This window comes from Muntiacus reevesi, chromosome 14 (genome assembly GCF_963930625.1).
Source record: "Muntiacus reevesi chromosome 14, mMunRee1.1, whole genome shotgun sequence".
Taxonomy (NCBI): domain Eukaryota; kingdom Metazoa; phylum Chordata; class Mammalia; order Artiodactyla; family Cervidae; genus Muntiacus; species Muntiacus reevesi.
Genome location: NC_089262.1, coordinates 36,791,433 through 36,935,611, shown reverse-complemented (window position 1 = coordinate 36,935,611; position 144,179 = coordinate 36,791,433).

Below are 144,179 nucleotides of genomic sequence, written 5' to 3'. Positions count from 1 at the left end.
CCAGCAGGCCTGGAGTTGGAGACAATTACCATGCCACTCTCTTCCATTGTCCACCTCTTCCCACCTATATTTGCTCCAATTGTTCTGATTTTTCTATCAACCAAAATCAAAGTTCTCATCATATCAACTTGCAGATAGATACTGAGGGAGTCCCAACAGCCAAGAAGGGAATTCCCATTCTACTGAGCTGGAACAATCATTAAACCATTTTGAGTATTAAAAGTTATTTCAAAATATACCTTCTTATCCCTTCTCATTAGCTGCTTTAGTCAACTATGAGACGAGAAGGCAGGTAACTAAGCAACTGTATTCATTTCCTAGGCCTGATAAAACAAATCACCACAAACTAGCAGGCTTGAAACAACAGAAATTTATTCTCTCACAGTGCAGGAAGCCAGAAGTTCTAAATCAGATTGTCAAGAGCATTGGCTTCTTGTTAGAAACTCCAAGAAAGAACCTCTTGCCTCTCTTCTAGATTCTGATGATTACTGGCAAATCTTATTATTCCTTGGCTCACAGAAACATCACTCAAGTTTTGGCCTTCATCAACACACACTTTCTGTGTGTTTATATCCCTGTGTCGAAATTTCTCTCTTCTTATAAGTGTACCTACCAGTCATATTGGATTTAGAGCTCATACTAATCCAGTATGACCTCATCTTACATCTGCAAAGATCTTATTTCCCAATAAAATCATATTCACAGGTTTGGGGTGAACATGAATTTTATGGAGACACTATTAACTTAGTACAGCAACTGCATTTGTTAAGTGAAAATAAAATGATATCAACTTGATAATTGTTGTAAGCAACTTAGACTTTCCTAGTCTAACAGGATATTTTCCTTCACTTCTGGGTGGAGGCTCTGTTGAGGTTAAGATAAGACTAAACTTAGAAAAGGGGCCTCCCAGGTTGTGCTAATGGTAAAGAACCCACCTGCCAACACAGGAGATGTAAGAGATGCAGGTTCCATCACTGGGTCGGGAAGATCCCCTGGAGGAGGGCATAGCAACCCACTCCAATATTCTTGCCTGAAGAATCACATGGACAGACAGAGTAGCCTGGTAGGCAACAGTCCATAGGGATGCAAAGAGTCAGACATGACTGAAGCAAATTAGCAAACTTAGAAAATCCAAGTGTTATTGGAGATTGGATGTCTATCTACCTATGTATCTATCTATCATCAGTCTATCAATCTACGTATCTATTGAGCAAGTACTGTCTAGTTATGGTACATGCAGCTCACTGATTTTTGTTCCTGATGGTTGAGAAAAAAATGACTTGCTTGGTCCAGAGATTATAAAGACATTAACTCCCACTGCCTTCTTTCTGCTGTTTTCAATATTGTGTCATGTAATCTTTCTTCTGAAGGTTGGGATTTTCCTTTCCTTTTTACTTATAGCCTTTGAAAAAAATCTTCTTTTTTAAAAATTAAAGTTAAGGAAACTGCTAAGCAAAATATGCATTTAGAGTTCTTAATTTTGTTATATAATATAGATACTTTTGCAAAATACACTATTTGTAAGAGTGAATACTTCCATTAGATATTTTAAGCATACAAATGAAATTTGATTTTATTCTTGAATTAAATACAATGAGCATAGTAGAAACAGCACTGATATGAAAGCTAGGTTGACAATATTGTATTTCTGCTTCACAGCAAAATTATGTATTATCCTCATGGAGCACATAAGTTGCTTAATGTATATTCTTTATATATGTCTTTTGATTCTATTACTCCATATCTGAGGGGTATCCAAAATTTACAGTTTAGGTCAAGTTAGCCATAAACTACTAAAATTAGTTAAATTTGTCATGAACTATCTATGAAACAAGGAGTTATCCTAATGGTTGAATAATGAGGTATTTGGCTTAATCAAAATTAATAAATACAAATGCCACATGAATGCTTGGTTTTTAAGGAAATATGATACAATAAAATACAGAATACTGTATAGTTCAAATGTGGGAAAGTAAGAGATTCTTCCAGTTTAACCATCACTTTATGTTCCTTTAATCTTTCAGAGAACTAACTGGTTATTTTAGTGCCTTAAAGTTAGCATTATGAACTTATAATTATTCTACAGAAATGTCAATAATAAACACTATTTATAGCACTTACTATGCAATAGTGAATAATCTAAGCATTTTATGTATATTAGCTAATTTAATCCTTCCAATGACTTTAGTAATATAGGTACAGTAATTCTCTCCATTTTTGAAATGAGAAAACTAAAGCACAGATGTGTCAAGTAACTTGCCTGAAGTCACAGGCTGACAATGGTAACATCAGGGATTTGAACCCAGGTAAATGCAATAGGATGGGAAACACTAGAGATGCCTTCAAAAAAATTGGAGGTACCAAGGGAACATTTCATGCAAAGATAGCACAATAAAGGACAGAAACAGCAAGGACATAACAGTAACAGAAGATATTAAGAGGTGGCAAGTACACACAGAAGAACTATATAGAAAAGGTCTTAATGACCTGAATAATCACGATGGTGTGCTTACACACCTAGAGCCAGCCAGCAAATTTGGGAAAACTCAGCAGTGGCCACAAGACTGGAAAAGGTGGCTTTTCAGTCCAATTCAAAAGAAAGGCAATGCCAAAGAATGTTCAAACTACAGTAAAAATGTGCTCATTTCACATGTTAGCAAGGTAATCCTCAAAAGCCTTCAAGTTAGGCTTCAGCAGTCTGTGAACCAAGAACTTTTAGATTTACACGCTGGATTTAGAAAAGGCAGAGGAATCAGAGATCAAATTGGCAACATTCATTGGATCATAGACCCCAATATTCATTGGATCATAGACCCCAATATTCATTGCAACACCATTTACTATAGCCAAGATATGGAATCAACCTAAATGTCCGTAACAGAGGAGTGATTATACAAGATGTGGCTCACGTATACAATGGAATATTACTCAGCCATAAAATAATACCTTTGCAGCAACATGAATGGACCTAGAGACTGCCATACTAAGCAAAGTAAGTTAAACAGAGAAAGACAAATATAGCATGATATCACTTATACGTGGAATGTTAAAAAATGGTATAAATGAGCTTATTTTTATAACAGAAATAGAATCACAGATGTAGAAAACAGACATGATTATCAGTGGGGAATGGTGAGGGAGGGATAAATTGGGAGAAGAGAGAAATATACATGTTACTATATATAAAATAGATAATTAATAAGAACTTACTGTATAGCACAGAGAACTCTACTCAATATTCTGTAATGACCTATATGGAACAAGAATCTAAAAAAGAGTGGATATATTATAATTGATTCATTTTGCTGTCCACCTGAAATTAATAGAACATTGTAAAACAACTGAACTCCAATAAGAATTCTAAAAAATAGAAAAGGAGATAAGAGCCAAGCAAATAAATTAGGAATAAAGGATATACCATTTTGGGACTGAAAAAAATATGATCAGCAAGTAAAGAACAAAAAGAACTGAAAACCAACTTAATGCTATTGAGGGAAATTGTAAGAGAAAAATAGTAAGTAAAGAATAAAAAGACAAAAGCTGAAGAATTTAGTCAAGATTGAGGTTAGACAAATGAATAAATAAAAGAATAATTGCTGACAATGAAGTAGGAAACCCCAGGATAAAAAAATGTGTAAAGCTATAATGAGAACATGTTCTGAAATTAAAGTAGAAAAAAATTTGTAGATTCAAAGGGAACACTGTGGTCCATGGAAAGTATGATTCAACATAAATCACACTAAGACATATCCTTGTAATTTAACAAAATCTTGAAGATAAAGTAAAAGATCTTTAGGCACCTAGAAGGAAAAATACATCATCCTGTAATGGAAAAAGTGATTTCATGTTTCTCCCTAGCAACCATAAAAGCAAAGACAGTGGAGTAATATCTCTAAAATTCTGAGGGAAAGATAACATAATTCAAAGACTTTCTTGTGCAGTGACATAGTGATTCATATGTAAAGAAACAGATAGATATTATAAACATAAAGAATCTGAGAATATAGTAGTCATGAACTGTTCATAAAAAATCTGCTTGATGAACTTTTTGCCAACCAATGTCTCCTGCTAGTAAAGACATAAAAAATAAAAAAACTAGAAAGGGAACACAGACTTCAATGAAATATAACACTGATCTAAAAAGTGGTAGGGAAAATTTCACAGATTATAAATTCTATAAGCCCAGGCAATACAAAAATAATACTGTAATAAATACATTAGAATGTTTGCTTCTTCTTTCTTACTGGGAGTTAAAAGACACAATCCAGAGTTGATAAATCAAGAAATAGAAGTTTATACTTTTCAAAACTATCACCGTAAGTCTAATTATCATCTGTTAAGATATTGCATAATTATTGATGATATTTCCCATACTGTACATTTCATACCTGTGACTCATTTATTTTGTAACTGTAAGTTTGTATGTCTTAATCCCTCTCATCTGTTTCTCTCTTCTTTCCACCATCTCTCTCCTCTGGCAATTACCTGTTTGTTCTCTATATCTATGACTCTGCTTCTGTTTAGGTATATTTCTTCATTTTTTTATTTTTTAGGTTCCACATATAAGTGAAATCATACAGTACTTGTCTTTTTCTATCTGGCTTATTTCACTTAGCATAATACCCTTTAGGTCCATATATGTTGTCACAAATGGCAAGATTTTATTCTTTTTATAGCTGAGTAATATTCAGTGTGTGTGTCTATAGAAAAGGTCTCTCAGCTTGGATCCTGAGGCAGCCATTGCCCACACTGGGTTAGGATGCACATTATCCTGGTTAGCTTCTTTGGCTTCTCCAGAATGATAAGTCAGATGACAGGGAGAAAGCATAATTCCAAATCACTGCTGAGGAAAATGCCAAATTTCTCTCTCCTTGCCTCTCTAGTTCTCATTTTAAGAAATAAAAATGTGAACAAAAACAACCAATGCAAGTCTCCAAATCTCTCGATGATTTGTGTATATCTGTCAACAAAATTTTGTTTTGGAAGAAAGAGAGAGAAAAGTTTAGAACCCCACCATTTTGAAGGGGTAAAGGAAGAAAATACCATTTTCTTGGTAAGTTCTTTTCCAAATATCTTCTTGAGAGTGAGTCCAAATAAAATGCATGCTGTTTGCTTTTCAGCAGAAAATCTCTATCAAAATACTGCATGTAATGGTAGAATTGCTTCTCCTCCATGTTTAATTAAACAGATAATTATAAATAACTTTCTGAGTTAGTTATGCCAGGGTCTTACTCTTTCTCAAGTTTGGGAGAAAGTTTCAATGAAAGTGTAGTTTCAGTGACATAGCTCAGTTACTGGTCTTATCTCCTTAAAGATTCAATTTAGTTTTTCTCTAAAAATATCACCCTGCCCTATGTCCCTTGGCTCTGAAACTCAATCCAGTTGGATTTTGGTTTTGCATTCTTACTTTATGTCCTAAAGTTCATGGAAATATTTGACAGAGAGTCTTTAAGTCAGAGTTCTACTTCAGGAAAGCAAAGTGAAATTTATTCAACTTAACAAACAGTTTTACATAAGGAAAAATGTGTTGAAAAGCTTGAGATGTTCTTTGGCATATTATCTTTTATACTGGAGAGTAGAACTACAGCCATTTCCACTTCTAAATAATGTGGGTTCTGCCCACTTCTTTATTTTCATCTTATTGACATTAATCATTATCACAGTGAGCTGTTGAACTATCATATGTCCACCATCAAGGCTGCCACACTCAGTGTACAGTAGGCTTCTTTAAGAAAAATAAATTAAAATAGGCCATTAGAGGCTTAGAAATGTTTGCACCTCTAACACAGGAATGCCACTTCTATTGATTTTTCCTCAACAAATTATCTTATGTGGAGAAAAAAAGAAATTACAAAATTGACATATACAATATTAATATTAGCACTATTCATAATGTGAAAACTGAAAATAAACAAGGTTTAAGAATTAGGTAAAAGTTAAGGAAAATCTTCACATGAAAATTTTGTCACCACTAAAATGTTGGTTTATCAAACATTTGAATTATTGTGGAGCAATAATTAATAGTTAATTATTAGAACTATATTAAATATATATGCATGAAAATACTCTGAAAATAAATGTACCAAAGTGTTATTGGTGATTGTAGTGGGACTGCGGATAATTTTAAGTCTGACTTTTTCTATCTACCTATACTTTTCAAGTGATCTCTCATTGACATATTACTTTTATATTTTTTAAAAAAGCATTTTTTTTGAAAGTTGGAACAAAGACTATATTTTTGTCATAAACCTCATATGTTATGAAGGCTTGTTTCTCTTGAAATGTTTACTAGTTCACATATTAATATAGACTCAGAAGAAAAGCAGGAAACCAGCACATCTGACACTCTTGGAAGAGAAAGTAGAGTTGGCAGAGGTAAATGGCTCTCTTCCTAAGCAAGAAACTAAATGACAACCAGGAAACAAGAATTTATTTATAGCTACAAGAAATAGACAGAGGAGCTAAAAGGAAAAAAGTGATCCTAAAAATAAGATGTTCCTCCTAAAACAATAATACTCCTCAATATTTGCAGGATATTTCCTAGTTGATGAAGCACTTTGTAGACATAATCTCATGCTATCCTTCCAATCACTCTGTTAGAAGAATACAATTACTTTGATTCTATATATTTTGAAGCAGAAGCTTAGAGTTACATAATTTGCCCAAAGTCACAAAGCAGAGATATCACTTTGCTGACAAAGGTCTGTATAGTCAAAGCTATGGTTTTTCCAGTAGTCACGTACAGACACGAGAGTTGGACCATAAAGAAGGCTGAATGCTGAAGAATTGATACTTTCAAATTGTGGTGTTGGAGACTTTTGAGAGTTCCTTGGACTGCAAAGAGATCAAGCCAGTCAATCCGAAAGAAAATCAACCCTGAATACTCATTGAAGGACTGATGCTGTAGCTGAAGCTCCAATACTTTGACCACCTGATGTGAAGAGCTGACTGTGGAAAAGACCCTGACGCTGGGAAAGATTAAGGGCAGGAGGAGAAGGGGGCAATAGAGGATGAGATGCTTGGATGGCATCATCAACTCAATGGACATGAGTTTGAGCAAACTCTGAGAGATAGTGAAGGACAAGGAAGCCTGGCATGTTGCAGTCCATGGGGTCACAAAGAAACAGACACGACTGAGAGACTGAACAACAGCAACAAAGATTTAAGTGAAGGCTTAGGTTCTCAACTCAGGCTTCCTGATTTTCAACTAAAGCTCTATGTGCTCCCACATTGTTACATAATGGACTATATGTTCTACATGTTGTGCAAAACACTGCCCATGTGCAAGGCACACTGATGGATTTAATAAAGGGAACAAATATGTCAGAAGCATGGTTCCTGCCTCCATAAGCTGATGACCTAATAGAAGAAACAGGACACAGAAAAACTATTAAGAGTACAGGTCATATTTAAATGCCAAGTCAGTCATGTAGACAGAAAATGCTGTAAAATTAAAAAGAAGGAATACTAACTGTAAGCAAAGGTTATTGTGAAATGTTGACCTCATTATAAGGAAAGGGACTGGGGAAGGGAGGATGGAGGCGTGCCTGCTTGCCAGAGGAAGGCCCAAGAAGGGTGAGCAAAGGAGGTATTCTGAAGGCCGTGGACCTTGAATGAAGTCAATTCTTTATGGGGTGGGAAAAATGGCATCTCTGGGTTTGATGCTGTTACCACTAGACTCTGCCTATTGTTTGATATTTTCCTGAACTTCAGCCACTTGTCACCCTCATCTACAGTTTGACTCAAAATCTTCTTTATTATTAGATTCTCCTTTCTGTCACTTTTTTTCCCCCAGTTTAACTGGTAACAACAACAATATGGCATGAATATTTTAATTTCCTACTCTCTGCCCATCAGACGTTACTACTTGGTCATAGCTCATTTCCTCACTGAGCCCAGACTTAGCCTTAGAACTTATCACAGCCTGGCACTCTGGGCAACCATTGTCAATGGATCAGACTTAGCCCATTGGATACAATTTCTTTGCCATCTCTGGATTAGAGTTAAAGGTGGACATAATGCTTCCCAAAGTTCTCTGTTGCACTGGGAAGATGGTGTGATGTTTTTGTTTAGTACATTCTTTTTAGTTGAATACTCAGTATTCACTTGAGCCTACTCAGACAAGTATTTCCCCATTTGACTAAGAGATGGTGTCAAATGCTTTACTCTGTGCCCTATCTCTGGAAGTTTTTATCCCAATAAGCTCATTTTCTTTGGTTTTACTTTTCCTGTGCTAGTTGCTTTCATTACTCTGCCCACAGGGAGGAAGATATTAACACCAGTGTATAAATTTTTAAAAACCTCAGTTTATAAAATGAGCAATAAAGGCCCTGCCCTTTACTCTGGGTTTGTACAAGGTGCCTAGTTAAATGTAGCCTGTGTGATTTCTGGTTTCCTTCATTGGCTGCAGAGAGCAGAGACCTTGCTTTGCACAATTCACCCTGCCTATCTGTGACCCCTGCCATAGGGTGCATTTGTGAATCTTCTGCATAGTTTTGAATAAGGTGAATTTGCTCTTGCTTCTGCTTGGTTGCTGTAGATCTCTCCAGGTGGCTGCCATAGCCCCCTGTGCAGGATGTGAGTGGAAGAAAGGTGATTAGTTCATTCAGTGAACAAACATGTGCTGAATGTCTGCTATGAGCCAGGCTCTATGCTAGCGACCATATTTGTTGTGGTTAGTCAAACAGAAATGATTCCTGGCCTCATCAAACAGAGCTCACTGGAAGAGATAAGCAATAAACAGATTTAAATGATATATTTGCAGAGTATAATAAATGTTTTAAATGACAAGAACATGGAGTCATAAGAAAATGTGTCTAGAGACTCCATAAAGACACTTCTGAAGACATAACCTTTAAATGGAGACCTGAGAATGAGGTGTTAGTCATGAGAAACCAGGAGAAGTGTTCCACCCAGAGAGGAAAGCGTGAGTGTAGGCCTGATCCTGAGGTAGCATCTGATGTGAACAGTGACCCTGCATCCCCCATGAGGGCCTAATCTGGCTCTCAGAGAGGCACAGTAGCTTTGGCAGACAAATACAAATTCCAATCCAGGAAAAAAGGAGGCCACCTCCTGAACAGGGTCTCATCGTGTAAGAAAGATTTTTCATTTCTCTTGGGGTGAGACATGTTCATTAATTCATTTACAAAGGTCTCAGCAATATGCATGGGCCAGGAATGAGGCTTTATACTCACAGTATAAACTTGACATTTGAGACTGCATTTTGGGAAGGTCTGTGCTACAAAGGCCAAAGTTAAGCCTGAGATTCTGGCTCTTCTGTGTCCCTCCAGTTTGGTGCCCTACTGCTGTAGGTAAAATGATTTTCCAGCCTTTGGGAACCAAGGTGCCAGATTCTCTGAAGAGAGCATTGTCCCGATAAAAGAAAAACATGAACATGCTGGATGTTTAAACTATGGGACATAAGAGAGGGTGAAGGTAATGTTTTGTTTTGTTTATTTTTCCCTCAATTTATTTTACTTTTTAGACTAGATTGTTTGGACACTGAGAGTCATGTTTTTGCACTTCTTTTGTGGCATTTTGACTGCTTTTCCAGAGCCAAAAAAAAAAGAGAACCACACTGAAATATAAATAAAGCAGGAAGCTTCTTATAAGCAATCGTATTAGCCCTATATTTAAATTTTTTTAAGTACTTATTTCTTGAGCTGAAACTTTGCTTCCCAGATTTGTCTAGTTTGGAAGATTTTTGAAAAAAAAATTTTGATAGAGTTACTTCCTATATCAAAATCACTCATACAATATGACTAATGGCAAGAATTTTCCGAAGTCTCAACAGAGTAAGGTAAAGCAAAAAAGGTAACTAATTGCCTAACAATTCATCAAAAAAGCTAATCATAATTGTTTTACATTTCCCCAAAACAAAACTAAAGAAGCTACCAGAAAACTATTAGAGCTCATCAATGAACCTGGTAAAGTTGCACGATACAAAATTAATACACAAACTTTTTGCATTTCTATACACTAACAACAAAAGATTGGAAAGAAAAATTAAGGAAGCAATCATTGCATCAAAAAGAATAAAAATACTTAGAAATGAACATATTTAAGGAGACAAAAGACTTATACTCCAAAAACTATAAGATGCTGATAAAGAAATTGAAGATGACACAAACGGAAAGATACACCATGTTTTTGAATTGTAAGAACCCATATTGTCAAAATGACTATACAACCCAAGGCAATCTACAGATCCAGTGCAAACCTTATCAAATTACCAATGGCATTTTTCACAGAACTAGAATTAAAAAATTGTAAAGTGTTGTATAGAGACACAAAAGACTTGAAATAGTCAAAGCAATATCATGAAAAGTAAAACCAAAATGCAAGAGGACTATTCTAAATTAAAAGTTTGAAAGGCAAAAACACCTAAATGTAATTTTTATAACTGGGTTGAGTCTTTGAGAAAAAAACTAGATGCAAAAGTAGAATTATGGTTCTTTTGAAATGTCCTTATTCTTAATCCTTCATTAAAATTTTAGGGATGAAGTGTCATGCTGTGCACAATTTACTTTCAAGTAGTTTGCAGAGTGAATGAGAAAAAGAGGAGATGTGAGAGAGAGACAGAGTGCAAATATGGCAAATTGGTGTATCTAAACAAAGTATATTTGAATGTTCATTGCACTATTCTTCCAACATTTTGGTGAGTTTGAACATTTTCCAAATAAAGCGTTGGAAAAATGTTAAACAATACTTGTTTTGAAATTTTAACTGTACTGTTTGATTGAATTGTTATTATCTATGAAACAATAAATATGCAATGAAATTTAAAGGTGGTGACTTAAATAACTTTAACTTTGTTTTATGCAGTTTGTAACATGAACAGCATCCTCTTTGACTTACTGACACCATCTTAAGAACCAATTGATCCACATTTTTGAGTCAGTTTGGGCTATGTATGGCATTCTTGTGGCCATGCTGTCTCACCTTGGTAGAGTATGTGAATTCTTCCCCCTCCCCGCCCCCCCCCCCCCCCCCCCGGTAGGCTTTCCCTTTTATCATCAGTAGAAAGGAGGTAGAGCCCAGTAATGTTTTCTGTTGCAGTGCTGATTTTGGTTTCTTTTTCAAAAGAATTGAAGAATTTTGGTTTTTCATCATAGAGGGCAGTGGGGAGAGCAGATGGGATGGTAAGATTCCTGTCAGCACCAGAATCCCAGAACCAAACACTTTAGGCTGTTGAGAAGTCTGAGGCACTTTAGGAAATGGCCCCAATACTAGCATCATTAATGTACTAAGAAGAATAATCCAGTCTATGCTTCTCCAGAACTGTTTTCAAATGCTGGTGAATTCTAAACTACACTCTTTTCAAGTGCTTTAGTGAAAGTCACTCAGTCATGTCTGACTCTTTGTGACTCCATGGACTGTAGCCTGCCAGGCTTCTTTGTCCATGAAATTCTCCAGGCAAGAATACTGGAGTGGATAGCCATTTCCTTCTCCAGGGGATCTTCCCAACCCAGGGGTCAAATATGGGTCTCCTGCACTGTAGGCAGGTTCTTTACTGTCTGAGCCACCAGGAAAGAGGCCATTTGCTTCAAATAGACTAAATCAAGAATATAGGTTTGCATGTTATGTCAGAGAGGGGTTGAGAGATCTCTATTAATGGCAAGTATCTCTAAATGGTGAGGAGAAGGTTAGTTTTGTGAAACAGAATGATCTGGAACTGATGTCAGGAAGGCAGTGAAAATTTCCTCCTTGTTGGTGGTGCCTACAGTCTTTCTTGGGGGCTTCCCAGGTCACTCAGTGGTAAAGAATCAGCCTGTCAATGCAGGAGATGAATGTTCGATCCCTGGGTGGTGAAGATCTCCTGGAGAAGGAACTGGCAACCTACTCTCTTGCCTGGGAAACTCCATGGATAATGGAACTTGGCAGACTACTGTTCGTGGGGTCACAAAAGAGTTGGACATGACTGAGCGACTAAACAACAACAACCGTTCTTTTTCATGAAGACCCCTCACTAGGTTCTCTCTATACAAAGAGTCTTCATTATCCAAGAATTGTTTTTGTTTAAACAAAACAAAACACTTTTAAGTGAATTCACTTTCAAAAGGAAACCAAAATTATTTGTTAAATTATGTTTAAATGGTTTTATAAAATTTTATCCTGAAATATGATGCAAAATTATGAACATAAGTACAACAAAATTTACGAATATGTTGTTGATTTGAAGGCTTTTTGCTAAACTAAGCACAACAGAATACCCTTCCACTGTATGTTTGGTTTCCTAGATACAACATTCAAAGCATAATCAAAAAAATTCATAATTGTATTTTACTGAAATTAAAAACTTTTACTCTTTATAAGGCAATGTTAAGAAAATGAAAATGAATCAACTGGGAGGAAATATTTGCAGAACACACATTTGATAGAGGACTTGAAGAAGGAATTCATAGGACCTGGACTCCATCTTAGGACTGTTCATGCTGATCATGCTCGGCCACCTCTCTAATGGACTCTGAACTCTGTGTTTAGTGTCTATGGAAACAACAACAGAAGGATAAGACCCCCTCCGGACAGGGGAATCTTGAAGATCGTATCCAGGTTACTCATTGCCTAAGAGAACACACACACTAATCAACCCTTCCTTCAGACAGGCCATAAATTTTTCTGTACCTGTTGGAGTGTAACCTTGTGCTTATTGATTATTGGCTAATTGTTTAAATGTCTGAGCACATGGCACATGAGTGATGGAGTTATTGGGATTGTATTTACCCTTCCTTAGTTTATGTAAGTCTCAAGGAATTTGGGGTGGTGGGTTCAGACACATACACATGGGGTATAAAAGATTTTCACAAATGCTAGTCGGGGTCCTTGGCTAAGAGGAGATTCTGCCTTGGGCCTGCCGGTGTAATAGACTGCACTCCACTATCTGCATTGTCCTTCTGAGTGAGTTTGTTTCTCAGAATGCGTGGCTACAACAGACTTGTGTCAGGATATATAAAGAACTCATTGATAAAACAACTCAATTTTTAAAATAGGCAACTATAGTGTATGGCCATTGTCAAATATTTTGAAATCTCAGACACATGAAATGGAAAGCAGAATTTACCTATAATCTTACTGTTGCAGGAAGGGGGACCCCTTCCAAGGCCTGAAACTGGGCTCTTGTCTAACACTCAGAAATGAATTGTAAGAGGAGACACATGTGCTGACAAAGCAAGAGATTTTACTGGGAAAGAGCACCCAGGTGGAGAGCAGTAGGGTAAGGGAACCCAGAACAGCTCTGCCATGTGGCTCACAGTCTTGGGTTTTATGGTGATGTGATTGGTTTCCGGGTTGTCTTTAGCCAATCATCTGACTCAGAGTCCTTCTTGGTGGTGCATGCCTTGTTCAGCCAAGATAGAGGATTCTGGGAGGTGGTCGATCATGTGATGCCTCCTTTTGATCTTTCCTGAACATTTCTGGTTGGTGGTAGCTTATTAGTTCTGTCTCCATTACCAGAACCTCCTGTTGTAAACAATTCATGCAAATGGTCACTATAGTGCCTGACCAGGGTAGGCGGTTTCAGTCAGTGTGCTTCCCCTAACATTACTACTTAGAAGTATTTACTATTAAATGAAATTTTAAAAGGCATGACCTTCCAGTATTTTATGAGTAAACATATCACTTATATTCTATTTTTACATGATTTTACCACCTGTTTTTTTCACTCTATAGTATATATATTTAATGTTGGGTATGTTTCTGTATTCTTTGATGTTTACAAGTGTGATTTTCAATAGCTATAATGGAGGGGGTCATAATTTATTTATCCAGTTTTGTATAGCTGAACACATATATCATATTCAATTTTATAGTATAATAAATCACACTCTTGTGATGAACACTGTTGCATGTAAGTTTTTAACCATGAGAGGGTAACAGGGCAGGAAGGCCAGGGGTCTCCAAATGGAGGAAATAGGCTGCAAGTGTCAGACATTTTTTATCTCTCTCTAAAGCAGAAGGAAGAAACAAAACTAGTGTGACGTTTTTTTCCCCCTTTCCATACAAATTTAAAAAGAGGCTTCTCTTAAACTTTTGTGTTGCCATAATGACCCCTGGCTCCACCTGAACTTTTCTCAAACCTTGGGCTAACCAATACATTTTTCTTATGGAAATGTTTGTCTTAAACTATGTTAATGTACTATGCATTTACCCCTAAAGGCTCAGAACTGACTTGACAAACCAGTATGTTACACTCATACATTGTTCTCCTAATCTATGTTAATGAAACTATATATTTCTATGGGAATCTGCCTTTCTTCAAGATACATGTCGATCATTTTATGACACAGGATGACTCACCTGGTGCCAAAATTATCTCAAATGCATCTTGTGGGTGAGGGGCCTGGTGCCATTCTTTGAGTTTTGAGAGATTTCTTTTCTTTAATTAGCAGCTATATAACTAGTAGCTATATAACATCCAGCTAAAGACTAGCAGGGGGGTATTCTTTCTGCCCCCTTCTGATGTCTGTGTCACAAGCTTTCTCTATCTCTTTTATACTTTAATAAAACTTTATTACACAAAAGCTCTGAGCAATCAAGCCTCATCTCTGACCCCGGGTTGAATTCTTCTCCTCCAGAGGCCAAGAATCCTAGTGTCTTTCATGGTTCAGCAACAACCTTTCAACCATATTTCAGTTTATTTCTCTAAATTGTTACAACTTCACAGAAATGGCATTAAGTTCTATCAAAAATTATATGTACTTCAATGGATCCTGTCTTATATATATAGGAAATTGACATCTTAACTCACTAAATTCATATTTGTAAGCAGAAACCCAGCAAATGGAGTTTTGGTGCATATTTCCAAGGTAAAGTTATCTGAGTGCAGCCAATGCCTCCAATCAAGGGACGAGGTGAGATATGAATTTGAGTTGACAGCTTTACCAAGATTTGGTACTAAGTTTATGGAAAGGGTTCTGGAAAAGCAAGAAAAAAGTTCATGTTCAAATGTTCATGTCTACCATTGACAGAGGGAATGGAGGCATTTCCATCACCACTCTGTTAGTACCTCTTAGAACATCTACAATTAATTGTTGTTGTTGTTTTTTTTCTTCTCCAAAGCATATTAGTGAGAGGCCAGCCCTGAGTTTAAGTTCTCTGCTGTCAAGTTGAGAGTGTCACAGCCTCTCACATACTACTTCCATTGGAAGCTCAGTTTACCCAAGTTTTTCAAACTTCCAGTTGTCTCTTTGCGCTTTGAAACACCATGGCCTACCACAGTGCAAATCTCATTAGGTCTTTAATAAAACATGTGTTGATTGTTTTCTCATCTAGAATGTTCTGTTCTTTGAAACTCAAGGAATCATTTAAGAGACAAATAGCAACATACAATAATTAGATTTGATTGAATCTAATTGATTTGACTGTAAATGAAGCAGTGCCTCTGGTATGCTTTATATCACTCAGACTCTGATGATAGTTAAGAAGGTGCCTGCTTCCCCAAGCTGCTACCCCTACTTCTCCCCACCATTGCATTCAGTACTGTTCCTATGCCATCAACAGTGTTGTCTGAAAATCTTTTAGTCAGCTGTGGGTGAAGTTGGATAGGAGCTCTCAGCTCTTCCATCCCTATCACTTCCCATGTTAGTTGCCAAGGGAACCATCTCACTGGGTCAACAATAAAAGACTCATCAGATTTTTTATTCTTTTACTTTGGTAAGAGCCACTGTGAGGCTGCCAGGGCTAATAGGCGGCCTGGACCTAAGTTTCGGTTTCCCCTGAAATGGTAAGATTCCCCACCCCCATCAGGCCGCCTGGAGCCAGCCAATCAACAGGCGCCCAAAAGGGAACAAAGGGAACATGAGGGAAAGTGGAAAAGCCCGAGAACGCCTAAGTTTGAACAAAAGTCCCTGGAAGTTTGTACCAATAAAATTGTTTTGCAAACATGTAACCAATCCACTTAAGCCAGCTACCAACTGCTTATGTTCACCCTATAAATTTATGTAACAGCTGGGGCTCGGGGCTCTCTGACCCTGCACCACTGCGTTGGTTGCAGCAGGAGCCCTGGCTCGAGTCAGTAATAAACTTCCCTTTTTTTCTAGTTGCATTGTCTTGGAAGCCTTCTCTCTTCCCGCTCGGGGATTCGGACATCGGGCAAAACATTTGGGGGCTCGTCCGGGATCCCTTGACCAGGAGAAGAGAATGCTTACAGGACAGAGGGTAAGGATAAATAATAACACTGGTGCTCAGGCAGGACAGGAAAGTCCTGTGTAAATCCGAGGCCCTGCTGGGAAGCAGGAAGGTATCTGGCGCAGAAGAAAGCTTTCTATAAAGGGGGGAACGGATTAAACGTTCCAGCCGGCGTAAGGCCGAGGTCAGCGGACGTGCTGGAAGGCAGCCGATTCTGCGGGAAGGAAAGTTCCTCTCCTGATCCCAAGTCTGGTGAACAGTGGATGCCATTCGGTAAGGTGAACCTGCTACCGGGAGGCAAGAGAACTCAGGGGACCCGAAAACCCAGCGCTATGGTATCGGCCGACGTTTGTCTGTCCATGTGTTTGTCTTTGGCTCTCTGTGTTTGTGTGTGTGCCGGCATTGTCTCTCGTCCTCCTCCTCCTTTTTCTTTCAACCTGGCTTCCTTTCCTCCTTTTGAAATCTTTGAAGACATCTGAAGTTTTGTGTCTCTATAGAAGGTTTTCTGAGAGACTGTATTCTTGTATTTAAGGGAGTGTCTGATGAGGACTGCCAGGTTTATATGTGTGTTTTAACTCTGTTCTGTGTTATGATTTGTGACAGCTATTTTGCTTTGTCTGGACACCATTTAGACCTGCCACTGTTTTGTTAAAACTTGATTTTCTTTCCCTGTGCCTTGAGACCAGGGCTCTCAAGAACACTCATCTAGACCATCTTTAACTCCTGAGACTGAGAAGAAAAGAAAAAAAAGAAGCCTTTAAAAATGTTATTTATTTAAATTTTATATTGTAATATCTAATTCATGACCAAACTTAGAAAAATGAAGATAGATCTTGCACTGTGTCTGTCTAAATATGTTTTGGTATGTCTTTATCTCTGGAAAATATTTTTAGGTTAATTTGTAAGTGAGCTCTATTTAATTGGCTTAAGAAGGGGTAAGCACTTACAAATCAAATAATTCTAAATTAAACAATGAATTCCAGGTTTAGGTGAACTGGGAAATATTCAGTATTAAATACCTGATATTAATGTTTGTTTGTTGACCTATCTAATATAGACATGTCTTAGAGTAATTAACATCAAGTGAAATGTTTTCATTGTTCCTAGGTTTAATATAAGTTAAATATTATGCCTGTTACAGGTTTGTAGACAAGGAAATCACCTCGAGTAAAAAAAAAAAAAACTTCTAAAAAATGTAAATGAGGTATGAGTTTGTATATAAACTCTATTAAGAATAATTATTCTTTAAGAATATCTGTTTAAAATAGTCTCTCCAGATTGGTGTAACTTGAATTTCTAAGGGTTGTGCTAAACTAAGTATTGGAAGTCTATTAAATAATTAGGTCATTTCCAAATGAAATAAGATTTTAAAACATTTACTACTAAACACTGATTTCCTTTTACAGAAAAACTAAAGAGATTTGGGGCTATAAATGAATAATGTTTGATGCTATCGTAAAATGTTTTAAGAAAACAAGGGTTTTTAAAATTATCACTGGTATTTATGCTCACCAATCTATAAAATGCTAATATAAAAGCTAGCTCTTGGTTGCTAAAAAAAAAAAGCAAGAAGTGTGCTTTCAGTAAAAAAAAGTATGAAAAAAATACTAAAAAGAGTTATGCATGATCAAGATTTTCTAAAATTAGATTACAATTAGTTAAATAAATAGATTTTGTTAAAAATGACATGGTCATAAGAAAACTGGTTAGAGCCAATTAGGTCCAAGATGGCGGAGCTGATTTTCACTAGACCTTGAGCCTTGGTATTTGCACCCATTGTGACATATCAACAAGCTAAATGATACACCCATCAACATTGACTAAATCTGACCAAATGTTCTAAAGCTTTTAATTGACCTTTTTGATAAAACCTCCTGAATCGATATCTTTTGAAGTTCCTTTGACATCTAGCTAACTTTGGGGTGTTTCAGAGGGCCCCTGAAATATCCCAAAGAGAGATATTAAACTGTTTATTTGGTTGGTTAAATTACATGAAAAAGATTATCAAATGAGTAATAAATCTGCTCATGTTATAATGTATGAAAAATTACTAATACAGATATCCTAGAAATTATATAGAGTTCTTAACATTTTGATATATCTTGGTATTCTGATAAAAAACCTGATGACTTCACAAAAGTTAACAAAGGACTGAATGAACCAGTGAATATGCTTATAACTTTTATGGTTTCTATCTGAGAAATTACAGGTTTAAATCATGTGTTTTCTGGGAGTAGAGAAAAACCTTCCTCTTAAACTAATTATAAAAATAATTTGGTAAAATTACACGTTATAAACAAAACAATTATATTTTCTCTCTATCTGACTCCTCCAGAAATTTGAAACTCAAAGTTTCCAGTAAGTTTATCAAATGAGCTAAAAAGGTTATCTCACTAACAGGTACAAAAATCTCAAGGAATTTTTGAGACCTTAAAAGAAAAGAATTCACCTAGATTTGTTAGGCAAAATCTGTGATAAACCTTTGGTGTGAGTTTTTCAGCCCTGTTTTATATTAAAAGTTCAGTCTGAGATCCTATAAGTGTTTCAGCAAAATAAAAAGTCTATGATCAATTCTGTTATGTGATATTAATGTGAAAGTTTGTTTCTGAAGCTTATCTCAGTAATCTATCTTTGGATGAAGATCAGATGCCTCATGACCTGCAACCAGGACTGGAAAAAGATATAATTTAAGAGACTGTCTCCAACCTGGATGGAAGGACTTTTTATCAGGTACTCTTAACTAGCTCATGCACAATGAAACTGAAGGGAAATTAACTCTTAGATTAATTCCCACTTCCAAAGACCCCTACACTGGATTGGTCTATAGAGAAGACAGCTGACCTGATCTCACCTTAAAATGATGCTCAAACAAGAAAAACTACAGTACACCAGGATGAAAAGACAACAACATCAGAGGTAGACAGCTTGTTCAAGATGCTGGACCTGATTCGTATGATCGTTTATAGTGTTCCCTTGACTTCTTAGACCTTTGTATATAAATCAAATGCTTTTCTATCATAGGCCTGATTCTATGCCAGTTTTAGAAATCAATCCAATTGTTGGGTTTGTGGCCAATTACCTGTATCTAGTTCTGGGTTACCTTGGTAAATTTCTCTACTACAAGACTCTAACTGGTTGGCCCTGAGGAAATTTACTTAAAAAAATTATAGTCATATTCAGGTCACTGTGATACTACCTGACAGGATCCCCTCACTGGGCCAATTGATGATGCCTACTCTGACTCTGGCTATAAATTTGAGCCTTGTTCTATTCCTCAAGCTCAATCAGAGCAACAAGAAAAGTTTTAGCAAAAGAAAAAGAAAGCTCCCACAACTATGAAATAGATTTATATAGATAACACCATGGTAATTTAGGTTTAAAGTCTCCTCTTTGTTAAAAACAATTAAATCATACTAAATATAATCAGTCTAGTAACACTAGAAAACTGGGCTGTGTGCCTTATAGATGGTGGTGCCAATGTATAATTTCCCTGAAAGATAAAGATTCGTACAGAGTAGACTAAGTCAGATGACCTGGGATATACTGGGTTACATCTAATGGAAGCTCTTAGGTCTTACTTGTGACTTTACTAATACTGCTGGCTATGTTATTTGTATTTCACCTGTTTTACAAAATTCCTATTTCTTACAGTGCCAAATGTGTGACTGAGGCCTATGATAAAATAATATACAGTTCCCTATGAGATCGATGATGATGACAGTGTAACTCTAGATATGAGAAAAAGCAACAAGAGGAAATGTTTTCCTGGACCAAGAGGCTAGTAAGACAGGTGGTCCAGAGAATTTTAGATACTGTTTTATGGCCTAGTCCAGTAACAGTACACTGAGAGGCCAGTCGACAAAATCTTTGCCAAACCTGAGAATGGACATTCTCAGCACCATGGAATAAAATGGTCATGAAATGCCCCCCTCAAAGTCGTGGTCAAGTTTGTGAGCAAAAAGGGACTCTGCCAAATGAAGATTGACACTTGCCATCTATATCTACGGCGATTATATCATGGCCACTGCAACTGCTGACTTTCAACAGCCCTGAAAGGAGTTCAGAGTGAAGATCAAGAATGAGGCATTCCGTGCCCTGGGAAAAACTGGCAGAACAGGCCTTCAGATAGTTAGATTTTTTTCAGGAGATTTTATGAGTCCCAATTCTTGCATCTTCTCATACCTAGAGAAACACTGACATCATTAATGGTGCCAAGTGCTTTGGCTATTAAAGAAAAATTTTACAATTAAAAGTCAAAATAGAGTACTCAGCTATGGTTCAGACATCCTGGGAAATAACCAGGTGTTACTATGGGTGTAATTTCAGATTAGACATTGTATTGCTAAACACTTGAGTTTTCTGAGTCATGTCAGACTTAGATGCCACCATTCTCAAAACAATGTCTGCTGGAAGCTAGTAACTTCTACCTTACTTTTTATAAAACTAGGCAACTGGCCACCTGGCTACAAGTCTCCCTGAAGTGCCAGGTCCAGACTGGGTTTCAGGCCTATTCTTCTAAAAGAAAGAGATTTACTTTGTCTATTAAAACTCCAGTTATCCCTTCTCCAGCTACTACTAACTGGGTATGTTACAACAAAATGGCAGACCAAGGGATTGAGATTTTAATCATACAACACTCAGATCTAAGACTTGGAACTCAGGAATACTTCCAATTTAGTGTCTCTTCTCCAAGCTGAGGCGGTCCTATGCCCCATTTTGACAAAAAGTTATCACAGTCATAGTTGCCCTGTTCCCTAAATTAAAATTGAACAGGACTCTGCGGGGTGGCGACTCTGGAGTACAGATCTGCTGTACTGTAAAATATAGGCTTTATTCAGCCTCCTTGACCTTCCCTGAGTTCCAAAGGGTAGATTCAAACAATTGCCAATCAGAAAAGGGAAAAAATACAGAAACAGAGGGGAAACAATCAAATGGTGGTACAGCCTTGAGACGGGTCCTGGTTCCTACTGAAAAAAATATGCATAACAATGTCTTTTGAGTTCTTGTACAGAACTAGAGCCCCTGCCCAGGTGGAAGATGGTAACTTCAGACTAAACATAATATTCCTAGAACACAGCTCTGTTGCTTGACCACCAGCCAATCATCCCAGCAGTGCCTCCTGTTTCTGCGGACCAGTGATGACCATCCTGTTAGGTCTCCTGTTTGGCCCCTGTCTATTTTACCTCTGAGAGGCGCCAACAGTTTCAAACTAAGTTGCTGTTATTACAAGAGTAAAAGCTGGTTTCAGATATAAAACACCCCAACTTAGGTCAGGTATAGAGAGACTTCTGCTCTGCTAGGCAGGCCTACGCCCAGGCACAGCAGGAAGAAATTACAGAAGAAAGAAACCTCTGCCCCAGTTCCCAAAAAGCATCTTGAGTATGAAGTCTCTCAAGGGGGAGTTGTTAGGGAAAACACACTGCCTGTCCATCCACCTAATGTTACTCAGATCTCAATATTCAACTGTCCCCACAGATGATATAGAAGACCCATGATTGGGCCTTCCATAGAAACAAAGACAGGGGGGAATGTGAGGCTGCCAGGGCTAACAGGCGGCCCAGACCTAAGTTTTGGTTTCCCCTGAAATGGTAAGATTCCCCACCCCCATCAGGCCGCCTGGAGCCAGCCAATCAACAGGCGCCCAAAAGGAAACAAAGGGAACATGAGGGAAAGTGGAAAAGCCCGAGAATGCCTAAGTTTGAACAAAAGTCCGCAAAAATTTGTACCAATAAAATTGCTTTGCAAGCATGTAACCAATCCATTTAAGCCAGCTACCAACTGCTTATGTTCACCCTATAAATTTATGTAACAGCTGGGGCTCGGGGCTCTCTGACCCTGCATCACTGCGTTGGTTGCGACAGGAGCCCTGGCTCGAGTCAGTAATAAACTTCCCTTTTTTTCGAGTTGCATTGTCTTGGAAGCCTTCTCTCTTCCTGCTCGGGGATTTGGACATCGGGCAAAACACCACTAAAATGCCCTCTTGCATCAGAACACAAATGCCAATATTTTTTTCCCATTACTTCTCATATGATCTGAAAGCAATCTTTATTTTCAGTGAGGGATGAAAGAGGAATGTTTGACAAGCCAGGGTTTGTAAAAGTTAGCTGAGGTCAATGCCATAGAAACAGCATGCATTTATTTTCTGAAAGGGAAAATGAAAATTTGGTATTTAGATATTTTGATAGAATTTTCAGCTCTGTGTTCTGTTTGATCAGTCAGGTGGATGGATTTGTATTATATTCTGACTGCTGTTCTGATACATCGGTGAGGCAAATGATGAACATACCCTCTAAGGCAGGAGAGTGTCTAAACTTCATTTGTTTCCTTCTATAGTAGTCTTACCCACTGGCAAAAGTATAACTCTCAACAAATGTTGAAAATTGGTCACCAGAAGCTGCTGCCAACCTACAGAAGGGTCTTCTGCACAGTTTCAAAATATCCAGCCAAGTTACTGTCTGGAAACATTTAACAGCTGGTGAAGAAGAATCTCTGCAGCCTTTCTACTCAACACACCCTGTCCTTGTCTCTTATGAGTTGTAAGTAGTACAGCTCCACAAACATAAACACAAGGAAGTCACTTTGAAGAGAATGAATGGGCCCAAGTACCCCTCTTAAAAGAGTTTGGGGTGAGAGAAAAATCTTTCTGCCTATCCATCTCCATTCCCAATATTTCATACAGAAAATATGAGGTTAAAATGGGCATTATGTGCAATTTTCATTGGGGTAAATGAATACAGTGTTCTAGGATAGCCAAACTGAACAGAAAGGTAGATAGAGAATAGGGTTTAGAATGGGAAAAGACAACTCCACTGTTTTTACCTAGGTTTCTATCTGGTAGAAGGAAGTAGTCTGATTGGTTTTTTTGGTTTTCATTTTCTATATTTTTGTACTAGTTGAGTCATTTCTTTCTGAGTCATTGCCCATTTCCTCAATTCTGACTATTTCTCAAATTGTGATCATTTATTACCTGCATCAGTATCACTGAAGGCTTGTAAAATAACTTCAGTGTCTTGAGCTGGACCCTATAACTCCTGAATCACTCTCTGAGGGTGGAGGTCAGACATTCACACATTTAATGGTTACCCTCAGGTGATCTAAAACCTGGGGTAACTGTTATAGAACTAATAAGGACTAATGCAAGAATGTCTGTGGTTGGAACAAAAGGATTTCTGTAAAGGAGGGGTCACAATCTCAGAACACAAGTTTTAAATCTAGATGAGCTTTGGGAGAGGCGTACCCATGACATACTTAGAATTGCTTGAAAATTTTTGTTTGTCCACATACATGTTCCTGGTGAGGAATTTTAGATCTTTAGTTAGATTCCTAAGGTAGTTCATGACTCTCCCCAAATATCAAGAACCACTTGTTTGTGGAATGTTTGAGTTGAAATACAGGAATACTGGCAAGGGTGCCCAAAATAAATTGTCTTGAATAACCTCACCCACTCTCACTCCTTCCCTTTCTTCCCCTACAGCACTGCTTCCCAACTTGGATATTGGGACATTGAACGTTGACACTCATCAAAATCTCAATTTCTAAGAATATGAACACAAAGAGGGTTTGCACAAAAGATAATACAATGAATATTTTAATGACTTTCCTTTTGAACTAAATTATTGCCTTAAACCAGAAAACAAAAGGTCAATTTTGTCCTCTGCCCACATTACAAAAATAAAATCAGTGTTGATGCAGTCATTCCACTTCTCCAAAAACCAAAGTGGTTTCTGAGAAATCTCTCGCCACTTGGAAGAGTGAGTGATTAGAACACTCATGATGAGAGAAATCAGATTAATTGGTCCAGAGTGTGGTGTGAGAGTGTGTTCTTTAATGAAGGTGGCTGTGCAAAGTAGATGCACATAGCACTCACCCAGAATGTTTCAGGTGACTAGGGGCTGTGTTCCTCAAACTGTGCTGAGAAACCTGCATGACCAGAGTTATCTCAAGAAGCCTATTAAAAATACCAATTCCCTGTACCCATCTAGGCCTTAGGAATCAGACTCACTGGTGATGGGGCAGAGAATCAGCAGTTGGAACAAGTTCTGAGAAGACTCATGACTGAATCATTCTAAAGTTTGAGTTCTCCAGGTAACATTTCTCCCAAGTCATCTTTACATAAAGATGAAGGTTACAGACAGAGAAGGAAGTGCTATTGAGCCTGGAACCTAAAGCACATCACTGGTAAACAGCAGTTAAGGATCCAATCTCTACACACAGGGTTTTATAATCCTGTCCAGATGTTTATTTCAGAGGCTGAGAATTGGAAAACAATTGCATAATCATAAAAATTCTGTTCTGGACACAGTTAGGAGACATATTACATCCTTGGACTTGGTGGAAATCTCCAAAATTTATTATTCTATATTTGAAATATCCCAGTGAATGTTTCCTCCTTTCAACCAAAAGGACTCAAGTATGAAAGGATAAATTTCAAAATTATAGGGCAATTCAAATCCCACCTCTCAAGTTCTCTGATTGATAAAGAATGTTCAGAATGTTCAGAAGTGGGTCTGTCAAAGTTGTCTAGGCAACTTTAGGGAGGCTGGGGACTTGACATATCGTGGATTACTCCTCTTAGAAGGGTGTGTCTGTGAGACCAGGGAATCCATTCCCAATTTGGTCAGTACCAAGAGAAACTAAACAATTCTGTTTTTTTATCCTTATCCCTTTACTAGTCTCTGAAATTGTCACTGTCTAGAGTTCAGGCTCAGATATTTCTCTGCTGGTCATTGTTTTCATGCCAAAGCATTTCTAAGGAAGTTGGGAATAGGTCTGTAGTCATCAATAAAGTAATTCATTTGTTGTCAGATAGTTAGTAAGAATGTCTGCTATGTCTACTTGTCTATTTTTGTTCCCTCCCAATGTCCCATGCAAAGGAGAGACCTGTGTCCTGAAAATAAATTGCTTTATTTTTTTACATTTCCTTCATTAAAAAAAAACAGTGCTAAAGCAAGACATTAAATTCACCAGGATCTATAAGTAAATGAGTAGATATAAGTTGTGGAGAAGGCAATGGCACCCCACTCCAGTACTCTTGCCTGGAAAATCACATGGACAGAGGAGCCTGGTAGGCTGCAGTCCATGAGGTTGCAAAGAGTGACTGAGAGACTTCATTTTCACTTTTCACTTTCGTGCATTGGAGAAGGGAATGGTAACCCACTCCAGTGTTCTTGCCTGGAGAATCCCAGGGATAGTGGACCCTGGTGGGCTGCCGTCTATGAGGTCGCACAGAGTCGGACATGACTGCAACGACTTAGCATAACTGCAGCAGCAGATATAAGTTGATGTCTAAAAGCTATGTCCACCCCAGCCTTCTGCCACAAACTTGTGTGGAAAGAATTTCAAAGTAGAGTTTGCCAAATGACCTTTTTACTAGTTGGCTCAATCAAGTTAGTGAGATCATTTATACTGCTTCCATGAAGTTCTGAGGATTTAGAGAATAATGTGAAGAGCTGGAGTATTAGAGAACAACTCACCTCCTGATATGGGCAGCAGCTCTAGACTTGCTACATATTATAGTAAGCAGAAAAGTACTTAGTCAACCTCCAAAAGATGCCCACATCCTAACCCATGAAACTCATGAATATATTATTTACATGGCAGGAAAATTAAGGTTGCAGATAGAATTTAGGTAGCTATCATCTGATGTTAAGAAAGGAGAGTAGACTAAACTGCTCAGGTGGGCCCAATGTAATCAGAAGTTTCCTTAAAAGTGGAAGAGGGAGGCAAGAATAAGTGTCAGAGTACTTCAGTGTGAGTATTTTATTTCTGGGTTTGAAGATAGAAAGGGGCTGTAAGCCATGGGATGTCAGCAATCTTTTTCATGGCATGAAAGGTAAGGAGACTTCTTCCCCAGATCCTCCAGAATGTAACATAGCCCTATAAGCATCTCAGTTTTAGCCAATGAGACCTATTTCAGATTTCTAACCTGTAGAACTGGAAGATAAGAAATCTGTGTTGTGGTAAGGCACTAAGTTTGTGGTCATGTATTACAGCAGCAGTAGGAAACTAATCATCTAAATATTTTTCTGTCTCTTTCCCCTGTTCCCTTTCAGAATAAAGTAGCTTCAATATTTTAAAAAATTAAATAGGATATTTCCTCAAATGAGGGGAAATTTCAGACTTTCCTGTTTCTCTTTAATCTCTGAGCAGTACTTGACCCATTCCAGTTATACTAGACTATAATGTTGATGATGATATAATTGTGGAGACTCTTGAGCACTGAGAGGGCTTTAATTCCTAGAGAGACAGCCATGTTCAAGTCTGGACTTGTGATTCTAGGCCCTCTAGATATTTTGGAGGAAAGCAGGGTGTGGGGTGGAAAAGATGCTCAATCAGGAGAAAGTTCATCTTCCAGCTCCGCTCTGAAGAGAATCTCTTTTGACTGATCACAGCATATGAAACTACTTAGTAATATTTGAATTTTGATGACATGCAGGTCTTCGCACATATCACACAAAGGATAAAAGCATTATAGATTTAACTTCTTTTTCCGCTGCTTACTTCTAAGTGAAGAACCCTGCTCGGATTCTATTCTCTCCTCCACCAATCAGCTTTCCTGCTCAATTAATTTCTGCTTATGTCCAGAAGAGCTGGTTTAAGAACCATCTCTTTCTCACACTTTCTCTTACTGGCTGTAATAATTGCCATATTCTATATACTAAAAGAGTCAAATCCTACTTATTTGACAATGAAGATTCTTTTCATTTCCTTCATTTAATAAAAATGTAACATGTTAAATACACTGGGCACTCTTAATAACCAACTCTGAAAAATCAGGACATCAACCTTTTGTAGGACTTAAGATTTTAGGATGGATCTAAGATTTTAGGATGGATCCTAAAACAATGTTACGTCCATGAATCAAGGTAAATTGGAAGTGGTCAAACAGGAGATGGCAAGAATGAACATCGACATTTTAGGAATCAGTGAACTAAAATGGACCAGAATGGGTGAATTTAATTCAGATGACCATTATATCTATGACTGTGGGCAAGAATCCCTTAGAAGAAATAGAGTAGCCCTCACAGTCAATAAAAGAGTCTAGGAGGTGGGTCATAGAAGATCTTGCTGTAATTTATGTCGGAGAGTGTTTTGCCTATGTTCTCCTCTAGGAGTTTTATAGTTTCTGGTCTTACATTTAGATCTTTAATCCATTTTGAGTTTATTTTTGTGTATGGTGTTAGAAAGTGTTCTAGTTTCATTCTTTTACAAGTGGTTGACCAGTTTTCCCAGCACCACTTGTTAAAGAGATTGTCTTTTTTCCATTGTATATCCTTGCCTCCTTTGTCAAAGATAAGGTGTCCATAGGTTCGTGGATTTATCTCTGGACTTTCTATTCTGTTCCATTGCTCTATATTTCTGTCTTTGTGCCAGTACCATACTGTCTTGATGACTGTGGCTTTGTAGTAGAGTCTGAAGTCAGGCAGGTTGATTCCTCCAGTTCCATTCTTCTTTCTCAAGATTACTTTGGCTATTCGAGGTTTTTTGTATTTCCATACAAATTGTGAAATTATTTGATCTAGTTCTGCAGATGAATGGATAAGGAAGCTGTGGTATATATACACCATGGAATATTACTCAGCCGTTAAAAAGAATTCATTTGAATCAGTTCTAATGAGATGGATGAAACTGGAGCCCATTATACAGAGTGAAGTAAGCCAGAAAGAGAAAGAACATTACAGTATACTAACACATATATATGGAATTTAGAAAGATGGTAATGATAACCCTATATGCAAAACAGAAAAAGAGACACAGAAGTACAGAACAGACTTTTGAACTCTGTGGGAGAAGGTGAGGGTGGGATGTTTTGAAAGAACAGCATGTATATTATCTATGGTGAAACAGATCACCAGCCCAGGTGGGATGCATGAGTCAAGTGCTCGGGCCTGGTGGACTGGGAAGACCCAGAGGAATCGGGTGGAGAGGGAGGTGGGAGGGGGGATCGGGATGGGGAATACGTGTAACTCTATGGCTGATTCATGTCAATGTATGACAAAACCCACTGAAAAATAAAAAAAATTAAAAAAAAAAATAAAAGAGTCTAAAATGCAGTACTTGGGAGCAATCTCAAAAACAATAGGATGATCTCTGCTTGTTTCCAAGGCAAACCATTCAATATCACAATAATCCAAGTCTATGCCTCAACCACTAATGCCGAAGAAGCTTAAGTTGAACTGTTCTATGAAGACGTACAAGACCTTCTAGAACTAACACCCAAAAAAGATGTCCTTTTCATCACAGGGGATTGGAATGCAAAAGTAGGAAGTCAAGAAACACCTGGAGTAACAGGTAAGTTTGGCTTTGAGTACAAAATGAAGCAGGGCACAGGCTAACAGTTTTGTCAAGAGAACGCACTGGTCATAGCAAACACTCTCTTCCAACAACACAAGAGACAAATCTACACATGGACATCATCAGATGATCAACACTGAAATCAGATTGACGATATTCTTTGCAGCCAAAGATGGAGAAGCTCTATACAGTCAGCAAAAACAAGACCAGGATCTGACTGTGGCTCAGATCATGAACTCCTTATTGCAAAATTCAGACTTAAATTGAAGAAAGTAGGGAAATCCACTAGACCATTCAGGTATGACTTAAATCAAATCCTTTACGATTATACAGTAGAAGTGACAAATAGATTCAAGGGATTAGATATGACAAAATGCCTGAAGAACTACGGACAGAGGTTTGTAACATTGTACAGGAAAGTGAAAGTGAAGTAGCTCAGTAGTGTCTGACTTTTGTGACTCCATGGATTGTAGCTTACCAGGCTTCTCCATCCATGGGATTTTTCAGGCAAGAGTACTAGAGTGGGTTGCCATTTCTTTCTCCAATTGTACAGGAGACAGTGATCAAAACCATACCCTAGAAAAAGAAAAGCAAAAGGGAAAAATGGTTGTCTGAGGAGGCCTTATAAATAGCTGGGAAAAGAAGACTATCAAAAGGCAAAGGAGAAAAGGAAAGATATATCCATCTGAATAGAGAGTTCCAAAGTATAGCAAGGAGAAGTAAGAAAGTCTTCCTAAGTGATCAGTGCAAATAAATAGAGGAAAACAATAGAATGGGAAAGACGAGAGATCTCTTCAAGAAAATTAGAGATACCAAGGGAACACTTCATGTAAAGATGGACTCCATAAAGGACAGAAATGTTATGAACCTAACAGAAGCAGAAGATGTTAAGAAGAGGTGGCAAGAATACACAGAACTATACAAAAAAGATCTTAATGATCCAGATAACTACGATGGTGTGATCACTTACCTACAGCCAGACATCCAGGAATGTGAAGTCAAGTGGGCCTTAGGAAGCATCACTACAAACAAAGCTAGTGGAGGTGATGGAATTCCAGCTGAGCTATTTCAAATCCTAACAGGTGATGCTGTGAAAGTGCTGCACTCAGTATGCCAGCAAATTTGGAAAACTCAGCAGTGGCCACAGAACTGGAAAAGATCAGTTTTCATTAAAATCCCAAAGAAGGACAATGCCAAAGAATGTTCAAACTACCACAGAATATAACTCATCTCTCATGTTAGCAAAGTAATGCTCAAAATTCTCCAAGCTAGGCAGTACATGAATCGAGAACTCCCAGATGTTCAAGCTGGATTTAGAAAAGGAAGAGGAACTAGAGATCAAATTGCCTACATCCTTGGATCATAGAAAAAGCAAGAAATTCCAGAAAAACATCTATTTCTGCCTTATTGACTACATCAAAGCCTTTGACTGTGTAGATCACAACAAACTGTGGAAAATTCTTCAAGAGGTGGGAATACTATACCACCTTATCTGCCTTACCTGCCTCCCGAGAAACCTGTATACATGTTAAGAAGCAAGTTAGAACTAGACATGGAACAATGGACTGGTTCCAAATTGGGAAAGGAACACGTCAAGGCTGTATATTGTCACTCTGCTTATTTAACTTCTATGCAGAGTACATCATGAGAAACGCTGGGCTGGATGAAGCACAAGCTAGAATCAAGACTGCAGGGAGAAATATCAATAACCTCAGATATGCAGACGACACCACCCTTATGGCAGAAAGTGAAGAGGAACTAAAAAGCCTCTTGATGAAAGTGAAAGAGGAGAGTGAAAAAGTTGACTTAAAACTCAACATTCAAAAAACTAAGATCATGGCTTCCAGTCCCATCATTTCTTGGAAAATATATGGTGAAATAACGGAAATAGTGACAGACTTTATTTTGGGGGGGCTCCAAAATCACTACAGATGGTGACTGCAGCCATGAAATTAAAAGATGCTTGCTCCTTAGAAGAAAAGCTATGATCAACCTAGACAGCATATTAAAAAGCCAAGACATTACTTTGCCAACAAAGGTCTGTCTAGTCAAAGATGTGGTTTTTCCACTAGTCATGCATGGATGTAAGAGTTGGACCATAAAGAAAGCTGAGCATTGAAGAGCGGATGCTTTTGAACGGTGGTGTTAGAGAAGACTCTTCAGAGTCCCCTGGTCTGCATAGAAATCAAACCAGTTAATCCTAAAGGAAATCAATCCTGAATATTCACTGGAAGGACTGATGCTGAAGCTGAAGCTCCATTACTTTGGCCACCTGATGTGAAAAACTGACTCACTGAAAGAAACCCTGATTCTGGGAAAGATTGAAGACAGGAGGAGAAGGAGACAACAGAGAATGAGATGGTTGGATGGCATTACTTACTTGATGGACATGCGTTTGAGCACGCTCCGGGAATTGGTGATGGACAGGGAAACCTGTCATGCTGAAGTCCATGGGGTCACAAAGAGTCAGACATGACTGAGCGACTGAACTGACTGACTGACTTTACCACTGGTAACAATAAAACTGTTTTCTACTTCTGTGACTCTATTTGTTTTGTAAATAAGTTCATTTGTACCATTTTTAAACATATGATTTTGATCATCTCTTCAAATTCCAACTTGCCCTCTATATATCTTTTTGAAAAGGGATCTATCCATTTTGCCCATTTTGTAGTCAGATTGTTTGTTATCTTAATGCTGTTAGGAGTTCTCTGCATACTTTGAATGTGAGTTCTTTAATAAATGTGATTTGCACGTGTTTTGCCCCACTCTTTGGATTGTCTTTATATTCTCTTGACAGTGTGCTTCACAGAGCAAAAGAGTCTAATTTTAATGTTGTCCAAATCATTTATCTTTCATTTCATGAATTGTGCCCTTGGTCTTGTATCTAAAAAGCCATTGCCAAGCCCAAGCTCACCTAGACTTTTCCCCCATTTTATCTGCTAAGAGTTTTTGTTTTGCATTTTAAATTTAGGTCCATGATACATTTTGAGTTAATTTTGTGAATGGTCTCAAGTCTGTGTCTGGATTCACTTTTTTCATGAGGATATCCAGTTTTTTTGGCACTACTTTTTGAAAAAACTATCTTTGCTTCATTGTATTACCTATGCTCCTTTATCAAAGATCCATTGACTACTATATTTTTGTGAATCTATGTCTTTGTTCTCTGCTTTGTTCCTTTGATCTATTTTTCTCTATTTTTCACCAACAATACACTCTTTTAACTAGAGTTTTAGAGTAATATGAAAAGGATGAAGTTATAAAGTCCTTTGCAGCAGGGCATAGGAATACTTTTGTTGTATTGAACAGATACTCTACTTCTTTGCAAACTGCTTATTCTTCCCATATAGCATTTGAAGGGGTGCAGAAGTCAAATGGTTCTGTCTAGTGTTGGTCTCTTGGAGGAATTCTGTGTGACTTTTTCATCATTCTCCTTCTACACCCAAAGGGAATGGGTTATGATTGATTAAAGATAGTTAACTGGTCATTGAGTAGGTAGAGCTACAAGCCAAATTACAAACAGAGAATGCAGAGGTATGGGTTCTCTGTTGAGCTCCTTTCTCCACTAGTATGAGATTCTTTCTCTTCTCACACTCAGTGGAGGTCAGAGAGAAAGGATGTCATTCTCACTTTGGATGTGCACCTCCAAACTACCCATGCATTTGGACAAATTCTCTTAGCTTCTTACACTCTCTTCTACTTCTTTAAGACTTTCCAAGGGTGGAAGCATCAGACTTTGCATAGAGGTTGAGCAGGATTCTCTGCCACTTCATTCTAATAAATTGAGGCCAGCCAAGATAAGATAACACATTTTCTACCAAAATTAATGTAGCTCTCCAGGACTTTCCATTGGCATTTGGGATAAAGGCCTTTGCTAGTAAGAAATTATAACACTTTTCTTGCTTTGTTTTCTAGGTGGTGACCCTGAAGTGAGGCAATGGTAGATGAAAGAATAACTCAACCATTTCTGGGATTCTTTTTTTTTTTTTTTTCATTTCTGGGATTCTTGAACAAATTTCTTAAATTCTTCTAAATTGCATACCAATAAGACTAACTGCCAATGTGATCATGCTTTCTATTTTGATATAACTTAAGCATGAAATTAAAACTTTGTTTGATCAATATTAGATTCTATGCTGTTGTTGTTCAGTCCCTCAGTCATGTCTGGCTCTTTCCCATGGACGGCAGCATGCCAGGCTTCCCTGTCCTTCACTATCTCCCAGACTTTGCTCAAACTCATTTCCATTGTGTCAGTGATGCCATCCAACCATCTCATCCTCTTGTTGCCCACTTCATCTCCTACCTTCAATCTTTCCCAGCATCAGAATCTTTTCCAATGAGTTGGGTCTTAGCATCAGGTGGCCAAAGTATTGAAGCTTCAGCTTCAGCATCAGTCCTTCCAGTGAATATTCAGCATTGATTTCCTTTGGGATGAACTGGTTGGATCTCCTCGCTCTCCAAGGGACACTCAAGAGTATTCTCCAACACCATAGTTCAAAAGCATCAATTCTTTGATGCTCAGCTTTCTTTATGGTCCAACTCTCATGTCCATACATGACTACTGGAAAAACCATAGCTTTGACTATAGGGACGTTTGTTGGCAAAGTGATGTCTCTGTTTTTTTTAATATGCTTTCTAGGTTTGTCATAACTTTTCTTCCAAGGAACAACTGTCTTTTAATTTCATGGCTACAGTTACCATCTGCAGTGATATTGGAGCCCAAGAAAATAAAATCTGTTTGGATTATTTTTGCTGGTTTGAATTCAAATTGATATGTTCACAGTAATTTTCCATCATTTTGATGGATAAGATATTCGTCTGGCTCTAAAATACAAAGCAATCAAGGTCCTGCATGTAAGTTTGCTGTTTTCAGAATACCCCTATTATAACAGCTATTATGATTTTAATTTCTTAAATGGTCACCTATGAAATGTTTGGCTCCCTTTTCTTCTGTAAAAAAGCAAACACTTCAGGTGACACATTGATTCTCTGTTGCACTATTCATTCACTCATCAAACACTTCCTGAACATATCTTATACACCAGGAAATATACTAAGCGATGGGAGGACACAAAATGAGTGAGAGGTAATCCCTTTCACAAAAGAATTTACAGCCTCTAGAGATTACTTTCTGGCACTATGCCAAAGAAGGACTATTTCTGTATCTTCACTACATAAAATATGTGACTTAATTGCCAAGTATGGTGCAATTTGTCTGCAAATGAAAAGATTAATCAAATATGCCTAATGTAGCTTACAGTCTCCTCTGGTCTCAAGAATAAACCTTCAAGATAAATCTTTCAAAAATAGAAACTAGTTGTTCTCTATTTGCCTAATTATTTCATGTCCACCTATGTAGTCTTAAGTCTTCTCAGATATTGATACTGTTACTGAAGGGCCATGGCCCAGGTCAACCGGCATTTGGATTTGTTAGAAATTAGTTTGGTGAAAGCTGTAACTTCCCTGGGTGTAGAAAGAATCTTAGATTCTGCTGAAAGTAGAAAGAGATCAAGAATGTGAGTGGTATTAAGAAGTCTAATAAATAAATGAAAGCTTCACTTGATTAGTATCTAAACCCTTCCATGATTAACTTAATAATGACATTGCTCCCATTAACACCAGTCCTAGGAGCTATCCCCTAATATACAATTTAAATAATTCAAAGGAGAAGGATCTCTATGCCTTTGTTGTTGTTCAGTTGCCAAGTCATGTCTGACTCTTTGTGACCCCATGGACTGCAGCATGCCACACTTCCCTGTCCTTCGCTATCTCCCAGAGTTTTTTCAAATTCATGTGCATTGAGTCCGTGATGCTATCTAATCTCTTGACCCTCTGGCGCCCTCTTCTCCTTATGCCTTCAATCTTTACCAGCATCAGGATCTTTTCAAATGAGTCGGCTCTTCACATCAGGTGGTCAAAGTATTGGAGCTTTAGCCTTAACATCAGTCCTTCTAATGACTCTTCAGGGTTGATTTCCTTTAGAATGGACTGGTTTGATATCCTTACAGTCCAAGGAACTCTCAAGAGTCTTCTCTAGCACCACAATTGAAATCATCAATTCCTCAGTTCTCAGTCTTATTTATGGCCCAGCTCTCAAATCCATACATACTACTGGAAAGATCATAGCTTTAACTATATGGACCTTTGCTAGTAAAGTGATTTCTTTGCTTTTTAATATGCTTTCTAGGTTTTTCATGGCTTTTCTTCCAAGGAGCAAACATCTTTAATTTCATGACTGTGGCCACCATCTGCAGTGATTTTGGAGTTCAAGAAAATAAAATCTGTCGCTGCTTCCACTGTTTACTCTCTGTGTCTTTAATGTATTTGAAACTCACAAAATGCAAGACAGTACTGAAACCAAAGAAAAGAAAGTATTCTCTGAAGATATAAATTATTCTGACTAAAGAAAGGAGAGGAAAAGTATTAAAACACATCCGTCCAAGAATGCTGTGTTGTTGTTATAAGAACACAAATTTTTTAAAACTTTGAAATACAACATCCAAGAACTTAACAAATGAAATATTTTACATTGCTTGCAACCATAAGAATACAAAATTAGGATCTACATCTGCTGTTTGCTGTAAACAAACAATCAAACAAACAACTCTTGACTCACCTTTGACCAAAAATGTGCAAATCAGTTCATTTAATGCTAAATCCAAGAGAAAAAAGGACATGAAACCATTCAAGTAGAAGAGCCAGGAAAGTGCAAACAAGAAATAGCCAATGAAAAAATACTGACAATGATTTAAAAATAGGAACAAGTAGCAGTAAATGGAAGAAACATCACTCAAGGGATGAACTATGTGAATACCCAACACTCCTGTGCAGCTGTTCTGATCTCTTTTCAAACCCGAGCCAAGAAAATAACTCAGGAAGCTATTCTTAACTATTAATGAGGAATACAACAATAGCAATTTATAGAGTTGTTCAGTGTTTGTTAACACTGCTGGGGAATTTCAAATAGGCTAGGGCCTGCCTGAAAATTTCAGGTGCTAAAATTGGCACATATGTTTTCATATCAGAAGTATACTCTGCAAAAATTGCAATCATGCATGGTTTGTTTTTATGTTTGTATTTGCATAATTCATAATTTTTAATTGTAAGACCTTTGCATAGCTACTGAATCATTTTATCTTGAGAGGTACATGGACTATTATCATCCTCATTTTTTATTTAAAATATGAGTCTAGTTTGTAGTAGAAAGAGCTTCCATTCATTGAGTCCTTAGTATTGACAGACCCTGTAATATACATAAAAGATGAGGTGGAAAGTAGGACTTCTGGACTGTTTGGCATTTTGGGAAAAAGATAGTATGTAATGGGCTCAGAACTGAAGCTCTTTTTCCATTTTCTCATTGTGAATATTTATTTTTAGTGTGCGTCTGTGTATTTGTGTATGTAATGGAATGTTGTTTTTAGTCACTAAGTTGTGTCCAACTCTTTTGCGACCCCCATGGACCCCAGCAGGCTCTTCTGTCTGTGGGACTTCCCAGGCAAGAATACTGGAGTGGGTTACCATCTCCTTCTCCAGGGGACCTTCCTGACCAGGGATCAAACCCATGTCTCCTGCATTGCAGGCAGATTTTTTAAACCACTGAACCACCAAGGAAGCCCATAATGGAATACTACTCAGCTATTAAAAAGAATGGAACTTTACCATTTGCAACAACATGGACGGACCTAGAAGGTATTATGTTTAATGAACTAAGTCAGACAGAGAAAGGGTAATACAGTATGTTACCACTTATGTAGAATATAAAAAAGAAGTGAATGAATATAACAAAACAGAAACAGGCTCACAGGTACAGAGAACAAACTAGTGGTTACTGATGGAGAGACAGAAGATAATAGGGATAAGATAGCAGTAGGGGATTAAGAGGTACAAACTACTCTATATAAAGTAAGCTACAATGACATATTGTACAGAACAGGGCATATGGCCACTATTTTACAAAAACTTTAAATGATCTGTAAAAATTTTGAACCATTTTGTCATATACCTGAAACTAATAAAATGTTGCAAATCAACTATATCTCAATAAAAGAATAAATTCTAAAAATAAATTAACTAAACTACTTTATTACTTAAAAATGCTAACCATCAAAAAAAGAATATCTTCTTGCTTCTAAAGAGAAAAAACAAGAAATAACCAAAGAACTCCTGTGGGTGGCATGAATAAAGTGTGAAAGCATTTTTGCTTTGTGATGGTTACCAAGCCGAAATAAATAGCATGGCTATCACATAGGTTCTACCGGCGAAGCAAAATGTGCACATTGGAAAGGGTTTCAGAAGCCAGCTGCACAACACAGAAGCTCCTATGTTATAAATTCACTCAGGAAATTGTTTTCCCCGAATAGCCTAGTTACTCTCTAACAGGTATATCTTTCTTTCCTTCTCCCTTACTTCCTGAAAAGAACAGTGGCTTTGGTGAACTTTTCCTGAATTCAAATTATGGGTCCATCTTTTACTGGCTGTGTGAGTTGCTTAACTGCGACTTATTTTCTTCATACGTCAGATAAAGATAATAACCCTGACGGGCTGTGTTGTGAATCTTAAGATACTGAGTGTCTAGCACAATGTTTAGCACACAGCTGGCCCGCAGTAAGGGCTTCCTTGGTGGCTCAAGAGGTAAAGAACCTATCTGCTTGCAATGTAGGAGACCAGGGTTCAGTCCCTAGGTTGGGAAGATCCCTGGAGAAGGGAATGGGTATCCATTCCAGTGTGTTAGTTGCTCAGTGACCCCATGGACTGTAGCCCGCCAGGCTCCTCTGCCCCTGGGATTCTTCAGGCAAGAGTACTGGAAAGGGTTGCCATTCCCTTCTCCAGGGGATCTTCCTGACCCGAGAATCAAACCTGGGTGTCCTGCATTTCAGGCAGATTCTTCACCATAAGGGAACCCCTCCTGTAAATGCTGGTTGTTCTCTTGCACCATAACTATTGGTCTTATCTACAGTTTATTATTTCCCCCAGTACAAATCTTGTCAAAGAATCTTTTTTTAATTTCAAACATTGTCCTTTTTGTAAAATCAAAGAACATTTGAGCTAAAGTTATCTAAAGAGATTATCTTCTCCAACCTTCAGTGGTTTTATATTCTTCAGTAAGTGGGTCTAAGTAAAGATGAGGAAAAAGGCCCAGAGGGGTAATATCACCAGTCCTAGGTCACACTGCTGGTGAAAAGTAGAATTTTAGGGCCAGATCATAGGTCTTTAGTCAATGTTTATTCCCATATCCCCTGTTGCCTCCGAAACAAGCCTTTCACAATACTCTTTCTCATAAGAATATTTCTCTTTGCCTTAAAGCAAAGACAAATTGGACCTTGAGTATATGGACTTGAGATTTTTGCACTATATTTTTATCTGTGTTAGAGAGTGTTGTGATGCTTGTTCAGGAACCATTTTCACTCAGAGGTAGCATTGTGGGCTGAGAATCATGGTGCTTCTTTTTCACAGGAGTAGAACTCTGTAATGCCAAATATCTTCTCTTTTTGTTGATACCTGTCTTGTTTGGTTTTGTTCTGATCTAAAAGAAAGAAATCAATTCATGAGGAGAATTCTGTCTCAAAAGCTAATAAAGAAACCAAACTTCCTAAATTGTAACAGGGTGGGAAGACACCTTCAAATCAATGGCTTATCCAAATCAATTAAATTGCCAGTTCTTTTAACCAATGTAGTTTGGTAAGGTAACCCCTTAGTAACCAGAAATTGTGTATTCAGACCATCACTGTATTCACTTAACAGAAATAAAGTGATATATTTTCGAATACTATTCTAATGTTGAAGACAACAGTAGAAAATTCCATTTTGACTTGAAGTCAAGAGACTTAATTTGTTTACATGCTTGAAGTATCTTATCAGTAGCTAGCTTTAGCTATTAGGCTATTTCACAATGTGAACCTCCCAAGGGGAAAATAAAAACAAGAGTATTATGACGTTCCAGAGTAAAACCTTTAAAAAAAGTAATAAAATGGAATCATTTGGGGTTTCTCTGTCCCTAAAATTTACCATTACCAAGTATTCTGTCTAGACTGGGGAACAATAAGAATAAATCTGGGTTTCACAAGAGTATTTCAAACTTCATTATCAGCCATATGTTAAATAAAATTCATTGAGGATCTATTATGTTTCAGAAGCTAATTAAAAAGACTGGAGATTAAATGCTCAAACACAGTCAAACACATGTCCCCCTCTCTGTACCACACACACACACAGAGGCTGTTTTTCATCTACTTCACATTTGACAAACTTGTCCACCCCGACTAAACACTCTTCCTTTCCTCTGTATTAGCATCCCTTCCAGCCAGAATCAAGCTTTGAAGCTGTCCTTTCTGAAGGGGTGTTACCCAGTACTGGGCTAAATGTGCTTCTGACCAAATTGGTTCACGTTATCACAGCAATATTTGCACATAGTGTCCTTTCTTTTCCTCATCTCCCATTTGGCTTTTAAAATCTCAGACAGTGTCACTTAATTATGTGAAGTTACTAAAATACTATCGTAAAACAAATCAACCTGTGGTATTTGCTGTTTCAGAGCATTATTGGCTACAGAGACATTAGAAAAACTAGGGGGAAAAGTGAACACTTAGCAAGTGAAGAAGAGGCCAAAAACATAAGCACAGATAATCCTGATGTTTAGAACATGAAATAGTGCTATTATCTACTTCCTATTTGGGGCCCCAGCCGAAGAACACTTCTGCCAGATAGTGTTTAAATTTAGTTGACGTTTAAGTGATGTTTCTGAGACTGGAAGCTGCAAATTATATCCTTATATTCCCAGCACAGAGTGAAATGCACTGCCATATATACTCTGAGGTACTATTGATTTTATTTTTTTTTAATTAAAAAAATTATTTAGTTTTTAATTGAGGGATAATTGCTTTACAGAATTTTGTTGTTTTCTGCCAAATATCAACATGAATCAGCTATAAGTATACATATGTCACCTCCCTCCTTAACCCCTCTCCCATCTCCCTCCCCACCCCACCCCGCTAGGCTGTTATAAAGTCCCTGTTTGAGTTCCCTGAGTCATACAACAAATTCCCATTGGCTATCCATTTTACACATGGTAATGTAGGTAGCATTGATTTTAAATGCACCATTATTTTATATACCAGAGTTGGTGATGGACAGGGAGGCCTGGCTTGTTGCGATTCATGGAGTCTCAAAGAGTCAGACATGACTGAGCGACTGAATTGAACTGAACTGAACTGAAGGAAGAAAAAAATACTGCCAACTAAAACAATGGTTTTATTCCTAGTGAAAGAGCTGTATGAGACTTAGATATTTCATTCATTGCTCATATCAAATAAAGTAAGTTAGCTAAAGTTTTCCTAAAAGTTTTTTCAAATTGAGTTACTCTAAAGCAGAAGGTACATCCTTATTTGAGATGTTGAAATATGGAAAAGATGTACATTTTAGAATTTACAGAAAATGAGAAATGGTGTTCAACATCTCTCATGTTTGAATCTGCTGCTGACAATGGTGATAATCATATGCATGATTGTGATCAACACATGCTCACCCCCAGCTGACATTTCCCATTAGGTTGTGTGGCTATTGGACAAATGTCCATCTATGCCAACTGACTGTAAGCTCCATGAAGACAGTGACCATGTCTGTTTTTCACATCATTATCCCCGTCTGTAACTGAGTTAGAGTTCTATAAATACTAGTTGAGTAGTAATGGAATGTATAGATGACTAATGATGATGATGGAATACCAGTCATAAGAACAGCCTGAGGAGTTTTAGTGGGTGGCTCTCTTGCCTCAGTCAACTTGAGATATGCATTCTCTGTAATGCCAGGGGGTTAGCTCCAATAAAGTGGCCTCTGAATTTCAATGCTAAAATGAACTTTTAAAAATACAAATATTTAATTAAGACGGAAGAACTCATGACCCAGCGAAATATATTAAATAATGTGCAAAGCTGCAGGCTAAATTCATGCTGATGACCTACAAAGTTTTATTTATTTGCAGGTGAGAGCAGAGATGAAAAGTAAACAGGCAAGTTTCCCATGTGATAGCATCTAAATTGAATTGAGTCATATGTATGAAAGCATATATATGTATTGGTATTGGATTTTTGCTTAAAAACAGAATATAAAGCAAAATGTGAGAATCAGAGGACTTTTTGGTTCATCTTTTTCAACTGAGAGCAGACAGAGCTAATAGTACATACAATACTTATTAAGAGTGGCAGAATATTGAACACTGAATTTTCAGACTGAGTAAGTCTGGACAAGGACAAAGTGGAGCCCTGAGATCTGAAATGAGGATATCTGGGTAGATACACCTCAAAACCTTGAACCTCCAGATTCCCTGAAACCTCTGGCCTTTAATGATTCACTACAGAAGTGATCCACTCTCCTTTCCTAGAACATAAAGGCTTACTTTGCTTTAAAATATTACCTGGACCTTATCTGAAGTACATGTCTAGTAAAGCAATGTGTGCCTTTCTCTGCATCTAACTCCACCTTTCCTCTTGGCCACAAAATCTGTAATATGACAAGCTGTGCTATGTGCTATACTTAGCCGCTCAGTCGTGTCGGACTCTTTGTGACGCCACGGACTGTAGCCTGCCAAGTCTCTTTGTCCATGGAGATTCTCCAGGTAAGAGTAGGTTGCCATGCCTTCCTGCAGGGAAGGAAGGGTTCAATCCCAGGGGTTGAACCGGGGTCTTCTGCATTGCAGGTGTATTCTTTACCAGTTGAGCTACAAGGAAAGCCATAATATGACTAGGAAGGGATTTAAAAGAAATCTAAGGCCATTTACTTGACTACAGCATACCTTGGAGATATTCCAGGTTCAGTTCCAGACTATTGCAATAAAGCAAATATCACAATAAAGCAAGTCACATGAATTTTGTTGGTTTCCCAGTGCATATAAAAGTTATGTTTATATTACACTGTAGTGTATTAAGTGTGCAATAGCATTAAAGAAAAAAAAATGTATCTATCTTAGTTTAAAAATACTTTATTGATAAAAAAATTCTAGTCATAATCTGGAGCATTCAGCAAGTGATAATCTTTTTGTAGTAATAACATCAAAGATCACCAACAACAGATCACCATAACATAGTAATAATGAAAAAGTTTATAATATTGTGAGAAGTACCAAAATGTGACTTCAAGTGAGCAAATGCTGTTGGAAAAATGGTGCCAATAGACCTGCTCAACTAAAGGTTGCCACAATATGTAGAAAAAAGAACTGCAATATTTGAGAAGTACTACAAAGTAGAGAACAAAAAAAAAAGAGTTATGCCTACAACTGTATGTTGGAAAGAGAGGAATATCCAGATCTTCAGAAATCTGTTGAATGTAGCATTTGTTTTGACATTGATACCAAAGGATCCAAGGAACTACCATGGTCCCCATTGCAGGTAATAATAAAACCCCTACCCAGGTCCATCCCACAGTAGAACCACTATATCAATGGACCCACTTGGTGTTATTTTTCTGGATTCTGCCATATAATCAGAACAGACATTCTTAGCAGCTGTCAGAATCCCTATATTGGTACCCTGAACTACAGATTTAAGAGAATTTATAGTGGGAAAGGCCAAAATGTAGGGGTGATGATTCCCATCATTTAATTCACTAGTGTGACCCCAGAAGAAATTACATAGATCCAAACATATGACAGAGGACCATCAGAATAGCCCCATAGGCTGAGAATAGCCCCATCTGGCAGTTTTGCACCAGATGAATATACTAGGTATGGTATATTTGTTAGAACAAATTAACAAATTATAGCATGTAGTATGTACCTGTTTATCTGTAAAGGCATTATTTTCCAATCCACAGAAAGGGGGTTCTTACACAATATTGCTCTTTACGACATCGGACTTTACTTCTATCACCAGTCACATCCACAACTGGGTGTTGTTTTTGCTTTGGCTCCATCTCTTCATTCTTTCTGGAGTTATTTCTCCACTGATCTCCAGTAGTATATTGGGCACCTACCAACCTGGGGAGTTCATCTATTAGTATCCTATCCTTTTCCCTTTTCATACTGTTCATGGGGTTCTCAAGGCAAGATGTAGTTTGCCATTCCCTCCTCCAGTGGACCACATTTTGTCAGACCTCTCCACCATGACCCATCCATCTTGGGTGGCCCTACATGGCATGGCTCATAGTTTCATTGTTAGACAAGGCTGGTTGACTGTGAGGATCACTGCAAACTGGAAAATTCTTAAAGAGATGGGAATACCAGACCACCTCATCTACCTCTTGAGAAATCTGTATGGAGGTCAGGAAGCAACAGTTACAACTAGACATGGAACAAAAGACTGGTTCCAAATAGGGAAAGGAGTACATCAAGGCTGTATATTGTCATCTTGCTTATTTAACTTCTGTGCAGGGTACATCATGAGAAACGCTGGGCTGGATAAAGCACAAGCTGGAATCAAGATTGCTCGGAGAAATATCAACAACCTCAGATATGCAGATGACACCATTCTTATGGCAGAAAGCAAAAAAGAACTAAAGAGCCTCTTGATGAAAGTGAAAGTGGAGAGTGAGAAAGTTGACTTATAACTCAACATTCAGAAAACTAAGATCATGGCATCACGCCCCATCACTTCATGACAAATAGATGGGTAAACAATGGAAACAGTGACAGACTTTATTTTGGGGGGCTCCAAAATCACTGCAGCCATGAAATTGAAAGACACTTGCTCCATGGAAGAAAAGTTATGGCCAAACTAGATAACATATTAAAAAGCAGAGACATTACTTTACCAACAAAGGTTCATCTAGTCAAGGTTATGGTTTTTCCAGTAGTCATGTATGGATGTGATAGTCGGACCATAAAGAAAGCTGAGTGCTAAAGAATTGATGCTTTTGAACTGTGGTGTTGGGGAAGACTCTTGAGAGTCCCTTGGACTGCAAAGAGATCCAACCAGTCCATCCTAAAGGAAATCAGTCCTGAATATTCATTGGAAGGACCAATGCTGAAGCTGAAACTCCAATACTTTGGCCACCTGATGTGAAGAACAGACTCATGAAAAGACCCTGATGCTGGGAAAGATTGAAGGTGGGAGGAGAAGTGGATGACAGAGGATGAGATAGTTGGATGGCATCACTGACTCAATGGACAAGAGTTTGAGTAAACTCTGGGAGTTGGTGATGGACAGGGAAGCCTGGCATGCTGCAGTCCATGGGGTCGCAGAGTTGGACACGACAGAGCAACTGAACTGAACAGAAAGGGGGCCCAGGAATGGATTCTATTTATCCCTGGTGGTGAAGAAAAAAGTCTGCCCTTCCTTCACAGGTAGACTGACTCAATATATGAGTGCAAACTAAAATTTAACTGCCACTGAACCACAGTGTGCTCTGGGATGGCCATGAAAGACAATGATGAGTGGAAATCCTTCACTGGAAGGAACTCAGAGCTGTGTACTCTGAGAGTCACAAGTTAGTAGTATACAGTAAAGGTAAAAATTGACTCAGTGATAAATGGTTTCTCTGGTTAGTTAGAAGCCTGCAAGGAGCATGATTAGATCAGGGACAAAGAAGTCTGGGGAAGAAGCATTTGGATGGCATTGCAGGACTGAGCACAACATGTAATAATCTTTGCATAGTCAATCAGTCAATCAGAAAACACCGGCCCTGGACAAGGAACTAAATTACAAAGCTGACAGGGTGACCTGATCAGTAGATGGCAATGAGTATCTGTTGTTGGACGGCTCACTGCTCATACATTGAGTTCTAAAATTGAGAAGCAATGGTGGCAGAGATGAAGGTTATGTCATGTTTTGGCCCACACAGCATAGGTTCCCTCTCACAAAGGCTTATCAACTGCTGTCACCACTGAATTTCCATATGCCAGTTACAGGTAACACTGAGAATATAGCGGCAGCAAGGTGACTACCTTGAACCTATTCCACATTAAGTGAAGTCGCTCAGTCGTGTCCGACTCTTTGCGATCCCATGGACTGTAGCCCACCAGGCTCCTCTGTCCATGGGATTCTCCAGGCAAGAATACTGGAGTGGGTTGCCATTTCCTTCTTCATATTCCACATTACAGGGGGCCATATTTCATCAAGACTGTCAATCAACTCTCAGTCCCTACCTATGCTGTCCAGCTTACACTGCTCCAGGGGCTCAGACTGTTTGATCTAAGACTCCAAACCCCACATAGCATTGCTTGGGACCAAGAGACAAACTTTATGGCACAGTGGCAGGTAATCCCATAGCATGAGATCTAGTTATTGAGCCCACCATATATATACTGGGTCATCCAGAAGCTGCTGGCTTGATAGAGTGGTAGAAAGTCCTCTTAAGGGCACAGATGAAGCCCTACCTTGAAGAAGACACTTTGCAAGGATGAACAGCTCTTCTGCAGCATGTAGCATACACCCTAAACTAACGGGTCTTAGTAGTGCTGTGTCCCAGTAAGTAGAATGCAAGGTCTGGGAACAAAGGAATGGAAGTATGAGTGGGCCCACTCATCATCATTCCCAGTCATCTCAAGGAATTTGTGTTTCCTCACTCTTGCAATTTTAGGCTCTGTGAGTCCTAATTCTTAGAGGGTGTGTGCTTCTTCCAGAAGAAACAGGGAGAGTGCCCATAAACTTGAAGCTATGACCTACTCCTGGTCACTTTAGGCTCCTCATGGCAGTAGATCATCAGACAAAGAGCAAGTATCATACTGGCAGGGGTATTTGACCCTGTTGATCATTAAGAAATAAAGTACTGCTAGCTAAAGCAAGCATGGTAACTTCCTGAGCTGACTCTTTTTATAATATAATAAGCAAGTCTAATAACCATAGACTGATAAAAGCACAAAAACTGGGGTCTCAGATGCCACAAGTCAAGCCAACTAGTCCAACAAAGGTGCTATCCAAGAGAGAGGGAAGTCTAGAATAAGTGGTAGAGAGGGCAGATAATGGGGGTCTTAGGGCCAATTGCACCAGCAGGAGCTGTAGCTTGTCTAAATAATCTTCTTCTTGTAAGTGTTCTCGGAAAATTCAATACTCTAGAAGAGCTGTGCCTGGATGGAGATAGTTTAATTTGAGAGGCAAGTGGGTCTGAGTGTTGCAAGGCAGATATTGTACTATAGTGGACCCCATGGTTGCTCTGCCTAGATCCTCCTAACTCGGTTGGAACAGCCATCCACCAGTAGTCACACTTCAGCAGCTGTTAATAGCTCACAGCTCTTTCCCTTCTCCTAAGGGAAGCCATTATAATAACTTCATGGGTGGCACCCATGCTGACACTGGATGAACAGGGGAACTGGGGCGAAATTCACACTCCTTAGCTTCCAGTGGAACCAAACCAGTTCCAGCTGGCCTCCAGCCAAGACAGCATCCTTGCTTAGCAATTCCGCCTGCCCTACCCTTCTCTCACTCCTCTTCTGAAATCACTTCCTCAATAAATCACTGCACAAGAATTCTGGTCCCTGACTCTGCTTAGAGGAAACCTCATCTAAGACAGATAACAAATGGATCATTTAGCAAACAATCCTCTCTAGGTCACAGATAACTTTATGACAGAAACATCCAGACTCAGTGTGGATGAAAATCACTTTTATTCTACTGATAATTAAACATGCTTAGACAGAAGGTACTTGTAGATTATTTGTGTGATTAGATCTAATAAAACTATAAAAGCAAAACAAACTTGCCAATTAGACTAAAAACCAAAGCACAAATAAAATTTAAACTTACAACACTAACATAATGTGACAGATTTATGTTTTTCTGAAGCTAAATTGCTGAGGTTGGATGTAAAAACACAAAGATGTAGCCCTAGACTTGGTTCTATATTTAGTCTGTTCCTGTATTTTAACCTCAACAACACAAATTCAGAGAGTTCTGTAGTTATTATTGTTTAAGTATGTCCTATAAAATTTCTTTAGTGACTTCCAGGTTTTTATAGCAGTTCAGGACAATCCGTCCTCATTTTAATTAAAACTTCACTAGCAAAAAACTCTCTAGTAGCAGTGATAACAAGTTCTTACTTGGTAACTTTTTAAAGCTTTCTCCCTCACTAGGTAATAGTTTAGAATAAAATGGTACAGGTTCTGTTGAGTTTGGTTCATCTGTTCTGTGTGCTCAAGAAGAGGCAATATTCTTACTAATGTTATCAATTTAATCTGCTCTACACATTCATTCTTGGAGTACATCATGACATCATTTGAGATTTCTTTTGTGGGAGTACTTTTAGAAACATAAAGGCAAATATGATCACTGAATGAAGAAGCACAGTCATGTTTGACCCTTTGCAATCCCACAGACTGTGTAGCCTGCCAGGCTCCTCTCTCCTTGGGATTCTCCAGGCAAGAATATTGTAGTGGATTGCCATACCCTTCTCCAGAGGTTCTTCCCAACCCAGCAGCTGAACCCGGATTTCCTGCGTTGCAGGCAGATTCTGTTTGAACTACAGGGAAGAACTTGAATGAGGAAGCTGTATAGAAGGCCCTCAGATGATTCCAAATATGCTTATGTCACATTATAAAATATCAACAAAATTAAAATAAATAGTTAAAAATTTCTCTTAGAGAATTTATACACCCTATATACTAACCCCTCAGTTTGTGTACTTTATTTTGTGAAGCAATGCACTAAAAAAATTATGAAATACTTTCTAAAGTTACATGAATTTTTCCAATCTCAAAAATTACCATAAATGGTGGTAGTTCATCTCAAAAACAAAAAATGTCTTATCCAATAGAATATGCTGCCTTTGCATTCCCACTGCAACACACTGACTTTGCTTCAATAGTGAGTTGAAATAATTACTGGTTTTCTCTTATATCAGTGCCTAGGCTTTAGGAGACCTATTCTCAATTAAATTTTAAGGTTTTCTTTTTATTTTCAAGTAGTATAAGTTTATGGATGAAACTGAATCTTGGTTTAGAATGGTAAAACAGCATTTCTTTTTAGGGAAAAAAACACATATCCTTTAGCTAATTAAACCTCAATAGTACCAGCTCATATCAATTAGCAATAAAAAATAAAAATCTCTTCTCCATCTTAGGAGGGCCTATGAATGGATGACTTGAATAAAATTAAAGTGGTTGCTCTAACTTGACTTTCTAAAGAATGGATGTTAGTCAAAATGTTTTTTAAGAAATTAATTAGCTCAAAGAGTAGGAAAACTGCCATCTAATGAGCAATTTCTGTTATCTCGGCATTAATTACCAACTGTGGTATGTGAGGGTGAATTCAGATAAACAAGAGAATTATACAAATGAATTATTTTGGTGCTTTTATATCTTCTCATAGCAAACTTGTACACAGCCATGAATCACTAGATTTACAATGCCTGTAAAAAGTTTTCTTCCTTGAATGATTTCTGCCTCAAACTTCTGTGTTTAATGCACTGGCTGTATCTAATCTTTCATTTGTGATCTCAGAGACAGAATATTTATTTTAAAATAAAGCTGTTTTTACAAGTCTTATTAAAAGTTCGTGGCATTTTGAAACTACATTTGGCATTTAGAGTCAATTTTCTTCTCAGACCTAACTCAAAGATAGCATTGTAGGAAGTGATTTAAAGAAAAACATTGGTCTTAAGTATAAAGGTGCCAGACTTTAGGTCTAGCTAAATTACATTATTGTGATGTGACCCAAGAGACCCCTACATAATTATCTCAGCTGTTCAGTATCTTGGGGGAATAAGAAATTCTGAATTCGAGAATTTTCGAATACAGAGACACTCAAGTTTTCTTTTATGGCTAAAAACAGAGCAGATTTGTAGTCCTACAGACCTAGGTTCATATCCTATCTTATCTACCATGTGCTAATTTTCTCACCATCATCCACAAAGCCAAGAATAAAATACTGAGCTTTCTGAGGATGACAAAGTGTGTAAAACAACTTGGAATTGCTGCTTGGCACATGAAGAGTCAAAGAGTTTATGTGCACTCTCCACAATGTTTCACTTCCTCATTTCTCTTTTAAATTCACTGCATCTGGTTTTCCTCAAGCCCCGTTTTATGCACTCCCCCCACCATTTCCTCATTCTTGCCCTGGCTGTTCCTTGGAACTGCTTTCAAAAGGTGGTACTAAACACCATCCATACTTTTTGAGGCTTTCCTTACTTGATTTCTTGGCAGCATTGATGCCCATGTCCATGTATAAGAAAATTCTCTATTGAGGTTTGACAGAAAGCAATAAAATTTGGTCATCCTTCAATTAAAAAATAAATAAATTTTTTAAAAAAGAAAGAAAATTCTCTCTTGGTTTTCACCACACAATGATCTCGCAAGTTTTCTCTAACTCCTTTGGCTTCTCCACAACCCTCTCTGCTCATAATTATCTAGGGTGTTTTCCAACACCAACAACCAATTTCCCAGTTCTCCGGATACTGATTAGATGTCCAATGATTAATTCATCTCTGACACTAACTACTTGGACTTAGAGTCAGACTCCCCAGATTTAAAAGCCCAGTCCAGCAAGACTGTTCCACTTCAGAATGAGGGCACCCACCAATTGTGAGTCCCTGGGTCATCCATACTTCTGGTTTTTATCCTCCTTGGAAAAAGTGGTAAGCAGAAATTGAGTAGTTAGATAGCAAGAGATCTAAAGTTAAAGAAAGTACATAACAAATAATATACTCCTTTGAGCTGAGCATCTACAGCAGAAAAATAAATGACACAAATAACTATAGGCACATAAGATTTTGACACAAATAAGCAAAACAAGCACTTGAGCTTATCTATTTAAAGTCAAGAAAAGCATTTATATTCACAGTGCTAAGAATAGTGAGGAAAGGTAAAAATCATACCTTTTTATTTGTACTTCTTTAAATATTTCTCTATATGATACATCCAATTTAAATGTATTACCTAATCTGTATCTATTATTAGCTCATTAAAAATAAAAATATTTTGGAATGACTACTACAGGGGAAAACTGAAACAGACTAAAATGACTACTGGTTTTCCTCTATAAAACTTACTCCAGAGTTATTTCAGCCTATTGTCTCTGAAATATTTTGCAACAAAGTTGTAGAAAACTGACAGCAATATAAATGATTCTTACTCATAAAAATGCAATTGTATCTGTTGGAATACAATCAATTATTTCCCTGTGGATATTGACTAGTATCCTCAGTTTTGCATCTATTTATAAATTCCTTTCAGGTATTGATGTTGCTTCCCTAGTGGCTCAGACAGTAAAGCGTCTGTCTGCAATGCAGGAGACCCAGCTATGATCCCTGGGTTGGGAAGATCCCCTAGAGAGGGAAATGGCAGCCCACTCCAGTATTCTTGTCTGGAAAATCCCATGGACCGCGGAGCCTGGGAGGCTACAGCCCATGGGGTCACAAAGAGTCAGACACAACTGAGCAACTTCACTTTCTTCTTTTCAGGTATTGATACCTATAAACTTGTCTGCTTTTAAGATTCTCCTTTGAACTAGTTGCACCATCTATTTGTTCCCTCATTAATTAAAAATAAAAGTCATCCTTTATCACTACCATGTGTCAGGGAGTATTTTAAGTTTGTGGATAAAGCCCTAGGTAAGACAGAATTCATTCCCTCTTGGAGCTTACACTTTTATAGCATGTGTTGTTTTAATAAAGACTTCTATTTTTGCAAAATCTTAGCAAAAAACAAAAAAAAACATGCTTCTCTCTAATTAGGTGGTTTAAGTTGTGTCAGCTTGTCATACGACTAGACATCTAATCAGTAAATGTCAACCGACCTTCTAGCTCATTTAACAATGAAAGTTAATGACTGTCTCATAATTAAGCCAAAAAATTAATTCCAAAATACTTCTCAGGAAGCATAATTTCCAATCTGTTCTGGGCCACATATTTACAAAAAGTTAGTTTTAATAAACAATATTTATGGAAGATTTGCTGAATTTAGTTTATTTATACCTCTGGGTATCTGAAATTTGGAACCAAGATTGGATTAAACAGGCCATCAGAGAATTATGCATATGTCATATGTTCCCCTCACTCATGATATTGTTTTATTGAATTATACTTTGGTTTTAGGACTTCGCCTACATCCAATGTATAAGAAATAGAGAGTATTTTTTTATTCACTTGGGAAGGTGTTGAAAACACTGTTTACTGTTACATCTACCAAATATAGAAAGCTACTGACTTGGTCAGTGTCAAAAACCTAGTCTACTAAAGCATTGTTTCATGTTTGTTTGAGGGCATAACAAAATTTACCTAACTTTGTTTTTCTCTATGTATTAATTTCTAGGAAGCTTGAACCAATATTTGTGGTGTACACAGAGCAGGGCACAGGTCATTTTGCCACAAATATTATATACTAAACTTGCTGACCTATTGTCAACATCATCTTATTCATGATCCTCTTATTTTCCATCGCCTCAATTTCTTCACATACTTAATAAATTGCATGAGTAAGCCATAGCATCCTCAAAACTATTTTTTGGAACCATATATCATATATGTTATCCTTGCTAACATTTATTGAAAATATTATATGCTAGAAAATATGCTAAGCATTGTATAAATATTATCTCATTTAATTTTTACTTTGGTATTAAAAGCATTATTTTTATTTCCATTTTGCAGATAAAGAAACTGAAACTCAGAGATTGACCAAAGTCACACAACTGGTTAGGTCCAACAATTAGTAAACAGCTGAGCTGGGATTAAGTAGGTTCTACCTGACTTAGAACCTGTATTCACAACCACTTCATCAGGCTGCCTTTATATGTATACATAATTGTGTGTGTGTGTAAAGAAACAACTAATTTTCTATTGAAACCTGTATAGAACCGAGTTGTTCAGTTCATGACTTCTTAAGCCAGGAACTATTGTTGAAATTGTAGCAATGTGCCTTAAACACAAGAAAGATTCACTGTGGTTATAAGTAAAGTAATATGCAAAATCCTAGGGAACTATCAGGTATATAGTAGGCTCTGTAGTTAAATACAAAAATTTGTTCCTCCTTCTAAAATTTTCATCTTAGGGGAGTTAGTAGCCTGTCTTTCCAAACATCAGTTCTCATCTGGAAGCCAAAGCTCCCTTGCCATGAGCAAATATTGGTGAACACACCCTCCTCTTGTTTCGGCTGCCAGTACTGTAGCCCTCATCAGCTCTAAGGCAAGTCATTTAACCTACCAGCCTTAGGATTCCACATGTAAAATGAGGAAAATATAAGTACCATACTGGGCTTTCATGAGGATCAAACAGAGAAATTATGTGAAAGAGTTTTACAAAAGATAAAGTTTTATCCTTATTCATTAATATTATTTTGCTTTGGGTAGAAATTATATGTTTATCTTTAAGAAGAAATGACTTTATGTACACACAGTGAGTACATAGAAGATTTCCTGATTGGAAGGGGATATGACATTTGCTCCATTAATTGTGGAAATATAACAAGAGTGTCATTCTCAGAAAGTGTTTGAAGTATCCATCGCAAAAGCAGGAATTACATGACTTCTCAGTGCTCCATGGAACTTATAATTGGGTGATCATTTTCTAACTCACTCTCTTAATTTACTTTAAAAGAGACTGATCATGCAGTTCAACAGAATCCTGCTTTCCATTTATACACATGCTAAAATAACATATATCATTAATGAGTAAGGACATTTTGATGATTGTCATAATGGATAAAAAGAGATTTCTCCTTCGAAATAAAAGCATATTGCTAGTAACTAACACTGATTAATTTTCAATCAATTATATCATGTATGTTTATCACACTTTATATTATTTGTTTACATATCAGATGCCCTCCGAATATCAACGTTTTTGAGAACTTGATCAAGTTACTTCTTTATATTTAATGTGTGTTCTTATATGTAAAATCAACAAGTTAAATTAAAAGATACTGAAATTCCCTTATAGCCTGATACTCTACAATCTTATTTGGAAAACATATTAGCTTTTCTGAAAAAATACTGTTTCTGTTCTAAAGTGAAGTATGGTTTCATCTTTATACCCAGTTCCATTAGGGAAAATTCTGTTATGTAATGAAAGATGCTGTCTTCCAGCACAACCTGACAAAATGCCAGAGAAGGAAAAGCAAGATTTCCTTTGCCATCTGTTTTGTATTTAGACAAAACTCAGGTTTCCAGTTCCTGAGAACACTAGATAGAACAGAACAGATCATTTATTTTCTCTCTGTTAGAAGACTTTTTCACACTTTTGCCTCTCTGATTATTTAGAACATCATTTCCAGATTGTGAAAGAGATGTCTTTTTTTGTGAGGAGTGTCCCAGGGGCCACATTTTGAGCTAACTCTACCTGAGGAACATGGCCATCTTCCTATCGCACCAAGTTTCTTGCCTTTAAAATCTATCCTCATCTTCAGAATCTGGAAAAAATGAGTTTTTATATGGCTGTTCTATTCACACTCTGTAAGTTTCTGACATCTCTTTCTCTTAGAAGTGGTTCCATGTCAATGACGGGAAAAAATGAATTTTAAGCTAATGTATTCAACCCCTACATTCATAAATCTTTTTCATATTTCATAGTTATGTTTCTATTAAGGTGTGAAATTTGGGGTATGATTTAACTCTTTCTTCTTACAAGTAGAATTATTCTTAGGAAGGTAGATTGACTGTATCCAACAAATATTTACTGGACACCTAGTTTGTGCTGAGCACAGTACCAGGTGCTGGGGATGCAGAGAGCAAAGAGACACCCCTGGAGTTTCTAGATGGTCACACTACAATGAAAGACATAGGAACAGATATTATTATAATACATTGTCATAAATATCACGATACAGAGAAGTACAGGGCAGTTGAAAAGCACACAAAAAGAGACACTTGAACAGGAAGAAGCACAGAAGCTTCTTAAAGAAGTTGCCCTATAAGCTAGGTTTTAAGAGATGAGTAGAAGTCAGAAAGAGAAACATCAATACAGCATATTAATGCATATATATGGAATTTAGAAAGATGGTAATGATGATCCTATATGCAAGACAGCAAAAGAGACACAGATGTAAAGAACAGACTTTTGGACTACGTGGAACTTGAAGGCAAGGGTGGGATGATTTGAGTGAATGACATTGAAACATGTGTATTACCATATGTAAAATAGATGGCCAGTGCAAGTTCGATGTGTGAAGCAGGACACTCAAAATCAGTTCTCTGGGGCAACTCAGAGGGATGGGGTGGGGAGGGAGGTGGGAAGGGGTTCAGAATGGGGGGAAATACGTGCACCCGTGGCTGATTCATGTCGATGTATAGCAAAACCCACCACAATATTGTAAAGCAATTATCTCCAATTAAAATAAATTAACTAATTTTAAAAAAAGAGATGAGTAGGTGCTACCATATAGTTAAAGCTACAGTTTTTCCAGTAGTCATGTACAGATGAGAACTGACCCATAAAGAAGACTGAGTACCAAAGAATTGATACTTTCAAATTGTGGTACTGAAGGAGACTCTTAAGAGTCCCTTGGACAGCAAGGAGATCAAAACCAGTCAGTCCTAAAGGAAATCAATACTGAATATTCATTGGAAGGACTCATGCTGAAACTCCAATATTTTGGCCACCTGATGCGAAGAGCAGACTCATTGGAAAAGACCCTGATGCTGGGAAAGATTGAGGGCAAGAGGAGAAGGGGGTGACAGAGGATGAGATGGTTGGATGACATCACCAACACAATGGACATGAGTTTGAGCAAACTCTGGGAGTTGGTGATAGACAAGGGAGCCTGGTGTGCTGCAATCCATGGGGTTGCAAAGAGTTGGACATGACTTAGCAACTGAACAGTGAACAACAACAATCAAAAGAAGAGGAGAATGGAGTAAAGCAGGCCAAGAGGTACAAGCACAAAGGCAGTGAAAGGGGGTGCAAGAAGAACTTGGAAAATTACAAATAGCTTCATGCTCTTTTAACACCATGCTCCAAATTCCAAGTTGGGAGAAATGAGAGAGAGTGTTCCCTCATCAGAACAGAGCAAAGTTTACCTGAAAACAATATTATGGTAAAAGTTGACTGTATCACTTGTCTAGAGCTTGTATTTTTTTCTAATCCATTGAATTTGGATGACATTTGGGGCTTTTAAATGATGAGTAAAACTGAAACCTATTATCAGAAATAGTGTACAGATTTCACCAAATTCCTATCTGAATGCAAATTATGAATCTTTCCCTTAACAGTTTCAAATAGTCCTTTGGGGGGGGGGGGGCACCATCTGAGATGAGACAGCATTAACTGCCAATGATCTGCCAGGATGTCCATCCAATGGCTCCTGCCTTCTATGACCTTGTGCCTCCTCCCCTTTGCCAATCTCAGAACCAAATCTCTCTGGGGCCATCTCTTGACCACCCACACATTTCTAGGACCTATAAGAATCCTCATCTGGATAGGGTGACAGTGAAGTCACTCAGTCGTGTCTGACTCTTGCGACCCCATGGACTGTAGCCTGGCAGGCTCCTCCGTCCATGAGATTTTCCAGGCAAGAATACTGGAGTGGATTTCCATTTCCTTCTCCATCTGTATAGGTTAGATGAGCTCTAATAATTTGTCTATCTCAAAAATCATTTAAGTTAGTGATATCAAATAATATATCAATGCCATTGTTCTTTATACCCAGTGTTCACTAGATTATAACCAGTGTCATATATCAAAAGGAAGTTTTTGATTTTGTAAAGTGATTGATATAAAAGTTACTATGTAAGGAAATATAGATGATAAGAAGCAAAAAAATATTTTTAAAAGTAACAAGTACTGACCTGTTTTCACAGACCTGTTTTTGCAGGTATAAAGACTTATTGTAGAACTATTATAATTAAAATGATATTTTACTAATATAATAATAAAATAGCTAACATAATAATACTAATATAATAATAAGTATCATATTTATGCTGATAATTTCCAAATATTTACCCAGCTTAGGTACAGTATCTCAGTTCTAGGCTTGAATATTCACTTGCCTATTGTATTAGTCAGTGTTCTCCAAAGAAATAAAGCTTAGAGGCTATATAAAGATACATAGAAAGAGATTTATTTTGAGGAATTGGCTCACATAATTTTGGGGGCTAAGGAGTCCCACATGCTGTTCTGCACATGCTGTCTGCAAACTGGAGGCCCAACTTTGTAACCCCATGGGCTCCAGCACACCAGTGGTGTAGTTCAAGCCTAAATGTAAACACCTGAGAACCAGGGGAGCCAATGGTATAAGTCCCAGTCCAAGTCCAAAGGCCCAAGAACCAGGGGAGCCAATGTCCAAGAATAGGAGAGGATGGATGTCCCACCTCAAGTAGATTATAAATTTGCCCTTCTTCCATGTTGCTGTTCTATTCAGTCCCTAGGTGGATTGGACAATGCCCATCTGCGTTGGTGAGGGTGATCTTTACTCAGTCTACTGATTCAAATGCTAGTCTCTTCTGAAACACCCTTACAAACACATCCAGAAATAAAGTTTCACCACCTATCTGGACATCTCTCAGCCCACTCAAATTGACATAAAATTAACCATCCTGCCTATAAAACAATTGACTTGATTCTTTGAAACTCTATTTCCCCCACCCCCAAGCTAGTCTTCTATTCCTTCCACTCTTAATAATTGCCACCATAGTTCACAGCTCCTAGAGCCAGAAACCTGAGAACTATCCTCGAATCCTTTCCTTCCCTCACTCTTCACATCCAGTTCTACAAGTCCTCTTGGTTCTACCTCTAAAATACACCTTCATCTCACTGCTACTGTCATAGTCTAAACAATAGCACTGACATTGACTATGCAAAGGCTCACCAGCTGATTTCACTGTTTCTGCTCCTGCCATCCTCCCATCTGTTTTCCACACTTTGCAATTTTGTTACAAAATAGGTCATATCACTTCTGACTTAAAACTCTTCAATGGTGTCTCATTTCCAGTTGATAAAATCCAGTCTTCACCATGTCATAAAAAACAGTGCATGACTTAGCCCCACCTATATAGCAGAAACTTATGAAAATACTGAAATAAATTGGAAATTTTAGTCCATTTACCTCATTTCCATTTATTACATTTCTTGAGGAGGGCAAACTGGGCTCATGATCTTAGCCAAGGACACAAGCACAGAGAAACAAACACATCTGCCTTCTTGCTAGGGCAGGTCCACCTCTGTTGAGTAGTTTTCTACAAGTAAGTGATATTTTACCATGCAGCACAAATTACATCAATCAGCTCTGGGAACAAAAAAGTATCTGAAACCATTTCTTCAATCATTGCCAAATTTAACAAATTATTAAATTTCTCAATTTTTATAAAATTGAGATTTTTTAAAATTTCAATTTTTATAAAATACAGGATATTTTGTTGAAAGGAACAAAAACTCTCAAAATACCTTTATTGAAAACATACCAGGAAAGTTCACGGAACCCACACATAAGAAATAACTTTATGTCCAGTGGAAAAGGGAAAGTCATTTGGTATTTCTGTTTTACCTTTTCTCAGCCTCTCTCCATGTACTGTCTCACTGTTGCTTCCCTCTGCATGCATGCTGTTGCTTCAGTTATGTCTGACTCTTTGTGACCCTGTGGACTGTAGCCAGCCAGGACCCTCTGCCTATGGGATTCTCCAGGAAAGAATATTGGAGTGGGTCACCATGCCCTCCTCCAGGGGATCTTCCTGACCCAGGGATCAAACCTGCATCTCCCGTGGCTCCTGCATTGCAGGCTGGTTCTTTACCAGTAGCACCACCTGGGAAACCCCTAAGTTACTTTAAGATTTGTCAAATAGTTAATGATCTATCTTATTTGAGGATATCAAATAAAACCCTTGATTAACAACCATCTACTTTGTTGGGTACAAGTATTTAATGAATGGGGCTTTCCAGGTGGCACTAGTGGTAAAGAACCAGCCTGCAATGTAGGAGACATAAGAAACGTGGATTCGATCCCTGGTTCCGGAAGATCCCCTGGAGGAGGACATGGCAACCCACTCCAGTATTCTTGCCTGGAGAAGCTCACAAAAAGATGAGCCTGGTGGTCTACAGTCCATAGGGTCACAAATAGTCTGACACAACTGAAGCAACTTAAAACACACACACACACAAACACATTTTAGTGAATAACAGCATGTGTTAGGTACATTCATAAATCCTAAAGATACCAACCCTTGGACTGCAAGGAGATCAAACCAGTTAATCCTAAAGGAAATCAGTCCTGAATATTCATTGGAAGGACTGATGCTGAAGCTGAAACTCCAATACTTTGGCCACCTGATGGGAAGAACTGACTCATTTAAAAAGACTCTGATGCTGAGAAAGATTGAAGGCAGTAGGAGAAGGGGATGACAGAGGATGAGATGGTTGGATGGCATCACCGACTCAATGGAGATGAGTTTGAGTAAACTCTGAGAGTTGATGGACAGGGAGGACTGGCATGCAATATGTTCTATAGCCCCCCTACTTCCCAACCACCAAAATGAGAATGGTTTATTTCCCCCACTTCTCCTTACCTCCCACCAGCTACCAACTCTCCTCCTAAATCATAGGATATGTTGTCAGTTTAGAATGTTGTAATCCAGTCGGTGGTAATACAGTGTTTTTTCTACTCCAAGAATACTTGTTTGGCATTTATATTGCAAAGTCTTAGTCACTTCTAATGTTGTCTTTTTAAGGTTAACTTATGCATACAGTGAATAAATTGCTCTCCATTAGAGATCTCTGCTGTGCTTAAACTGTTGTTCAGTCCGTGCCCTCTTGTGATTGTTTTCTTAGGGGACTGAAATTAGGGGTGATATAAGGATGGTTTACCCTAATTATTTCTTCTCTGTTGTGTATAAATGTTATTTAACTATTCACTAGCTTTCAGACATTTTGACTTTTACTTTCATAACTTTTTTCCTGAATAAAAGCTTGTGAAATTTTCTTTTTAAATTTAGAAATTCAATAATTTTATGAGAAATAGGTCTAGGTGGATGTCCTTCATCTGGGATTAATAGAACTTCATCAATGTGCTAAATAGGGTCAACATTTCCAAGAAATTCTTTGTATTTTTCATTTCTTGAAATTATTTTGTATTATTTGGAACTTCAGATACACATAATAAAATCAGATTCCCAAGAGTATGTGCTACTTTAAATATTCCTCCATTAATTTTTTAAAATTTATTTTTAATTGAGGGATAATTGCTTTACAATGTTGTGTTGGTTTCTGCTATACAATGTGAATCAGTTATAAGTATACAAAAATATTCCTCCATTCATTTTATATTAAACAACGGATAAACTCAGTAAAGATGCTAACACGTATAAAAATTCAAAAGAGACTAGGCTTTATTATCTACTGATTTCATAAAGAGTATATCAAATAAAATTTCCCTAGCACAGACAAGTTACAAAATATTATAAAGCTACATGATGAGTCTAATAATTTGACCCCCATAGCAATGGTAATAAGGGATAATGAACATGCTAAATTGCATGCAAAAGTTTTCATGAGACTTAAGAATGCTTTGCTTGCATTATAAATAACTATGTTCTAAAAGGAAAGTAAATGATACAGAAAAAAAGCCTAGTGTAATTTAGATGAAAAGAAAAATTGATTAACATAATAATAGTCTGCAGAAAGAGTATGTTTAATTTGACTAGATATATGCTTTATCAGAAATTGACCTCATTAAGAACCACATGACTTCAACGAGAGAAGTTCACTAGACTCTACATTTCATTCCTCAGTTATCCCCTGCTTCCCATCTCCATCTCCAGGCCCTACATTAAAAGCTCTTGTCATTTGTCATTATCAAAGTTTTCCCCAAACGCTGCCAAGGACAGAAGGGGAGAATTTTGTCTACCCCAATCACCAACCGAAACTATTCATAAGCAGATCTACTTTGATTTTCCCAGCAACTCATTTCTGAATTAGTTACCCTTTCCTACAGGTACCTAAGTTTCTTATGCTCTCTTTCAAAGGAAAGAAATATCTGCTCCCAGGAAATAATATATCATGGATTTACAGTTAACTCTGATTTTTAGGGGAGAAGGCAATGGCAACCCATTCCAGTACTCTTGTCTGGAAAATCCCATGGATGAAGGAGCCTGGTAGGCTGCAGCCCATGGGGTCGCAAAGAGTCGGACACGACTGAGCGACTTCACTTTCACTTTTCACTTTCATGCATTGGAGAAGGAAATGGCAATCCACTCCAGTGTTCTTGCCTGGAGAATCCAGGGACAGAGGAGTCTGGTAGGCTGCCGTCCATGGGGTTGCACAGAGTCAGACACGACTGAGGCGACTTAGCAGAAGCAGCTGGTTTTTAGATCAAAAACATTTCAGATAACATCAAGTAAAAGAAAAGGTACATATTTTAAGTACTGAGAAAAATTTTACCTGAGTTAACACACAGAAATAGCACAACAGCCAGCCACTTCTGATTGCATGTAACTGTTCCATTCCTCTGCATATGAGATGAATAGGCTTAATACTGGATAGAAATTCTTCATTCACTTATTTACTCCTCCAAAGTTTTTGAATGATTACTATGAATTAGGCTCTGTGCTAAGCACTTAGGCTATAACTGAACTGATATTCACACTACATCCTACAGAGTGGACACATTTCATTTGGATAGTTTTGTCCTATCGTATCCAACGAATAACTAGAAACTCTTAGAATGGATATAAGCCTTAGGAATGTAGATAAGCCAAGGTTTATGAATATAGCTGATTAGTACCCAAAATAAAAACATATTTGTACAAGTTCATATCATTCAAATAACATAGAAAAACAATTAGAATGGGAAACTGTTCCAGTGAAATCAATCCTACCATATTAAGAGAAATTATTCTCAAATAAACCACTCAACAAATGCAATTTGGGGGGCTACTGGAGAGAGGAAAAACTGAATTAACAATGGACATGGGAAGAGAGTCAGGTAAATATGGATCACGTAGATATTTCTAAATCCTACTTCTTAGGAAATTTGTAAAAGCTCCATTAGTCAACCAAAGAACCAACGGGATTAGCAATGTTTGAGAATCCTGCCCATGAGTCAATGTTTGCCCATCAAAACAAGAAGTGTTTTAAAATTACAGCTCGGATACAGTAGCCAAAAGTTTTAATTAAAATTTCACCAGGCTCTAATCAATTTGCTTTGAATCAGGGAAAACATTGAATCAGAAAATCTTTAATCACTGAGTAGAAGTGTTTCATACTTTTGGTTCAGTTTGCTTGAACAAGTCTGTGCTATGCTAAATCACTTCAGCTGTGTCTGACTCTTTGCGACCCTATGGGCTACTGCCCACCAGGCTCCTCTGTCCATGGGATTCTCTAGGCAAGAGTACTAGAGTGGGTTGCCATGTTCTTCTCCAGGGGATCTTCCTGAACAAGGGATCGAGCCCACATCTCTTATGTCTCCTGCATTGGCAGGTGGGTCCTTTGCCACTAGCACCACCTGGGAAGCCCCTGAACAAGTCTAATCCATTATAATTTATCAGCAGTGTGTGGGTCTGGGAAAAGGGTAAGGACCTGGAAACTTTTTATGCTATTGCTGTTTATGGGATCACAAAGAGGTTTGCTTTCCATCCTTTCTTCCATCTGATAATAACTAGAACTGATGTGTAAATAACTAGAGATCTCAGGATACTGGAGATGTATCAAATAATCAGAGACCCTGTGAAGGGCAAAATGCAGGGGACAATTAAGGAAATGAGTTTATTCAAGCTATTGCAACAGGGAGAATATTCATTAAAGAAAATAGAAGTAAGCAAAGTGGGGGAGGGCCTGCAGTTTTATAAAGGCAGGTAAACAAGAGCATCATCAAGTTCTGAGATTCATGAAGGTTAGAGCTGGGTCCTATCTGAGTCACCGAGGAAGGAAGGAGATGAGTCTTATCTTCTGTGAGGGCAGAGTACTTCTTTGACGTTAGCCATTTCTCAGAACACAAAAGGGTGGGAGCACAGGGCTCTGATAAAGTTCAACATCATCACATCATCTTTTTATTCTTTTTTTTAAAAATAAATTTTTAGTTGGTTTAAGTAGAAGAACTATTTTATATTTCACACTGTCAAGCTGTTCTTATTTACAAGTTGAAGGAAATTGAAATCATACAGAGTAAATTTAGAAACACTATGATGGAAATGCTTTTAAATTTATAGTTAAAGACAATTCAAATAACAAGAAGCAATATCTTTTGAAACATATATTTGAATTCTGCAGTATTTGTTTTTTGCAGATGTCTAAAACCAAAATACTGGAGTAACAAAACTATTAGTAACATTTTTATGTGAGTTAAGACTTCATAATCTTTGGATCTATTTACTGTACTATGTATGGTACTATACTTATTTTTTATTATGCAAATTTTCAACTTCAGATATACTCAAAACCAATACAATAGTGTAATGAACACTCTGGTACCACAACCCAACTGCAGTGATTGTCACTTACTAACATTCCTATTTTACCTATTCCCCTGAAGGTTTTTAATTCAAGTATTTTAAAGCAAACCCTAACACCATATTATTTAACCTAATATATGTTGGTATGGATATTTAGCTGACTCTTTTTAAACACAGCCACAATATCAGTCTCAGAGCCTTAAAAAAATCCATAATAGTTCCTTAATATTTTATAGTGTTCAGTCCTTGCACTTTTCCTCTATTATTTCAAATAGAAGTTTAATGGCTTATTCAAATCAGAATCCATACAAGGTCCAAACATTGTATTTAGTTATAATTGTCTCTGTAAATCTCTTTTAATCTCTAACATCTAACTTCCTCCTTTTCATCCCTTGTTACTTGCTAAATAATATGAATCTTCTTTTGGAACAGAATTTCCACATTCTAAATTTGACTAATAGTATCCTTAGGGTTTCTTCCATAATTTAGAAGTTTGATTAAACTCAGACTCAACTCTTTTGGCAGGAATACCTATCAACTTGTTCAAACTAAATCCCATTAAGGTTGTCCACATAATAAATACATTTTTTAATGGATCAAAATTCATGAAGCACAGGTGGATCTCTTAACTCCACCTATTTGATCTCTCAATTTCTCAGCTTCCAAAATGATACCTAAGGAAAAACCTTGAACCACTAGGTCTCTGTCCATAGTGAAACATATAAAATCCCATAGGACTAGGTGATCTCTAAAGTACCTTTCTTATTTAGACATAAAAAGGATTAAACTGAGAGAGATGCTCAAGATCCAACTTCACAGAAATGGTGTCCACACTCCCTCCTAGAGTGCTGTCTTGTGGTAAAAGTAAATTTTCTCTCTCCAAGACAGTCTTCCACCCTCATCCCCATTTCAACAATTGATGCATAAATCATTAACTATTCAATATTCACTACATGCCATAAACAAATTTACTATTTTTTCAAATGCAGGATCTCTTAGGTTTAGTCTTTAACTTTGGATCAAAAAATCACTTCAACTTCTAGACATTATCAAGTTCTAAAAGAACAAACATACATTGTAATGAAGATAAAGCAATACTTGGTGGCAGCAAGAGCATATCAGAGGGTCTCCAGCCCGGACCTTCTCCTTGACTCAAGGAGAAGGTCACAACAGAAGGCAAGAATCACAACTTGCCTTGTTGGGAAGCAACAAGGGAGGAAGGCAAACACAAACTGTAAGTCCTTCATATTTTTGTCAAGAGTTGGTCATGTCAGAGTATGGACTTAGTTTGTCCAGACCCTCACAGAGGAGCACTCTGTTTCTGTAGCAGGAATATTTTAAGATCTGTGAGGCAAGAACATCAAATGAGCACACTGTTCTTTTTCTGGGATTCACAAATTATATCTGAGGAAGGAATGGGAACATATATCCCTTGTAATTTAACATCTTTTCATATCTTTCCCCTCAGCATCAGCACTTTATTTTCTGAATAAAATTGATTCCTTTTCTGGGCTTGTGGTTCAATTTAGATGATATTGGCATGACTTTACATACTATCAGGGTCATTATCAGTTCCTGGTTATTTTTGTTTGCTTTTTGTATTTTATCCATTTCCCACAGAAAGACTATGACATCTAAATCATTCATTAGTTTTGACAGCAAACTAAATCTAGGCCTTTCATGTAATTTTTCTGAGTTGTTTAGATTCTGACTTTATTCTTTAAGATGAATAGAGCATGGTAGGGGAAGCTTCTTGTTAACAGCTAATAGCTAATAAAGCTAAATTTTATATGTGCAAAATGATCTCAGGAGCAGTGCAGATCTAATGGTTAAAAATCATTATTATTTGTCCTGGGTTTTAAACAGGGAACATTGCTGGTTAACTTACCAGGAAACAGAACAAAGAGCTGGTCAACATCACCTGATTTTGGACATTTAATGGTTTGTACATCTTGTTTGTTGAACTGAACTGGTTCACTTAACTCTAATGGCCTGTTTTCAAGGTTAAATTCATTTTAAGCCTTCAGCTATTAAAATGTAGGAAGTAAGTGCTCACAGAATGGTGGGCCTCTAATAAGAACACAGTGAAAAACAAGGTGCCCATTTGACTTAGTACACAGGGAATCATAATGCTGAACCCAGTCTGAATGTTATCTGACTTACTTTTTATGTAACAAGCATGGGGAGCCTTTGTCAATATATGGCCAAAACTATATAAGCAACAGTTTGCACATGGATGAGTGAGTGCGTGAAAGTCACTCAGTTGTGTCCAACTCTTTGCCACCCCATGAACTGTAGCCCACCAGGCTCCTCTGTCCTTGGGAATTCTCCAGGCAGGAATGGGTTGTCAGGCCCTCCTCCAGGGGATCTTCCCAACACAGGGGTCGAACCCAGGTCTCCTTCACTGCAGGCAGATTCTTCTTTCTTCTGAGCCACCAGAGAAGCAATATGGATAGGTTCCAATAATTTTACTTACATCAATTCAATAATAACCAGTATTCTAATTATGATGTTAAAATACTCACTCTTAGTAAAGTCAGAGAAGAAATATTGTGTGACATCCCTTATATTTGCAATCTAAAAGGAAATGATAGAAATGAACTTACTTACAAAAACAGATTCACAGACTTAGAAAACAAACTTATGGTTGTGTGCGGGGAGTTTGAGGAAAAGGGATAGTTAGGGAGTTTATAGACACTACTATATTTAAAATGGATAACCAACAAGGTCCTACTGTATAGTACATGGAACTCTCCTCAATGTTATGTGGCAGTCTGGATGGGAGGGGAGTTTGGGGGAGAATGGATACAAGTATGTGTATGGGTGAGTCTTTTTGCAATGTTCATTTAAAACAATCACAGAATTATTAATCGGCTATACCCCAATACAAAATAAAATTTAAAGAAATACCCACTCTTTTAGAATTCTTCCCACTCATTGAGAGAGTGGAGATGGCAGCATTCAAACATAAGAAACAAATCTATTTGTGTTGGAGAGGGCATTTTAGTGTAATATTTGAATTAAAGCTTAGGTATTCTTATCTTAGAGGCAAAATGTATAAGAAAGTTTTAAAAAGAGTTGAAGTCTTGATATCAATATATATACCCTAACATTGTAACATTTTGTGTGCTATTTTCTAATTCACATAATTAGTAACAGCATTATTGAAGCATAACTCACATGCCATAGAATGGATCCATGTAAAGTGTGTAATATAATGTATTTTAGTATACACACATTTGTAAAAATATCACCATAATGCAAATTTAGCACATTTCATCCCTCACAAAAGAAACTCCATACCCATTAGCAGTAAATCCCCAATCCCTCATCCCCCTGAGCCTCTAGCAACCACTAGTCTCCTTTCTATCTCTATAGATTACCTATTCTGGTTAATTCTTATAAATTAAATTACACAATATGTGGTCTTTATGATTGGGCTTCTTGCACTTAGCATGATATTTTCAAGGTCTGTTCATGCTGTAACATAAATCTATATTTTTTTGCTTTTTATTGTCAAATGATATTCCATTGTAAAACTGTACAATCTGCTTGTCCATTCGTCAGTTGATGGGAATTTGGATTATTATCACTTTCATCCTATAAAAGTAAAGCTTCTATGAATAGATATGAAAAACTGTGAACACGTTTTTTCCCAGGTTTGTTGAGGCTTTATTTACAATAAAAATTGTACATATTAAGATGTCCAATGCGATAATTTGATATATAAATACATGGTAAAATAATGACCACGGTCAAGCTAATTAACACCTCCATTACCTCACGAGTTACCGCTGTAATGAGAGTATGGTGAGAACACTTTAGATCTACTCTTAATGGATTTCAAGTGTACAAGATGGTATTAACTATAGTCACTATACTGTATGTTAGAGCCTCAGAATTTATCTTATAGCTGAAAGCCTAGAGTGAGTTGGCTAAGCTCTTTTTGTAATCAGGAAGAGTTAATTTTGAATTCACACTCGATCTGCTCTGTGACTTTAACTCAGCCACTTTTGTTATTATAGGCGTACACAATGGCCTGCCTTAGGGAGATAACCTGAGCCCCCACCCCAGCCCACCTGTGAAGGGCTGTAACATTCTTAAATTCTCTGTGCGGCAAATGGCACGGGTGGCTCCTCTGCTGCTTACATATCTGGGGATATGTCTGTTGATATGACAGGAGATATTCCATTTCACACCACCCATGAAACGACTAAATTTAAGGAAGTGAAACTAACACATCCTCCTCCCTGAGGCTTGCCATCCTAGGGGACATTTGCAAGGACTGAATAATCTTTTTACTTTGTTTCCTTACCTCCCCCTCAGTCTCTGATCCACAAAAGAACCTGGCATTCCAGGCCCGGACAAGATGGTTATTTTGAGGTGCTAGCCTGCCATCTTCTCCGCCAGCCGGCTCCCGAATCAAGTCCCTTCCGCATTACAACACCTTGTCTTGGATTTATTAACTTATCATGCTGGGAGCAGAGCAAGCCTGGACTTGGTGACATTTTCATGAAGGCTCTTTCTCCACTGTGTGCAGCGTCTGTTGTCTCTAGTCAGATGTTTTCCATTTACCTTTTATCTTGCGTACCCAGCGGTCATCCCTAGGTCAGAGGTTGTGTTCACGTTCCCTTGGCCAGTGAGGTCTTTACCCTTTACCATTGAGTGTTTTACGCAGTGCTCCCAACCCTGCAGCAGGCCCCCACCAACCCACACCTACACTGGAGACTCCTGGACACTCACAGGAAGAGAGAGAAAACCAAATTTCAGATTGCTACCGGCTTCCGAGAGGAGCTACCCCTCGCCCAAGGTCAGCGGCGGCGACCAAGGAGAGCGCCAGGCTGCGTCGGCGCAGGAGCGGCAGAGAGGAGCTACCCCACGTCCGAGGTCGGGGCTCTATACAGTCAGCAAAAACAAGACTGGGAGCTGACTGTGGCTCAGATCATGAACTCCTTATTGCCAAATTCAGACTTAAATTGAAGAAAGTACCTGGACCATTCAGGTATGACCTAATCAAATCCCTTATGATTATACAGTAGAAGTGAGAAATAGATTTAAGGGACTAGATCTGATAGAGTGCCTGATGAACTATGGATGGAGCTTCATGACACTGTACAGGAGACAGGGATCAAGATCATCCCCAGGAGAAAGAAATGCAAAAAGTCAAAATGGCTGTCTGAGGAGGCCTTACAAATAGCTGTGAAAAGAAGAGAAGTGAAAAGCAAAGGAGAAAAGGAAAAATATTCCCATTTGAATGCAAAGTTCCAAAGAATAGCAAGGAAAGATAAGAAAGCCTTCCTCAGCGATCAATGCAAAGGAATAGAGGAAAACAACAGAATGGGAAAGACTAGAGATCTCCTCAAGAAAATTAGAGATACCAAGGGAACATTTCATGCAAAGATGGGCTCGATAAAGGACAGAAATGGTATGGACCTAACAGAAGCAGAAGATATTAAGAAGAGGTGGCAAGAATACACAGAAGAACTGTACAAAAAAGATCTTCACAACCCAGATAATCACGATGGTGTGATCACTCACCTAGAGCCAGACATCCTGGAATGTGAAATCAAGTGGGCCTTAGAAAGCATATCTATGAACAAAGCTAGTGTATGTGATGAAATTCCAGTTGAGCTATTTCAAATCCTGAAAGATGATGCTATGAAAGTGCTGCACTCAATATGCCAGCATATTTGGAAAACTGAGCAGTGGCCACAGGACTGGAAAAAGTCAGTTTTCATTCCAATCCCTAAGAAAGGCAATCCCAAAGAATGCTCAAACTACTGCACAATTGCACTCATCTCACATGCTAGTAAAGTAATCCTTAAAATTCTCCAAGCCAGGCTCCAGCAATACGTGAACTGTGAACTTCCAGATGTTCAAGCTGGTTTTAGAAAAGGCAGAGGAACCAGAGACCAAATTGCCAACATCTGCTGGATCATCGAAAAAGCAAGAGAGTTCCAAAAACATCTATTTCTTCTTTATTGACTATGCCAAAGCCTTTGACTATGTGGATCACAGTAAACTGTGGAAAATTCTGAAAGAGATGAGAATACCAGACCACCTGACCTGCCTCTTGAGAAACCTGCATGCTGGCAGGAAGCAACAGTTAGAACTGGACATGGAACAACAGACTGGATCCAAATAGGAAAAGGAGCATATCAAGGCTGTATATTGTCACCCTGCTTATTTAACTTCTATGTGGAGTAAATCATGAGAAACACTGGGCTGGAAGAAGCACAAGCTGTAATCAAGATTGCCAGGAGAAATATCAATAACCTCAGATATGCAGATGACACCACCCTTATGTCAGAAAGTGAAGAGAAACTAAAAAGCCTCTTGATGAAAGTGAGAGGAGAGTGAAAAAGTTGGCTTAAAGCTCAACATTAAAAAAAAAAAAAAAAGGCTCAACATTCAGAAAACTAAGATCATGGCATCTGGTCCCATCACTTCATGGGAAATAGATGGGGAAACAGTGGAAACAGTGCCAGGCTTTATTTTTTGGGGCTCCCAAATCACTGCAGATGGTGATTGAAGCCATGAAATTAAAAGACGCTTACTCCTTGGAAGGAAAGTTATGACCAACCTAGACAGCATATTAAAAAGCAGAGACATTACTTTGCCAACAAAGGTCCGTCTGGTCAAGGCTATGGTTTTTCCAGTGGTCATGTATGGATGTGAGAGTTGGACTAAAAGAAAGCTGAGCAACGAAGAATTGATGCTATTGAATTGTGGTGTTGGAGAAGACTTGAGAGTCCCTTGGACTGCAAGGAGATCCAACCAGTCCATCCTAAAGGAGATCAGTCCTGGGTGTCCATTGGAAGGACTGATGCTGAAGCTGAAACTCCAATACTTTGGCCACCTGATGCAAAGAGTTGACTCATTGGAAAAGACCCTGATGCTGGGAGGGGTTGGGGGCAGGAGGAGAAGGGAATGAAAGATGATGAGATGGCTGGATGGCATCACCGACTCAATGGACATGAGTTTGGTAAACTCTGGGAGTTGGTGACGGACAGGGAGGCCTGGCGTGCTACGATTCATGGGATCACAAAGACTTGGATAGCTGAGCGACTGAACTGAACTGAGCTGAACTGTGTTACTGTTTGGACATACTCTAACAGCTCATGGAGTTTACCTTGTCTGCCAGTGTCTACAGGGACCAGCAGTTCAAATGATCCCCCTCTGCTTGCCCCTGAGAAGGAGCCACCCACAGTGTTTCAAATTGCCAGGAGATTCTGATTTTAATTTTGAGCCTGTCTTCTTATGAACTTTTCCTGCATCCAAGTAACTTATTCCATCAGTGTTCCATCAGAGGTTGTATTCAAGCTCCTTGTGCCAGAGAAGTTTCCCCCTTTGTCAATATGTTAGGTAGTTAAAATAGGAAAAAGGAGTCCAGAGTGGTGATATAAAAGACAAGGAAGGGAAAAACCCACGAAAATAGAACAAAGAAAGGTCCAAGAACCAGAGTGAGGAACTCAGGTAAAACAAACAGCATTCCTGGCTTGCCCAATTTACATAGGGCAGGCCCAGGGGGAGGAGAAAAACCATATAAAAAGAGTAACCAAAATTGGGCCAAGGCCTCTCTTCCCTTCGCATCTTTTAGCCACCGACAATTTGGACTCCTTTTTCCAATTCTAACTTCCTAGCAAATACATGGGTCTGTGCAAGGCTCTGGGAGTACTGGATTGTTTGTCCTTCACTGTACTTGGCTTCTCTTGAGTAAGATGAAGCTTAGGGCATTCACACAGCCTGTCAAACCCCAAGGCTAGCAGTTGTTATGGGTTGAGCATCTGAGGAGCCATTCACTCTGAATTCATACGTGGTAGCCTTCCCCAGTATCTCAGAATGTGACTGTATTTGGAGATAGGACCTTCAAAAAGATAATTAAGGTTAAATGAGGTTGTTAAGGTGGGTCCTAATCTAACATGACTGGTGTGCTTATAGGAAGAGGAAATTTACACAGAGGGACATCATGTGAGGACACAGCGAAAAAGAGGCCCCTACAAGCCACAGAGAAAGACCTTGGAAGAAACCAAACCTACCAACACATGGATTTAGGACTTCTAGTCTCCAGAATTGTAAGAAAACAAATTTCTGTTGTTTAAACACCCCTCCCCACTCACCCCGGTTTATGGTACATTGCTATAGCAGCTCTAGGAAAATAATAGAGCAGTGGTCCTAAAAGGTTGTCTCTTTTTCTGGTTGAATTAAGCTTCTGGTTTGCTGTGCCATTTTCCTCATATCTAGGAGCTATCACCCTCCTCTTAGTTGCTCTTCACCAATATCTCCATTGTTTTTAACAACTTTTAGGCTAGAGTTCTCCAAACTTTGTTCCAAATGAAGTCATTCCTTCCATACAGTTTTGGAGCTCTTCATCCACACAGATGCCTGCCTTTCCCTGAGGCAGAACCCCAGTACCACTGCACCAGAGCTGGGGCAAGGGACTTGCTTTTCCCTGAGGGAGATCCCTGTTCAACAAGAAGATATCAGGGCGTGGCATTCCCTGTCCTTTTGGCTTGCGCTCCTGGCATGGAGTCTCTACCTTTGAGTGTTAGTTGCTCAGTCGTATCCAGCTCTTTGAAATCCCATGGACTGTAGCCTGCCAGGTTCCTCTGTCCATGAAATTCTCCAGGCAAGAATACTCGAGTATTCGCTTCTCCATGGGACCTTCCTGACCCAGGGATTGAAGCTGGGTGTCCTGAATTGCAGGCATATTCTTTACTGTCTGAGACACCAGGAAATCCCCTATCTATAAGTGAACTGGGCATGGTCGTTCATATCCATGCTTCAGTTACCAATACTGGTGACTCCTAAATTTATACCTCCAATCCAGACTCCTTCCCTAAATTCCAGACTCATCTACTTAACTTCATCCTCAACATCACCATACAGATGTCCCAGAGTTAACTCAAAAGCAGCATGTTTACAAGTGGTCTAAAGTCCTGCCCCAAAGTCTAATTCTCTTCTGGTGTTGTTTCTAACTCTTCCTTCTTACACCTCATCCAAATGAACAATTGTTGATCCAGTGTCTTTAATGACTCTCCATCCCATTCACTTCTTTCTGTCTTTGCTTCTACTACCTTAGCTCAGGCTGTCAGTATCTCTAAGAGTAATTTCTCAGATTTTTCTGGTCTCTTATCTTGAAGTCTTTTTCTACCCTCAATTTGTTTTCTCCACTGCAGCCAGATGAATCTTTCTAAAGTGCAAACATAATATATCATGCTTTTGGGGAAAAAAAAAAGAGAAACTCCTATGACTTCCCAGTGCTCTCAGAATAAAATCCACATAAAGTATTTAAGACTCTATGATATTGCCTCAGATGACCTACACAAAATCACTGTTTATTTTACAATTTCCAACATCCATCTCACCTCTCTTCCTATCATGGTCCATTCATGCAAACATTACAATGCCCTAAACATGAAATATTCTTTTTCACTGTAATAATTTTGAATCACTAAAATCATATGGATTTTTTAGCTCACCAAATTTTCATCAATGGGCTAATTCCTATTCATATTTTAGGTTATAACTTAGCTGTCACTTTCTTTGGGAAACTTACCCTGCCGTATTCCTCAACCCCACCTCTACCTACAACTAGTTTTAAGATTTTCATTGCCTTGGATTTTCTCTATCAAAGTCTTTATTTTGCTCTTTTATAATTTCCAGTTTTCTCAATCTCATATAAGATCAATTTTTAAAATCTGAATTAAGTCACAATCTCCAATTATTTTTATCTTTCAGATATTAAATGCTTTATTTAGTTGCTTTCCACTGTGTTTAAGTGGCTATTAAAACACTACCATGTCAGTATTCAGGAACTATCTCCTGAGGATTTTTACCATTTATTAGAAGTATACTCCACTTCAAGCCAAACCATGATTTACACAAACTCAATATAACTAAACTACAGATTGCCTATTTGTTTTAGAAAGAATTAACATTTATATTTGAACAGTTTTCTTCCTTTTTTATTCTGAATTCTACTAAATTGTTTGATTTACACACAACTTTTCAGGTATATACCCATTACATAAAGCAAGACACAACTATCAAAAGACTTTTAGAATTTTCTTGGCAAACATCAAATTGGCTGTATACATTTTCAAATTCATGTGGACACTGAACTCTAAGCTACAGCAGTAAAACTGGTAATGTGACTTCTCTAAATGATATCTACTTAGTAAACAAGGTCTGCTTCTGACTGGTTAGAGTTCTCTCAGTATCTCAAGCAAGGGGAATTTTGTGACTAATTTAAGATGGAATTACTTATCATGGCTAGGTATCCTGCTTTCATGATCTAATATTGCCAAGGAAATCAATGACTAAAGTGTTAAAATTAAAATGGGGGAAAAGTGTGAAGGAAGAGAGTTTGTTTAAAAGTGCTTTTCAAAAAAAGTGCCTTTAAATGTGCCCAGGTTGAAAAATAGTGTCTTTATAAAGCTCTGAAGCTTTTCAGTTCTACTTACAGATTGATTTATATCCTTTAACTCATTGCCAAGGCCTGGTATACACCCCGGTGCTGTGTGGTTTGCAATGTGAAAATGTGCACTAAATCAAAGAAGGGCAACAGAATCCTAAAGAAATGGTGGTTTATTAAAAGTTATGAAATACTGGAAGACTAATACTACCATTTTAAATTTCCTTTAGATTAAGGAGTTCATGTTCTATCTTTAAATAAAAAAATAATTAGCTAGTATCTTCAGTAAATAAAGTTCCTTCCTATTTGACATAAAGAGAAAAAATTTAATCAAAAGAAATTGAGTCAATAACCAAGATTTAGTTAAAATAATATTGCTGTCCTGAAGCAATGCTGTTCTTCCCAGTATCATGTATCTCTATCCCTACATGATTATTCAAAGAGAATAATCTTGAAGCCCTGTAAAACATGCAGCTCAGCAAAGGAAAACTAATTTTTTCTGAAAGTATAAAGTGAAACAATATATTTTAGATGAATTTATAACAAATGTTCAGCACCAAGTCTTATCACACTTACCTTTATAAGGTATGGATTCTATTTGTAACATTTATTAGCATGCCTATTTACAGTCTCTATCTTCAAAGTAAACCATGAGTCTAACCACTCCCCGCCATCTCCATAACCTTCATCCTAAGACCAAGGCTAAGACAGCCAGGATGCACATGTACAACTGCACTGGTCATGAAAATACTGAACCACTTCTGACCAGCTGGTGCATTAGCCATTACACTGAGCCTGCCAGTTGCCCTTGCCAACCACTTTGAGCCCTCCTCTGTGACCTCCTATGACTGCCCGTGATTTAAGAACTAAACAGTTAACACCTGGCGCAGCTGGGTGCCAAATCAGATCATTCGGGGTCAGTACCTGTAACATATAGAAACTAGATCTCCTCTAGACCAACGCAGCACTATCTCTTGCACCATTCTTTTTTGAAAAATTTTATTAGAGTATAGTTGATTTACAATGTTCTGTTAGTTTCAGGTGTAAAGCAAAGAGAATCAGTTATACATAGATATATATTCACTCTTATTTAGGTTTTTTTTTCCCCATAAAGGGAAAATACTCATTACAGAATGTTAATAAGAGTTCCCTATACTATACAGTAGGTCCTTGTTAGTTATCTATTTTATATATTGTCATTGTTCAGTCGCTCAGTTGTGTCCAACTCTTTGCTACCCCGTGGACTGCAGCACGCCAGGCTTCCCTGTCCACCATCTCCTGGAGCTTGCTCAAATTCATGTCCATTGAGTTGGTGATGCCATCCAATGATCTTGTCCTCTGTCATCCCCCTTTCCTCCTGACATCAGTCTTTCCCAGAATCAGGATCTCTTCCAATGAGTCAGCTCTTCACATCAGGTGGCAAAAAGTATTGGAGCTTCAACTTCATCATTGGTTCTTCCAATGAATATTCAGAGTTGATTTCCTTTAGGATTGACTGGTTTGACCTCTTTGCAGTCCAAGGGATTCTCAAGAGTCTTCTCCAACACCAGTGCTGCTTTCCTCTTTAAATTTTATATATAGTAATGTATATATGTCAATCCCTTTTCCCAGTTTGTCCCTCCATCTCCTTTCCCCTTGGTAACCATAAGTTATTTTCTACATCTGTAACTCTATTTCTATTTTGTAGGTAAGTTCATTTGTACTCTTTTTAGAATCCACATATAAGTGATATCATATGATATTTGTCTTTCTCTGACTAACTTACTTCACTTAGTATGACAATCTCTAGGTCTACCCATGTTGCTGCAAATGGCATTACTTTGTTCCTTTTAAAGGCTGAGTAATAGCCGTTAAAAAGAATTCATTTGAATCAGTTCTAATGAGGTGGATGAAACTGGAGCCCATTATACAGAGTGAAGTACGCCAGAAAGATAAAGAACATTACAGCATACTAACACATATATATGGAATTTAGAAAGATGGTAACGATAACCCTATATGCAAAACAGAAAAAGAGACACAGAAGTATAGATCAGACTTTTGAACTCTGTGGGAGAAGGTGAGGGTGGGATGTTTCGAAAGAACAGCATGTATATTATCTATGGTAAAACAGATCACTAGCCCAGGTGAGATGCATGAGACAAGTGCTCGGGCCTGGTGCACTGGGAGGACCCAGAGGAGTCGAGTGGAGAGGGAGGTGGGAGGGGGGATCGGGATGGGGAATACGTGGAACCCTATGGCTGATTCATGTCAATGTATGACAAAACCCACTGAAATGTTGTGAAATAATTAGCCTCTAACTAATAAAATAAAATTTTTTTAAAAAAGGAAAAAAACAAAAAGAAAAAAAAAAAGACTGAGTAATATTCCATTTGTATATGTAGCACATCTTCTTTAACCATTCTTCTGTTGATAGACATTCAGATTGCGTCCATGTCCTGGCTATTGTAAACAGTGCTGCAATGAACACTGGGGTAAATGAATGCTATTGAATTATGATTTTCTCCAGTTATATGTCCCGGAGTAAACACACAAAAATCAATCAATGCCTAGGAGTAGGTCTTCAGGATTATAAGGTAGCTCTATTTTTAGTTTTTTAAGGAACCCCCATGCTGTTCTTCATAGTGTCTGTAACAATTTACATTCCCAACAGCAGTGTAGAAGGGTTCCCTATTCTCTACATCTTCTCCAGCATTTATTGCTGGTAGTTTGTTTGATGATGGCTATTCTGACTTGTGTGAGATGATAACCTTGTTTAGTTTTGCATTTCTCTAATCATTAGTGATGTTGAGCATTGTCTCGTGTGTTTCTCAGACATCTGTATGTCTTCTTTGGAGAACTGCCTATTTAGATCTTCCATTCATTTTTTGACTATTTTTTTTTTCTTTTAAATATTGAACTGCATGTGCTGTTTGTATATTTTGGAGATTAATCAATTGTCCATTTCCTTGCAAATATTTTCCCCCATTCTGAGGACTGTCTTTTTGTTTGCCACCACTCTTACCCCTCACTATATGTTATACAGGAAGACAAGGTGATTTTTATTATTATTACTAATGTAAATCAGATCATATTGCTTTCTTCTTTAAATTCTTCAGCAGTTTCACATTACACTTACAAGAAAATCTAAACTCTGACCTTGGGTCACTTGGCCCTCAGTAATCTGGATCTGACCTCCCTCTCCAAACTCATCTTCTATGATGCTTCACTGTGTTCCAGCACCACGGGTATTCCTGCTTTTCTCATTCTGAAGTATTTACACTTGCTCTTCCCTTTAACTAGGAGGTCCAGATCATCAGTCTTCAATTCTTTCAGGTCTTTTCTCATATGTCACCTTCCCAGAAAGGCTGATGTGATGGCAAACTTATATAAAACAACTGTTTCCACCTCTGCACCAGCTTGGACCCATCCCCAATAACCATCTTTTCCATCACTCAATTTACCTCACAACCCTCATTCTGTTTCTGTAGTTAGTTGTACTATTACTTACTTTATATCTTTGCTATTGAAAGGTAAGCTCCCTAAGAGAAGGACAGATCATAACTTGTTCATAACCCTAATCTGTTCCCAATGTCTCATGCAATATCTGTGTTCTAATTTCCTTCCCCTGTGCCTGCTCCTTCTTTCCCTCTGACATAAATACACTTTCTCCCAATGGTATCTGTCTGAAATCAGCTTATCCATTAACGAGACACTCAAATGCCATCTCTTTAGGACCTTAAAGCATGTGATCTGTTCTTCTGAAAACATGGCTACCAGTACAGTATTCCCCTATTTTCTCTTGAGACTGTAACTGCTGTATTTTTGTTTTTTGTGTGAATTATCTTCTCTTTCAGTGAACCACAAGCACTTTGAAAGACAAATTTTTAACCCAGATATGAGCTTTCATTTCAATCATTAGTAAAAAGTTTTCATCCAGAATAACTTGCATTCCTATTTATTATCTGACTTGTTTCTTTAGGATAAAGCTTAAATTTAAGTAATAGAACAAAGAGAGTGTTCATAAATTTGCAGTTCATGGTAAGTTAACTTTGGCTGATGGGGAAGGGAGCTGTGACAATTCCCCTCAGGACACATTGCTGCTTGCTTAGGAAAACTTAAATACAGTTTACAAACTTGAAGGAAAATAAGGTAGAACAACTCCCCTAAGAGATTCTTTCCAGATGTTTTTAAAGTTAAAGGCTTATAATCATTCACCGTTCACTAGTCTCCTTGCTCAAGAGTTCATCCAACTATACAAGTCATATTTCTTTTCTAATAAAAACACTTTTAAGCCACTGAAACTATTTACTGGCATTGGTTTTCCTCAAAAGTGAGTATTTTAATATTTTTTAAGCAGATGATCTAACTGCAAAGCTAAATCATTTGTAATTCTTGTAAATCCTATCTTTTATCATAAAATAATCTTTTATGGAATTTCAATATTTTAGTGCCAAATAGTTCCTTAGAGCACAGATAACAATAACTATTAAAACCTAACTATATGCCAGGTACTGTTTTAAGTGCTGCCTATGGAATTATAAATTTAATCTTGATAACTACCTCTGAAGTATACATACTAATAATATCATTATCCTTAAAGATGGAGAAACAGACAATGAGGTTAAGTAACTTGTCCAATGTCACAAAGTTAGTAAATGGCAGAGCTGGAACTCAATCCAGCCATGTCTTGTTTGGATTTGAGTGGCAGACAGGAACTTGTTCTCACTTGCTTCTCCCTTGCCTTCCATCACAATGGAGGTTTGACTTCTCAGTTTTCCTTACGTGTAAAGGTGGACCTCTGACATTTCTCTGGCCAATAGTAGACTTGAGTTCTCAGGAAAGGTTTACCTGCCCCTAAAAAGGGGGAAAACTTCATAAAGAAAAAACATTTGACTCTTTGTCCTATTTACAATGCTGCTTTCACATCCTAGTTAATTTTGGATTGTTACTTGGTTTTGAACGGGAACTATTCTTTCTTGGTTAGTCAATACCTGAAGAATAGTGTTAGGAAGACAGGGAGAGTGAGACAGGACAGAAAGTAACTTAAGTTCAGGTGTATTATCTCAGAACATCTGCCTCTACTCTGCTGTATACTCTGCCCTGGGATGTCTCACCACTCTGTTCACACCAATGAAGACATTGACCTCAGCGATCCACGTAGTATAAACATATACACACAGTCCTAACAGGGAACCTGGTGGGACTACAGCATCCTTTACATTGGTCAATCAGTACTCCTAAGCCTTGTTAAATACTTTTGAAGATAAAATACCTAGCAAGATGTTAATCTGGGATTTGACCATCATGAGTGAAGTGAAAGTTAAATAAAATAATATATGTAAATTTTCTGGTAAATGTGATGTGCTAATTAAGCTATAACCATGATTATTTTCTTCACATATGTGATTTTCTAACATAATTAAAGAAAAGCCAAACAGGTTTATACCTTACTCTTAGGGTTACCTGATCTCTTTCTTTGGTTATTTAGCAATAAAGTACAAAGGGACAAAGATAGCAGTGTGACTAAATACTAATTTACATGATTGGAATTTTAGCCCCAAGAAGTCATTCAGTAGTAGACATTGTCCTAATGTGAAAATGAAAATAAACACTGCACAGCTGACCTTTCACTCATACTAAAACATGTTCCCAGATATGAAAACTACACTTCTACTGGAGTGGTAATTTATAATTGAAAGACATTTTCACTGAGCACAAGTTTCACTTACTATTTAATAATGTTAGCCTTGATTTTCTGTGATAAATCAACAAATGCAGCAGAATAACATGTTATAGTAATCATCTCAGGTTAGTGAGTAAAAAGCATAGGTGACCTTGAGGTGTTAAGGGGTATTTTATAGATGAAATGATAAATATGAACACAATGTTTTCAGAATATTTCAAACAGTGATGAGTAGAACTCAGCAAAGGAGAACTGAGTGATGAGAAGACAGATAGGAACATAAGCAAACTACTCAAAAAGATTGACCTTACGATACTCATTCCATATACATATTGAGAATAGGTATACTAATTATATCTGGATAGATACCAACTTACAAACTATTCATTAGTACTAAGTGTAGTAATAAGAATATGGAGAATATTTTGTTAATAGATTGTTAAACCTTTTTCAGTATTATAATTTGGAGAACAGCCATTAAAAATGATTGGGTTGCACTACAATATTGTAAAGTAATTAGCCTCCAACTAATAAAAATAAATGAGAAAAAAATGATTGGGTTGCTAAAATAATGTAAACATAATTCTGAAACAGTTTACTGTTTAAAAGAAAAAATTACAGCAGTGTTAATGACAATGACTTAGAAAGTGGTTCACCATAAGCAAAACTTAAGGAATCAAGTCAACCACAAGTAAAACAGAAAATACCCAAACACATTTTTGTACCATTAAATTCAGCTTTAGCAATTAAACAATATTTGTCATATATTAATTTGAATGTTGTCACTTTGGGAGTTTCCTTTGATTACTTTGGGTATTTTGGTAAGCACTTTTAGTGAAAACAACTTTAAATTTAACTAGGCCTATGAAATATGATTATTTCTAACATCTTAATAAATTGCACATAGAACCCCCACATTTGTCTAGAATTTTTAAAAACTTTTTATTAAAGCTTGACACATTATAAATTTGCTTTGATTTTAAAGCAGTAAATGGACAATAATCATAAGTACTTATTCTAAATTTTTAACATATGTTAGCATATTACAATAAATGTAATGTCTTCCTTGAATAATATGTAGTCTATATCTTACTTAATTTTGAGAATTTAAAAATTTTGAGATATTGAGTTGTGTTATATTGCCAATACTGAAGCTTGTGTCAAACTTAATGCTTATTTATGCTTGTTTTCCTAACAAAATTGTTCATAACTTCAGAATTTAGTTAAAAAGTCTTCTACTCTGATGTTTTTCCTAACCTCCATACCACCACAGTTAGCAATAGAGTTAATCACTTCCTCTGCAAATGGCCTTTATTGCCCTTATCACATTTCACTGTCCTTTTTCACCTTCTAACCTTTCTTCCCAGAAAGTGAGATCCTTAAGGACACAGTCTGTAATTTATTCACTAGTGAAACCACAGTCCTTGGCTCAGTCCCTAGCACATGGCTTTCCATAAATGTCCAGTGAACAAATGATTTAGTTTATGGAAAGGCAGGAACAATTATCCTCATCAGTGAAAAAACTCAAAAATTTGTAGCATTCAATCACTTGAAAAATATCAGTGCTACACAGAAAGTAATATGTGGAGACCAGCCTGGCTATGGCATCCTAGAGAAAAGTGAGGACAGCTCACTGAGGGGACTAAGAGAATATGAGTCAGTCTACCAGCAAGCATTCCCCAAACTGTCTTCTCAACCTCTCTTCTTGGGCAATGATCTTTTTAAGGCAAGTCAGAGCAGAGTGCTGATGAAAGAATCAGTCTAAGTATGTTACTGAACTTTGAATTAAGTGATAGTAAAACATCTACTTCTGCTTTATTGACTATGACAAAGCCTTTGACTGTGTGGACCGCAACAAACTGTGGAAAATTCTTAAAGAGATGGGAATACCAGGTCACATGACCTGTCTCTTGAGAAATTTGTATGCAGGTCAGGAAACAACAGTTAGAACTGGACATGGAACAACAGACTGGTTCCAAATAGGGAAAGGAATACATCAAGGCTATGTATTGTCACCCTGCTTATTTAGCTTGACTGGAGGAGGAACAAGCTGGAATCAAGATTGTCAGGAGAAATACCAATAACTTCAGATATGCAGATGACACTACCCTTATGGCAGAAAGTGAAGAAGAACTAAAGAGCCTCTTGATGAAAGTGAAAGAGGAGAGTGAAAACGTTGGCTTAAAACTCAGCATTCAGAAAACTAAGATCATGGCATCCAGTCCCATCACTTCATGGCAAATAGATGGGTAAACAGTTGAAACAGTGACAGACTTTACTTTTTTGGGCTCCAAAATCACTGCAGATGGTGATTGCAGCCATGAAATTAAAAGACACTTGCTCCTTGGAAGGAAAGTTATGATCAACCTAGATAGCTTATTAAAAAACAGAGACATGTCTTTGCCAACAAATGTCCATCTAGTCAAAGCTATAGTTTTCCTAGTAGTCATGTATGGATGTGAGAGTTGGACTATAAAGAAAGCTGAGTGTCAAAGAATTGATGCTTTTGAACTATGGTGTTGGAGAAGACTTTTGAGAGTCCCTTGGACTGCAAGGAGATCCAACCAGTCCATCCTGAAGGAATTCAGCCCTGAATATTCATTGGAAGGGCTGATGCTGAAGCTGAAACTCCAATATTTGGCCACCTGATGTGAAGAACTGACTCATTAGAAAACATCCTGATACTAGGAAAGATTGAAGGCAGGAGGAGAAAGAGAAGACAGAGGATGAGATGGTTGGATAGTATCACCGACTCAAAAGACATGAGTTTGAGTAAACTCTGGGAGCTGGTGATGGACAGGGAGGCCTGGCATGCTGCAGTCTATGGGGTCGGACATGACTAAGTGACTGAACTGAACTGAACTGAAAAGAACTATCTGCTAAGAAACTGTACAAAAAGCAATGGAAGAGACTTGGACCCCTTGAGGGGCTGTTTTTAAGTCCCAATACCATATCTGATACTTTTATCAGCCAAGAATATAAGCCGAGATCTTACCTGACATTTCCTTCTCACTCTCGGAAACTGTCAGCATAGAATATTATGCTTTGGGAACAAAGAACCACCAAGCTCCAGAGGCCTAAATCAACAAAGGTTTCTTTCTTTCTCATACAAATGTCCACCAGTTGGCTTTGTTCTGCACCATTTTCATTCAAGACTCTAATGAAACAACCCCAGTCTGGAACGTGTTGGTCAAGAGAGCAGACAGAGCAAGAACACTCTGGAGAGTCTGGCAGCAGCAACTAAATGCTCCAACTCAAAACTGACACGTGTCATTTCTGTACATGACACTCATTTTCCAAAACTAGTCACTGGCCCCACCTAACCACAAGGTGGCAGGTGGCTCCATCCTGCCCTCTGCCCAGGAGCTGGAGAGCCAGCACAAACTACCACACCCTAAGACTAATTCCTCCAGAGCTAGGCTGTAACAGATCACCAGAATCTTGTCAAGGGGATTATTCCTTTCCATTTAGGAAAAAACAAATAACATCTTTTTAATCTTCTCTCATGTTAATTTATTATTCTCATGTTTGCCTTTATAGAGGTGAACTATACTCTGTACAGACATTATGCAGGCTGAAAGAAAACAGACGTGTGGATGACATACTACATGATAACATTTATAAAGTTCAAGAACAAGTAAACATAGTCAATGGTGACAGAATGCATAAAGGTGGTTACCTTGAGTTGCAATACTGAATGGGAAGAATGCCTTCAAGGGGTCAAAAAGATTCTCGCTCTGCATATATATGCATGCAGAAAAGTGATCAAGCTGTGGTCTTCAGACTGAGTCATCAAATGATGTTATACCTAAAAAAATTTCTCATATGTACAGCTTGGCATTAATGAAAGCTGGGGAGAAATGAAAGATTTGTTGAAATCCATCTCTGATCTAACACATCATTTTTTTGTTTTTGCTTTTTTTTAAAGGACGTGCATCTATAACTCAAATAAGGAGACAATTTACTCAGAATTCATGAGAAAGTGAAAACTGGAACACTTGGGATGTTTCCCAAAATTCCATAAGCAGACTTTTTCTTAAGAGATTTCAAATCACCTCATCTTCAATATAAAGCTATATACAGTTGATACATTGAAGTCAACTCCAAAGACACGCTAATGTAGTAGAAAATGAGATGCTTCCCAGAACAGGCTAATGCTAAAGGCTAGTGTGTAAGGAACCCCTATCAATAGATATGAAGTTTTAAGCAAGACTATTGATTCATGTGCTCAATCACTTCCAAATCTTTGTGGTCCTATAGACTGTAGCCCTCCAGGCTTCTCTGTTTGTGAAATTTTCCAGGCAAGAATACTGGAGTGAGTTGCCATTCCCATCTCCAGGGGATCTTCCTGACCCAGGGGTTGAACTCTGGTCTCTTATGTCTCCTGCTTTGGCAGGCGAGTTCATTACCACTAGCACCACCTGGGAAGCTACAGAACTAAAAAGCAAATGCTGGGGGGACATAAATGCTAGTTCTGATTTTTAACTAACGAGTGATAATTATGTTTAATAATTCTTCACTATTATAGGAATTCTATACACCACTATTTAATGAGATCCTTGAAAATCCAGAATTTCATTAGTAGTTTTGTAATTATTTAAGAAAATAACAATCATATTTAGAGACTAAGTCCTTCTGGAGAAATTCCATTTATTGTATAATAATTTTATATAGAAATGTACATTGTTCTAAATTAAATGTATTGTGTATATGCACAAAGTTTAGTCATTTTGACACCCTAAATAAGACTAGCTGGTTTCTTTAGACTATTTAATAATTTACAATGATCCATCTTAATGGTTCTCATATTTGTTCAGATGGTAGAGAGTTCATGAAGATCTTTTCAGAACACCATGATCTTTATACCACACTTTGAAATCTTGACATTTAAATTTTCTTAATCAAATTTAAAACTTTCTTCAGTTCAGTTCAGTTCAGTCGCACAATCGTGTCCGACTCTTTGCGACCCCATGAATCGCAGCACGCCAGGCCTCCCTGTCCATCACAAACTCCCGGAGTTTACTCAAACTCATGCCCATCAAGTCAGTGATGCCATCCAGCCATCTCATCGTCTTTCGTCCCCTTCTCCTCCTGCCCCCAATCCCTCCCAGCATGAGGGTCTTTTCCAACGAGTCAAGTCTTTGCATGAGGTGGCCAAAGTATTGGAGTTTCAGCTTCAGCATCAGTCCTTCCAATGAACACCCAGGACTGATCTCCTTTAGGATGGACTGGTTGGATCTCCTTGCAGTCCAAGGAACTCTCAAGAGTCTTCTCCAACACCATAGTTCAAAAGCATCAATTTTTCGGTGTTCAGCTTTCTTCACAGTCCAACTGAAAACTTTCTTAGCCCCCTCCAAAAAAGATACATGCACACACAATATAAAGTAACAACCATTAGTATAAAAACTTTGAAAGGAAAGATGAATTATCAAATCAAGTATGAACTATTTTCATGTTTTCTATATTCATTTTCTACCTTTAACTCAATAATTATAAAAATTCATAAATAATAAATTATGTATTTATATATTAAATAATATAATAAATAAATAATTTATATATTGTTATATAGTATAATAGGGCTTCCCAAGTGGCACTAGTGGTAAAGAATCCACCTTCCAATGCAGGAGATGTAAGAGACATGAGTTCAGTCCCTTAGTCAGGAAGATCCTCTGGAGAAGGGCATAGCAACTCACCCCATTCTTCTTGCCTGTAGAATCCCATGGACAGAGGAGCATGGTGGGCTACAGTCCTTAGGGTTTCAAAGAGTTGGACATGACAGAAGCGACTTAGCATGCATATAGTATAATAAATAATAGTAAGTTAGGTAATTCATTAGCAAAGATCACTGAGACAAAAACCAGTCACTTAAGCTTTTAATAAAATTTTAGGAGAAGAAAAAATAGAGTCTATTGATTATGATATTTTTTCTAAAAAGTGAGAAAACTGCTATTATTCACCTTTAGCCTCAGAACATTTTGTTTCAAATTAGAGAATGCCAGGAATTCAAGAGCACATAGCTTGCTTGACTTCACTGTCAATGATAAGAAATGGAAATCCTTTTTAGTTTTATTGTAACTGCTGGAGTTTCTTAGGATTTGATTTTATTTCAGCTGCTCTACTGCAAGGGAGGCAGGGGAGAATTGGAAAATGTTTATATAAGAACTATATCAAGAAATATCACAGGACAATGACCTCCAACTTTTTTTTCCCCTTGTATTACCAGAAAGAACTTTGGCAAACTGTGCAGCTATTTGCACATTTTTAACTTAAAAACTATAGATTATATTTTTTATTATAAGCTTAAATAATTGCAAGCAATATAATTTCTCATATATGTAAATATTGAAATGCAAGTAAAACTGTTATAATCTTTCTTCTAAATATGCCCCAAAGGAATAAATGTCATTGCCCATTTTAATTAAATATTTGAATTAGCTCTTCTTTAAAAATCAGAAATTTTACATCACTTTCTTTTATGCTTGAAGCTGTATTTCTATTCCACTTTCTCTGTTGAATTTTACCCAAGTCCAATCTATTATATATTTGAAATTCTTTTGTTACTCAATCTAACTTGCTTTTGGGGCATAAAAATCTATATATAATTTAAAATACTGTTTTAAAATGTATTAAATCCATAAAGTTGTGTTAAAATATTTCTTCTTTATTCATATAACTAGTAATCAATTAATCAAAATAAAATACATATTGATAATTATTAGATATAGAAAAGTAAAACTTTATTGGAAATATTAGCTCAAGGGTATGGTTGCTTTTTACAACTTATTCACTATGGATAAATACTACTGATTTCTAGTAATATTTAAAAATAGACATTCCATGCCTATTACATATTTTTCATAGATATAATTGATGAAAAATTATATAGATAGAAATGAAAGGAATTTTGTATACCAGTGTCACTCATTCTTTGAATTCCTTCCCAGTTATATGGTAAAAATTACATACTGATTATATTAGTAAACCATCACACTCATCTATCATCAAAAGTTATCTTCAATGATCTTTTGTCTGACACTCAGTGTATGCTCCTCACTATCACTAAGAGAGAAGAATTGGCCTGAATTGTAAAATAATTTGTTACACAGTCAAGAGAGCAATGTACTTTTTCAATGTCTGGGACATATGTTCACATAGACTCACCAAGACTAAAATGACTATTAATTGTATCTTTATTCTTTCAACTAGAAGCAAATGATTCAAACTGATGCACTCAAAAAGAGTGCATATTTTGAAAAAATTCAAAATATTGCTATCTTCAATACATCTTAGCCAATATAGTTTTTAGTCATTTATTTTTATTTTATTATGAATTTTACATATATTTTTGTCAAACTGTTGGCACTATAAATTTAGCTTCTTCACACTGTGAAAAATGTCTGCCATATAACCTACTTAGCACAGTCATCCTACTGCCTCTTTCTTTACTTGACTGTTTCAAGTTCTTATAATTTGGGTTTTCTATCATACGTGAAAACAATTTATTGAATTACATAATATGCAAGGCATTGTATTAATAGATATGAGTTATTCCTTAAATCTTTTATCACTTACTTCCTCCTAGTTCACTGACTTCCAGGTTGAAAGGCCATCTCACTGTTCCTTGAAATGTGTGAAGTTGACAGCTCCCTCCCCACCCGCACCCGCCACTGAATCCCTGTTATGGAATGTTTGCTTACCATTTAGTTACTTACTCAAATATCTTATGTTCCCTTACTATTTAGACACTTACTCACCACTCTCTGTCTCCTTACTTTGCTTTACTTTTTTCTTTGAATTTATGTTCACTCCATATATTTATTTGCTTGTAGCTTGACTCCACCTTCAACAGTATTTAACATTCCTGAGAATAAACACTTTTGTAATTCCTTGATGTGTTCTGAGCACCTAAACCAGTGCGTGACACACAGTAGGATCTCAATAGATATCAGGTGCTTAAGTAAAAAATGAATGGAGTCTCTCTGACCTCAGGTAACAGTAAATATTAAAAGAAAAGAAGGTAAACTAGCACAGTTACAAAAAGACATAGTCTATTTTGCCAATATGGATATTTTCAAAACTGCCACCCACTAGTGACTCATTTCCTAAAACAAAGGAATCTTTAATAGTAAAACCCAGTGGGATCCAGCAATCCCACTCTTGGGCATGTATCTGGAGAAAACCATGGTTCAAAAGGATACATACACCCAATATTCATTGTAACACTGTTTACAATTGCCAAAACAAGGAAGTAACCTAAATGTTCATTGATGAATGGATAAAGAAGATGTGGTACATGTATACAATGGAATATTCAGTTCAGCTCAGTTCAGTTGCTCAGTCGTGTCCGACTCTTTGCAACCCCATGAACCGCAGCATGCCAGGCCTCCCTGTCCATCACCAGCTCCCAGAGCTTACTCAAACTCATGCCCATTGAGTCGATGATGCCATCCAGCCATCTCATCCTCTGTCGTCCCCTTCTCCTCCTGCCTCCAGTCCCTCCCAGCATCAGGGTCTTTTCCAATGAGTCAGCTCTTCGCATCAGGTGGCCAAAGTATTGGAGTTTCAGCTTCAGCATCAGTTCTTCCAATGAACACCCAGGACTGATCTCCTTTAGGATGGACTGGTTGGATCTCCTTGAACTCCAAGGGACTCTCAAGAGTCTTCTCCAACACCATAGTTCAATCGCATCAATTCTTCAGCACTCAGCTTTCCTCACAGTCCAACTCTCACATCCATACATGACCACTGGAAAAACCATAGCCTTGACCAGATAGAAGGACCTTTGTTGGCAAAGTAATGTCTCTGCTTTTTAATATGCTGTCTAGGTTGGTCATAACTTTCCTTCCAAGGAGTAAGCGTCTTTTCATTTCACGGCTGCAATCACCATCTGCAGTGATTTGGGAGCCCCCCAAAATAAAGTCTGACACTGTTTCCACTGTCTCCCCATCTATTTGCCATGAAGTGATGGGACCAGATGCCATGATCTTAGTTTTCTGAATGTTGAGCTTTAAGCCAACTTTTTTACTCTCCTCTTTCACTTTCATTAAGAGGCTTTTTAGTTTCTCTTTACTTTCTGCCATAAGGGTGGCATGTATCTGCATATCTGAGATTATTGATATTTCTCCCATCTGTCTTGATTCCAGCTTGTGCTTCTTCCAGCCCAGTGTTTCTCATGATGTACTCTGCATAGAAGTTAAATAAGCAGGGTGACAATATACAGCTTTGACATACTCCTTTTCCTATTTGGAATCAGTCTTTTGTTCCATGTCCAGTTCTAACTGTTGCTTCCTGACCTGCATACAGGTTTCTCAAGAGGCAGGTCAGGTGGTCTGGTATTCTCATCTCTTTCAGAATTTTCCACAGTTTATTGTTATATTACTCAACCATTAGAAAAATGAAATGATGCCATTTGTAGTAACATGGATGGTCCTGGAGATTATTATACTAAGTAAGTCAGACAAAGACAAATATCAGATGTTACTGCTTATTGTGGAGTCTTTAAAAAAAATTGATACAAGTGGATTTATTTACAAAACAGAAACAGACTCACAGATTTAGAGAATAAACTTATGTTTACCAGCTGGAAGGGAGGGGATACATTGGGATTGACATATACACAGTGCTATATTTAAAATAGATAACCAATAAGGACCTACTCTAGCACAGAGAACTCTGTTCAATATTCTGTAAAAAACTAAATGTGAAAAGAATTTGAAAAAGAGTACATACAAGTATACATATAACTAAAAACTGAATCACTTTGCTGTACATCTGAAACTAACACGACATTGTTAATCAACTATACTCCAATATAAAATAAAACTTTAAAAGAAATAGAAATACAAATAAATACATAAAAAGAATTCACTGCATAGAAACAAATGAGTATACTTAACTGTTCTAGAAATTCACTGTATTTTTCTTATTTTCTTATTTCATACTAGTGGAAACTTCAGCTAGGAAACCATTACTCCAAATATATGGGCTGTCAACACTTATCTGGGCCATGCCAGAATGTTATCTTATTTCACACTTAATCTTGAGAAACAGTATGAAAAACTGCTTCAGCTAAGGCACTGGTAGTTGATAACTAAATAAAAGCAGTAAATATATTTGAAAGGAAACAAAAATAATTTGGGTGATTGATTTATGATGAAATTGGAAAATGTCTAATGCTTCTCTAGAAAGAATTTCTAGCCTAAAGAAAAGAGGTGTTATATTCTGTTGGTGGACTCTGGGGCCTCAGAAACTGAATCATGATAACAAAATCACAGAACATCCTTCAAATTGCCTTCATAAAAGATGAGTGTCCACAGATGAATCTAAAACAAATTGAACATTTCACCTGACATAGTATCTCAGATTTGGGGCAAGTCTGATGCAGAATTTGCTAATTACTGCCTCTTCCCCATCCTACTTCTTTGGGTGTTCCCATTTACATGTAATATCTAAAGAGGTCTCATGTTATGCTTTGCCTCCTGGCCTTTTTTGCGTGTTAGTTTTCAGTTTTGTGCTATATGGTCCATGTATTATTTGATGTCTTTTAGTTCCAGTAACTTCGAAGGTAAATATGCTGTTTTACTTATAAATTTTACTATCAAACCACTAGTCTCTAATTATCAATGGTGAGAATGAAACAGGCTTTATTTGTTCGTTCAGTGATACACAAAATAGTTAGCATACCTATACCTTCCTTAACACCCTTTTCCTCTCTTTGGTGGTGTTTTGTTTTTTGTTTATAATTTAGAATGATTTTATTATCATCTGGGATTATTTTTAAGCATTATCATCATTTCAAAAAGTATGTTTCATTTTGAAAACACATAACAGTTGTTTATACTTTATTTAAATAGTTTCAGTGCTCAATATCAGTCTTTTCCTATCATGATATAGCTGATGGGTTTTTATTTAAATGTATTTCTTGTTTGACTCAGTGTGTCTTCAAGTGATACTTATGGTTAGGGGTACCTAGAGGAATGGTCCCTGTCTTGCCCCTGCTTATCATTGCCATCAACTAACTCTAACTTCTCCAAAATAGGAAGTCTTAAAAGGGTAGGCCAGCTTTTTTTCATTTCCTGCAAAGGCTGTAACACCTCACTACCTTCTTGTGTTAGTCACTCAGTTGTGTCTGACTCTGCGATCCCATGGACTGTAGTCCACCAGGCTCCTCTGTCCTGGATTTCTCCAGGCAAGAATACTGGAGTGAGTTGCCATTTCCTTCTCCAGGAACTAACTTCTTAGGAAGTTTAAGAGTTTTGGGTGGCTTCTTTAATCTGATATCAACCATCCTTTCTACTAGAAATCTACTGATATTACATTTGTGGCATATCATTCTTATTACTCACTACTCTTGTTATTCATTTATTATCTCAGTAAGTTTTGGGGAAAGAGCTGGTTTTGATAAAGGAAGATCTGGTAACATCATTACTTTGTTTCAAATATCCTAGCTAACTCCTCACCTATAGAGTAACATTCAAATTCCATAGGAGAAAGATCCTTTATTCTCTGGCCCAGCCTGCCTGAATCTTGCTGCCTGAGCAAGTTCACCTCACCCTAGTCCTGGCCCTGCTCCTAGGTATAGATAAAAATAGAGCAAGACTTTTTGTTCTTAAACTGGTTTAGCCAGAGGCCAAAATTAAAACCATCCCTTGTTTTACTTATTTTGTTTTGTTTTGGTTTAGTGCTAAAAATTTGAATGAAAAATCAACTTACAGCCAGTAAACACATCAATAGCAACCAAACATGGAAACATCTTATAAATAAATACAGGACAATTATCCATGAAATAGTTGTCCTTGTATTTTGACAAATATCAGGGAACAAGCCTCCTAAGCAAAGCCATCTGCAGTGAAAGCCAACGAACACCTTCAAAAAAATTTAACAGTGCTTTTGGCTGGTAAATGGGTACTACTCCTCAAATGTTAATAAACATGCTAAACTATCCAAGTCGACCAAGAATATCATTCACTAGCAGTCATCAGGCATCTCTCAGCAACTCCTCAGTCACTCACAACTGTTTGACTATGTTGACTGCCAGGTCAAATATTTTTCTAGCTCGAAAATCTAATGAACATCTTTTTATAGATTATTCTTCATTCTCCTCTGAATATTACTTATTACAGTCTTTTGAGTTCTTAAGATATTTATACTCAGAATAACTGTTAAACCTAAATTAAATTTCTCAGAAAGTATTATTGTGTCTAATGAGATCAGCTTCTCTGATCTTTGTTAAGTTTTCTTCTAAACTAATTTCAAATTACTCTCAACTTGCTAGGTACATTTGATAATGAGTTGCTTCATAGCACACTGTAGATATGTTTATTTGGTCCAATTAACTAGGATAAAAGGATCAGCCTGTAGTACCTTGGGATATTTGCTGTAGATTTCTAAAAATATGTGTAGAAATTGCCCTACAAAAAAAAAAAACTGTTTAATTGAAGCAATCTGTGAGCTTTTTAAAATTTGGGCAAATACATCAAGAAAAGTTGAGATTACATTTTCTCTTTTGGACAATGGTAAACCAAGATAATTTCTGTTATCTAGTTTATGTTAATCATTTGAAATAGCTCTCATTAACAGTGAGATAAATGCTTCTGTCTATAATGAATCTAAGCTTTTTGATACTTAGTGCAATAAAAATGACTAGATTTGCATTTATACATATCTTAGCCTTTTCCATTTAAAAGACATGTAAATACAAATTGTTATCTACCAATAGATGAAATTGAGGTACTACTAATTTTATGTGCATGTTTCCATCAAGCATAAAAGAGGTGGTCAGCCTTCATTTCTAGCTTACGTAACATAGCCATTAGAAGACAAATGCATTTTTTATTAGAATCTGAGAATTTTAAAAAATGAATTAGCTGCCAGAGCCATGCTATTACTAAAAGTATTAGAAATTAGATTACTGCTTTAAAAATAAGAAAAATTGGCTTTTCAGAAAAAGAGCTCTGATGATAGTATCCCTAGGATAATAATTTAAAGGTGTTTCTAAGTTTCTAGGCATGTTTAAAACATATCTTCTCTTTGGCACACTTTTTAAGAGCACAAAAACATCTGTGGGGACCTGAGTCCCATAATTTCTGTTGCCTCCTACAGAGAAGGAGATGACTTTTATTAGATAGAATAAGTACAGTTAGAAACTTACTAACATTAGCCAATTTTGACAATGCGGAGAAGAAAGTAACTGAGCTTCTCCTCCTACCCTCAGTGAACCTCTCCTCTATCTTCTTGACTTGTTTTCCAGAGTCTCCCCAACTTCTTAATTTTAAAGCATCTTGGGTCAGCCTCAGTCTTGTTCATTAACTATACTCTCTTGGCTATTTCATTCAGGCCTGAGGTTCGACTCACGCTCTCTACGCTAATGCCCCCAGATTCTTATCTCAAGTCTAGACATTACTCCCCAAACTCGACTCACACATCCAACAGCATGTCAAACTCAACCTGTCCAAAACTGATGACTCCTTGATCTCTTTTATGTGTTATAACTTGAGTACTTTATGTCAGGGTGAGATGCAAATGGAGACTACTCAAAGGCTATTGGTGAACGTATACATTTCTATTCATTTTTCCCACAATAAACTGTTGTGGCTGATTTTCTGTAAGTTCATGTCAATGTATGACAAAACCCACTGAAATGTTGTAAAGTGATTGGCCTCCAACTAATAAAATAATATTAAAAAAAAAAAAAAAAAAGAAGTAAGCACACAGAAGCCAGGAGTCAGCAAACCACTGTTCTTGAAAGGGTCAGACAGTAAACATTTTGTATATATAAGCCATATGGTCTCTGCACTGTGTTCCAATAAATTTTATTTATTAAAATAGATGACAGACAAGTGTAGCTTACTGATCCCTCATCAAAACATTATTTTTTTCTCAGTAACATAGACTACTTTTATAATCTAGTGTGCTCTTTTTTCTGTAGATATAACTTTGCTCTTATCTTTTACCATTTCATACCCACCAAAAGACAAGCAAAGAAAGCTTGAATTAGTATCATTATACTAAGGAAGACTTGATTATTTCATACATCTGGCTCTCACCCCAATGCCTCCATTTAGATTTGCTATATGGCACTGTTCCAGTTTATTCTGTCACACAGACAACAAATATTTGCCAAGTTGTTATGATGTGCCTATCACTTTGGGGAACTTAAAAAAGAAAAATGTAATATATATCTCCTCAATGAGTTTATAAATTAATTGGTGAGGCACACATACTAAATGACAACATGAACTATAATTCAAGAAGTATGATAAGGCAATATCAGATTAAATGTTCATCTAGTGGCACAAAAGATAAATTCAAAGAGTTCAGAGGAAGTCGGTGTAGGCTATCAGTGAAGACTGAGGGAGAAAGGACATTACCTGGGACATAAACAATTAATAGAATTTAGATAAATAGATTGTGGGGTTTTCAAATGAATTTGAGAAACAAATAAGGTGACAACATAAGCAAAAAATGCATGAACACAGATCCAGACAACAGTAATCAAGCCCAATTGAAGAAAGCAGCATTTGTAATAATTTTTTTGATTGCAAGGGACAAATAACCCAACTCAAATAGAGGACTGGTGAATTCTTTTTACTACAAACTAAGTGGCAGAAGTTGCTTCGTCAGGCACAAATAGGACTGAAGGCTGCTATTATTATTTAGGGCTCTCTGTCATTCGTTATCTCTCCACTTTGCTCCTCTCAGTGGTCTGACTTCAATCTGCAAAGTGGCTACCTGTACTTGATGGCAAAAATGGCCACCGACATTACCATATTCATATACACTTAGCTGAGAAAGTCTTTGGAAAGAAAGTACTTCTTCCTCACACACCTGAATGTCAATCCAGGGAAGAGGAATGGTCAGTTTAATATAGATTATGTAGGCAAATGAATTATAATAACTACTCTAGCCAGAGGAATGAGGCGGTTATAATTTCTTCTGCCCGCAGCATGTGTCTACATGTGAGGCTGTGCGGAAAAGGTGCACAGCAATTGGACGGGGTATTCCTCAAAAGTAATAGAAACGCTATACAGGCGAAAATAGCAGACTCCCTTGTAAAAATTGATCTCAATCTTTTCCATAGGTTTATTAGAGTAAAATATTTGAGGGATATACTACAATTCCATTTGAGCCACCATTCTATTTATGAACTATGCAACTCAATCCTACAATAACAATTTCTAGTAAGACGTCTGAAACTCTGAAAAGTCCCTTAAGATATTCAGTTATGGGGTCCTATAAGGTGGGTTCACTCTCTACTCCTCTCAACATATCCCCAAATGACTGTCATGGGGGAATAAATCTGGGAAGACATTCAAATTCAGACAATGGATCTGAAAGTACTGTATAGATAAGAATTTCAAAGTTTATTATATTTGTACTTGATATTGGCAATTGCTTGGATACCATTGTGGAAACTGACATTTATATTTAAGTTTTTTAAACCCTTTATATGTTTTAAATTACATACTTGCAGTATAATCTGAGTCTTGCTTTCTTGCTTATATTCTCATGGAGAAACTCAAAGGAGAATATCCAAACTGAGCTTCTCTCTCCTCCCTCATCCATACACTCCCATAACCCTTCACATTTTAGCTATCCTACGCTAATGACCCAAAACATTCAGGGGTGTTTCAGGAGACAGTGTGGTTTTATTCCACAAATACCCTCATGCTCTTCTACATGGGTAAACAGAACAATCTAAACTCACTGAGGAATATTGAAGGATATGACTAATCACATGTGTAAGATTTGCTGTCGAGGACAACCGTAGGAGGTACTGATGAAGAATTACAAAAAAAAAAAAAAAAAAAAACAGGATGTCAGAGAAAATCTGATAAAGAATTATGAAAAAAACAATGTCAGAGTAAACAGGATAAAAATTTATGAACTACAGGATATCAGAGTAAACTCAGTGTAACTGCTGATGCAAATTGAATACTAGCTGATTATTACTAAAAGTAGGATGATGTATAGAAAATATCATTTAATTCCCTATAAACAGAGCTCCTCTGTCTGGGATTTTTCAGGCAAGAACACTGGAGTGGGTTGTCATTTCTCCCACCACGTGACCTTCCCAACCCAGGGACCAAACTTGAGTCTCCTCTGTTTCCTGCATTGCAGGCAGATTCTTTACCCACTGAGCCATTGGGGAAGCAAGTATGTGTGTGTTTGTGTGTGTGTATAAAGTCACTTCAGTCGTGTCTGACTCTTTGTGACCTTATGGACCGTAGCCCACCAGACTCCTCTGTCCATGGGATTCTCCAAGCAAGATTACTAGAGTGAGTTGCCATTTCCTTCTCCAGGGGATTTTCCTGACCAAGCGATCAAACCTGCATCTCTTAAGTCTCCTGTGTTGACCTGTGGGGTCTTTACCACTAGTACCGCTACAGCTTTGTGACTGCTTTCTGGCTACCTGTAAGTATTCTGGGTATTCGCTTGGCTCAATAATAAAATTAGCTATACAGCGGAAGCTAACATTGCACTGTAAAATGATTATACTCCAATTAAATAAAATCAGCTAATTCCACATTTATAATGGAGGTTTTCCTTTAGATATTAATTTTCTTATTTTCACAAAAGATTGCAGCCATTTACTTAGACGTTTCAGTGGGTTTTGGGAAGTCACTTTAAGAAGGTAAAGGAAGGGCAAATAAGGAGAGTGAATTGAGACATTCTAAAGCACAATGGACCCAAGCTCCCACAGAATTTATTTAAACCCTTTGTGTCATTGAGATAATTTAAAAGCTAAACCAAAATTTCTTGTTCAGAAAGATGTAGTCAAAATGTTTCCAAAATTAACCCAGACCGTGAAAGAGACCAAATTGCTATTTGTAGGGTCCTGAATACTAAAATATCTATGAGTTTTCTTTAGCTTTTGTTAAAACCAAATATTCTAGTTTGTCCTTCTGAAATAACTGGCTCCCACCACCAGCATGAATATTTAGATCAATATAGGAAAAGTGTGAAATGAATACACTAAGTCATACATTTTAATCTGTGTGCCATTTTATTCTTTCTCAATTGCTGTTCTTTCACATTATGTTCCTTTTAAAAAATATATGTATGAAATTAAAATACACACAAAATTAGACAGTACCAAATAAAAAGTTAAAGTGTCCCACCCAATTCCACAAACCCCAATCACTTTCCCTGGAGAAAATAACTTTTTACTAATTTTGCTTTTAATTTTCCAGTGGTTATCACCACAATTCTAAATTGTATGCTTAATCTGTGGCTTGGAAAACTGTCTTTATGTTGATGAGTCCAAATACTCTAACTGTAATCATAACTTTTTGACTGAGCTCTGGACTCCCAAAGCCAGCTTCCAGCTTAAATGTGTAACAAACTTTGCAAAATTAACAACTCTAAAAGAGAATTCTAGATTCCGCCTATTTCCTATCCTAAAGGAAATCATACCGTTTAGTCTCTCCAGCTTCTGTAAATAGCACCACGATCTACTTGGATGCTCATATTAAAAATCACCCCTAATTCTTTCTTTTTTTTCTTCCTTTCTCTTCAATCAATCAATAAGTCAAAAGAATCCTATCTGATCAAAATATATCTTGAATATTTCCTCTTCTACACATCTCCGCTCCTCTTACTCCAACTCAAGCTATTTCCTAATTCAACCACTAGAACAGACGTTAACTGGACTCCTTGCTTCAACCCTTGTCACATTTCAATCCAGTTTCTGTACAGCAGAAAGAGAAGTCTTTAAAATGTTAAGTCAAACCCTGTTTAAACTCTTCTACTGCATTTAGAATAAAACTGAAATGACTAATCATGACTGAGAAGCCCCTGAGTGATCTAATTCTTGTCTGCCCTTCTAGTCTCATCTCTTACCACACTTCAGTTTGCATCCTGTGCTCCAGTTGTCCTGTCCTCAGTTCCTGTCCAAGTACACCAAGAGAGAGATCTGCCTGGCTTCCTTCTTTTCATCCATGAAGTCAGTTTAGATGTCACTTAACAATCCTGGGCTAACCCATTCCAGCTTCCTTTCATGTGGGTATTGCAAAGATGAAGACTTCATTTCTCAGCTTCCTTGTAGTTAAAGGAGGCCATGCTATTCAGTTATGCCAATGAGACATAACTTAAGCCAGCTTATCCATTTCATCCTTCCTTACTGGAATGCAGACAGAAAGCTGGTTGTGCGGCTATCCCTACTAAGGATGGCAGAGTGGAGAGAAGAGAAGAGTATTGTTCCTTGAGAGCATTGTTGAGATACCATATCAGCTGTGAAATTAAAACCCACACTTTTTATTTCATGAGAAAAATAACTTTCTTGTTTAAACCAGTATTTATGAACTTTTACGGTAATTATGGATAAACATAATTTTAAATTATATGACATCCATTATGGTTTCTATTTATCATGTCACCCTCTTAAAACTATTTTATAACATTTATCTGGATTAGAATTTTTTGTTTACTGACTTCACTAACTTATTATATATTTATTCCAGTCAGTAAATAATTATGAAATGTTTAGTAAAAGAATCTCAATTGTAATTTGATTCATATTAGATAATATCATTTTACTCCTTGGTATGAAGGACCACAGCCTATCTACTCAATGAAACTAAGCTATGCTGTGTGGGGCCACCCAAGATGGAAGGGTCATGGTGGTCCACTGGAGAAGGGAAAGGCAAACCACTTCAGTATTCTTGCCTTGAGAACCCCATGAACAGTATGAAAAGGCAAAAAATAGTACACTGAAAGATGAACTCCCCAGGCCAGGAGGTGCCCAATATGCTACTGGTCAGTGGAGAAATAACTCCAAAAAGAATGAAGGGATGGAGCCAAAGCAAAAACAACACCCAGTTTAGAATGGGACAGCTGATGGAAGCCGGGTTCGATGCTGTAAGTGCAATATTGCATAGGAACCTGGAATGTTAGGTCCATGAATCAAGGCAAATTGGAAATAGCCAAACAGGAGATGAAGAGTGAACATCGACATTCTAGGAATCAGTGAACAAAGATGGACTGGAATGGGTGAATTTAACTCAGATGACCATTGTATCTACTACTGTGGGCAGGAATCCCTTAGAAGAAATGGAGTAGTCATCATAGTCAACAAAAGAGTCCGAAATGCAGTACTTGGATGCAATCCCAGAAATGACAGAATGATCTCTCTTCATTTCCAAGACAGACCATTCAATATCACGGTAATCCAAGTCTATGCCCCGACCAGTAATGCTGAAGAAGCTGAAGTTGAACAGTTCTATGTAAGACCTACAAGACCTTCTGGAACTAACACCCAAAAAAGATGTCCTTTTCATTATAGGACTGGAATGCAAAAGTAGGAAGTCAAGAAACACCTGGAGTAACAGGCAGATTTGGCCTTGGAATGAAGCAGGGCAAAGGCTAATAGAGTTCTGCCAAGAGAACACACTGGTCATAGCAAACACCCTCTTCCAACACAAGAGAAGACTCTACACATGGAAATCACCAGATGGTCAATACCAAAATCAGATTGATTATATTCTTTGCAGTCAAAGATGGAGAAGCTGTATACAGTCAGCAAAAACAAGACTGGGAGCTGATTGTGGCATGGATCATGAACTCCTTATTGCCAATTGAGACTGAAATTGAAGAAAGTGGAAAAAACCACTAGACCATTCAGATATGACCTAAATGAAATCTCTTATGACTATACAGTGGAAGTGAGAAATAAACTTAAGGGACTAGATCTGATAGACAGAGTGCCTGATGAACTATGGATGGAGCTTCATGACACTGTACAGGAGACAGGGATCAAGACCATCCCCAAGAAAAAGAAATGCAAAATAGCAAAATGGCTGTCTGAGGAGGCCTTACAAACAGCTGTGAAAAGAAAAGTGAAAAGCAAAGGAGAAAAGGAAAAATATTCCCATTTGAATGCAGGGTTCCAAAGAATAGCAAGGAGAGATAAGAAAGCCTTCCTCAGTGATCAATGCAAAGAAATAGAAAAAAACAACAGAATGGGAAAGACTAGAGATCTCCTCAAGAAAATTAGAGATAACAAGGGAAGATTTCATGCAAAGATGGGCACAATAAAGGACAGAAATGGTAGGAACATAACAGAAGCTGAAGATATTAAGAAGAGGTGGCAAGAATATACAGGAGAACTGTACAAAAAAGATCTTCATAACCCAGATAATGACAATGGTGTGATCACTCACCTAGAGCCAGACATCCTGGAATGTGAAGTCAAGTGGGCTTAGGAAGCATCACTACAAACAAAGCTAGTGGAGGTGATGGAATCCCAGTCGAGCTATTTCAAATCCTGAAAGATGACACTATGAAAGTGCTGCACTCAATATGCCAGCATATTTGGAAAACTGAGCAGTGGCCACAGGACTAGAAAAGGTCAGTTTTCATTCCAATCCCTAAGAAAGGCAATCCCAAAGAATGTTCAAACTACTGCACAATTGCACTCATCTCACACACTAGGAAAGTAATGCTTAAAATTCTCCAAGCCCAGGCTTCAGCAATACATGAACCGTGAACTTCTAGATGTTCAAGCTGGTTTTAGAAAAGGAAGAGAAATCAGAGATCAAATTGCCAACATTCGCTGGATCATCAAAAAAGCAAGAGAGTTCCACAAAAACATCTATTTCTTCTTTATTGACTATACCAAAGCCTTTGACTGTGTGGATCACAATAAACTGTGGAAAATTCTGAAAGAGATGGGAATACCAGGCCACATGACCTGCCTCTTGAGAAACCTGTATGCAGGTCAGAAAGCAACAGTTAGAACTGGACATGGAACAAAAGACTGGTTCCAAATAGGAAAAGGAGTACGTCAAGGCTGTATATTGTCACCCTGCTTATTTAACTTCTATGCAGAGTACATCATGAGAAACACTGGGCTGGAGGAAGCACAAGCTGCAATCAAGATTGCTGGAGAAATATCAATAACCTCAGATATGCAGATGACACCACCCTTATGGCAGAAAGTGAAGAAGAACTAAAGAGCCTCTTAATGAAAGTGAAAGAGGAGAGTGGAAAAGTTGGCTTAAAGCTCAACATTCAGAAAACTAAGATCATGACATCTGGTCCCATCACTTCATGGGAAATAGATGGGGAAACAGTGGAAACAGTGGCTGACTTTATTTTTCTGGGCTCCCAAATCACTGCAGATGGTGATTACAGCCATGAAATTAAAAAGATGCTTACTGCTTGATAGGAAAGTTATGACCAACCTAGCCAGTATATTAAAAAGCAGAGACATTACTTTGCCAACAAAGGTCCATCTAGTCAAGGCTATGGTTTTTCCAGTGGTCATGCATGGATCTGAGAGTTGGACTAAAAGAAAGCTGAGCACCGAAGAATTGATGCTTTTGAACTGTGGTGTTGGAGAAGACTCTTGAGAGTTCCTTGGACTGCAGGAGACCCAACCAATCCATCCTAAAGGAGATCAGACCTGGGTGTTCATTGGAAAGACTGATGCTGAAGCTGAAACTCTAATACTTTGGCCACCTGATGCGAAGAGTTGACTCATTGGAAGAGACCCTGATGCTGGGAGGGATTGGGGGCAGGAGGAGAAGGGGCCCACAGAGGATGAGATGGTTGGATGGCATCACCAACTCGAGGGACATGGGTTTGGCTGGACTCTGGGAGTTGGTGATGGACAGGGAGGCCTGGCATGCTGCAGTTCATGGGGTCGCAAAGAGTTGCACATGACTGAGCGATGAACTGAACTGAAATGAAGGAAGAACTGACTCATTGGAAAAGACCCTGATGCTGGGAAACATTGAAGGCAGGAGAAGGTGATGACAGAGGATGAAACGGTTGGATGACATCACCAACTTGATAGACAAGAGTTTGAGCAAGAGTTGGTGATGGACAGAGAAGCCCTGCTTGCTGCAGTCCATGGGGTTACAAAGAGTTGGAATTGACTGAGCGACTGAACTGCATTGATGAAGGATGAAAATTTAGCTTACAAGCCCAAGAATAATTTTGTTGTTATTTACATTCACTTCCTTGTGATAAATTTTTGAATTCAAATAGTAATTTAAATGGTAATTTTTTAGACACTACCTGTTGACTCTCCATTATCTGAGATGAGAAAATCAGCAATTGTGCCTTCTTCTCCTACTATTTCCAAATTTGATTACTTTTACGTTGGCAGGATTTGTAATATTCATAATTTTTCTATATCTAAAATTAAGTCTTTTGTACTTTACCTACAGGTTGATCCTATAAATCATCAATGATTCTGAAAATTATGATTTTATAACCATTATTCAATCTAGAACACAGTTGCATAGACCAACAAATAGTAATGAAATTTTGTTGTATGTCACTATCCATGTCACTTAATTATTTTTTAACTATGAAGCATGCTTTTTGAAAATGCAAAGAATATAGAAATCTATAGAAAATAGTGAAAATGTGCATGACTTTAATGGAGTCTTTATTATTTACTAAAAATTGGATTTCATTATATATATTGTTCCATGACATATTATATTCTTGAGATGTTATGACCATCTTTCCATCTCTCTGTGTATATTTGTATTTTATTTTCTTTATGATTAGCATTCCATATGTGTTTGAAATATCATTTATTTTACCCTACTAAAAAAACATTGAGGTTGTTTCCTATCATTTGTCATAACACTAATAAAATAAATACCCAGTATGTTATATTTGTAAAGGTATGTATGTTGTTTTGTCGAATAAAAATTCTCTAGTCATTATAAGTGTACTATACAACTTAAAAGAAACAGTAGAAACTCTCCCAGCTAAACATTTGGATCAGTGTTATCCAAAAGCATATAATGAAATATAAATACATAATTTAAAATTTTCTAGTAGCCACATCAAAAAAGTAAAAGAAATAGAAAATTTTCACCATCTATTTAATTTAACCCATTATGTCCCAAATACTGTCATTTCAGCATGTGAACAACATAAACATTATTAATGAGATATTTTTCTTTTTATCTTACTAAGTCTTCAAATTTTAGTATGTATGCTATACTTATACCACATCTTAGTTCAGATGCTAATTTTTACACAATTTTTAAAGATTACACTACATTTACAGTTACTAAAAAATATTGGCTATATTCCCCATGTTGTATAATATATCCTTGTAGCCTGTCTTACACACAATAGTTTGTACCTCCCATCCTCCACCTCTTTATTGCTCCTTCTCCCTCTCTCCCCCTGGTAACCACTAATTTGTTCTCTATATCTGTGAATCTGCTTCTTTTTTGTTACATTCACTAGTTTCTTATACTTTTAAGATTCCACATATAAGTAATATCATATAGTATTTCTCTAACTTATTTCATCTAGCATAATTCCCTCCAAATCCATCCATCTTGTGGCAAAAGGCAAAATTTCATTCTTTTTCATGGCTGGATAGTATTCCATTGTTGTGTATATATACCATATCTTCTTTATCCATTCATCTGTTGATGGACACGTTGTTTCCACATCTTGGCAATTGTAAATAATGCTGCTATGAACATTGGGGATGTGTGTATCTTTTTGAATCAGAGTTTTGTGGTTTTGGGGACATTCTTAGAGTGGAATTGCTGAGTCATAAGATAGCTTTATTTTTAGTCTTTATGTTGCTGTCCACAGTGGCTGCATCTGTTATGTTCCCAACAATAGTGCATGAGGACTCTCTTTCCTCCACATTCTTGCCAACATTTGTTATTTGTATTCTTTTTGATGATAGTCATTCTGACAGGTGTGAGATGATTTCTCATAGTGGTTTTGATTTGCATTTCCCTAATGATTAGCAATGTTGAGTATCTTTTTTTTGTGCCTGTTGGCCATCTGCCTATCCTATTTGAAAAAAAAATGTCTATTAAGTTCTTCTTCCCATTTTTTAGTTGAGCTTTTTATGTTGAATTGTGTAAACTGTTTACATATGTTGGACAGTAATCCCTTATGAGTCATATCATTTGCAAATGACAGTCCAAAATCTACAGAATGCAGTAAGAGTATTTCTAAGAGGGACATTTATAGCAATAAAGCTTGCATCAGGAAACAAAAATCTCAAATAAACAATCTAATTTTTACCTGAAGGAACTATAGAAAGAAGAACAAACAAAACTTGAAGTTAGTAGAAGGAAAGAAATCATAAAGATCAAAGCAGAAATAAATGAAATAGAGGCAAAAAATAGAAAATCTCAATGAAACTAAAAGTTGGTTCTTTGAAAAGATAATGAAACTGATAAACCTTTAGTCAGACATATTAATAAAAAATGAGAGTGTGCCCAAATCAATAAAACAAGAAATTAAAAAGGAGAATTTAATACTGATACCAGGTTGCACTGGTGGATCAGATGGTAAAGAATCTGCCTGTAATGCAGGAGACCCAAGCTCAATCCCTGGGTCAGGAAGATCCCCTGGAGAAGGAAAGGGCTAACCACTCTAGTATTCTTGCCTGGAGAATTCCATGGACAGAGAGCCTGGTGGGCTACAGTCCATGGAGTTGCAAAGAGTCGGACATGACTGAGTGACTAACACGTTCACTTTCAATACTGATACCACAGAAGTACAAAGTATTATAAGAGACTACTATGAACAAGTATATGTCAATAAAATGGACAACCTAGAAGAAATGGACAAATTCTTAGAAAGATACAATCTCCCAAGACTGAACCAAGATGAAATAGAAAATATGCATAGACCAATTACAATTACAAGGAATGAAATTGTCACAGTATTCTAAAAGCTCCCAACAAGCAGAAGTCTGGGACAAGATTGCTTTCCAGGTAAATTCTACCAAACACTTAGAAAAAAGTTAAAACTATCCTTCTGAAACTATTTCAGAAAATTACAGAGGAAGAAACACTTCTGAACTCATTCCATGAGGCCAGCATCACCCTGATATCAAAACAAGACAAAGATGCCACACAAAAAAGCTAAGGCAATATCACTAATGAACATAGATGTAAAAATCCTCAACAAAACGTTAGCATAGCCAACAATATATTAAAAGGATCATAAATCATGATCAAGTAGGGATCATAGACTGCAAGTATTTTTTGGTACCCACAAATCAAAGTGATAAACCACATTAACAAATTGAAAAATTAAAAACCATACGGTCATCTCAACAGATGCAGAAAAAACTTTTGATAAAATTCAATATCCATTTGTGATTTTAAAAACTCTCAAGAAAGTGGAAATATAGGGAACATACCTCAACATAATAAAGGCTGTATATGATAAAGCCACAGACAATATGATACTCAGTGGTGATAAGCTGAATACATTTCCTCTAAGATCAGGAACAAAACAAGGATGCCCACTCTCCCCAGTTTTATTCAACATAGTTTTGGAAGTCCTAGTCACAACAATTAGAGAAGAAAAACAAAGAAAAGGAATTCAAACTGGAAAGAAAGAAATAAAACTGTCACTGTTGGTAGATGACATAATCCTACAGATAGAAAGTCCTAAAGATGCTACAAGAAAGCTACTAAAGTTCATCAGTAAACTTGGTAAGTTTCAGAATACAAAATTAGCATATAGAAATCTGTTGCATTTCTATACACCAAAAGCAAACATAGAAAGAGAAATTAAGAAATCAATCCCATTTACCACCACATCAAAAAGAATAGAATACCTAGGAATAAACCTATCCAACTCCTGGCTCAGGTGATTCTCGTGCTCATCCTAAATTGCTTCAGTTGTGTCTGACTCTGTGTAACCCTATGGACTATAGCAGGCCAGTTTCCTCTGTCCTTGGGATTCTCCAGGTAAGAATACTGGATGGATTGCCATGCCCTCCTCCAGGGGGTCTTCCTGACCCAGGCATCAAACATGAGTCTCTTGCATCTTCTGCATTGGCATGTGGTTCTTTACCACCAGTGTCACGTGGAAAGTAAAGAACCACCTGCTAATGCAGGAGATGCAAGAGACACAGGTTTGGATTCCTGGGTCGGGAAGATCCCCTGGAGGAGGAAATGGCAACCTACTCCAGTATTCTTACCAGGAGAATCCCATGGACAGAGGAGCCTGATGGGCTATAGTCCATGGGGTTGCAAAGAGTCAGACACAACTGAGTAACAAAGCACACACAAAAACCTACCCAAAGAGGCAAGAGACCATACTCCAAAACTACAAAACACAGTGACAGGAACTGAAGATGACACACACAGATGGAAAGGGATACTGTATCATTGGATGGAAGAGTCAATATTGTCAAAATGACTACACTATCCAAGGCAATCTACAGAGTCAATGCAATCCCTATCAAAATACCAGTGGCATTTTTTTAACTAGAACAAATCTTTTTAAAATTTTTATGGGAACACAAAAGACCCTGAATAGATACTACATTTTTGTTAAAAATCCATGATCTATATTTAAACTTCATACATTTAGGCTATAAAAGTAGATTCACATATCCAACTTGCTCCAAATATACTTAAAAGTTTTTCAGTGATTGAATTGGGTATTGCTTTTAGAATATAACTTTAAATTTATTCATATTTAATTATATATGAAATTCAGTTCCTCTATTACACTAACCTCATTTCAAATGCTCTATAGCCATGTGTGGCTAATGGCTGTGGTTTTGGACAGACATAGTTGGATATAAGTTAATGGGATTTACCAAAGCTTTGTATTTTCTCTATTCACCATACTGAAAAGAAGTTGAACATAGCTAAAATGTTACCTTTTAGTAGTGGTAGTAGCATTTTCCCCACCAGCTGAGTCATATTTACAAAGATGAAGTTGTGTTGTTAAAAACTGTTCGATCTCTTTGTTTTCATGACTATAACTGTGCAGTTCAATCACCATTACAGAATAATGATGAAAAATAGACATGAACACATTAATTTTTTGTAAAAACTTATAAAGGAAAATCACTTTTAAAAACCTAATGATTTAGCTTTGGGTAAGATAACTGTAAAATTCTGGGAAAATACTATGAAAATACAGAAGAATTCTGTACTCCTTTGCCTGGTAAATGCCGTTAAATTCTTGCTACATTTCAAAAGAACAGAGGGACTTCTCTGGTGGTTCAGTGGTTAAAAATCCACCTGCCAATGGAGGAGACATGGATTCGATCCCTAGTCCCAAGAAGAACTCACATGCCATGGAGCAACTAAGTCCGTGTGTCACAACTTCTGAGCCCACATGATGCAGCTCTTGAAGCCTGGGCACCTAGAGCCCATGCTCTGCAACAAGAGAAACCACTGTTGGTCTTTAGTATAGACTGGAACCTGGTGGACCGGAGTCGACGAAAAGAAAGCAAAAGAAAGAGAGCGAGAGCAGTATCTCTCAGGTTACATGGAAAACCAATAAAGCCCATGCACAGGACTTGTACCGCTCAGAAAGGCACAGGGCGTCCTCTCAAGGAGGCCTTGAAAGCCCAGGTGAGAAAGTGAGCTCAGCAGGTTTCCACGCTCCGAAGAGAATGAAGACAGAAAGAAGGATGCAGGGGGCCCAGGTCTCTAGTGGAGCAAGGGTATTTTATTAGCAGAAATGCAGCCTTATATATCTTTAGTAAAATGATTACTCAGTCATCACAAAGAATGAAATTCCATCAGTTGCAACAAAATGGATAGTCTAATACATACAAGGTCGCTAATACATACAAGGTCCCTGATGCTGAAAAGAGTCACTGAGGGAGCTACTGAAAGGAATCCAAGCAGGTACCCTTTCCCATGACCTCAGTCCTGAGAATTGTGTGCAGCTCTACTCCTTTCCGGAATACGAACTAATAAGGAACAGAGAATCCTGGAGAAATGGCACACAAAGGAAAAAAATGAAACATATTGGATTCTTTAAAGTTGAATGTCCCCTGACACACCACAATGAGAAGCCCATGCACCATAACTAGAGTAACCTCACTTGCTACAACTAGAGAAAGCTCTCGCACAGCAAAGACCAAGTGCAGCCAAAAATAAATAAGTAAATATTTTAAAAATAAAAATTAAAAATGAAAGAACAGAAAATGGAAACAATAGACAATGGATTTTTGGCATCTTAGAGAAGGTTATGGCAACCCTCTCCAGTATTCTTGCCTGGAGAATTCTATGGACAGAGAAACCTGGTGGGCTACAGTTCATGGGGTTGTGAAGAGTTGGACGGGACTGAGTAACTAACACACTTTTGGTATCTATGGAGTTAATCATACAGCTGTCCCCTGTTTAACTGTTAACCTAGTTAATTGCACTGAGAGTTTTTCTAATATCTTACTTTTATTTGTGATATTTGTTAATGGACTGCTGAGTTTAATTTGCTAATATTTTACAAATATTTTTGCACCTATTTATATTTTTATATTCTTGTGCCACCCTTGCCTGGTTTTCAGCATCTGATGCCTGTCCTGACACCATTTGCAGACTTTTAAGAACTGCATGGCCTGAGGTCCCATGTCAGATGGAATTAGAATGACAAACTCTATTCTAGGATCATTGCTTCCTCTTCCCTCAGGCACATATGGCACAGCTGTTTTCACTCTCTAGTGGACAAAAATTAGAATAAACTGTTTTTTTTTTCTTTTGGCTAATGGGAAAATTCTAAATTGCTTTCTTTATGTTTCCCAATATGAACTAAAGATAAAAGACACATTTCCTTTTGCTCTTTCTACTGCTTAGAGTATAAAGGAAAAGAATAATATCATTTGAAACACTGTCTAAACATTATTGCTTAATAAATCTCCTGCTTTGATTTCTTATCAGTCTTGTCTGCAATTAGGATACTTTCAGCTTCAAGTAACAGATTACCTGACTAACATTCCTGAAATGTAAAGACCTTTATTTCAGCGAAGAAGTTTGCATAAAAAAGGAAAAAGTTTGCACCATTGGTATATGAGATTAAAAAATGAGCGTCACTGTTTAGTACCAGAGTCAACTGTACAGTTCTTCAACCAGATCATACATTTTTATATCATAAAATGTTTTAAAAAGAATTTCAAAAAAGTTTTATATTCAATTTTTATTTCTTAAAATATTTTGCATTAATAAAAATTTAACATATTAGTGAGAATATAATGTTTCAGTACCACTAGTAAAAAATATTTATCTAATATAAAAAGAAGTTCCTATGAAGTTAATTACAAGGTTGGTATGTGGTTTGATTATCGCAGGCAAGAGCCAGTGCTTTTTAGCTGTCTACTCTGCTACCCTTGATGCTTCAAATATGTCTCTTCTCCTGGATGCAAGATGGCTATGTTCTAAACATAATGCAAATCTTTAATGGCATACCAGCAAGAAAAGATGAGGGGAAACAGAGGTTTTCTCCTAGATCTCTCTCATTTCAGCAGAGAAGATTATCTTTTGAAGAACCCCCAACATATTTCTAGGGATTTCCAGGTGGCTGAGTGGTAAAGAATCTACCTGCCAATGAAGGGGACTCAGAAGACGCAGGTTCAATCTCTGCATTAGGAAGAGCCCCTGGAAAAGGAAAGGGCAACCCACTTCAGTATTCTTGCCTGGAAAATCCCATGGACAGAGGCGCCTGGTGGGCTAGAGTCCATAGGGTCACAAAGAGTTGGACACAACTGGGTGGCTGAACAACAGCAACAATAGTTTGGAAACTAACACTTCCTTGACTCATTGCTCTATTTTTATTTTAATTGATTAATGTATTTGCTTTTTCCATCTTTTCTTTGTGCTCCCTAAGATGATATCAATTCTTCCTAAATTGATATCAGGACTGAATATTTCTATCCAAACACACTTTTAATGTTTTTCCTGATTCACTGAATGCCTCCTAGTGATTTCCTTTTTACTTCCTTGCCTTGTTTTGTGCCATCACTTTGGGGACAAATCTCAGTCTGTTTCCAAAATAAATACTAGGTAGTCACCACATTCCAAATGACTTATCACACTTGAGATGTTTTCAGTCACTCACTTCAAAACAGAATCTCATGAGATCAGTCTCTCCATTATCCTATGATTTCCAAAAACACACCTTAGTCCTATGTTTCCATGGCATACTTTTCTCTTCGGCAGTATCAGTTTAATTATATTCCTTCTGACCATTAACCTACCAGAGTAGAAAGAGTCGAGAATTGAGTCTTCTTCCCAGCCTCTGACTGTAGGAGAACTGATCTTCAGAAAGTGTCATATTAACATATTTATGCTTAGATAAGAGATTAAGATAAATATGGGTATATCTAATAAACTGGAAGCATCATCAGCCTGAAGGTATGGGTTGATTTGAGTATGAAGAAGGCAAATGCTACTTCACTACAGAATCACTCTCAAAATGAACAAGTGTAACATCACCTGTGTGCCTCAAGAACCAAATCTTCTCTGAATTAACTTCCATTTAGAATACATTTTTTAAGGAAAAGTAATAAAACATGTCACATATACACATAAAACTAATCTCAACAGTATTCTCAACAATTGTTTAGAACTCAGACCAACCAAAGAGTTTCTTCAGAGAGGAATGTTTATTGATGACTGAATCACATACTTAGTGTTGCTATGTATAGTAATGATAATGAAAATAAGACCAATTTTAGTTGGGCTTATTTCCATTTCTAAATCCTCTACAGATAATATTCTCCCGCCCCTTATTGTCTATACCTGGAGCACATCGTGCCTACTGCCCCAACCTTGGTATGGCACTGGGGAAAACTAAGACATTTTGTATGTTCACACTATGCCAGTAATTTTTTCAATGCCTTTTATATAATGTATCAGAGGAGATATTTCACCCCTGATTTATTGATGAAAGAACTAAGACTGAGAAAAGTTAAAGTTGGTGAAGTGGTCAGAAAAATCCAGAATTAAACTCAAATCCTTCAAGTTCCAAACTCATGCTCTCAGATGAATACCAATGAGCTTGTAGGGAGTCACAAGATGGATTCTAGTCCCAAACTTCATTTTCCTCATCTTATAAATGGCAGACTTAGGTGAACTGATAACTAAAATCCATTTTAGCTAAAACACTGAACTTTCTTTTTTGGGTGTTCTTTATGTGCCAAGCATTGAGCTAAAGCACTTTACATATGTTATTTTTTTAACAACAACATAAAAACCTAGTGAAATAGCAGAGAAAACAAATGCAGAGAGTTTAAATAACATGCTGAAGGAACTCTAGCTGGCAAATCATGGAGCTGGGATTTTAATTCAGACCTATTGAACCTAAATGCCTACATGCTTTAAAGAAATTGTTCTCTCTCAGAGTTGTATGTCAGAATATGTGGAATGAAAGGATAGAATTTTAAAAAACCATATTCAATAATATAAAATTATTTTATATTCACATTTCACAAATATGCTTACTTTTATAGGATAAATTATTGAAAATGATTCTCAAATGTGATATCCACAGATAAAGAGAATGTCAGTATATGTAGGGGCAGAAGCTGCAAGAATTAATGTGTAGTTCTCTCCAAAATGTTAAAAATCACAATGAACAAATCAAAAGTCCTAGACTTTTGGATGGAAAGATGAGGGTATGGAAGTAGTGTGAGGGTGATGTGGGGAAGTCTCATTAAGTCTTCTTAACAAAGAAACCACACTTGACTCAGCCAAGTAAGTCAAATCTGTTTCTCTAAAGATATCGGCAGTCTTGATATTTTTTTCTTTCTTATAATTCCATCTAGTTATCCTACACTATGACTAGGCTACAGTGGTTAGAAAAAAGAAATAGCTATATAGTCTACCTTCAGGGTACATGTGGTCTGGGGAGGAAGCTTACAGATAAAACTTATATTCTTGCCTTCTCTTTGCAGTTGAGTGGGAAGTCATTAGCTAGCAGTGAATTCATGAAGAATTCCCTTGCTGATGTGCATTCCTGGTCAGAAGCTACAGTTTTCTTCACCTCTGGGGAAAGGCTGGCAAAGGGTAGGGTGACAAAGCCAAACTTTACCTACTTCACGTTTTGCCAGGGTACAGCCCTGTTTGCTCCCAACTCAACACAAGCTCATAAAACCTATTTCTGTCCTGTGGCACTTGAGCAAATGCAGCTTATTGGGAATTTGTCTGGACTAGTTGGACAAATAAAGGTGAGGATGGAGAGGAAAGGACAGATTCAAGGATCACTATGAAGGAAAAACTGAGAGGGTGCAGGAACTGACTGGGTAGATGCCAAAGAAGAAAAAGGACTGAAAGCAAGATCCAGACTTTTTAGCCTGAGTGGTTTGGGAATGGTTATTATTGTGTGAAAGAAATATCAGCCAACAAGACAATTTGAGGAGAAATAATTTAGAAAAACTATTAAGAACACCTAAGTGGAAATATGAAAAGATATGTTCAACTTCACCAAATTAGGATAAAAAATGGTTTTCACCCTCTTTTTAATATTTGAATCAAATAACTACAGAGTCTTCTCTCCCTTTACATCTTGAATCCACAAGAAACCGTTCATACTAGATGTGACTCTACATACTTATGGAGAAAAAATGGAAAATTTAGTCAATTCCCTATAAGGTTTCTGTTCTTTGCTTCTCTTACTTGACATTACTGAGCACTGCCTTATTACAGGCACCATTGTGAGTCTTTCATGTATATTAGTGTGACTAATCTTCACAACAAACCTATAAGAAGGAACTATAATTGAGCCCATTTTGCTTATGAAGACACTGAAGTCCAGATTCAGAAACTACACACAACTCACCTAGATTTAAAGCCCTTTCCTTCTTTGTCTCTTGCACCCTGATGCCTCTGTCTTTATGGACAGCTCTGGCATAGGATGATGCTGCTGGGAACAAGCAATGAAGCAAAACAATGCAATCATTGTTCCCTGCGGGAAGTCCAGTGGTGATGAAAGGTGTGCCTAACCCCCAACACAACATTGTAGAAACCCAACACAGTCCTGGATTGCTGTCCAAACTCATAATGACTCAGGTATTCATTGCCACCAAAATCTAGGGGCCCAGAGCCTAGATGAGTCTTAATCCACTGAAAACAGTGCCTAATAGAAAATTCCCCTCTCCACTCTCACTGGAAAAGCACATGTTTCTTGGAATATGTCTCTGCATCAGGGCTGGGCATCCAATGTTACAGCTCTTTAGTAACACAGATCTTTCAGACACACAGACATATGCGCGCACGCAAACACACACACACACACACACACACACACACACACACACACACACATACACACACACACACACACACACACTCAGGCATTTTACTCAAGAGGCATCTGTAGAGCCAGGGTTTCCAGCTTTCTCCCAGGTCAAACTAGTCCCTGGAGTTATGCCCAGACCACCTGTTAAAGACACATCCATGAACTCTTTGGGGATCCTGGTGTAGACAGTTTCTTGACAGTTTCTCTTAATTAGAATTCCTGAACCCATCAGAGATTTGAATTATGTTGAACTTCAAGGAAAAAGCAATTCAGTGTCTCTATAGCTTTCCTTCTGTAACCTTTTGACTCCCATTTAAATTTATCAACTTTCCTGAGTTTTTCCCCAAATTATTTTGAGCTTAGCATATTAAGTCATTTGAGAAAAGCATTGATTACTTCCTAAACAAAACTGTTTAATTGTTTCACATACACATACATAAAAGAAAAAATTTGAGTAGTTCTTCCTAAAACAAAGAATTCTACCTATGGGTGAAAGAAGCCATTGGCAAGTTTGACATGGTCATATCTTTAATTGTCATTGTTCAGTCACTCAGTCATGTTCAACACTTTGTTACCCCATGGACTGCAGCACGCCAGGATTTCCTGTCCTTTACCATCTCCCAGAGTTTGCCCAAACTCGTGTCCATTGAGTCAGTGATGCCATCCAACCATCTCGTCCTCTGTTGTCCCCTTCTCCTCCTGCCTTCAATCTTTCCCGGCATCAAGGTATTTTCCAATGAGTCAGCTATTCACATCAGATGGCCAAAGTATTGGAACTTCAGCTCTAATATCTTTAATTAACAAATCTTATAATTTTCCCTTATCATACATATCCTATTTAGGAATGGAACTTAGGTAAGAGGTGAAAGTATGCCAGCAAGTTTATTAGGACATGTTTCCTTAGAGTTAACCCACAACATCCTGGAAAGGAATCCAGCATTATCGAGATTAAACCCACTGAAAAGATTTTCCATCAATTTGCCCAAATTTACTTCTAGTAGCTCTATTCTGGGATGAGAAGGGAAAGTAAAAAAAAAAAAAAAAAAGAAAAGAAAAATCAAGCCAGTATGTCTAGTCCCCAAAACTCTAAAACGGGATCTGGCATACATTCTAGATTAGGCCTATGTTAATACTTAGTTCTTCACTAAAAGAGTTCAGCTGAATGTAAGATAGTGGAATGCCCATGACCTATTGATTTTGTTGCATCATTAACTGAAATTATCCCTGAGCCAATATGTGACCAATTTCTTACTTATTATTCACATATTACCTAGTAGATTCCAGCTTCTTGGAATTCTAACTCTCTTAGCAATAAGTTAATAATAACACCACAATGTCTCATTATTCTCTAGCTAGAGTCATCTTCATATGATTCTTCCCAAGTCCATTATTCATTCTTTTCCTTTCCTTCTGGCAATTCTTCTTCCTCTTCTCAATGGCTAGTCCAAATTGTTAAGTTTCTTATGGTAACAAATACAGGCAAATGATTAGAAATAGGAAACATTTGAGTGGATCTTGTGTCATATGTGACTATTAATCAGAAAGCAGCCCTTATAACCATGCAGTTCTAGAAATATTTGAGACTGGTCTACTATGTTTTTCAGTTAATTTTCTAAAAATCTTTAAATTTTTATATAATTTTTAAAGGTTACACTCCATTATTACTAAATATTGGCTATATTCCCCATGTTGTACAACACATCCTTGAGTGTATCTTATACCCAATAGTTAGTGTCCCTTACTCTTCTATCCTTATATTGTCCCTCCCCCTCCCCACTGAAAACTAATAGTTTGTTCCCTATATCTGTGAGGCTGTTTCTTCTTTGTTTTATTCACTAGTTTATTGCATTCTTTAGTTTCCACATATAAGTGATAACATATAGAATTTATCTTTCTCTGTCTGACCTATTTCACTTAGCATAATGGCTTCCAAGTCCATCCATGTTGCTACAAATGGCAAAATTTCACTTTTAATAGCTGAATAGTATTCCACTGTGCGTGCCACATCTTTATCCATTCTTCTGTTGATGGACATTGAGGTTGCTTCCAAATCTTGGCAACTGTAAATAATGCTGCTATGAACACTGGGATGCATTTATCTTTTTGAATTAGTGTTTTTTTCTTTTTTTGGATATATACCCAGGAGTAAAATTACTTGGTCATATGGTAGTCCTATTTTTAGCTATTTGAGAAACCTTCATCATGTTCTCCACAGTGGCTGCATCTACGTACATTTCCATCAGCAGTGTATGAAGGCACACTCTTCTCCACATCATTGCTAACATGTGTTAGTTGTGTTATCTTGATGATAGCCACTATGACCGGTGTGCGGTGATGCCTCACTGTGGTTCTGACTTGCATTTCCCTGGTCATCACTGATACTGAGCATCCTTCCTTGTGCCTGTGGGCCACCTGCATTTCCTCTTTGTAAAAATGTCCATTCACTTCTCCTGCCCATTTTTTAATTGGGTTGTTTGAGTTTTTGATGTAGAGTTGTATGAGCTGTTATAGTTGATGATATTAGTACCATACTGGTCACATTATTTATAAGTATTTTCTCCCATGTTATCTTTTCATTTTGTAAATGGTTTCCTTTTCTTTGCAAAAGCTTTTATGCTTAATTAGATCCCATTTGTTTATTTTTGCTTTTACTTCCTTTACTCTAAAAAAATGGATTCAAAAAAATATATTGCTGTGATTTATGTTCAAGAATGGTCAGCCTATGTTTTCCTTTAGGCTTGTTATAATATTTCATCTTACATACAGGTCTTTAACTCATTTTGAGTTTATTCTTGTATATGGTATTAGAGAGTATTCTAATACCAACAAATCCAAAACAATTGACAAAATGACATACATATCAATAATTATTTTATATGTAAAGATTGAATGCTCAAATCAAAATAAATTGAGTGGCTGAATGGATACAGAAACAAGACCTGTATATATACTACCTACAAGAGACTCACTTCAGATCAGGAGATATATATAGACTGGATGTGAGGGGATGGAAGACGATATTCCATGCAAGTGGGGATCAAAAGAAAGCTGGAGTGGCAATATTCAGACAAACCAGAATTTAAAATAAAGGCTGTTACAAAGGGCAAAAAAATAATTCTAAAAAATGAGCAAGGATTCAATTCAAGAAGATACAACAATTGAAAATATATTTGCACCCAACTAAATAGTAAAGTAATGTTTAAAATTCTCCAAGCCAGGCTTCAGCCATGGTCCAGTGAACCATGAACTTCCAGATGTTCAAGCTGGTTTTAGAAAAGGAAGAGAAACCAGAGATCAAATTGCCAACATCTGCTGGATCATCGAAAAAGCAAGAGAGTTCCACAAAAACATCTATTTCTGCTTTATTAACCATGCCAAAGCCTTTGACTGTGTGGATCACAATAAACTGTGGAAAATTCTGAAAGAGATGGGAATACCAGACCACCTGACCTGCCTCTTGAGAAACCTGTATACAGGTCAGAAAGCAACAGTTAGAACTGGACATGGTACGACAGACTGGTTCCAAATAGGAAAAGGAGTAGGTCAAGGCTGTATATTGTCACCTTGCTTATTTAACTTCTATGCAGAGTACATCATGAGAAATGCTGGGCTGGAAGAAGCACAAGCTGGAATCAAGATTGCCAGGAGAAATATCAATAACCTCAGATGTGGACATGACACCACCCTTATGGCAGAAAGTGAAGAGGAACTAAAAAGCCTCTTGATGAAAGTGAAAGAAGAGAGTGAAAAAGTTGGCTTAAAGCTCAACATTCAGAAAACTAAGATCATGGCATCTGGTTCCATCACTTCATGGGAAATAGATGGGGAAACAGTGGAAACAGTGGCTGACTTTATTTTTCTGGGCTCCCAAATCACTGCAGATGGTGATTGCAGTCATGAAATTAAAAGACGCTTACTCCTTGGAAGGAAAGTTATGACCAACCTAGACAGCATATTAAAAAGCAGAGACATTACTTTGCCAACAAAGGTCCATCTAGTCAAGGTTATGGTTTTTCCAGTGGTCATGTATGGATGTGAGGGTTGAACTGTGAAGAAAGCTGAGCATTGAAAAATTAACGCTTTTGAACTGTGGTATTGGAGAAGACTCTTGAGAGTCCCTTGGACTGCAAGGAAATCCAACCAGTCCATCCTAAAGGAGATCAGTCCTGGGTGTTCATTGGAAGGACTGATGCTGAAACTGAAACTCCAATACTTTGGCCACCTGATATGAAGAGTTGACTCATTGGAAAAGACCCTGATGCTGGGAGGGATTGGGGGCAGGAGGAGAAGGGGATGACAGAGGATGAGATGGCTGGATGGCATCACTGACTCGATGAACATGAGTTTGAGTAAACTCCGGGAGTTGGTGATGGACAGGGAGGCCTGGCGTGCTGCGATTCATGGAGTCGCAAAGAGTCGGACATGACTGAGCAACTGAACTGAACTGAAATGAAATATATAAGGAAGATATAAACAGTCATAAAAGGAGAAATCAACAGTAACACAATAACAGTATGGGACTTCTAACTCTTTCTCATATCAATAGACAGATTATCCAGAAACAGAATCAATAAGGAAACACAGACCTTAAACAAGACATTGGATCAAATGGATTTAGTTGATCTACAGAGAGCACTTCAGTCAAAAGAAGCAGAATGTACATTCTTTTTAAGTGCACTTGGAACCTTCTCCAGGATGGATCACACTCTAGGCTATATAACAAGTCTCAGTAAATTCAAGAAAATTGGAACCGTATCAAGCATCTTTTCCAGCTGCAACATTATGAGACTAGAAATCAACTACAAGAAAAAAAAACTGCAAAATCAAATGTGTAGAGGACAAACAATATGCTACTAAATACCCATAGGATCACTGAAGAAATTAAAGAAGAAATAAAGAAATACAAAGAGACAAATGAAAACAAAAACACAATAATCCTAAACCTAGTAGACACAGCAAGAGCAGTTCTAAGAGGGAAGTTTATAACAATACAAGCTTATCTCAGGAAATAAGAAAAAAACCTTAAATAAACAACCCAACCTTTATATAAACACATATATCCTATTGATTTTGTTTATCTGGAGAAGTCTGAAGCAGGAAATGTTTACTGGAGAGAGAATCTGAGTGGTAAGTCCTTCTTCCTCTAAAGTTTTATAGCTTGTACCTACTTTAGGACACTAATTTTCTGAAATGAAAATTCGCTTGCTCCTTGGAAGAAAAGCTATAACAAACCTAGACAGTATATTAAAAAGCAGAGATATCACCTTGCTGACAAAGGTCCATTTAGTCAAAGCTATGGTTTTTCCACTAGTGATATATAGATGTGAGAGTTGGATCATAAAGAAGGCTGAGTACCAAGGAATTGATGCTTTAGAGTTGTGGTGCTGGAGACAATTCCCGAGAGTCCCCTGGAAAGCAAGGAGACCAAACCATCAATCCTAAAGGAAATCAACCCTGAATATACATTGGAAGGACTGATGCTGAAGCTCCAATACTTTGGCCACCTGATATAAAGAGCCAAATCACTGGAAAAGACCTGATGCTGGTAAAGATTGAAGGCAAAAGGAGAAGAGGGTGGCAGACAACGAGATGGTTAGATAGCATCACTGACTCAATGGACATGAATTTGAGCAAACTCCAGGAGATAGTGGAGGACAGAGGAAACTGACGTGCTGTAGTCCATAGGATCATAAAGATTTGGATGCAACTTAGTGACTGAACAACAAAATACACACATATCAAGAGTAAGAAGGGTTTCTGTTAAGGAATTGCCTTACATGACTGTGTAGGTTGGCAAGGCCAAACTCTGCAGGGTAGGCTAACAGGCCAGAGACCCAAGGGAGAGTGAGTGCAAGTCTGAAGACAGATTTAACAGAATTTCTATTCGTGGGGAGAGTTGGGTGGGGTTCATGCTTTTTTCCTTTTCAGGCCTTCAACTGATTAAATGACACCCAATCATATTACGGAGAATAATCTCCTTCATTCAAAGTCTACTGATTTAAATGCTAATCTCATCTAAAAAATATCTTAACAGAAACAGAATAATGTTTGAACAAATATCAGGGTACAAAGTCTAGCCAAATTGACACATCAAATTAACTACCAAACTTCACAGATCATTTTTATAGAAAAAGTAGTCAAAGTATAGCCCACAGGCAAAATTTAACTTTCCATCTGTTTTTGTATAACTCACAAGTTAAAAATCAATGATTTTCACATTTATTAAATGAATAGGGAAAAATCATAAGAAGAATACATAAAAACTATGTGAAATTAAAATTTTAGGATCCATAAACAAAATTTTATTGGAACACAGCCAGACTTGTTGATGTATGTATTGACAATGGCTGCTTTCTTGCTACCGTAGTAGAACTGAGTAGTTGCCATGGAGACCATATGGCCACAGAGCCTAAAATCTTATTATTTGATCCTTTAGGGAAAAGTTTACCAATCTCTATTCTAGAAAGTATGTGTATTTTTCTATTCATTCATATTTGCATACTCAGAACTCCAAACATTTTAAACAAAAGGATGTACAGAATAAAATTCTCAGGTTACATTCAAATACAATAACTGATGCCCAATAATTAGTACACCAGAATCACATGCATATATGATGCCTGAGAGACACCACAGTGTCATATGGCAAGATAAGAAGCTTTCTGTCTAAAACTAGCCTTCTATCTCTAAGAGCAATATATTGATTTGCTAGGGCAACTGTAACAATGTAACACAAACTGGAAGGCTTAAAGAACAGAAATTTACTGTCTTACAGTTATAGAGGCTAGAAGCCCAAAATTAAGATTATTGGCAGGGTTTTTTCCTTCTAAGGAGTGTTAGGGAGGGGACTCTCTCCTTGACTAGTAGATGGCCATCTTTCCCCTGTGTCTCTTCATATCATTTTGGCTTTATGCATACCTCTTGATGCATGTCCAAATTACTCCTTTTATAAGGACACCAGTCTTACTGAATTAGGACCTACCTAAATGACCTCACTTTAACTTGAATACCTCTATAAAGACCCTGTCTCCAAATCAGGTCACATTATGAGGTACTGAGGGTTCCAGTTCATGTTCAATCTCTCAGTTGTGTCCAACTCCTTGTGATCCCATGGACTGCAGCATACCAGGGCTCCCTGTCTATCATCACCTCTGGTGTTTGTTCAAACTCACATTCACCAAGTCGGTGATACCATCCAACCATCTCATCCTCTTTTGCCCCCTTCTTCTCCTCCTGCCTTCAGTCTTTCCCAGCATCAGGGTCTTGTCCAATGAGTCAGTACTTCCCATCAGGTGGCCAAACTATTGGAGCTTCAGCTTTAGCATCAGTCCTTCCAATGAATATTCAGGACTTATTTCCTTTAGGACTAACAGGTTTGATCTTCTTGCAGTCCAAGGGACTCTCAAGAGTCTTCTCCAACACCACAGTTCAAAAGCATCAATTCTTCAATTTGATAAGAAAGCTCAACTTTCTTTATGGTCCAACTCTCATTTCCATACCTGACTACTGGAAAAATCATAGCTTTGCCTATACAGACCTCTGTCAGCAAAGTAATATCTCTTCTTTTTAATATGCTGTCTAGGTTGGTCATAGTTTTTCTTCCAAAGAGCAAGCGTCTTTTAATTTCATGGCTGCAGTCACCATCTGCAGTGATTTGGGAGCCCAAGAAAATAAAGGCTCTCACCGTTTCCATTGTTTCCCCATCTATTTGCCATGAAGTGATGGGACCAGATGCCAAGATCTTAGTTTTTTGAATGTTGAGTTTTAAGCCAGCTTTTTTACTCTCCTCTTTCACTTTCATCAAGATGGAGGGGAAAAAGGAAAAAAAGAGCCCAAAATGGCCAGCAGCTAAAAGACAAAGAAAGGGGAAAAGCTGTTGAAAAGGGTACAAAGGAAAAATCCCAGATGGAGTGGGGACCTCAGGTGACACAAACACACCCCCGCCCTGACTGATAATGAGTGGTAGCCCTAATCTGCACAGGGCAGGCTGTGGGGAAGGGAGGAGACAAAAAGTTTAAAAAGAAGGAGCCAAGAGGGTTGGGACCTCTCCTTCAGGGTCAGTCCACCCTCATGCCTCAGAGGTGTACTATCTTTGTTTACCAAATAAAACTCTGAGCCGCAACCAAGCTTTAACACTCATCCACCATTCAAATCTTTGTTGCAACTAGACTGAATCGAAGAAATTACTCTCCCAACACTTGCTTCTCAACTTTTTTCAAACATTGTATTTACACATCACTTGGTAAATATCAACTCAGAGAAAATTGACTGGTTTCCTGTATAATTTTTGTCTGTGGTTTTATAATAAATGTATTTACTGCTGTGTTATTTGCTCCCCTATATAGAAAAGATGTTTGGATCATAGTATGTTACACATGTTGTTTCCTATAAAGTAACTGCTATAGGTTTAAGTGCTTTAAACCCTATTATAGTTTCTTATACATAGGCATGTATATTACAGCAACATTTTAAAAAATTGATTGGGGGTTTGGGTGTGATATAAAACACACTACAATTTTTCTTAACATAATGGGAAATATACTCTTTATCAACATTTGCATGTAGAGCTTCTGACTTAGAAATTGTTTATTGACATTAGTACAGATACCAGCATTTTGTAGTGGAGAGATGATAGAAAAGTACCAATTGAACTGTGATTTCATGAACTCAATTTCATGAAAACTCAGAGTAGTGCTTCTGACCAAGATAAAAGACATTGAAGTACAGAAATACAAAAAGTGCCAAGCATTTGGAACACTGGTTACATGACAGCACTTAATAAGCAAAGAGGAGTAAGAAGAAGGGCTTTACCAGGAAATGATAGATCACAAAGGGTCTAAGTTCCAAGCTAAGGGGTTGGGAATTTACTGATAGGCAACAGAGGGTTATATATATATATATATATATGTTTTGTTTGTTTGTTTGTTTTAATTAGGAACCCAAAGGGGTTAAAACTAGATACAACTTGGTCAAAAGGACTTTTTGAAATATAAATGGATTAAAAGATTTGGTTCAAATCCTCAGGTGCCCCCTACTGGTGAGAAAGAGATGACAGTACAGAAAAAATATTTGATCAATTTTTCTGCAGCTGTAATGACCCTGGAGAAAATACTCTTCTTTAAGATGCAATAATAAAAATATTCTAAAACAAAGTTCTCCAACAGTTAAGAGAACTGTTCTTTGGAAAGTGAGTGAAGTCGCTGTCGTGTCCGACTCTTTGCAACCCCACGGACTGTAGCCTACCATGCTCCTCTGTCCGTGGGATTTTCCAGGCAAGAGTACTGGAATGGGCTGCCATTTCCTTCTCCAAATAGTAACCTGTACTTAATAAAACGTTCAGATGGAAGACCGAGAATAAGAGGAAAGGTTTCTTCTCCAGCAGTTAGGAAACATTAGTTCAGTGATTCAGTAACTTGAGGAGCAAAGTATAAATCTTCATTTGAAACAACTTCAAAAATCTAAAAATGTTTTATAAATGTATTTCTAGCTTTTCACTCCAATGGCTTCCAAGATAAGCCAAGTTTGAAGCATAATTTGAGAATATAGCTCAAAATATCTCCTAAAAGCTATTTATCCAGCACCACCAGAAAGTACACTTAGGATACTAAATATACCAAGTATACTTAGGCAAATAAAGCTTGCAATCTGAATCTTGACTGAGGGGCACAAGGTAAGCCTATTCTAATTCCTTAGAAAGAGCTTCACTGTTTTATCACATCAGAGGATGAGCCCTCTCCAGCATCCCTCACATTCTTGTGCTGTGTTTTTTCTCCTTACTCTTCTCTCTCTCCTCTTCCTTTTACCTTGTCTCTTTTCAGTAGAAGTAATAAGAGATATAAATGGTTGAACATTTCCAGCAGAAGAGGTGAGAGAAAAGCATTGTATTCTTCCCCTATGTATCAAGTTTTCAACAATTGTTTTTGGCAATTTGCTACCTAGTTTTAAAAATAACCAGTCTGATATTCACATAGATTAATCAATTAATGCCTCTGTGCCCCAGTTTCCATATCTGTAAGATGAAGAAGATAAAATCTGTGGTCTTTAACATCCTCTCCAACTGTCAATTCAAAAGCACTACTTAGAACTGCAAAGTTCAAGAGAACCAACTCTGCCCAAACCTGCCCATTCAAACCCCAGAAACCTTCTATGGTTTTTCCAAAAAGCAGAAATTGAACTGGGATCAAGATTTTTGCCTGTTTATGGGTATTTCTACTTTATTCTAATTTCTTCTTCTTTGAAGTAGTAAAAAACCAGCCTACCTTTCAGAGATTCAGATGGAGCTTTGAATCTGTATGTGACAAATTTTCTAAAACTTTTGTAACCATTTTTTCCAGTTCTAATAATTTTTTAAAAAGTACAGTTGATTTAACAATGTTGTGATAATTTCTGCTATACAGCAAAGTTATGCATACATATATTCTTTTTCATTATGGTTTATACAGGATATTGAAAATAGTTCCCTGTATTACATGGTAGGACCTTGTTATTTACCTATCCTGTACATAATAGTTTGCATCTGCTAATCCCGAATTCCCAATCCCTTCCTTCCACATGCCCCCTCCCCCTTGGCAATCACAAGTCTGTTCTCTGTCTATGAGTCTGTTTCTGTTTCATAGATATGCTCATTTGTGTTGTATTTTAGACTCCACAGAAAATCAATACTATAAGATATTGTCTTCCTCTGTCAGACGTACTTAGCATATAATCTCTGGATCCATTCATGTTGCTGCAAATGGCATCTCTTTATCCCTTTTAATGGCTGAGTCACATTCCATTGTGTACATACACCATGTTTTCTTTACCCATTTATCTGTCAGTGGACATTCGGCTTCTTTCCCCGTCTCAGCTGTTGCAATAGTGCTGCTAATAACATAGGTATGCATGTATCTTTTTGAATTACCATTTTGTCTGGGTATTATGCCAAGAAATGGGCTTGCTGGATCATATATTAACTCTACTTTTAGTTTTTTAAGGAATGTCCATACTGTTTCCCATGTTGCCTGCACCAACATGTACAGCAGTGCAACAACGTGTCCCAGCAACAGTGTAAGAGAGTTCCCATTTCTCCACAACCTCTCTAGCATTTATTATTTATTTATTAAAAAGTCTACCTCTCTAAATAATGGCCATTCTGACGAGGTGCTATCTCATTGTAATTTTGATATGCATTTCTCTAATAATTAGAAATGATGAGCATCTTTTTACGTGTTTATTTGCCACCTATGTCTTCTTTGGATAAATATCTATTTAGGTCTCTTGCCCTTTTTTGATTGGGTTGCTTTTTGTTATTGAATTTTATGAGCTCTTTGTATATTTTAGAAATTAATCCCTTGTTGGTTTCATCATTTGCAAATATTTTCTCCCATTCCAAAGGCTGTCTTTTTGGTTTGTTTATAGCTTCCTGAACTGTGCAAAAACTCATACATTTGATTAGATTCCATGTTTATTTTTGCTTCCATTTCTATTGCCTTGGGAAACTTACCCAAGAAAACATTGATATGATTTATGTCAGAGAATGTTTTGCCTGTGTTCTTTTCTAGGAGTTTTATGGTGTCTTGTGTTATATTTAAGTCTTTACGCCATTTTGAGTTTTTGTGTATGATGTGAAGGTCTGTTCTAACTTCACTGATTTACATGCAGCCGTCCAACTTCCTCAACACCACTTGCTGAAGAGCTGTCTTTTTCCTGCTGTATATTTTTGCTTACTTTGTCAAAGATTAACTGTGTGGGTTTATTTCTGGGTTCTCTGTTCTGTTCCATTGATCAGCATTTATATTTTTGTGTCAGTACCACACTGTTTGGATTACTAGCTTTGAAACATTTTCTGAAACCTGGAGGAGGGGAGGGGATTATGTCTCCTGCTTTGTTCTTTCTCCTCAGTATTATTTTGGCAATTCTGGGTCTTCTGTGTTGTTGTTCAGTCACCAAGTCATGTCTGACTCTGCGACCCCACGAACTGCAGCATGCCAGACTTCCCTATCCTTCACTATCTCTCACAGCCTGCTCAAACTCATGTCCATCGAGTCGGTGATGCCATCCAACCATCTTATCCTTTGTTGCCCTCTTCTCCTCCTGCCCTCAATCTTTTCCAGCATCAGGGTCTTTTCCAGTAAGTCAGCTCTTCTTATCAGGTGGCCGAAGTATTGGTGCTTCAGCTTCAGCATCAGTCCTTCTGATGAATATTCGGGGTTGATTTCCTTTAAGAATGACTGGTTTGATCTTGAAACCCAAGGGACTCTCAAGCATCTTTTCCAACACCACAATTCAAAAGCCTCAATTTTTTGGTATCCGCCTTCTTTATGGTCCAATTTTCACATCTGTACATGACTACTGAAAAAACCATAGCTTTGACTATAAGTTTCCATATAACTTTTAGGATTATTTCTTCTAGTTCTGTGAAATGGGTAATTTGTTCGGCCCCCTGATGAGAAGAGCCGACCCATTGGAAAAGTCCCTGATGCTAGGAAAGATTGAAGGCGGGAGTTGAAGGGGACGACAGAGGATAAGATGGTTGGGTGGCATCACCGACTCAATGGACATGAGTTTGAGTAAGCTCTGGGAGTTGGTGATGGCCAGGGAAGCCTAGTGTGCTGCAGTCCATGGGGTTGCAAAGAGTCAGACACAACTGAGTGACTGCACAACAACCAGTTTGAATACTTTTATTCTTTTCATTGTCTGATTGCTGTGGCTATGATTTCCAGTACTATATTGAAGAAAAGTAGTGAGAATGGGCATATTTGTCTTGTTCCAGATTTTAGCAGGAAGGTTTTCAGCTTCTCACCATTAGCTATTATATTGGCTGTGGGTTTGTCATAAATAACTTTTATTATGTTGATATATGTTCCCTCTATATCCCACTTTTGTAAGGGCTTTTATCATGAATGGATATTGAATTTTACTGCATGATTTTACTGCATCTATTGAGGTGATCATGTGGTTTTTGTCTTTTCTTTTGTTGATATGCTATATCACATTGATTGATTTGCAAATGTTGAACTATCTTTGTGACCCTGGGATGAATCCAACTTGTTTGTAGTGTATGATCCTATTTATGTGTTGTTATTTGCTAATATTTTTCTTTAAGTGATTTACTTTTCAATTGTGATTTTCTGTTTCCTATAGTTTCTTACTTCTTTTCTATTTAGAGAAGACTTTTCAATATTTCCTTTAGGATAGGTTTTGGACTTCTTGTGACTCAGTTGGTAAGGAATTCACCTTCAATGCAGGAGACCCGGGTTCAATCTGTGAGTTGGAAGTATTCTTTTAGTCTTTGCTTATCTGAGAAATTCTTTATTTCTCCTTCTATTCTAAATGTTAATCTTCTGAGTAGAGTATTCTAGGTTGAAGATCTCTTCCCTTTTAGGACTTTGAATATGTCTTGCCAATCCCTTCTGGCCTGCAACCTTTCTATAGAGAAAATAGCTGATAGGCTTATAGCAGTTCCCTTTCGTTTAAACTTCTGCCTGTGGCTCTAATTGGGTAATTTCTATTATTTTATCTTCCAGATCACTTTTTTGTTCTTTTGAATCATTCATTTTGCTATTCATTGATTTTAGTTCAAATTTTGTCTGTACAAATGAATTTCTAATTTTTCTTTGTTCTTCCTTATAATTTCTAGTTCTTTATACATTCTAATTATAGTAATCTGCAATTTTGTCAATAGACTCTCTTACTTTCTTCAGTATTTTTATTATTCCCTTTTGAACTCAGCATTTATTAGACTGAAGGGGTCTGTTTCATTGTTTGTTATTTCAGATTAATTCTCTTGATCTTTTGACTGGGAGTGGTTCTTCTACTTCTTCATTTTACTTACATTTCTCTTGCCCTGTGAGTTCAGAAGAAATAATTATTTACTGTGGTCTTGGAGGGCTATTTTTATGTGGGCACATCCCTGTGTAGTCTGCACACGTTTAGTACTTTTGGTATGAGGGCTGTTTTTAGCATGGATGTCTGCCGTCTCTTTCCTCAGTGTGTGCTGGCCACTATCTCCTTGAGAGGGGGTGTGACTGGTGTTGTGGTGACCAGAGCTTGCACTGGATATTGAGCGGGGTTTCCTCTTTGCTCTGTGGTTGTCACTGCCCTGTGAAGGGCAGAGTCTGCGGCCTAGTTGTTGGGATGGAAGCCCCCAGATTCATTTCTGAGCTGAAGTATGAGGTAGGTGCGATTGGAACTCTCCCACTGAGAGAGGAGCCTCTGAGTATTCCCCTGCCAGAGCTGTTCACCAACAAGTGTGCTCTCCTGTGTTACCTTTCACCTGCTGTTGTTCGCCCTGCCCTCAACCCCACCTCAATTATGGGAATGCCAGAGGTCAGCCCTAGGGTCCCTCAGGTGTTGTTTTCACAAGACCACCAGTATAGATCCACTGAAATCTGGTCCCAAGACCACTATGTTCATGTACTTTGACCTACAGTGGAAGCTTTGGAGGCAGCTCAGATCCTGGCCTGGCCTGGGCCCCACAAGCATGCACCCACAAAGTCTACAGCTGCTAAGACCAGACCTATCTCAGCTGCAGTAGCATCCATTGTCCATTCAGATGTCCTGCTAGTGCTAAATTTACAAAGGGGGAGGTGGAGGTATAAATCCACAGCATATGCAGCTGTGGGGAGAGATTTCACCCCTGCTTCCTAAGTCACTCCACCCCTGGGGCTCAGCTGTGGTTTCCGCCCCACCTCTACATGTAGGCAACTTGTGGACATCTGCTCCCTGGGCCCGTGAAGGCAGCAGTTGGCTCAGGAGCCTGCCGAAGTGGCAGTTGGGCCATTAAGAGCCAGCCAAGGTGGTGGCTGGAGTGCATGAGGCCACCCAGGTGGGAGCCTGCCCAGTTAGTCAGTCCCAATCATTTTTAAACATATGTGCAATTTTTATGATCTTATGTATTCAAGTATTTCTGCTATTTTTTTATTCATTCAATCCAGATAAAACACACTATTTTAGAATTTTTAGCACTCTCAAACAGACTTGGAATTCTCTTTACCTCTCAAAGATCCAAGTCATTGTACTTCTACTCTATTCACCATTAAAAAAAAAAAAAAAAAACTACCTACCTCTTCCATACCTGCTATTTTGTTTGCTTCTTAATGAAAAAAACAACAAATTTACTGGCTGCAAAATTTAAATTTTCTGAATATACTATAATAAATTTTTTAAGTTAAAGAAAAGACTTTATATTTTAGATTCCACCTGCAACTGATATCATATGGTATTTGTCTTTCTCTTTCTGGCTTACTTCAGTTAGTATGATAATCTCTAGTTCCATCAATGTCAAAATTGCTGCAAATGGCATTATTTCATTCATAAAACACTGTAAATCAACACTACTTCAATTTTCAAAAATGGTTTCAGCAAGCATGACTGTTCCAAATCTATAAGAATGTTTGGTATAGTCTGGATATGGTATGTCAGGAACATTAGAGAAAGGAAGTGATAAACAACTTGGAACTGACCATTTCACTAATGTTTGTTTACATAAATATAGAAATCCAAGTCACAGGCAACTGTGGTAAAAAGCTGGATAGATGTCACAAGATTCAGTTAATTTTTTTGTCACACCAGCCTCCAATCCTTCTTCTGAAAACAGAACCACATTTTCATTTGAAGAATTTTCCCTCCTTCTCTTAGTCTATGTAGTTTAAAAGCTCCACAGAGAACATAAGTACCAGGTCTGAACAATTAAAATATCATTTTCTTCAGGCCATGGAGGTACCAAAATTGGCATGTAATCCAAGTCAAAGTGAAGCATTAAGTCTCCATTTTTGTCTTAACTCCATAATTTATCTAATTCTATTATTAAATTCCTTATGAAGTTGTACAGTAACTTTTTTTCACCTTTGAAAATTAGGACTGTGTTACCTGTCCAATCTACCTCATAAAATTGTTCTGAGGATGAAATGAGTTAACACACAACTTATGGAAATGTTTCTAAGCAAGATGCATTACACAAGCATATGCAATTGTAGTATGTATAATTGGAATCACAAAATACATATCTTACATGTATTAAGCTATTGTCAAAATAAGATGTAAACGTGCTTTGGAAAGCAAAATGCAATATATAAACACAAAGTGATGGTAATAACATCACAACCAATTTGCTGCTAAGCACCAGTGCATGACCTCAGTGAAACAGGAAATAATTTCATATTGTTTGAGCTCATTCATTCATTTAGTTTTTCAAGGATTTATTGAACACTACTGTGTGCCAGGCACATCCATTTGAGTATACATGAAGTCTACACTGGATATTTTAAACATATAATATGTATTATGTTAGCAAAAAGGATGTGGCTATTTAACATATACAAACGTTCTCCCATCACACTTTACAAAAGTAAGCGACTAAAGGACTATAGTTATTTCTTCCTTCTACAGGAAACTGACCATACAGGAGAAAGATATCCTTGAATAAAAATCTGAGTAAACATAAAAGGAAATCTGAGCATACAAAAAAGGAGCTGTTTTCATTTCAAATTTTCTATCCATGTTTTCTATTACTAAATGATGGAATCCTCAAGGGAGAGCTCTTTATGTATCAGAATACCTTAATGAGTTTGAGAATATGACAAAAAGGGTCACAGTTTGGATTTGATACTAAGAGCTGCTCTTGCCCATTGATTGTGTGGACCACAACAAACTGTTGGAAAATTGCTAAAGAGATGGGAATACCAGATGACCTTACCTGTATCCTGCAAAACCTGAATGTAGGTCAAGAAGCAATAGTTAGAACCAGACGTGGAACAAGGGACTGGTTCAAAATTGGGAAAGGAGTACGAGAAGGCTGCATATTGTCACCCTGCTTATTTAACTTATATACAAAGTACATCATGTGAAATGCCAGGCTGGATGAATTGCAAGCTGGAATAGAGATTGCTGGGAGAAATATCAACAACCTCAGATACACAGATGATACCACTATAAATGGCAGAAAGTGAACTAAAGAGCCTTTTGATGAGGGTAAAAGAAGAGAGTGAAAAAGCTGGCTTAAAATTCAATTTTCAAAAAACTAGGGTCACGGCAACTGGTCCCATCACTTCATGGCAAATAGATGGGTAAAAAGTGGAAGCAGTGACAGATTTTATTTTCTTGGTCTCCAAAATCACTGCGGACAGTGACTGCCACAACAAATTTCAAAGATGCTTGCTCCTTGGAAAAGAGCTATGCCAAACCCAGACAGCATATTCAAAAGCAGAGACATTACTTTGCTGACAAAGATTCATATAGTCAAAGCTATGGTTTCTCCAGTAGTTGTGTATGGATGTGAGAGTTGGACTATAAAGAAAGCTGAGCACCAAAGAATTGATGCTTTGAGTTGTGGTGCTGGAAAAGACTCTTGAGAGACCCTTGGATTGCAAGATCAAACTAGTCAAGCCCAAAGGAAATCAACCTTAAATAGTCATTGGAAGGACCAAAGATGAAGCTGAAGCTTCAATACTTTGGCCACCTGATGCAAAGAGCCAACTCATTGGAAAAGACCCTGAGACTGGGAAAGATTCAGAACAGGAGAAGTGGACAACACAGGATGAGAAGTTGGATGGCATCACAGACTCAAAGGAGATGAGTTTGCACAAACTCCGAGAGATAGTGAAGGACAGGGAAGCCTGGCAGGCTGCAGTCCACAGAGTTGCAAAGTCAGGCACAACTTACTGACCAACAACAACAACAAATTACTTGAAAGTCACTGCTCTAAGACCTATATTAATTCATTTAATGCACACCACATCCCTATGGAAGAGTTACTCCTACCATCCTCACTACAGAGAGAGTGACCCAAGCATCATTATTACACAGCTTTAAAGGGACAAAGCTGAGGGTTGGACCTCAGGCTCCAATAACTCTGCTTTTAACCAGAACATTGGATTGCCTTCTTAGGGGCTAAAGGAAGCAGAATCCTTTTGTTTTATCAGGTTAGAGGGTCTGATTTTTTGAAAGACAGTGAAAGTGAACGTTAAGAATGTAAACCCATTATTATGACCAGATAGTTGAGTTCCACATGAAAAGATGTCCAGCTAAAAGTTTTTAGTGGTTTAACTGAACAGCAATAACAATAACTAATGGACTTAAAAAAAAATCAACTTTATTGGGAATTAATTCATATACCATTCACTTCATCCCTTTAAAGAGTGCAATTCAGTGGTTTTTATTATGCCCACAGAATTGCACAATGACCACCACAATCAATTTTAAAACATTTACTAAAAACTCCATTACAAGGTAGAGTGATATATGTGCAAACCAAAGATACAATCTCCATCATGCTTAGGTCATATAAAATTATGTAAATCAGCTTCTATAAGGACAGTAACATCTTACAATTTACTTCATACTTTAAAGCATGCATTTACATATATGAGTTCATTAGGTATTCCCAATATAACCCTGTCATAACGAGAAGAAAACTGTACATATTTTATGAGGAAATTAAACGATGGCAGTAATTTATTGCAGACAGGAATCTAAAGTTTGGGCCTCATGATTTTAAGCCCTATAAATCCTTTGCCATTTTTATTGTACAATGTTTTATCATTGTAGATAGGTCAAATATACCTGCAATACAGTGACTTCAAAACTCTCCATGGCTCAAAAAGTAGTCAAAATTGCATATTTTTATCTGAATATCTACATTATTTCCTTTTATATCACTGCTAACTATTAAGATGTCACAACCATAAATGAAACACTTTTTCAGCCCTTTGTCAGCGATTAAGTGTCATTTAAAAAGACTGGTGTTTCCAGCCCAGGTTGGATGCATGAGACAAGTGCTCGAGCCTGGTGCACTGGGAAGACCCAGAGGGATCGGGTAGAGAGGGAGGTGGGAGGGGGGATCAGGATGGGGAATACATGTAAATCCATGACTGATTCATGTCAATGTATGACAAAAACCACTACAATATTGTAAAGTAATTAGCCTCCAACTAATAAAAACAAATGAAAAAAAATAAAAAGACTGGTGTTTGTGAGATTATGGTTGTTTCCATGGTAATGAACTGTAATATCAACCTCTATTCATAAATCATTCCTAAATAAAGAAACAAAGGAATGAGACTAATCATTGAGAATTTCTTTCATTTAAAGCAGAACACATATTTAATAAAGAAGAATACATTTAAAAAATTAAGTTCAACACTTACTGCATGTCTACTATATACCAGGCTTTGTGCCAATATATAGTGATACAGAAACAAATACTATCATTTTAAAGCTATTGACACAATTACATTTTTAGCAATTTATTCTTTCAACTAAGATTATGATTTGGTTTGGTACTATCTTGTTGAGACATGTAACTAAAAATACAGGATATATATGGAATATATAAGATATAAATAGTCCATCATCTGAAAGGAAGCCAAGAAAGAAAGGGCGCTTGCTTTAATTAAGAAAGAAATAGAAAAATAATTTTAAGTGATAACAACCAGTGGTAAGAATGCAGGAAAACCTAGCTCTTCTAGAGAAATTGGCAATTAATAATTTTGTTCCAATAATTTTGTTCCAGTTCCAGAAAAACATATACTTTTTCTTTATTGATTACACCAAAGCCTTTGACTGTGTGGATCACAATAAACTGTGGAAAATTCTTAAAGAGATGGGAATACCGGACTACCTGACCTGTCTCCTGAGAAATCTGTAAGCATGTCAAGAAACAGTTAGAACTGGGCATGAAACAACAGACTGGTTCCAAATTGGGAAAGGAGTACATCAAGGCTGCATATTGTCACCCTGCTTATTTAACTTATATAAAGAGTACATCATGCAAGATGCCAGGCTGGATGAAGCACAAGCTAGAATCAAGATTGTTGGGAAAAACATCAATAACCTCAGATACACAGATGACACCACCCTTATGGCAGAAAGTGAAGAAGAATTAAAAAGCCTCTTGATGAAAGTGAAAGAGGACAGTTAGCTTAAAACTCAGCATTCAGAAAACTAAGATCATAGCATCTGGTCCTGTCACTTCATGGCAAATAGATAAGGAAACAACAGAAACTATGACAGACTTTATTTTGGCGGAGGGGGGGGACTCCAAAATCACTGCAGATGGTGACCGCAGCCATGAAATTAAAAGACGCTTGCTCCTTGGAAGAAAAGCTATGACCAACCAAGATAGCATATTAAAAAGCAGAAACATAACTTTGCCAATGAAGGTCCACCTAGTCAAAGCTATGGTTTTTCCAGTAGTCATGAATGGATGTGAGAGTTGGACTATAAAGAAAGCTGAGTGCCGAAGAACTGATGCTTTTTGAATTGTGGTGTTGGAGAAGACTCTTGAGAGTCCCTTGGACTGCAAGGAGATCCAGTCCATCCTAAAGGAAATCAGTCCTGAATATTCATTGGAAAGACTGATCCTTAAGCTCCAATATTGAAACTCCAATATTTTGGCCATCTGATGTGAAGAACTGACTCATTGGAAAATACCCTGATGCTGGGAAAGATTGAAGGCAGGAGAGGAAGGGGATGACAGAGGATGAGATGGTTGGGTGGCATCACCGATTGCAATGGGGATATGAGTTTGATATCATATCAAACTTCGGGAGTTGGTGATGGACAGGGAAGCCTAGCTCTGCAGTCCATGGGGTTGCAAAGAGTCGGACATGACTGAGCAACTGAATTGAACTGAATAATTTCTTTTCTAGAACTTTGCTTCATGAAACAATCATAACATGCACATAATAAAAGGATGTTCAACTAAACATGATTTATAATTTGTAATAACAAAAAGAAGAATCTAATAGACCAAAAAAAGAGATGATTGATTAAGACAGTTCTAATACATATGCATAAAGAAATACCATGTAAGCTTCAGAATGAGAAGTTTTATCTAGTTTGTGTACTACCTTACCCTCATCACCTGACACACCATGGATGTTCAAAAATATTTTTCAATAAATTCATGAAGAAGGGAAAATATTAACATGGCCATTAAAATAATGCTATTAATACTAAATACTTAAATCCATGCAAAAATTTTCACAATGTGTTTTTACATTTAAAAAGTAAGCTACAAAGTAACAATTATAGTATGACCCAATTTTCTCCTCTCAACTTTTCTTATGTTCTTCACTTAAAAGGAAACAATTGATAATTGAAGAGTGGGTTTGTTTTTTAAAAATAAACAGTAAAAAGTTAATGACTGGTAGAATTATATAACTGAAAGTCTTCAAATATGGCAGTAGAAAGAGTGGCATGCTACTTGTTGAAAAAATTTCACCTTGAGCAGTTTTCCATTCTAGAAACCACTTATTTTAGGAAGTCTCTTCAAAAGTCCCAGTTAATTAAAAACAAAGAAGAAGAAAAAACTCCCAAACACTTTCAGTTCAAATCTGAAAACATTCCCCCAAAGAATCAACCTGCCGTTTTAAAGGCAAGGCTGGCTCCAAACAGCTCCCTAGGTGCCTCCCATTCATAATAACAGAGCTAAGAAATGTCTCCTCCAGGATCACAGTACTGAGTAGGAGATCCCACTCTGCCTCTTCTGCTCTCCTCAAGTTTCTTTTTCAATGGTGGAAGATAAGCAGAAAAAATATGAATTCATTAAGAGTCCAAAAGAGCCACGGCAGAAACTTGACTTCAGCTTCGCAGTTCTCAGACCCTCTAAAAGATTGAAAACCATTATTACTCATGTGCCCCAAATAAACAAAGACTACATACTTTCATTTCACAGGTAGGGATTGAACTGATTGCTGAACCTAATATTAATTCAAATAAAACAACCATGCACTAAGTTTCAACAACACATAAAGAGTTAGAGAAAAATCTAAATAGAACAATGTGTGTATTTATTATATAAGAGGAGGGATATTTCTTTTCAAAAGGAAATGGAAATTGAAGGTATGTAAAATATTTTTTAATTGAGAAAGACAAAACAATTTATGTTGTTAAGTACTCTATGAATTAGGAGATAGTTATCTGCTAAGAGTGAGAAGGCAAGGCTGAAGTTGAGGTTAAGGATTGCAGGAGAGAGCAAAAAGTTTAGAATAACAAGAAATATACCAGATTCCAAAGGGAATTAATACAGGAATTGTCAAGTAGCAAAGAAGATCCATTTGAGATTGAATAGCAGAAATATGAAGAGCCCAATCAGCATGGTTTACTTCGATCTCAGCCAATGTTCAGGAGCCCAGAAGAGCAAACAAAGACTGTATTTTGGGCAAGTTAATAAGGTCTCAGCTTTTGTAAGAAGCTCTTAGAAGACTATCAAACAGGGAAAAGACTAGGAATTTCTAGGGGAATAGCATCAACCTTACACTAAACTAAAAGCAGACTGAAGTTTTAACAAAATAGGTAATTAGGAGACCATCCCTGGTGTTCAGATGGAAAAGAATCAGCCTGCAATGTGGGAGACATGGGTTCGATCCCTGGGTTGGAAAGATCCCCTAGAGAAAGGAATGGCAATCCACTCCAGTATTCTTGCCTGGAGAATCCCATGGACAGAGGAACTTGGTGGGCTATAGTCCACAGGGTCACAGAGTCAGACACGACTGAAGCGACTTAGCACACATGCACATACTGTAAACCTGGTAGGTCCCTCTGGAGTCAGAGTGCACCTGGCAGGCAAATATATTCTGTCCCTGCCGTATCTCCTCTCCCCTAGTCTTAAAGAAATTTATGCTAAAGCCTAGATTCTGAAGACTGGTGAGTCACATAGCTAATAAAAAAGCTTACTGGGTATGTGCATTTATATAGTAATCTTTAGTCTGAATCAAAGGTAGAATGTTTAAGCTAGGATGAATGAAGAGTAGGTGCTGAAAAGGAGGTAATGGAGATATCTTGGAAAGACACTTCCTGAATTAGTAAATCATCACTAAGTAGATAGTTCTGACTTGAGCAATTCAACAAATTGAGCGATTCAAAATTCAAAAATTCAGGGCACACAAAGCACCTGACTCCTGCTATTGTTTTGATTGGTTGTGATCTTCAAATTATTTAATTGGGTCAGGTTGCCATAAGCCCAAAGGTAAATATATTTTTATGTATGCTAAGGGAGGTTTAAAGAAAATTATCTAAATTACAGTAATCACTTAGCAATCTAATATCTTCCCATTTGTCTCTATAGCAGTTTACTAAATAAGGTCTTATGGGAATTTAGAATGCTGAGTTCTGAGTTAAATTTTGAATTAATACTTTGTTTGGCTTTAAAATACCACTCCAAATTTAACTAAATTAATTACACCTGTTTATTTACACAGAAGTTAATCAGATTCTTAAGCTATTTCTCCACTGCTGACATTTGAATCTACTTTGATTAAGAATAGCCAGAGATAATATTTAATTAAGTTACAAGCCTTGATAATACAAACTGAAAATTCTTTAGCCTAAATGAAATACATCAGGTTCACTAGCACTGTGCTCAATGTTGGCATTATAGTAGCTTCATTATTTTCTTTTTTAAATCATTTAACTTAATTTCACTGTGGTCAGGGAATACAATGAAAGATTTCAATGCTTTAAAATTTGTTCAACTTATGACACATCATATGGTCTATTTTGATAAATATTCATGTGCATTCAGTTCAGTTCACTTCAGTCGCTCAGTCGTGTCCGACTCTTTGCAATCCCATGAATCGCAGCATGCCAGGCCTCCCTGTCCATCACCAACTCCCTGAGTTTACTCAAACTCATGCCCATTGAGTCAGTGATGCCATCCAGCGATCTCATCCTCTGTCATCCCCTTCTCTTCCTGCCCCCAATCCCTCCTAGCATCAGGGTCTTTTCCAATGAGTCGGCTCTTCACATCAGGTGGCCAAAGTACTGGAGTTTCAGCTTCAACATCAGTACTTCCAATGAACACACAGGACTGATCTCCTTTAAGATGTATTGGCTGGATCTCCTTGCAGTCGAATGGACTCACAGGAGTCTTCCCTAACACCACAGTTCAAAAGCATCAATTTTTCAATGCTCAGCTTTCTTCACAGTCCAACTCTCACATCCATACATGACCACTGGAAAAACCATAGCCTTGACCAGACGGACCTTTGTTGGCAAAGTACTGTCTCTGCTTTTTAATATGCTATCTAGGATGGTCATAACTTTCCTTCCAAGGAGTAAGCGTCTTTTCATTTCATGGCTGCAATCACCATCTGCAGTGATTTTGGAGCCCCCCAAAATAAAGTCTGACACTGTTTCCACTGTCTCCCCATCTGTTTCCCATGAAGTGATGGGACCAGATGCCATGATCTTAGTTTTCTGAATGTTGAGCTTTAAGCCAACTTTTTCACTCTCCTCTTTCACTTTCATCAAGAGGCTTTTTAGTTCCTCTTCACTTTCTGCCATAAGGGTGGTGTCATCTGCATATCTGAGGTTATTGATATTTCTCCCGGCAATCTTGATTCCAGCTTGTGCTTCCTCCAGCCCAGCATTTCTCATGATGTACTCTGCATAGAAGTTAAATAAGCAGGGTGACAATATACAGCCTTGACGTACTCCTTTTCCTATTTGGAACCAGTCTGTTGTTCCATGTCCAGTTCTAACTGTTGCTTCCTGACCTGCATACAGGTTTCTCAAGAGGCAGGTCAGGTGGTCTGGTATTCCCATCTCTTTCAGAATTTTCCACAGTTTATTGTGATCCATACAGTTGAAGGCTTTGGCATAGTCAATAAAGCAGAAATAGATGTTTTTCTGAAACTCTTGCTTTTTCCTTGACCTTTTAGAACTAACACCCAAAAAAGATGTCTTTCTCATTACAGGGGACTGGAATGCAAAAGTAGGAAGTCAAGAAACACCTGGAGTAACAGGCAAATATGGCCTTGGAGTACAGAATGAAGCAGGGCAAAGGCTAATAGAGTTTTGCCAAGAGAACGCACTGGTCATAGCAAACACCCTCTTCCAACAACACAGGAGAAGACTCTACACATGGACATCACCAGATGGTTGACACTGAAATCAGATTGATTATATTCTTTGCAGCCAAAGATGGAGAAGCTCTATACACTCAGCAAAAACAAGACCAGGAGCTGACTGTGGCTCAGATCATGAACTTATTGCCAAATTCAGACTTAAAACTGAAGAAAGTAGGGAAAACCACTAGATTATTCAGGTATGACCTAAATCAAATCCCTCATGGCTATATAGTGGAAGTGAGAAATAGATTTAAGGGACTAGATCTGATAGACAGAGAGCCTGAAGAACTATGGACGGAGGATCATGACATTCTATAGGAGACAGGGATCAAGACCATCCCCATGGAAAAGAAATGCGAAAAAGCAAAATGGTTGTCTGAGAAGGCCTTACAAATAGTTGTGAAAAGAAGAGAAGTGAAAAGCAAAGGAGAAAAGGAAAGATATTCCCATTTGAATGCAGAGTTCCAAAGAATAGCCAGAAGAGATAAGAAATCCTTCCTCAGCGATCAATGCAAAGAAATAGAGGAAAACAACAGAATGGGAAAGACTAGAAATCTCTTCAAGAAAATTAGAGATACCAAGGGAACATTTCATGCAAAGATGGGTTCGATAAAGGACAGAAATGGTATGGATCTAACCAAAGCAGAAGATATTAAGAAGAGGTGGTAAGAATACACAGAAGAACTATACAAAAAAGATCATCATGACCCAGATAATCACGATGGTGTGATCACTCACCTAGAGCCAGACATCCTGGAATGTGAAGTCAGGTGGGCCTTAGGAAGAATCACTACGAAGAAAGTAGTGGAGGTGATGGAATTCCAGTTGAGCTATTTCAAATCCTAAAAGATGATGCTGTGAAAGTGCTGCACTCAATATGCCAGCAAATTTGGAAAACTCAGCAGTGGCCACAGGACTGGAAAAGGTTCGTTTTCATTCCAATCCCTAAGAAAGGCAATCCCAAAGAATGCTCAAACTACTGCACAATTACACTCATCTCACACGCTAGTAAAGTAATGCTCAAAATTCTCCAAGCCAGGTTTCAGCAGTACATGAACCGTGAACTTCCAGATGTTCAAGCTGGTTTTAGAAAAGGCAGAGGAGCCAGAGATCATGTGCATTAGAAGGAATATAAATTCTGTCATTGGTGGTTTAGTATTCCACATAGCTCTGTTAAGTCAAATAGTTAATTTTGTTGTTCATATCGTCTATATATTTTTTGTCTGCTGGATAAATATGTTTTAAAACTAGAACCAATTTCTAAGAAATCAGTGCCGTGTTTGCTAAGTCACTTCAGTCATGTCTGACTCTTTGCAACCCCATGGACTGTAGCCTGCCAGTCTCCTCTGTCCATGGGATTTTCCAGGAAAGAATACTGGAATGGGCTGCCATGCCCTCCCCCAGGGGATCTTCTCGACCCATGGACTGAACCCGCGTCTCTTATGTCTCCCGCATTGGCAGGCAGGGTCTTTACCACTAGCACCACCTGGGAAGCGAGTATTCGAGGTTGTTTCTAAGATTTTTGGCCTGAGCAAGAGGGGAAGTGGTAATTAAATGAGGAGGAAAAAGAAAGGAGAAAGAGTGTTTGCACATGACTTACATTCTCCTGCACATCAGTCATCACTCTCTTCCTCAATCCCCACTTCTCCTCCCCACATCTTCAAGGATTTGAGGGTGCATCCTTGAGGATCATCTCCGCCAGATGAACATGCAGAGACAGTATTTAGCTATGTTATATGATAAGCTAACACAAAAAAAGATCCCTAATTTCCCTTTTGCCCTTCTCACAGTGTTTTTCTGTGTTGTATCCCATCAAAGTAGCTAGTCTTCTATCAGATGCCAGAGAAGAAAGAGAAAGTTGTACAATGGTGAATCATGAAGATCTTCTGACAGAAGCATAATTCATTTTTCTATGAAGATTGTAAAATTGCACATAAGTAAATATTTCATTAGTTTATCTGGATGCTCAATCCTAAAGGAAATCAGTTCTGAATATTCATTGGAAGGACTGATGCTGAAGTTGAAGCTCCAATACTTTGGCCACCTGATGCAAAGAACTGACATTGGAAAAGACCCTGATGCTGGGAAAGACTGAAGGCAGGAGGAGAATGGGATGACAGAGAATGAGATGGTTGGATGGCATCACCGACTCAATGGACATGAGTTTGAGCAAGCTGCGGGAGATGGTGATGGACAGAGAAGCCTGGCATGCTGCAGTCCATGGGGTCACAAAGAGTTGGACATGACTGAACAACTGAACTGACCTATCTGAATGCTATGTACACCATACATTTCAATCCACGGATGCTACAAAAGACATTATAATAAGATGTCACTCAGGCTTGTATAAATGTCAAAAAAGTTTAAGGTCATTTCTCTACAACAATAGCACTCACAAGGAGCTTATTCACACATATGTATGGTTTTTTTTTTTTTCTGTTTCTATAGTATTTCAGTGCTTAAACTGGACTCAGATGGGAAGACCCTCAAACTATATATATATACACACATATATATGAGTATGCATAGACAGATATTTGATAAAGCCCTTTGAAAAAAGTAGTTTGACTCCCCAGGTCAGGGCAGGCCAGGATATTACTGATAATTTAAGGAATTTGTGATGTGCTGCAAACAAACTGAGGTTGGGAGAAATAATGGTTGCTTTGTTTTGAGATAGAGCTGATATTTATGATTTCCATTCTTTAAAAAAAAAAAAAAAACTTTCTAAACTACAATAGGTACTAATCTCTAATAACAACCAGTCTAATTGCTTCCTTTAAGATTACAATCAGAGGTCTGGTTTTTCTATGAAAAACTGCTCATTCTTAGATTACAGTACATTCATAAACAAACTCCTGTGTGCTATGTTTCATTTATTTTTAGTTAGAGAGAATATAGCTTTTACTTGTATGAAACTGAAATCAGGCATTAAAGCTAAATGAATTTAAACTGGGAGAGTTTTTTTTCTCTATAAACAGCAGGAAGACTTTAACATCTCCATATTAAGGCAAAGAGCAATGAAAATAAAAAATAAATCACAACAATTTGCATAAATACTAGAATTTTATTATTTCATCCACCCAAAAGCTATATTATTTACTTGCTTGAGAAAATCAATAACAGAAGTATTTAAGGACTCAAAACTCTCCACCTTATGTTTAGAACAAATGCATTTTTGTGGTGTTAGGCCTTCTGACAGCTTATAATAACATCACAATTTGGGATCTGTGGACTGTCTTGCCCAGGGTTAATACTCGAGTGAAAGAGTAAAGTTCAAAAAGTTCACACAAATATCCCAATCAAACCAGTTCTGAGAAAGGGATCATTCTCCTGTAGCACCCGATGAATTTAATACATGAATATAAGTGGTAGCATCACATTTTGTTCGCTGGACCTAAGTTCATCAAAGTTCAATTTTATTACAGAATGAAAGAAAATAATTAGTAGGCTACATTTGTCCTTAAAATAACTCAAGTAAACTCCCTGAAAATGATTGTCCTTCCTTGTTTTCATATCTTCCTTTTTCTCTCTCTCCCGACTCCACATACACATCCCCCTAAATAAAAGTAATCTTACAGTCAATAGATTTTTTATGCTTTTAGTCAACTTAGTAAAACTTGCTTTTGAGTGGTTATGCCCAAAATGGAGTCAAGTGGTAAAAGAAATTGACAATAGGACAAGAAAATCATTTTAAACTAAATGAAGGCTTCTATATAACAATTTAACCTGAACATACTCTAAAATTATCTCAAGGATTGCTCTCATCCAACCTCATTCAATGCTTTCTAAATTTACCCCCAAAAAAGTTATAATTTCAAGGATTATTACAACCATAACTGAATGCTGAGTTTGAAATATATGTTATGAATCAAATGTGTAAACTTTTATTCTTAAAGAAAAAAAGAAGAATCAGAAATTTTAAATAGAATATTTGAAATAATTGAGTAGCAGAAGGAGAAAACAAAGTGTTTCACCTTTTAAACTAAGAACCGGGTGGTAACATCTTTTTTTTTCCTATTTACATTTTAGTAATTGGAGTTTTCCTGTAATCCAGGAAGTAGTCGATGGCTTCTGTCATCTAACTCTCTTATACCTAGTTAACAAAAGGCTCTATTTTCTCTTTTTAGGTAAATATGGTAAACAATAATAATATAAGCAATGATAGCTAAGTTTCCTTAAAATCTTACTTTGTCGAGCTCTTTACGTGAATCAACTAGGTTCTCTCAATGAGCTTATAGGAAATATACTAGTATTATCCATTTGGCCAAAGAAACCAAATTATAAAGAAGTCAGGTAGTTCTCCCAAGTTAGTAAATAGAAGAACTAGAATTATAATCCAGGCTGACTTTCTGAAGAGCACTCTTAATCTCCCTTCTGCACAGCTCATAACTTTAAGCCTATTTCCTTCTTTTTCAGTACCTATCAGGCCTAGAGTTTTTCTCTTGCCATTCTTTAAACTTCATTTATGTATCATCCCTAAGTAATTGTAGAAACTCCAATAAATATAAATTGAAGGATAGATTTTGACTGCTGCTTTTTTATTACTAACTTTGCTTAACTTTTCCTCCGAGAACTATTTCTTTCAATGCTACACCCACTGTCATCACTGGCAACATCCACAAAGATTTATTCCTACTATCTGAAAACTTTTATGTATCAAATATAAAGTTATAGGCTCTGTTAAATAAATTAATAAATAAATATAGAGATGTGTCAGTACTAGATTGTAAAGGAAAGTACATGTCTTGCCAAACTCTCTTTGAAGGCAATGAGAGGCATTTGGAATATTTAGAACAGTAATGACGTACTATGATTTGATGACTTAAATAAATCTCAAAGATGGAAGTTTGGGAAAGAGTTTAAGAAAGAATGAGACTGGATGCATGGAAATCAGTTAAGAGAATTTTGCTGTTCAATCTAGGCAAGAAATAATGAAGGCGGGTCTAAATCGTAGTAAGAGGAATTGAGAAGGGTAGACGGAAAATCTATTGAAGAGGACAAAACTTGGAGAATATTAGATTGGTGTCACACATTAATAATGTAGAGGAAAGATGCAAAACACACCTTTTTTTTTTAATTTTTAATTTTTTATTTTTCAGTGGGTTTTGTCATACATTGATATGAATCAGCCACAGAGTTACACGAATTCCCCATCCCGGTCCCCCATCCCACCTCCCTCTCCACCCGATTCCTCTGGATCTTCCCAGCCCACCAGGTCCGAGCACTTGATTCATGCCTCCCACCTGGGCTGGTGTTCTGTTTCACCACAGATAATATACATGCTGTTCTTTCGAAACATCCCACCCTCACCTTCTCCCACAGAGTTCAAAAGTCTGTTCTGTACTTCTGCGTCTCTTCTTCTGCCCTGCATATAGGGCCATTGTTACCATCTTTCTAAATTCCGTATATATGTGTTAGTATACTGTAATGTTCTTTATCTTTCTGGCTTACTTCACTCTGTATAATGGGCTCCAGTTTCATCCATCTCATTAGAACTGATTCAAATGAATTCTTTTTAATGGCTGAGTAATATTCCATGGTGTATATGTACCACAGCTTCCTTATCCATTCGTCTGCTGATGGGCATCTAGGTTGCTTCCATGTCCTGGCTATTATAAACAGTGCTGCGATGAACATTGGGGTGCATGTGTCTCTTTCAGATCTGGATTCCTCAGTGTGTATGCCCAGAAGTGGTATTGCTGGGTCATATGGTAGTTCTATTTCCAGTTTTTTAAGAAATCTCCACACCGTTTTCCATAGTGGCTGTACTAGTTTGCATTCCCACCAACAGTGTAAGAGGGTTCCCTTTTCTCCACACCCTCTCCAGCATTTATTGCTTGTAGACTTTTGGATAGCAGCCATCCTGACTGGCGTGTCATGGTACCTCATTGTGGTTTTGATTTGCATTTCTCTGATAATGAGTGATGTGGAGCATCTTTTCATGTGTTTGCAAAACACACCTTTAGAACAGAAGTCTTTCCATACAACTTAGGAATGTTTCCCACATGGGGTTTTCATGCATGGAAAAAAAATGAACAAGAAAGATGAAGTGAATGCAATCACTCAGAGCTGTTTTCCTACCATGAACTAAAATTTAGCAGATTAGAGCATAAAAGTAAAAAATAATAGCCATTTGTCATCCTCTTACCTGAATTCAACCCAGCAACACGGGTTTCGTTTATGTTTATACTCCCCCAGCCAAAAGAGAAATGAGAACCTCTGCTTTATAGTGGAGGAAAAACAGGAGAAGAAAAACACGGGGCTAATTGTGTCTGCCCTTAAGGAAGTTTCCATCTCAGAAGAGATGATCCAAAGCCAAGAATAAGTTAATCTTAGGATAATGAACCTTAATGTCCTTGTAATATAAGATCAGACACCTGTCCAACTACCACAAATAACCAGAAACCTAACTGAGCTACTCCTCAAACTTTTGTCACATTTAACATTATTCTTTGAGCTCTAGTGAGTTAATTTAAAGTAGTTGTGATGATTTATTTAGTCTGAATAAAAGGTAAATTAAAATGTTTCACTTTTTGTCTGGATAACCTTATAAAATTGACTAAATTGGTTTTAATTTTAAATTCTTACATTTTCCAAAATAAATACTTATATAAACACAAAAATATAAAATCATAACACCATTGAAAACTAAAATTGATGGACAACTCATTTTAGAATCTATTACACATCCCATGAATAAGATTTGAGACCCACAAATGGATGGCAATTCCATATCATCTATCTTATTGTGGTTGTTTACTATCTCTCACCTGCTAGACTAGATTATCAAAATAATAAATTATATTAACAATGATAGACAGAGGCATGATAGAGAGAAGGAAAAGAAAGTAAGTAGATTTAAATCATGGGGACAAAAATGACAATTTTTAATTATTATCTGACAATTTGATACAGACTAAAGAAATTTAATTTAAGTGTAATATATATACTGATGAAATTTTCAAATAGGGCATTTATCATTGCAAATATTGGAGAAATATACAATACATCTAAAAAGACATAGAAAAGAAGTTATCCAAAAATTAACAAATGAAATCAGAGAAACACAATAGAACAGATATACAGATTGCAGCAGTAAATGTAAATGACTTAAATTCTCCAGCATAAAATGAGTTTAGGTAAAGAAATTAAACAAAATGGTACAAATAAGTAAATAGAAAAATGATGGGCCAAGATAAGTAGAAAAAGTCAAATTTAAAAAACAAAAAAGAGGTAATAATAAAACTGGACAAAGAAAAATCATGATAAATAAATTATATTAGAGGATTAAATTATAATGATAAGCATTTCAGTTCATAATAAGATGATGGCTATCATTAAGAGACTTTCAGTACTATATGTGTATATGCTTAGTTGCTCAGTCATATCCAACTCTTTGCAACCCCATGGACTTCAGCCTGCAGGCTCATCTGTCCATGGAAGTTTTCAGGCAAGAATACTGGACTGGATTGCCATTTTCTTCTCAAGGGGATAGTCCCAACCCAGGGAACAAACTTGTGTCTTTTGCATCTCCTGCATTTGCTTTCTTGTGTTAGTCTCTCAGTTGTGTCTGACTTTTTGTGACCCCCATGAACTGTAGCCTGCTAGGCTCCTCCGTCCAGAGGATTTTCCAGGCAAGAATACTGGAGTGGGTTGCTATTCCCTGTTCCAGGAGATCTTCCAACCCAGAGATCAAACCCGATCTCCCGCATTGCAGGCAGACTCTTTACCGTCCCCCTGCATTGGGCAGGTGGATTCTTTACCACTCCACCACCTGGGCAGCCCTTCAGTACTAGATAGTTCTAATATCAAATATGAAAATTATAATGCATTGAAGAAATTCGCTGAAATGATAGCATTAGAGTCTATACCATCTCCATTTTTGGATTTTGGCAAACTTAGTAGGCAAAAATCAAGCATTAGAAAATACTAATCATATATTTATTTAAGTTAATTCATGTTCTATGGAAAATATACAATATGCTGTATACTGTGAGATCAGAATGGAAATATGTATCTGAGTCTTTTTACTGTTCACCTGAAACTATTACAACATTGTTAATCAGCCATGAAGTGAAAGTGAAAGTCACTCAGTTGTGTCCAACTCTTTGTGACCCCATGGACTATACAGTCCATGGAGTTCTCCAGGCCAGAATACGAGTGGGAAACCTTTCACTTTGCCAGGGCATCTTTCCAACCCAGAGATCTAACTCAGGTCTCCAACATTGAGGGCAGATTATTTACCCACTGAGCCACAAAGGAAACCCAAGACTAGAGTGGGTAGCCTAACCCTTCTCCAGGGATCTTCCTAACCCAGGAATCGAACTGGGGTCTCCTGCACTGCAGGCAGATTCATTACCAGCTGAGCTATCAGGAAAGTCCTTACTCTAATAAAATGCAAAAAAAAAAAAAAAAAATTAAATTTAAAAAGTAAAAATAAAATACATAACTGCAAAATCAATAAATTTGACTACATATCAGAAACAAAACTAATTTTAAAATTAGGATATTTGAAACAAATAATACAAAAAATGAATTACTTTTGTAAAAACATAAAAATTATTACAAAACCCACTAGTAACTCAAAAGAAAAATGAGCAAAAGAACTGATCATTCACAGA